The 131,802-nt window shown below is 42.6% G+C and overlaps 3 protein-coding genes across 4 annotated transcripts; 2 read left to right on the forward strand and 1 right to left on the reverse strand.

Moving 5' to 3' along the window:
- Positions 1 to 4,559: 4,559 nt before the first annotated feature.
- On the reverse strand, positions 4,560 to 60,048 carry LOC143295356 (EARP-interacting protein homolog). Its single transcript, XM_076607011.1, has 9 exons — positions 59,755 to 60,048; positions 53,716 to 53,799; positions 52,405 to 52,537; positions 38,882 to 39,029; positions 26,416 to 26,515; positions 23,079 to 23,215; positions 14,351 to 14,518; positions 12,476 to 12,637; positions 4,560 to 11,640 (listed from the first exon to the last, which is right to left on the reverse strand). The coding sequence occupies exons 1-9, from the start codon at positions 59,794 to 59,796 to the stop codon at positions 11,466 to 11,468; spliced, it is 1,149 nt and encodes a 382-aa protein (XP_076463126.1). The 5' UTR covers positions 59,797 to 60,048; the 3' UTR covers positions 4,560 to 11,465.
- Positions 60,049 to 60,317: 269 nt separating this feature from the next.
- Positions 60,318 to 88,330, forward strand: LOC143295357 (trafficking protein particle complex subunit 12-like). Of its 2 annotated transcripts, none has more exons than XM_076607013.1 (13): positions 60,318 to 60,550; positions 62,147 to 63,156; positions 64,144 to 64,420; positions 65,556 to 65,672; positions 67,611 to 67,724; positions 71,927 to 72,065; positions 72,902 to 73,014; positions 73,477 to 73,549; positions 74,340 to 74,413; positions 75,247 to 75,345; positions 75,599 to 75,696; positions 79,341 to 79,428; positions 86,215 to 88,330. In XM_076607013.1, exons 2-13 carry the CDS (start codon positions 62,159 to 62,161, stop codon positions 86,455 to 86,457), a joined length of 2,433 nt encoding a protein of 810 aa, XP_076463128.1. In that variant the 5' UTR covers positions 60,318 to 60,550; positions 62,147 to 62,158; the 3' UTR covers positions 86,458 to 88,330. The 2 variants fall into 2 exon arrangements, with proteins under 2 accessions (XP_076463128.1, XP_076463127.1); XM_076607012.1 differs by having other exon boundaries at positions 60,318 to 60,546.
- Positions 88,331 to 109,036: 20,706 nt separating this feature from the next.
- LOC143294572 (uncharacterized) lies at positions 109,037 to 116,800 on the forward strand. The gene is made up of 4 exons (XM_076605948.1): positions 109,037 to 109,264; positions 110,039 to 110,368; positions 115,159 to 115,290; positions 115,812 to 116,800. Exons 1-4 carry the CDS (start codon positions 109,037 to 109,039, stop codon positions 116,109 to 116,111), a joined length of 990 nt encoding a protein of 329 aa, XP_076462063.1. The 3' UTR covers positions 116,112 to 116,800.
- Positions 116,801 to 131,802: the final 15,002 nt, after the last annotated feature.

A 131,802-nucleotide genomic window follows, 5' to 3' on the forward strand; every position in this document is an offset into this window, starting at 1 on the left:
GTCTTTCTTTGGCGCAACAAGCTCCTGAATCCCATTCAAAACCACTGATCGAAATAAACTCAGATGTTCAAGGGAAAAGAAGTACTCTGCCTCTTCCCAGTATATACACACTTGTCCCTCAAGTTGAAAAAATAAAGGAGGTAGCAATTCCAGCAGTTTCTGGGCCTTGCAAACCAGATATCAGCATTGAAACAACAAACAGTAATTGCCAACAGTCAAGGCTAGAAAATGTTCACCATGTCATCAGTTCTAAGTCAACAGTTAGTAAAGTGACTGAGAAGGATCAACACTTTTCTCAAGAACTTGAAGAAGCAATAGACAATGACAACAATTCTGCCCCTCCACAGGTTTCAGGTACCTCAATACAAGATCAGGAGGAACAAGCTGATCGTCTCTCGGTATCATGGGGAGCTTTCCATGCTCTCAACCAAAACCATCCCCAAAATGGGAAGGCACAGGTAGCTATATTGCCACTTTTGGAAGATGTTGCTCATTCACCATCCTTGATTAAGCATGCAATGCACATAATTAAGGCTGGTGTTCAACACCTCAATCCTGGGCAGATTCCTGTAATCGCAATGGACCAGCCACTTTACGCCCTCACCAAGGAGATCCAGTGGTCCTGGCCAGAAGAGCTTGGTGAAGATTCTTTTGTTGTCATGCTAGGAGGACTCCACATTGAAATTGCAGCACTGAGAGTGTTAGGGGACTGGCTGAATGGAAGCGGGTGGACAAGTCTTCTGGGGTCTGCAGGAGTCATCAGAAGTGGTGTTGCTGACTCTTTACTAAAAGTGTCACATGTTTCAAGGGCAAGATTGGCCCATGAAATAACTGCAGCAGCACTCTATATATTGCAGCAAAGTGCATTCATCAAAAGGCAGAACAAAGAGGAAACCTTTGGCGAATGGTGTGAGACACAGAGTAATAAGCAGCCAATGTTTGCCTACTGGAGTCAGGTTCTACAGCTAGAGTTGAGCGTACTTCAATTCATTTACTCCATCCGAGCTGCTGATTTTGAACAGTTCACACAAGGACTGGCAACACTGATTCCCTGGTTTTTTGCCCTTGATCATACACACTATGCACGATGGTTGTCAGTCCATTTGCGAGACATGTGCCAGCTCCTGAGAAAGTTCCCATCTGTGCATCAAGCTTTCTGTCGTGGTGCCTTTGTTGTCAACAAAACTGGAAGACTATTTCTTCCATTGCCCTTGATCATGCCCATGAGCAACGTAACGCCATGATCAAAGGTGATGGAGGCGCAGTTGGACTGACAACAAATCCAGCAGCACTTCGTAGATGGATGGTAGCAGGGCCAGAAATCACTGTTTTCTGCAAAGATTCGAACAGGGAATATTCCAACCATCAAGAATGACAGAACATCATGAGCAATCAGCAGCAAGGCAGACTGCTTTCATTACAGACGTTTAGAAACTTGTTGTCATATTTGAAGAAGCAGGCAATCCATTTGAGGATGACAGTGGTGTTCTCTTTGCCATGAACACCCGAGTTGTCACTGATATTTCAGCTGTGACAGCAGTTCGCAATGTCAAAACCATAGGGGAACAGCAGTACAATCATTTTGTGACTCAACGACTTGTAGACAGGACTACATCTGTGACTTCACCATTGTCACGTAACAAACTGAAAATCTTTGTGCAGAAGAAAACAACACAGAAGGCAAGCGTCACTTCCCTGCGCAATGACTGCTCCTTGTTTTCAAGATTATTCATTGCTTGCCATACAAGAAAGGGAGATCTACCAGAATTCTTCCGTCATGAGAATCAGCCCACACCACCAGCATTAAGCAAAAATGGAGAAATAAGATCAGGGAAAAAGTCAGACCTCCTCCTTTGTCTTGAACGTTTAAGTCCTTGTGGTCCCCTGCCTTTCGAAGAAGTTGGCCAGGAAACTGATGACATCATGTGCGATGCAGTTGGTGCACTTTTTGACATGACACAAACTGAAGCTGAAGATATCCTTGATGAAGTGGATATAGCCTCATGTATCGACAGTGTCCAGCTGGAAGAAGACATCCTGGCTGCATGCACAATGAAGTCCATAGAAGAGACTGGCAACTCTGCAAATTCACAGAAAGGACGTTTAGAGCAAGATGCCAAGATACTTGATGGTGCCTTCATAGTTCAGCTATTGTCTCCAAAAATGGCACGCACATTTCAGGAGTATGTGGATCATGTTTCCATTCCATATGTCCATGCCCAGTTGGATCATGTGAAAAGAATAGATGTTATTTGGGACATATATCTGCCTGACAGTTTGAAAGCAACCACAAGACAGAAGCTTGGTCAAGGACTATGACAAAAAGTCACTCCAAATTCTCCCATCCCAACGAACTGGAAAGGTTTCCTCAGGAATGACGCAAACAAAGAAGATTTGTTCCAGTTTTTAGCAAAGGAGCTAGTTCGTCACACAGTTAACTCACTCAGTACGGCCAGTCCTCTCTTCTCCTCTACACAGACCCCTCGGGTGTCCAGTGGGTGTCTGAATGACCCAACCTTTAGCTTCCGTCATCAGAATTGTGGTATTCTTTGTCAACATTCACCTCTTCAGTATGAGAGCCTTCCACTTGCAATATTTTGATGGTGGTAATTGGGTGAAACGCTGTTAATGTCTTCTCTTTCGCTGTTCGTATGGAGAGAGTTAATGGAAAAGTTATTGACACAACATGTCAGGAAAACGTCATCTGCTCATCATCTGAAGCTGATTTGTCAAGCATCAATGGATGCACCCATGAAGAAGCAGACACTCAAATTTTTCTTCATGCTGCTGACTGTGCCCAACAAGGACTCAGCAAGATCGCAATTAGAACAGCCGATACTGACGTAGTTGTCCTGTCCATCTTCTTTGCTATCAAAATCCAAGCTGAAGAGCTGTGGATTGCTTTTGGCTCCGGGAAATATTTTCGACATATTGCAGCACACAAAATTGCTGCTAGCCTTCCAGCAGACCAAGTCAAGGCTCTCCCATTCTTCCATGCTTTCACAGGATGTGACACTGTGTCATTTTTCTCAGGAAAGGGGAAAATCACAGCATGGGCAACATGGGAAAGTTTTCCAGGTGTCACTGATGCTTTCCTAGAAAGGTGTTCTGGAAAAGAGCTGACAGACGATTGCTTCAGCAAGATAGAAAAGTTTGTTGTCCTCATGTATGAGAAAAATAGCATGATGACCACAGTCAATGAAGCACGACAACGACTGTTTTCTCAACGATGCAGATCCCTCGAGAACATTCCCCCAACTGCAGACGCATTACGTCAGCATGTTCTTCGTGCGACCTACCAGTCTGGCTTTGTGTGGACACAGTCATTATTGAAGGCCCACTCTCTTCCCTCTCCAAGGGAATGGGGATGGACACGGGATACGGGAAATGGATGGAAGCCTTTGTGGACAACACTGAGTCAGGTGGAAGACTCTTGTTATGAACTTCTTCGCTGTGGATGCAAGAAGGGCTGCAATGTGAAGTGCAAATGTGTCGCTGCTGGTCTTCAATGCACTGCTCTTTGTTACTGTGGAGGGGAATGTGACCAGGACTAGAATGGTACACGCCAGAACATCGGTGGTGAGTAGGTAGAAACTGTGGCACACTCTTGAATGTAAAATAATTGCATGACTGTAAGTTAGAAATTTCTCATGAAGATAAGGAACGTCCTTACAAAGTAGCCTATATTTGGGTTGACCTACTTTTCTGCTGTCCTTGATTTTCTTTTTACCAGCCTTATTATATAACTCTTGTTGTGGAACATTGACTGTTTAAAAGCCTTAAGACTTTAGAAACAAAACAAAACCAAACTAATCACAAAAAATTATTAGAAAGAAGAATCTAGATCAAGCAGTATAATGTCGTACTCGTACAACATGCTTTGACAGACCTTATGACCTAGTTTTATTGGCTTAAATAGGTCACTGTGAATGAAAGACTTATCTAGACAATATATTTGGGTCCACCTCGATCATTGTTTACGATTTACAAATATTACACACATTTGCACAAAGAATACAGTGATACAAGGATCGTTTTCCGTGTGTCAGAAATTCCCCAATTTATAGCTGCGTGACCTACTTTTGACAGGCCGGTATTCAATTTCAGTGAGTTGGAAAGCTTGCCTCTATTAAAAAATCTAATCTACATACATCTAGATACCTTCACACAAAAGGGTTTGCTTTGAACCAAAAGTGCATTCTGATGGCAAAAAATGTTGCTTAACAACCATACTACAACACTTTTGTTGCCGTGAGTTCTTGAAGTGCGCTAAGTGCATGCTGCACACGGGATCTTGGTTTATCGTCTCATCCAAATGACTAGCGTCCACACCACCACTCAAGGTCTAATGGAGGGGGAGAAAATATCGGTGGCTGAGCCGTGATTCGAACCAGCGTGCTCACATTCTTTCGCTTCCTAGGCAGACGCGTTACCTCTAGGCCATCACTCCACTGTATAACTGTTCAGGCATTTCAAAAAGATGATAATAATTTTTATGCATTAAAAGAAGTCTATTTCCACCTCCAAAGAATGACACCCAGAACAACAAACAAAATACAGCTGTTAATAACATGTTTATTGTCTGATTATTCCTGTGAAAAATAATAAATCGGCTTATCAGTTTATGATAACAATCACAACACGTGTAGTCTTTTGAGTGAATAACAATCCCAGCAATGACATACACAGATTTGGTTAAGATTAAAGTCAATAACGTTCTCAGAGTGAGCCATCAAGTTTTCTTACACCAAATAGTGCCCCCTTTAGAGGAGAAAGCGATTTGATGATACTCTCTTCCTCCTGGTTGTAACTGATCCAACAGATTGCTGTGCATCCCGTTTATCTCCTCTATACTTAAATCGGTCAAATGATCAGTGACAAAAGGCATGGAAAAGTGAAAAAAAAACAACACATTATTCTCGTCTATCATTTCTTAACCCTGAAAATCGTGGATTATTGGCTGTTGCCATTCCTGGCAGTTCATCACTGTGAAAAGACAGCTGAGTGACAGGCAGGTGCCAAGCCCCTTCACCCACCTTCTGTCTGGCCTTCGACCAATTGTCTTACACCACTCCTCTATCCTCCTCCTCTTCTCTTATTACATGAAAGTGCCCATCTTCACTGTCAGTCATGGTCACTCGCACAGAACTGATGTCTGATTGGATAGATGGATTGAAGAAAGAGGCGGATATTGTTGTCAGTTTCATCACTGTCATTGTCATCACTTTCCAGTTCAAACATATCATAACGCAAGACAGATCCACCTCTCATCGTCATACTCAAACATAATCATCAGCACAGCTTACAAAGTTGTGTAAATCCGCTGACTGCGGCCACTGTCTTCACTTGATGAAGTGTCCAACATCTTTTGGTACATGAGCCAAACCCTCTTTACATGTGCGTTCCAAGTGGTCCAGTAAGCAAATCATTATTGAGAAATAGGGGTCTTCCACCTGACGAATGCTCAATTAAATAGTATGTTTATAATCCAGACATGTTAAACTAACCATTTAGAGTCTATTCATGTTCACTGTGCCAAACTCCAATTCAGTAGTGGGGCAACCATCCCCAACCCGGCGGGTCCCCGGGTGGCGGATAGGGGGAACAGCCCTCAGATATGGGGGTTAGCTGCGATATAAGTCAGGCTTGCATGGCCGAATAAGCAGTCCCGGACCAACTGGAGATGTTCCTACCAGGACGGGGTGGGTCAACAGGTGGCACTGTTGTCCTCACTGAAATACCCCATGTGTCCTATGACGGGTATCATGCGGTCAAGAGGCGCATTATGACCTCTAGCCCCGGGGTGGGACCCTCGGAGAAACAATCCCCCCTGTGCTCACAGGGCAGGACGTACGGGCCATAAGCTAAGGGCGAGGCACCCCGAAAAAAAAACTCCAGCTGAAGACGGTGGTATTGGGCCACCGACGCAATTAAAACCACAATACCACGCACCCACGCTTCCATGATGATGCAGTCCACAGAATCTCGATGTGGCGCTTGACCTTCGGAGACCCGCCAGGGAGGCCGGGAACCAGGCCCTATGCCTCAAAGGGCCCACCCCAAGCAACCGGTGGTCGGACAAGGAAATTCCGCATGCCCATGCGACGAAGGAGGAGACCTCATCCTCCTGCTGGGGCCAAGCAAACAGTACCACCCAGAACACTCAACATTCTCCAGTGGAATGCAGAAAGGGTGCATAAGAAGAAACTTGGCCTGGCAGAAAGGATGCACCAAGAAAATATTGACATTGCATGTGTCCAAGAGACACATTTGACCTAAACCATCGCTTTCAAGTCAGGGGTTACGAGACCATCAGGTTGGACCATGAGGAAAGAAACAAAGGAGGGGTGCTTGTCTTGGTGTGGAATTCCATCGCCGCACAAGAACTCAAGATCAACACCAATCAACAGGCAGAGATCCAAGCGGTTGATATAGTCTTTAAAGAACACAACATCAGGATCTACAATGTCTATTGCCCTCAAGATCGTGATCTTTCCCTCACATATATGAACATCCCAGACAACAACTGCGTGGTGGTGGGAGATTTCAACAGTCACTCAGAGAGATGGGGCTATGAGGAGACGGACAGGAGAGTCGAAGAAGTTGAGGACTGGGAGATTGAAACACATCTTCATCTTGTCAACCAAGAAGATGATGAACCCACCTTCCATCTAGACGCTGGATGACCACATCAACAACAGATCTAGCGTTCAACATCAACGACCTGTTCGTCAGGACCACAAGAACAGTCCTCAACCAGCTTGGAGGAAGTGACCACAAGCCCGTAAACTCTCTATCAACCTCAACTTGCAGGCTCCTCAAGCAAAGCGTTTTCCCCGCTGGAATTACAGAAAGGCGGACTGGACTCTCTTTGAGACCCTCACAGATACATACACAAAGCCAACCAACATCAGGCAGAAGGACTCAAACAAGATGGTTCAAGACTTCACAAAGGCCGTCTTGAAAGCTGCTATAGAATCTATCCCAAGAGGAGCACGCAAAGACTACAAGCCCTACTGGTTGGAGGAACTCCAAAATCTGGAAGATGCTGTTACGGAAGCCAGGGACCGAGCAGAAAAGCAGCCATCACTGGAGAACAACATAGTGCTGAAGGAAGTAACTGCCAGATACAAGCTGTCCTGCGCACAAGCTGCAAGAAAAAGCTGGAAAGAGAAAACTGAAAGCCTAAATCTTGACAAGGATGGCAGCAAGCTGTGGAAACTGGCTAGAACCCTCAGCAACGAAACAGGTCACACCACAATAACAATACAAGAGAATGGAAAGAAAGCAGCAGACCACTTCATAGACGTCTATGAAAGCATCAGCAATCTGGAAGTCCCTCCTGAACATAGAGCTGCAGTGCACAGGGCCCAAGGTGAACTTCATGAGAAAGAGCCCCAAGAGGAAGTCATGACCTCTGCTTTCACAGAGAAAGAGCTGGAGGAAGTGTTGCAGAGCCTCAACCTGAAGAAGTGACCTGGACCAGACGAAATCACAAATGAAATGATTCTGCATCTTGGGATGAAGAACAAGGCAGTCCTTTTAACAATCTTCAACTCCAGCTGGAAGATAGGATCAGTCCCACAGCACTGGAGGGAAGCAGACTGATCCCCATTCACAAAAAGGGAAAGGACAAGTCGAAGGCTGACAGCTACAGACCCATCAGCCTTACAAGCTGCTCAGGAAAGCTGATGGAGAGACTTGTCAACACTAGGCTTGTCTGGCACCTTGAGAAGTATCAGCTGCTGAGCCCTGAACAGGGAGGCTTCCGCCAACACAGATCAACAGAAGATCAGATCACGTTCATCGCTCAAAGCACTGAGGACACATTCCAAGAAAAGAAGAACATGCTTGCTGTCTGGATTGACATGGAGAAGGCGTTTGACAAAGTCTGGAAGGACGGACTCAGGCTTAAACTACGGCGATGTGGTGTGTCTGGGAGGATGTACACCTGGATCAGCAAGTACCTACACAACTGCCAAGCCCGAGTCAAGATTCAGGGCCAGAAGAGCAAGAAGAAGGTGCTGAGACAGGGAGTACCACAAGGAGGAGTCCTTCCACCAACACTGTTCCTCATCTTCATAGATGACATCATCAGAAAACTGCCAAGAGGGGTCAGAGGAGCTATCTACGCAGATGACCTGGTACTCTGGTGCTCCGAAGAGTACACCACTACAGCACAGGTACGCCTCCAGACTGCGCTCAACAAGATCAGCAACTGAACAAAGGAATGGCTTGTCTCTGTCAACTCAAGCAAAACAACCTACACAGTCTTCAGCCTATCCAGCAAGAAGCAAGAGGCGAAACTGACACTGAACAACCAAAGGCTTGCAGAGGAACCCACACCTACCTACCTGGGAGTGACCTTTGACCGTAGGCTCACTTGGAAACAGCAGATCACCAGATGCTGTAGCAGGGCCAAGCTGAGACTGGTGATCATGAAGAAACTTGCAGGGACGGACTGGGGGGCTGATGAACGTATCCTAAAGAGACTCTATATGGGGAGAGTTCGACCTGTAGTTGAGTACGGGACATCAGCATGGGCATCAGCTGCAAAGTCTAACCTCGACCATCTCAACAAGATACAGAACCAAGCTCAGCATGTCGTAACTGGCGCCATGAGATCCACCCCAATCCTGAAGATGGAGGAGACCACTGGGCTACAGTCATTGGAGGACAGAAGGGATGCAAAGATCCTCATCCAGGCAGCAAAATTCAAACACCTTGAAAACCATCCAATGAACAACAGAATGAGCAGACCCACCAAGAGCCGGCTGAAAAGAGGCAGCTTCATCCACCAGTCAAGTCGCCTTGAAAGACAAACCCCAGTCTTGATGGAACACGAAGCAAAGCCTATCCCAGCAAATGTCACCCACCCAACTTGGAAGAGGCAGGTGTTCCCAACAGTCGTCACCAGCATTCCCGGAGTGGAGAAGAGATGAACACAGACACCCTAAGGAAGGCCCTGGCCACGGAGTACATCTGCAACCAGTACCCCCAGGAAGACTGGACCCATGTCTTTACAGATGGCTCCGCCACAGAAGCAACGAGGGATGGTGGAGCTGGAATCTTCCTCCGATACAAAGACGGAGATGAAGAAATTGCAATCCCAACAAGAAAATACTCCACCAACTTCCGAGCTGAGCGAGAAGCCCTCTGTGAGGCAGCCATAACAGTCTCACAGAACTCCACAAGAACAACAGGGCAGGTGGTGGTGTTCTCATACGCTCTCTCCGTGCTCCAAGCCCTCAAGAACTCCCGCTGCAAAGTACAGAACCATCTCACTTCAGCCCTTGTTGCCCTGAGTGCCAGAGTGGAGAAAGTGGTGATACAATGGGTACCAGCACACTGTGGCATCAGAGACAACGAAAAAGCGGACATTCTGGCAAAAGACTGTGCACAGAAGGAGCAGACCAACAAACTGGTGTCATACGATGAAATCAAGACAATCATCAAGGCACAGCAAGGAATAAAGTGGTGCCTCCAGCACCCCAACTATAACCCAGAAGACAGATACCATTAGCTGGAACGACGGGAACAGGTCAAGGTCTTCTGCCTGAGGACTGGACACAACCACCTGCTCCACCACATGCACACAAAATTTGGCATTGGACAGAGCGGAGAGTGCCTTTGTGGTGAGGGACCAATGACAACCGACCACATCCTTCAAGACTGTAGGACACATTCATCATCCAGGAGGAAGTACTGGCCAACACCGACAGCAGTGGAAGCCAAACTGTACGGCACCCTGGAGGAGCTGCGACAGACGGCAGCCTTCATCGAGGACACTGGGCTGCTCATCTAATGGGAGGCGAATGAGGAAGAAAAAGAAGACTGTGCCAAACTCCGATGAAGGAAAGACTGAAATACATGCAGGACGTCAATGTACATCTATCAGCACTTTGGCAACACTTTTTGCAGGATGTCAGCTGACATCTTACAGGCACTTCATATCTGACTGATCTAAGTAGCAACTAATCAAATGAAAATCACAGTTCACACTGAACAGGCCCTGGTCAGTGTGAGAATGTAGACCTATAAAAAGGATATCACAAACATATAGTCTTAAATTTTTCTCAAATCTCATGAGTAAACATTGAAGTCTTCAAATTGCCAGATAAAGCCATCTCACGATACCTAGAATGCGTCAAATAGCCAGACCTCTCTCCAAGGCAGTGCATCCAAACAACCAGCCTTGTCCTACACTGTCACTCACATGTAAATGTTGACACAGAATAAAAAGGCAGTGTGTTGTGGTGTTCCTGAAGAAACATGCAATTTTTGCTCCAGAATTATATCTAAAAAAAATAATACTTAAGATGATTTTTAACCAAGAAGTTTCCAGGACCATCTGATAACTTCTGGGCTAGATGTTTCACATGGGTTATATATCTTTAATAAATCTTATTACCACCACCATGTCAGGTTTCATGCCTTAGATGTTTTACCACTGAAACATGGATGACAGAGAATATAACAGGACAATAAACAAACCATGACAACTATTACTGGTGTTATCTGACTTACTTGATTACAGGTGTGCTTGTCCCATACCAGAGAAGTCATGATAAACAATGGCACTTTCTGATCTGACCTGTTCTGTTGTGTGGTGTCACCTCTTCACTGAGAAGCCAGCTCATCTGTCAATTGTTTTGACATGATATAGGTGCAAAAATGCTCATGCTAACAATCATTACAGACATTGAGTGATGGATGACTAAAAAAAAAAAAATCATCAACACACAAATTGACCTCAAGTGGTCTTTAGTACATGTCAGTCTTAACAAAGGCTATTTTCTTTGAAATAAGATATTTGAGTTATGCTATATAAACACCACCATGATTAAAATCAAATATTGCACACTTTTAGATTGTTTAACATGAAATAAACAAAAAATATTTGGTCCAATAAACAACCCCTTAAATATATATATCATAAACTGTTGTTTTTTATCATCTAGTCTTGCTTATTCCAATCAAACATGTTGTTAACTTTTCTATTCAACATTTCAGAAACCCATTCAGATTCTGACTGGGAGAAAACAATGAAAAAGTACTTTAAATCACTCACACAAACACATTCTCCTTCATTCAAAAATGCACAACTTGGCATTCTCATATTCACAAGGACATTCTCACATTTATGATACAGATACACAAGCTAGTATTCAGTCAGTGCATCAGCTCCATTAACATAAATGTTTTTAAAAAGAAGAAAAATAAATTTATATCCTTAGATTACACAACAGGCACCTTCATGCAAACAACCAATACCCTCCAAAAAACAGTTTGAATATACTGCATTTGAGAGCATGCAGTCTAATTCAAGTGTTGTAGGCATACAAAAATGCTTTACATTTTCCATGTTTTGAACATATTGCAACTGAGAGCATAAAATCCAGTGTACACACAAGTGGTACATCATATTAATGCTCTCCACATTTCATAGAATCATAGTATTTTCTCTACAACAGAATCTTATATTTCTCCGCTCTAGGCACCCGGTTGATGACAAGTCGCCCATCGTAGCTAAGGGAGGCAAACACCCATGGGTCAGCAGTGGACCAGTCCACAGCATACACGCTGTCTTCATGTTCTTCATATGTTGCTATCACACCATCAGTTGGTGGCTCTTGTGGTCTGTGGAAAAGCATGAAAGAAATTGTACACTGACCAGAATGAATCTTCCTCATATGACATGGAGCTGTCAGTGTCAAATAACTGGTGGACAACTATCAACATCATTTACTGAACTGCCTCAACATCCACTCCCACCCCCACCTACCCCCACCCACCCACCCTACATACAAGTGAGAGGACATGATTTCTTTCTTAATAAACAATAGTAACAAATCAAGAAGAAAAACATTCAAATCAGAAAACATTAGTCACTGGCAGCACAGTTCTAATACATGCTTCACTTTCATTATAATTTCAAGAATCTGTGTGCATAAAAGCAGGCATGCCTACCCCAAAATTTGATTTTCAGGAGTGACACACATTAGAGCCAGGGACAAGGTATTATTTTCAGGAACATCTCAGCTCAGCAAACATACAACAGCCGTTTGACAGAATGTCGCAAAACTCCTAAGTGTCTCCTTTCCTCCCCAACTTCATGAACGGCCACCTCTCAGAGTATTCCTTCCTAAAGGTCTGTGAATGCTTCACTTGCTTTTTCTTCATGTTGAAAGGATCATCCAAATCATCAGTCTTTCTCTTCGACGCCATCATGCCTCCACCCCTTTCAATTTTTTCAATTTTCTGGGACAAATATGGGCCCTCAGTAACCGTAGGCATGCCTGTAAAAGCAATGTTGTCAAGGGCAGGAAAGTTAAAATACTCAAAGCATCTTTCACATGAACATCATGATTCTTACTCGTTTTCACTTATCTGCAATACCCCCAATCATGCATATTCAAACACACACACACAACCAGTCAGGCATATTGAAACGCACCCACACATACACACTGACCTATCCTGCAGACTGTCAGAGTCACTGTCCTCATCTTTCTCCACCAGGTGGCCATAGGGTTCAGAGGACAAGGTCACAACATTGTTCAGAATCACACGACTGTCGCTGCTTGACGTCAGGACCAGCTGATCATGGAAGTGGTTGTACCTCACTGTCCATACCCTGCCCACCCAAACACAAACCTTTCATCAATGTCAAAATTATATCACCTGACATCACTGGCAGATGTACCATGTACAGGCAGAGACCATTTTAACCAAACAAAGAGCACAAAAAAACAATACAGGCAGAGAACACTGAGTTGAACAATAATCAAAACAAACAAGAAGTAAAGATGCAAGAAACAAGTTTAAAACTGCAAAAACAACACATACACACATCACATACCCAGAAATCGTCAACAGTCATCAACTCTATATTGGAGTCTTCAAAAACGTTTGAAACAAGACCAGTAAGTGAAAAGATACCGTGGGAAAAATTGGTTTGATTAGAACTATTCTGAATCTCACAGTAGAGGGCAAAACAACAGCATTATGTAAGTTAAACTGCAGGTTGCTCAGCTTCTGTCTAGGTTCTCCAGCATGTGAGATACTGCTAGTATTTTAATGTAGTCACTCAAGAGATTAGACATTTCTTTCTGACAAACTGGTAACCATCTTTATCAACAATTCCCTTCAACCTGTTTTTGCAGCAGAAACATGATTACAAAATTCATTCTGTATCTGGCCAAAGTACATGATCAAACAGTCAACATCTTAACCCTTTGAGCCCTGACCACCGCTTTACCGGTGGTAGAGAAAAATGACATAATGCCTAGGCACCGGTTGCGCGGTGCGTAAACACTTGTGTCGTGTTTTGCTATTGGTTGACTTATATTGAAGAGCCAATCAGAAAAACCGTAATATTCTGACGTCAGCGAACGTAGTACCAACATGGCCGTGCCTTTTCACTGTGTTTTGTGCATGTGCTTTGGATAAAAAAGATCAATTTCAATATAAGTCAACCAATAGCAAAACACGACAAGTGTTTACACACCGCTCAACCGGTGGCTAGGCATTATGTCATTTTTTTCTACCACCGGTAAAGCAGTGGTCAGGGCACTCTTTTTATATCTGCCGTGACACATTAAATACCAATTATTTGCAAATTTTGGCTCAGGAGCTCAGGCAGAAGGGTTAAAATTGCTCAGGAACTCTGGGCTCAAAGGATTAATGGGTACTTTCAAGTTAATCTAGACCATCATTTATTCTCTGCACTGCAGATACTTCTTCACTTCTGTGGAAAACACTTGGGGGTATTTGATACTGTTTTGTTCTCAGTTATTTTATCTGATTAATGTTTCTATTCCTATGTGTCTAAAATCACTAGATGTGGATAATGCAGGCATTAACTACTACAACCATTGCCACAGGAGTGTTGGCCTAGAGGTAACGTGTCCACCTAGGAACTGAGAGAATCTGAGCACACTGGTTTGAATCACACTGGCAGTCGCCAGTATTTTCTCCCCCTTCACTAGACCTTGAGTGGTGGTCTGGACGCTAGTCATTCAGATGAGACGATAAACTGAGGTACGTATGCACTATGCATTTAGCACATGTAAAAGAACCCACGCAACAATGGGTTGTCCATGGCAAAATTCTGTAAAAAATCCACTTGGATAAGAAAACAAATGAAATTGCAGGCAGAAAAAAAAAAAAAAAAACTAAAAAAAAAGAGAGGCGCTGTCAGTGTGGCAACGCGCTCTCCCCGGGGAAACAGCCCGAATTTCACACAGAGAAATCTGCTGTGACAAAAAAAGATTAAAACAAATACAAATTACTACAGCAACACACATTCACATAAACATAACAGCAGGTACAATGCCATATATCATACCAATGTGAGTGATCAGAGAGTACTTTGAGAGGTTCCGAGCAGTTGCGAGTGTCCCAGAACTTGACTCTGCAGTCATCACCACAGCTGGCTAAGTAGTACTGACGATTAGGGTTGAAGTCAAGGTCACGTACAAGTTGACCATGTGCTCCTTCCATCTGGTATGTCTGTCTACAAAAATGCAAAGTCAAATAGCGAGAAGTAAATGGTATATGCTGATTTCTAAGTACAGTCTATACAGTTGTGTTGTTTCTAAAAAAGCTGTTCTATTTCAAATCAAAAGAAAGACAGCTGTACATAGATTTATGTTAGACAAAAAGCGTGCAGTAGACTACACACAGATGATTCTGTATCTTACACAAATATTATACAAGCACAAACAAGCATGTTTCCACATACTTTGACAGTTTCAGTTTCAGTTGCTCAAGGAGGCGTCACTGCGTTTGGACAAACCATATACGCTACACCACATCTGCCAAGCAGATGCCTGACCCGCAGCGTAACCCAACGCGCTTAGTCAGGCCTTGAAAAAACAAAAAAAACCCGGGGGAATAAATGATAAGCTTACATAAATAAATAAATAAATAAATGAATAATAATTATAATATAGAAAAAGGTAGTAGTAATAATAATAATAAAAAAAAGATAAAAAAAAGACAACAATGGTGATAAATAAGCGAATAAATGTAAAACATGAAGACACACATTCACACACACACCCACACATGCACAACAGAAATGCACCAAACATGCAGTTTCACAGATATGAAAGCACAGTCAAATACATATAAAAGTACATGAGCTCCAACACACACACACACACACACATTACCTTGCACCTCCTCTACCCCCCTCCTCCACACACTCATTTCTAGTCTACGTATCGCAGCTTCCACGGCACACACACACACACACACACACACAAACACACACTCACAGAGATGAACACTTACTTGTACAAGCACACACACATACGCCCATATCTCCCACCCCCAACCCCACACACATATATACAAAGATATATATATGTATATATATACGTTCCAATATCCTGTTGCTCCCACAGTGTAGGCATGCATATACTCACATACCTCATCCTCTACCCCACCTCCCCCCGCACTCCCACCTCCTCTCACACACACACACACACGTACACAGATCTCTCCTGACACTTGTGTACACTTACACTCTCGTGCATTCACAAACGCACTCAAAAGCACAGACCCACACATCCACACACGCAGAGGCTGCCACTGACTGGCCGCAAGAGGGATGGGAAAAGATCTCTGATGCCAAAAACATGGCGTCTAGTGTGTTGCTCAGTCTATTGTATTTGGAAAGGCCCACAGAGACTCTGTTCCGTTTTGAAGAAATTTGCCGATATTTGTTTGATTTGCAAAGCATCGTGCTCTACCTTTCATGTTAGACTTGCGGCCGCTCCCTCTCTCTGCTTTTATTTCTTTGAGGCGATCAATGGTGTGATGGCCTTGTACCTGTTCTTTTTGGTATTCTTTGATTTTTCTGAGGATTTCCGATTTTCCTAGATGTAGGCCGCTCGTTGGTGTTGCGTTACCAGCAAGTCTGTCAGCTCGCTCATTTCCCTTAACACCTGCATGTCCCGGGCAGTATGACCATGTGAGTTTTTTAATCTGAAAGTTGCGCATTGCCTTATGCCACTCTGGCTTCCCATTCCATTTTCAATTTTCTGTATGAGGTTCATTGAGTCTGTTAGAATCATGGCATGTTGGTTTCCGGGCGTATGGATGGACGATAGCCACTGGAGGGCATGTGTCGCAGCTTCAACTTCCATCGTTAGGCTGGAGGTTGTGACTTTGTAGGCAGCATTCTCTTCCCAAATTGTTTTCCCATTTTGTTTCGCAGTGAATCCCCAACCAGACTGGTCTTTGGTGACTGAGCCATCTGTGTATATGATGATGTCCTCTTCTTTACTGTTTTCTTCTATGAGTAGCTTCACTTCCGCATCAGTTTTGCCCTCTGGCCATTCCCGACGATGTCTTCCTAGAGTGGGTGAAATGACTGTGTTGAATAGATGGTTGAGGTTTTGGGGTTTTTTCTCCCATTCTTTTGTTTCTTTCAGGTCTTGTAGTCGGCATACTAGCTGGATTGTGTCTTCTGCTTGTCCCATCCATGATCTTCCTCGTCCTAGACGGCTGCCTTTTGGTTCTTTGACTGCGTCATGCAGTGGGTTTTGAGGGTTTTCTAATGCTTTGAAGTAGGTCTTGACCTGTTCTAACTTGTTTCTGGCCTGCACTGAAGGAAGGTCAAGCAGGTATCGCATGGTTTCTGTGGGCGTGTCTTTTGTTGTTCCAAGGATCAGCCTCATAGCTTCATTTTGTACTCTTTCTAATTTTAGGAGGTTGCTTTGAGACGGTGTTGTTAGCCCAAGTCCGTAGTCGATCACACTGAGGACGAGTGATTGGTATAGCAGGAAGAGGTGGCGTTGTTCAATTCCTTTGGTTGCCATTGCTTTTAAGACTGAAAGGCCCTTTTTGCATTTGAGAACAGTATTTTCCGTATGTTTTCTGAAGGTCAGCATCCTGTCGAAGTGTATTCCTAGGTAGCGTAGGCATTCAGTTTTCTCAATTTGAATCCCATCGAATGACACAGAAGGTGGTGATTTGCTCGCGGTTTTGTTGTTGAGGGTGCACAGCAACGTTTGGGCTTTCGCTGGATTGATGAAAGATCCTGTGTCTTTGCACCATTGAGTAATATTGTTTAGTTGTTTCTGGATGGCTTTAGTTCTCTCCTGAGCATCTTTCGAAGTTTTGAAGACCAGGCCATCATCCGCAAGGGTAAGCACCCGAGCAATTCCATTGTTGTTTAAGTCTGCAAGGCCCTTCGTGCAGACATTGTAGAGGACAGGAGAGAGCGGAGACCCTTGTGGCAGTCCCATGGATAGTTTAGAAGGTGCAGACATCCAATCTCCGAGGCATAGGACGACGGTTCTTTCCTGAAGCGCTGCTGCTATCCATCTTGTCAGTGTCAAACTTACTCCATAACTTAGTAGCAGCTCCATGAGGTGCGCAAACTGGACTTTATTGTAGGCATCTTCAAGGTCAATTGCTACTGCTAGTGTTTCTTCTTTTCTTTGAAATCCTTCATACACCTCATATGCAAAAGCAGCTGCATTTTCCCATGTGGACTTGCCTGTTCTGTAACCACCTTGATTTGAAGGGAGAATGTGCCTGTGTTCAAGATCCCTTGCAAGTTTCCTGGCTATCATGCGTTCCATGAGCTTTCCAGCAATGTTTTGCATGGTTAGGATCCGGTAGCCGCTTACCTGACGATGGTCCTTTCCTGGTTTTGGTATGGGTTTTAAGAAGCTGTGTGTCCAGTCCTCCGGCACCTGTCCATTGTGGAAACTGTTTTGATATAGATTGAAAAGTTTGCTTCTGTCTTCTTCCGATAGCTCCTTGATGTCTGAGTAGCGAACTTTGTCTGGGCCAGGAGCCGATTCTTTCTTGCATTTAGCTATTGCCTCGTTTAGATCATCCATTGTCAAGTCATCATCTGGTCCAGTCTGCATAAGGGTTTGGTTTAACTCCTCAATGTATTTCTTTTTCTCATCTAAGTTTCTTTGATCACTCTGTTGTATGAAACGTTTGAGCAAGGCAGATCCTTTTTCTTCATTTGTCTTAAGCTTGGTTCCGTCAGTGTCTAACATGTCTGGGGTTGTTGTTGTGCACGTTTTTCCTTCCATGCGACGATAAAATTGCCAGAACTCTGTCAATGTTGTGTCATAACTGAGTGCCTCGCAAAACTGTTTCCACTTGTCATTTTTGGCCTCTTGAGCAATGACTTCAAACTGTTCCGTTTTTTCTTTCATTTTTGTTTCAATATCTTTGTCCGGAGATGGTTTTGTTTTTTCTTTTTGCCAAAGTTTGACAGCCGCATGTTTTTCTATCCAGGCTCTCTTTGTGTCGGTATTCCACCATGGGGGCTGAATAGTTTGCATCCTGTTCAGTGCCGTTCTTTTGTTTCTTCTGCGTCTTAATTTTTCGATGACGGTTGTCTCTTTGGTTTCATACTGAAATGGATCACGCAGTTTCATACAGGGTTTATCTGACAGTTTCTGTAGACTGAAAGCTACCGGGAGGTGGTCGCTGCCTTGGTATGGAAGCGTCTCTGCATTCATTTCTGCTCTGAATTTTGGAGATGTTAGAGCGATGTCGATCACACTGTCACTGTCCCCTTGTCTTGTTCCAAGGCGAGTTGGGGATGTGGTTGTTAAAGGGCTAAGAAGAATTTCCCATATCATTCCTTCAAGTGCGAGTCCTTGTGGGTTGGTGTTCCGCTGGTCCCATAACTTCGATCTTGCATTAAGGTCTCCACAGATAATGACCGAGTCTCCAAGTTCGTTCTCTATTTCCTCTAAAAAGGCCCAATCCTCTTTTGTTGTGCAGGTTCCTGGGTGAACATAGGCATTGATGAGCACGATGCTTTTGTGAACTCCGTCAGGTTTTTCAAGACGCACCCCCACTAATTCACATCAGTTGCTACACCATTTCTCTAGATTTATGGTGGAAACTTTGTTTTTTAGGTTTTTGTTCAGTATGATTAATACCCCTCTTCCTTCATTCCTTTGAAAGACTGTGAAATTCTCAAAATGTATTGGTCTGTCTGCACTTGTCCTGGTCTCTTGGAGACATAGAATGTAAAAATCATACTTTGACAAAAAAGCAAGTATATAAGCAGTTGTTCAAATACATTAACAGACATACTTTTTAAGCACTTTAGCATACTCACTTTAAGCACATTTTTTCTGTCATCATTTATGGTAAGGATTTTATCAGTACAGTGATAGAACATTCCAACATGTGGGAAAAATACTCCATTGCTTTCCCACATTACTGATATAAAGGATGTATGCGCTGTCATTATTCATAAGCAGTGCTAAACACTTTATGACCAGAATGGCTAACCCCCCAAAAACAATATATGAAAGAAAAACTTCTTTTTTTGTTCATTTACACAACATGACCTTGTATACATATATGATAGTCAGTCGTGTCCGACTATGACCATCAGAAATGCAGAGGATGCAACAGCTGTTCCGACTATTTGGGCTAGAATTTGATTATAGTGGAGAGTGTCTTGCCCAAGTTACATCCCCACTCTCTCGGCCAAGAGGGTTTTAGGACAGTCGGCGCTGGGATGGTTCCCAAAGGCCAACTAACCCCCCAAGGCTGCAGCACTAACAGCAAGTGCAATTTTACCTCCTAGTTTGAGAGTCATAGTCCTTCACAAAAGACTAAGCTGTAAATGATTTCCCATTGACTGGAGAAACCACTGATAATACAGCTCTCACTCTGATGTTGGCCCAAATGTAAACTTATGTCAATGTGTGATATAAGCCGAGTGTTGGGCCATACAACATGACCTTACTGACTACTCAAAAGGATGAATAAGTGCTCCTTTCAGCATAAAGGTGACCATACAAAATATAGCCCTGTCTCACACACTGCAGGTCAGTTGAAAGGCTTCCTTTAAAGCTGGACAACTGATCTATATAATGATTATGAGCTAAGGAAGTACTGGTAATCAGAAACAAGATGAAACAGACTGTAAACATGGCGATAGTTTCAAGTCATAACAGACTTGAAGACAAAGGCTACGCAAGGTCAATTTATCACAAAACGTGTATCAGTGGAGAGCTTCTACTTACTGGAAATACAAACACAAAATGCATAGTTTGGGGTGTATCCAGTTTGAGCAAACTGGACTATGCTACCATGCAAGGTCAGACTGTATCTGACAACTGTACAACTTCACCACTGTTGCCCTCAGTCTCACAACTTAATTACCTGACTGCTGTTATCGTCAAATCAACCACATCAACAAATGACAACAGCAAATGAGTGTGCAAAAAGAGGTTTTAACATCGCTATCAGGTAATTTAGAGGTAACAATACTGACAGGCACCACAGAAAGTTTCCCTTTTTCATATGCCTTATCATTATAAGAAAGTGGAAAGGGTGAATGCTTGTAAATTCTGATGAAAGCAGGGTGAATGCAGAGAATGAAATGAGGCAAGTGCACCCAAAGAACTGAAAAAAGTGAGATTCATTCAGCTAGACACAGCACACATTAAGGGAAGAGGAGGATGTAGCCAGCTGGCATTCTTTTGTTTGTTTGACATTTGACATTGTTGCTTACAGTCCAGCTGACCATATTGGGCCATATAAAGACTGCCAAACTATATAAACATTCAACTGTGTTAAACATAAAATTGTCACATTTACTACTAAAAATTCATAAATAAATAAATTTTTAAAAAATTGGAAAAACCTGCAAAATACAGTTCATGACACATTATCATAACCATTAAGTTCTTTAAGGCAAATAAGACTAGACTGTGCTGAGGACATCAGCCCTTCCACTAAACTTATCAACCCCATATTACAAAAATCATAAAAAAGGATAAAAAACAACAACAACAGATACTGCAAAGTCAATTAAAAAAACATAAATAAGCCATATAGACAAATAGCACTGCAAAATGGACAGCTGGAGCCCATCCCAGTGTTTACAATCTCACTACCTAATTGCCAGAGCAAAACAACACAGACAGTAAGTAGATCATAGACTATGGGAAAGAGAACAAAAGAGGCAAGGCCTTCAAGACTCACTTGTGATACTTTTTATTTTTTAAATCCAATCGTTAAATTGTGTTCTGTATTTGTTATTATAAATCTTCGGGTTAAAAAAAAGAAAAAGGAAAAAAAAAGTCCTGACAGCAGATTTGAACCCCGCGTGTTCAGGTGAGAAGAAACTGTCTTACCCAATACACTATCGTGGCTCCTTAACTGACGTTCAAAAATTTAACATTTAAACATGCTTTTTTTAAAGGGCGATAAATTGATTGCAGTATTCGCAGTGAGAATGCTGTTTAAATCATATTATTCTGGTGTATCATGGGCATTCAAAAAATCTTTAAGGGCAATTAAAAATTCTTTTTAAGTCCGCGGTAAAGGAGATGTGGCTATCGCCGCAATCACACTGCAACATTTAGCTATTTTCTCTGGATCTTGATTGATGTACAAGTTTAGTTACACCTGCCAGGAATGTACGACATGGTCGATTCAATTTCTCTTTTGTGTTCATTCTAGTTTTATAGTTTTAAAGTTGATATGAAAATTGAGTATTTTGTTAAACTAATAACATGTAGAGCCAAGTACAAGTACTTCTAAACGTCGTATGAAGTGAAAAGGGCTTCATTTTGAGAAAAGTCAAGACTGGAAAGTTTTACGTTTCATCAAGGGTATTAACTCTCATGGTTTATTATTTTTAACTGTGAATTCTGACTGATTTTGTGGATATTTTTATGGCAGTTTGGGGCATAATCCAGTAAGTGATGAGGCGTTCACAAATCTTTATCTGAATAAATATTTAACGGTCTCCTTCTCCAACTTTCCATCACATGTTATCGTGTATTGTTGATTGAGTATAGGATTGAACGGGCAGGTCAACAACTTGAAACAAAATGGCATCCTTAGCGTTCCGTTCGCGAGGAATATGAGCACGCGCTTTGAATATGTATAAATATGTGTACGCAATTGACTTTTGCCCATGACCTTCAGGGCTCAGCCAATAGATCTATAAAGTCCACTCGTAGTATTGATTTTAGTATTTTCTGAAAAAGACCACTTGGGCAAATGAACATAGTGAAAGCCCTGTACACTGAGAGTAAAACACACAAGCTTTTTATGTATAGAGCATAATTTCAAAATGTAATGTTTAAGATGAGAAAGATCAGTTTAAAGCAAATTAACCCCCCTAGCATTAATTACAGATTAATTTCCCTTTTTTACTATTGGCACCAAAGACATGCACCAGAAATATAACCTCCATGCTTAGGAAAAGAAGTTCCTGTTTGAACAAAAAATGATAAAAATGACTGCTCTTGTTCTTGTGTCAGAATATCAGATCGAAGTGCCAAGTTTAGAGAATAAAAAAAATATATAAATATAACAGTAAATTCAGTTTGCATATAATTTGGCTTCTTTTTTTTTTTTCTTTTTCTTTTTGGTGCCCATCCCAAAGGTGCAATATTGTTTTAAACAAGATGACTGGAAAGAACTGAATTTTTCATATTTTTATGCCAAATTTGGTGTCAACTGACAAAGTATTTGCAGAGAAAATGGCAATGTTAAAGTTTACCATGGACACACAGACATACACACACACACACACAGACAACCGAACACCAGGTTAAAACATAGACTCACTTTGTTTACACAAGTGAGTCAAAAAAGTGTCAAGGCTTACAGAAAAAAGGGGATTGTACTGGGAAGACAAAAATACAGACAATAGTCAACAGTCAAGGAATAAAAAAAGGCGGAAACAAAGAGAGCAATAGAAAAGATGAAATTTCAAGCACAGATTTTCCAGAAGACAGGGATGCTGTTTATACTGAGAGACCCCCTGCTTCCCACAGGAAGATTTGTTTGTTTTGAATTATTTGAATTACTGAGCACTGTGCAAATCTAAGAACACAGCATAAGATCATGCTAAGCAGAAAGAAAAAAGTATTTGATAGAATCCTCACATTGAATCTCCATAGTGTCATTAGATTCCATACAATAAGTAAGCAGTTCACAACAAAAAGAAATTCCAACATGGACTTCTTCTCCATAATTCCGAACACATCTCCTGTATTCTTGAACTTGAATAACTTTCATGTATTTAAGTGAAACGATTGCTAACTCACTGTTTGGAACGCAGGTCCCAGCCTCGTATGGTCACCTCATTGGCCGTGACAATCTGGGCACAGTTGTGATGAGGGTTCCATCGACCACATGTCAAACGTGGCTGTCCTTTGCTCTCCAATGTGATGGTGTCTGTTAGCTGTGATTAGAGTCAGCAATACTGATTAAAACATGAACTATAACACATACACTTGTTAATGAAAGTGTCTGTAAGTGTAGGGGATGTCTTTATTAACCCTTTCGCTGCCAGGAAAATAAAATTTAATTGAAATCTATTTGCCAGGGTTTTTTCACAAAAAACGGGTATAAATTTTACAAAAATTCTGTGCTCTTTGTTATTGGAGAAAGACCCATAAAAGTATATATTTTCTGAAAGGTAAATGAATAAAGAATACAAAACACATGCTGTTTTCCCATTTTATATATTTTTAGTGACATGCTGTTGTTTTGAAATCAGTGTTTTGTTTTTTGTCACATTTTCAACTTGTTCATTGCAAACATTAGTCAGGTAATTTGCACAAAAAACATCATATTTTCTGGACAAATGGATATCTGCAAACACAAAATCATACTAGAACAACCACAATATATATATATATATATATATATTTAAGAGATAGATACACAATACATTGTGACTTCTCCAAGTGATAAGATGGATGTGAGGCCACGCCCCCTCAGTCTCCACCCGCCCTCCTCTTCACCCCTCTCACACGGGTCACTTGATTCAGTTCTCATCAGACCGCACTGGCTGCGTGCCAAGAATATCGCTCTGCTGCTAATTCGGTCATGTTCTGTCGACTGCTGACATCTGTACAGCCGGCATCACTCACTTACAGTCGCATCTTGGCCACTCTCTTGATTCCTCCCTTTATTTTCTATCAGATCGTCCTATAAATGTTCATCACTATCTTCTCCTTCGAATTTACGCTTCAATTCTTTCTGAGCATCAGCTAAAGAAAGAAATCTTGATTGATTTAGTTCGTCACGATCGCATGTCTTGAGCACGGCGTCAGTCTGACATTTTGTTGAGTGAGCGAGGAGAGAAGTCAGGCAAACACTTGGACAGTGACCCAACCAAAACGTTCAAATAAAGGACTGCTTCATGACGTAGATGGGGTTTCTAGCTATGAATAGAATCCAGAGAGATTCCCCAGGCTAAAGCTACCACTATTTTTGTCAACGAAGTGAATGCAAACCAGGGAAAAGCCAGAATATTTCGATGACGAGTTATCTCGTCATTGTGGCAGTGAAGCATACATGCTTGCCATGACGAGTTATCTCATCATGCAGGCAGCCTAGGGGTTAAAAGCCTTGCATCTTCTTTCAGGATTTCTCATGATCAATATGGAAACAAATCTAGTCACCAGTTGCCTCCTGTTGTTTGATTCATTTAGTTTTAAGTCCATCATTGTATGCTACTGGCTCTCTCTCTTTCTCTTTTCTTTACATTACTGCAATGCTTACTGATGCCTTCAGAGATGGCGATGTTGGAATTGGCCTAAAGTACCAAACAGATGGCAAGTTGTTTAACCTCAGAAGGCTTCAAGCAAAAACGAAGGTCATGACAGACATCATCAGAGACTTTTTGTTTGCTGATGATTGTGCCCTCAACGCTGGATCTGAAGCTGACATGCAACTCAGCGTCGACAAGTTTGCCACTGCCAGCAGGAACTTCGGCCTTACCATCAGCACGAGGAAAACAGAAGTCCTCCATCAGCCAGCCCCAGGGAAACCCTACGTTGAGCCCAACATCACAGTCAACGGTCAGAGACTCAGTGCGGTGGAGCGGTTCACATACCTTGGCAGCACACTGTCACGAAATGCGACCATCGACGATGAAGTGAACGTCAGGATTGCAAGAGCAAGTGCAACTTTTGGTAGACTCAGTGCAAATGTCTGGAACAGAAGAGGCATTAGTCTTGAGACCAAGCTAAAGGTCTACAGAGCAGTAGTTCTCCCCACACTACTGTACGCCTGCGAAACTTGGACAGTGTACCAACGACATGCCAAGAAGCTGAACCACTTCCACACAACATGCCTCAGGAAGCTACTGAACATCAAGTGGCAAGACAGGACCCCAGACACAGAGGTGCTCGCAAAAGCCACCCTTCCCAGCATCTTCACCATCCTGATGCAGTCACAGCTTCGCTGGGCTGGACACGTGGCGCGCATGCCAGACCATTGGCTGCCCAAAAGGCTCTTCTATGGCAAGCTGCAACAAGGGAAGAGATCACACGGAGGTCAGAAGAAGCGCTTCAGAGATACTCTGAAAGTCTCTCTGAAAGCGTTTGATATCAACCCTGACTCCTGGGAGGAATCTGCAGTGGACCGTGACAAATGGCGCGCTGCTGTGCACAAAGGTGCCAAGTTGTGCGAGGCCAACAGGACTGCTGCAGCTGTTCAGAAGAGGCAGGCCAGAAAGTCACGGGCAAACAAGCTCCCTGACAATGGTATGCCTGTCTTTGTCTGCCCCAACTGTCAGCGAACATTTCATGCGCAGATTGGACTATTCAGCCATCTGCGCATTCACAGATAGATTCATGAGCATCCTCCCCCCCACCCCACCACCACCCTCCCCCCATCCCCCAGCTGGATGACAATGATGGTCATCGTCGATCTCGATGGACACACCACCACATTACTTGTGCTTTTATCCAAGAAGGTTAACAGCCTCTCTCTCTTTCCCTCAGGCAGTAAACACATAATGACCTTCACAGAGAGAGAAAGAGACAGAGACAGAGCGACAGAGACACAGAGAGAGACAGAGAAAGCTCATGAACATCACAGATTCGAGCTCTTTTTAAATAACTTTTTTGCATGAAACAAAAGGTTACATGAAGAAAAACATTTATGAGTATGACCATCTACTTAACAAAGCAAAAGGTATGATTAAACACTGAAATGCCACTTACAGAGATCTGAATAACATGTGAAGAATAGTAAAATATAAAATAACCATTAGTAATTCCAAACTAAAACTATTTTTATTTGTACCCTAAACAGAACAGCAGACAAAACAAAATAAACAGCTGTTGGGTTCAAACTCTAATTATTGTTTTAAATCAATAAATATATGATACAGTGGTAAATATAAATTCCAAAGCATACACAGTTGCCACTGGGAAACTTGTTCAATAACATATTTTGTAGAAATGATAGATCTCTATGAATGGCAAAAATGTCAACATATTCTATGATCACACACACACTCACACAAACACACACACACGCACGCACACACACACAGAGTCATTCTCTCCTGTGCAGCCTATATCCATCTCTGTTCTCAAACATTTATCAGGGAGAGTATATCAACAGACAGAAAAACAGACTCACTGTGGCAGATGAAGACGCCACATTAAGATCCCAAGTTATAATGCGATCTTCTGAGATACCCAGCACAGTCTGAGCATCTCCCGTTGGATGCCAAAGGACTCTGAAATGAAATTATGGTGCTTAGAGCCTCGCTGACCACTAAGGCCATCTTAAGGCTATCGCCACGTTAATAACTACTACAAGGGTAAAAAACAAACAATTAAAACGAATCACCACTTCAAACTTTCCACTCAAAGTTTAAAAAAAACTTCCATAGTTTAAAACCTTCAAATTTGATTAAAAATGTTCACTTCTTTCAAGAAGTCCATCAGCGTCCATGGAGGGACATCACGAAACAAGGTCTTCAAAGAAACCGCCCTGTAATGTCTGTGTCTAACGTCATGCAGATCCCAACAGTCAAGGAGCACGTGTTTCACGGTGAGAGGCTCATCACAGGGAATACATCGAGGGGCCTCTTCCCCCTTCAACAAGTAAGAATGAGTAAAAAAAAAAAAAAGTGTGCCCCGCATGCAGTCTGCACAGCACATACTCCTCCTTTCTGTTCTTCATCCCTTTTAGGTCTGGACGGATCTGGAAGAGCTTGTTGTCCGTCTGGGTGTTCCACCCCTCTTGCCAAAGATCCTTAACATAAGTGTTCACCTTCTGCTTCATGTCTGTGTATGGTACAAAGGATCTCGATAATTCTTTCTTTACAGCGTTCTTGGCCAGCAGGTCTGCCCTTTCGTTACCACAAATGCCAACATGTCCAGGAACCCAGGCCAACACAACCTCGTACCCTTTCTTCGTTATGAGAGTAAAAGCTTCATAAAATTCCAGCAGTTTGGGATGAGTGATATTCCTGCAGGTGATCGCCTCCAGGGCTGACAAGGAGTTGGAAAAGATCATGAATCTCTTTTGTTTCGAAGAGAGAACCATTTTTACCGCCAGAACCAGTGCGGTCAGTTCTGCAGTGTACACTGAGCTGTCAGACAGGATGTGTTCCGTTGAGGGCTGGTCAGGAAAGGCGGGACAGAACGCAGATGCAGCGACCCCGTCCTCTGACTTGGAACTGTCAGTGAAGATTCTTTGGAAAGTGGGAAATTTGTGGCAGAGTTCTGAAAAGTTCTGTAGGCCAGTGAACTGGTGGAGTCTTTACGGTACGAGGCCAGATTGAATCGGACCTCAGGTGTTCTAAAGGTCCACGGAGGGCTGTCGGGGAACTTGGAGAAGTCTGAGATGCCACCAACATCCAGATCGGCATTTTCTATGTGCAGCTGAATGCGGAGTCCAAGAGGAGGGATGCAGTTTGGGTTGTCTTTAAATTCCTTGTTGAAAGGGTTGTTGAATACAACCGCCTCTGCATACAGGCTGTGCACAGGGGTGGTGCGGAACGCACCTAAGCTGAGACGGAGCCCTTGGTGGTGTATAGGGTCCAGTAGTTTCAGGTAAGATGGTCTGGCTGAGCCGTATACTACGCTTCCGTAATCCAGTTTGGACCGGACCAGGGCTCTGTAGAGGTGCAAGAGAGTTCTCTTATCAGCACCCCTGTCCGTGTGTGCCACAACTCGGATGATGTTCAGGGCTTTTTGACAAGATATTTTCAGCTGTTTGATATGGCTGAGGAAGTTCTGCTTCTGATCAAAAACGACCCCTAAAAATTTGGCTTCCTTAACCGCCGGGATGGTGGATTTTCCCAGACGGATTTCAGGGTCCGGATAGAACTGGCGAAAGTTATGAAAATGAATACACTCAGTTTTGGAGGACGAAAAGGTGAAACCATTCTCCTCTGCCCAACACTGAATTTTGTCCACGCAGAGCTGAAGCCATCGCTGGATGCTGGCATACATGCTGCCAGTTGCATACAAGGCGAAATCGTCCACAAACAGCGAGCTGTCCGATCCCTTCTGAACCGACTGAACGATGTCGTTAATTTTGATGCTGAAGAGAGCCGGCGACAGAATGCTCCCTTGCGGAACACCCAGCTCCTGCTCGTGAATGTCGGACAGGGTGGTGCCGACCCTCACCTGGAATTGTCTGTCTTGCAAGAAGTTGTGGATGAACTGGGGCAGGTGTTCTCGGAAGCCGAGCTTGTGCAGGTCCGAGAAATTTCCAGGTGGTATCGTAAGCTTTCTCTAAGTAAAAAAATATGGCCACCACATGCTGTTTGTTTACAAAGGCATTTCTTACAGTGGTTTCCAGACGAACCAGATGGTCAACGGTAGATTGATGCTTGCGGAAACCGCACTGTTCTTTTGCCAGAAGGCTGTCGGTCTCTAGTTTCCACATCAGTCTACCGTTGACCATCTTCTCCATCAGTTTGCAGATGCAGCTGGTCAGTACTATTGGGCGGTAGTTGGAGGGGTTCGAGGGGTCTTTTCCCGGTTTTGGCACTGGGATTATGAGGGCTTTCCGCCAGGAAGGTGGAGAAAATCTTGTAATCCAGATGTGGTTGTAAACTTTGAGGAGGGTGTCCAGACAGGTTTCAGGAAGATGTTTTAAAAGTTTATAATGGACCTCGTCCATTCCTGGAGAGGAATCCGTGCAGGTCTGAAGGGCAGATTTTAGTTCATTCATAGTGAAAGGAAGGTTGTAGCTCTCTGTGTTGTCGGAAGAGAAGTTGCAGGGTGTTTTTTCTTTCAGGTTTTTGGTTTAAAGAAACCGAGCAGATTTGTTGGCAGATCTAGAGTCAGTTCGATTGTGGAGGCAAGCAAATTAGCAACTGCTTTCTTCTCTGTGACCAGAACGTCTGAGAGTTTAAGATGGTGAAAAGTTGGGCAGACGTTTTTGCCCTTAATTTTTTTTTTAAACCCTCCACACTTTCTTTTTGGGTGTGTTGGAGGTTAAGGAAGAGCAAAAATCTCTCCATGATTTTCTCTGGCTCTTTTTAAAAACATACCTGGCTTTCGCCCTCAGCTGTTGATGGGTTCGAACGCTATCGGTCTCCAGTCTCCGAAAGACGCGTCGTTGCGCTCTTCCGAGACTTATGGGCCTGCCGACATTCCGCGTTGAACCAGGGCGTTCTTGGCATCTGAGGCTTGGAGGTAGACGATGGGACTGCTGCTTTGGAGCAATCTAAAATGATCTGTGTCAGAGTGTCAGCAGGATCCTTGCTTTGTAAGACTATTTCTTCCTGCAGCTCCGCTCTTAACTTTGTGGCAAAAATTCCCCAGTCAGCTTTGTCATAGTTCTGGTGGTCAGGCAGAGAGTCACCTTCCCCATCTGTGGGGCGGAGGACGACAGGAAAGTGGTCACTCCCGTGCAGATCGTCGTGCACTTTCCACTCATAGTCCAGGACCAACGATGGATCGCAGACCGACAGATCTAAACACGAGAGCTTTCCAGAGGACAGATGAAAGTAAGTGGGTGACTTGTCATTAAGACAGCACAGGTCCATATCGGAGAAGGTTTTCCAAAAGAAGACCTCGGGCTGATGTCACCTCACTTCCCCAGAGCAGGGAGTGGCCATTGAAGTCGCCCATCAGTAGAAACGGTCGTGGGAGCTGGTCGACAAGGTTCATGAGGTCCTGCCTCAGAACACGGACGGAAGGAGGAATATACAGAGAACAGACAGTGATGGTTTTCTTAAGTGTGACTCTGACTGCCACCGCCTGTAAAGGGGTGCTTAAAGGAACTGTACTGCATAAAAGGGACTTGCATATAAAAAGAGCAACACCTCCCGTCAATCCCGTTGAGCAAGTTTAAAAATGGAGTTAAAACCAGAGAGAGATAAAAACTTGCCATCTCTTTGCAGAGTCTCTTGCAGCGCCAGCACTGGAGGTTTCAAAGCACGACAAAGCAGCTGGAGTTCCTGGAGATTGGCGTAAAACCCACAGATGTTCCAATGAATTATCGCCATTAAAAAGGTTAAAAATAAAGCAGCAACCTAATTCATCACTACCTCCTGCCCCTCTGCGGTGGCTCAAGGTCGGCCAAAACCGCATATCTGTTTTTAGAGCTTAAAGACCTGTCTGATTCCGACCAAGCCGGAATATCCACCACCTCGGCTCTCCCTGACCCCGCCGAGGCCGCAACCTTCCCCTCCTTGGGTTTAGGAGGTACGGGGGGTTTCTGGGCACTCCCACCAGCCCGAGGGGCAGGCAGACGAGAGGCGGGACGAGGGGGCCCGGGGAGGGGGGGACGGGAGGCGGACACTGTGCCTCCGCCCGAGGCTTTCCGCCCCCACCCAGCAGCCCCTGAGGACCGCCGTACAGGATGGGAAGGGGTGGATACAGCGCCTCCACCCAAGGCCAATGGTTCTACCAAGGTAGGTACGTCGTCCATCTGTGTCCCTGTGGACGTCGTCTGGATCGCAACGTCCACCATCCTGGGTCTGACGACAGAAGCGTAAGACGCCTTAGGCAATGCAGTCTTCACCTTCTGGATTTCTTTTTCTTTTTTCCAGGTGGGGCAGTCTTTAGATGAGGACGGGTGGCCGCCTCCGCAGTTCACGCAACGGGCTGGACTGACGCATTCGCCCTGGTGCGCCGCCTTTGAACAGGTGCTACACGCCTCTTCCTCCTTGCAGCGGTCCGGCATGTGTCTGAATTTCTGGCACTTCAAACACCGCAGAGGGGACGGCACGTACAGACTTACGTTCACCTGCAGGTATCCGACTCGTATGTCCTTGGGGACATTCGGACAGCAGAATGTGAGGGAAAATGTGTTGGTCGGGACTCTGTCCGACCCCTTCCTTACTGTCACCCTGTAAACATCCGTCACTCCCTGAGAGGACAGCTCGCACTTAATCTCTGACTCAGATACTCCCCTCAACTCAGGGCATCTGATGACCCCCTTTAACAGTTCAGTCCTTTGTGAGGGGAAACCTTCACCGCCCTATCCACAAAAGTGGTCGCTTTAAGCAGAAGCTGTGTCTGCCTTTTTGACGCTGTCTCTACCAGAAATGCTCCGCTCCTCAGCCTCTTGACAGACTTCAGTGAGCCTGCTAGACACTGGAAGCCCTTCTGGATGGCGAAGGGGCTGAGAGCCGACAAGGGCTTGTCATCTTCAGTGCCCTCCACCACAAGCCACGACGGCCAATATCCAGAGGTCTCACCGACCTCCGAATTGGAGTCCGAATTATCAGTTCCTGGTCTCCTCCTTTTCCAAAGTTCATGCCCAGCTCCCAGGAACAGAGAACTGAGCACTACGGGGGTTATCATCGTTAGCTTCTAAACTGCCAGTCTTGACCTAACCCCACGTAGGGGTAGCCGATTGACACACACGGGCCAATGTGTGCCACCTGTCTTAGGAGAGGTCCGAGCCAAAGGGATGTGTTGAGAGCAGCGTGCTCTCTCAATCCCCAGGATCTCATTCCCCACCATCACAGGTTGCGCCGCATGGCAGACACGGCGGGCCTGAAGAAGGCCGCAGAGAAAAAAGAATGTGGAAATGAAGGCTTGATGGGGAACTGAGGACAGAAAAGAGGCGGTAAAAAGAATAGAGAATAGCGAAAGGGACAGTGGGTCACTTTTAGTCTGGGCCTCACTCACGATCTGTTCGGCATGGGAAGCCCTATCAGGGGCATCAGTACAAAAAAAACCCCACCACTTAATCAGCCCGAACAGCTACAATGGCTATGCAGGCCGTCAATTAAGACTTGGGACCAGAGCAGCAAACCCCCAGAAGCACCGATGCCCCCGTTGACATAGCTCGCTCGATCACTGACCACCAAGCCTCCCGACCATGACAAGGTAGTGACCCCCCAGGAGGCCAAAGGACTCTGAACACCAAAAAGTTTTAACTTTTGTTAAACATTGGATCCCACATTTTCATCTGTAGTATTGTATCTATCATAATTTATATTATGTATTATATTTATAGTCATCTGCAAATATAACTATTTTACCCACAACCACAAAACACCGATGTTTTACCCACAGTTTCCTCTATGAGATGTTATATCATTTTGATAAAGTAAAAAATAAAACAGGTACTCACAAACTAACAAAGTTATGCAAACATCAACAAAGTACCATCCCCATACTGGCATGACAATGACAGAATTCACAAAAAATCACATCACATCCAGAATCTATTTCAAAGTGTACATTCAACAAGTACTCTTGTTCTAGACTGAACAATCATGAATCTATTTCAAAGTGTACATTCAACAAGCACTCTCGTTCTAGACTGAACAATCATATTGCATTTGGATCATTGGATCCCTTCTTTCACACAAATTAACTTAACTGATTTCAGCCATTGTTAATACTGATACATTTTGGTCATGCTTCTATTATGTGACTCCACCTAAAACGTGGCAATTTGGGAGGCTGCTACATTTTTCATGGGAAAATAATGAAAACAGACATTTCAAAATAGCTTGAAAAGAGAAGAATAAAGATTTAAACACAGAAATCAAGTTCAGTGATTAATCTATCATTCTTTTTTTGTAAAATGTGACATGTTAAAAGCATTCATATACCTTTAGATTTATTGCCCAATAACTGTGTTATATGTTGATAATCACTGTGTTTCTTTGATTTCATGAGATGCATGACTTAGTATCATTTCATTTCAACAAAGTTCTGTTCAAATGTTGGGAAATTCTTTTTTTTACCAGAGTTGTAACACTTGTGATATGTGTCACATTTAATTTCCATGTATACTATAAAATAAAAGTGTGTATGAAAACAGTGCATTGATATTTGTTGTTATTAGTGAAGTGTACAAGAAGTCATCCATGTCAGATTTTTAAGTCCAATATAAATCATTTTGAGGCACACAGTGTTGCAAGTGTTATGTCCCCACATTATCCACACTCAACTTGGAAATAAGTGACTTTAGTTATTTTCTTCCAAATATCTCTAAAAGTATAAAGGGTTTAGATTAACAAATAGCCTGCTTAAACTGCATCTAACCAATTTTAATTTTTGCCTCCAATTCCCACATTGTATGACAGCATTGAAGAATGACTCATTTATGCTGAAACTTCAAAATGTGACCAACAAAGCCTGACACAGTATTAGCCTTTTAAATGCAGTTGATATGTTGAATCATCACTTCCAGATAATATTTCAAATTTGGGCAGAAAATCTGTTTATATTTCTTCATCAAGGTCTTGCAATACTGGTGGGAACTGTCAGAAATCAGAGCTTCAGAGGGAAGAACCAGAGGGCATTTGACATCTGCCAGCTGAAAATAAGGAGAGTATGCAAGCCCACTTTTGTCAGGACTCCCCAGTTATTTTCAGCAAGAACCGCATACCCATGTGCGTCTCCATTGCCGGTTTTTCTAGTTCACCAAAAGGCTAAAATTTTGTCATGGAAATCGCTGTTCTGATGAAAATATTTTGAACAATTTTGGTGAGTATATTTGCAAGTTTACAAGCTATATTTGGTTTTATAATTATGCCAACTATTTGCTTTAACCAGTTAAGTGCCAGATAATTTTGTAAAAAAAATTAAAAAAAAATAAAAATCAAATCAAATAAATAAATAAGTACTCTTCCCTTGCCAAGGAATTTTGAGGATTTGGGGGTAATAAAAAAAAAAAATCTTAAAAAATTCTAGTACAAAAACTATGGAAAGAAAGTAAATGTTTTGCTGAAGGAAAATAAACATACATTGTGATGTGAACTTTTCCCCCCAATTAGTTTGGTTGTAGATAACTGTTCAGGCACTTAAATTGAAGATGACAAAAAAGTCTATTTCCACCTCCACAGAATGGTATTCATAAAGAAAACAAACAAAATACAGCAGGGCATAGCATGCCTATTGTCAGATTATACCTGTAGAAGAAATTATAACTGGCTACAAGTTTATAAAAACAAGAGAGGCAAGGCCTTCAAGACTCACTTGTGATACACTTAAAAAAAAAAAAAAATCTTATCATTAAAATGTGTTCTGTATTTGTTATTATAAAGCTTCGGGTTAAAAACAAAAAAGAAAAGAAAAAAGAAAAAAAAAAAGTCCTGAAGGCAGATTTGAACCCCGCGTGTTCGGGTAAGAAGAAACGGTCTTACCCAATACACTATCGTGGCTCCTTAACGGACATTCAAAAATTTAACATTTAAACATGCTTTTTTAAGGGCGATAAATCGATTGCGGTATTCGAAGTGAGAATGCTGTTTAAATCATATTATTTTCTGTCAGTCACAGCAACTTGTCAAAAACACTGTCTGATTTGCACACTCTGGCTGAATTACCGTCAAATGGGCTATCAGTGTCATCACTGTCATTGTCATTCAACTGTGTGTTCAAACCAATCATCAGACAAGAGAAATCCTTCTCCATCGCTATAGCTATCCATAATCATAAGCACAGATTTCAAAATTGTGTAAATCTACTGACTGGGACCATTTCCTCCACTGGACAAAGTTTTCAACGCCTTTTTTGCATATGATGCAACTCCCTTTCCATGAGTGTTCCAGTTACCAAATCATTATTGAGAAGAAACAGGTCTTCTACCTGATATGTGCTCATTTAAATAGCATTTTCATAATCTAGACATATCAAACTAACCGTTCAGTCTGTTCATGTGCATTGAACCAAACTCCAATGAAGGAAAAATCAAAATATATGCAGGATGTCAGTGGGTGTCTTATAGGCACTATGGCAACACTTCTTGTAGAACATCAGCTGACGTCTTATAGGCACTCAAATGGTTAATCTTCTATGTTCACTTTGAGTGTGTTGCTTGTCAAACATCTGCCATTAAGTATTCAAACTGATCTGTTCAAAAGTCAACACAGAGCCTCATCTTTCTTTGAATTTGGAGACTTGACACACTGATTATCAGTTTGAAGCATCATTTTATCCACAGCATGCGTATTTTTTCATGTCTCTGTGAAGTTGAGGGAAGGGGAAATCACTGTTTTGGACAACTGTCAACTGGATCTATCATAAATATTCCATTTCAAGGCAAAGGTTCCATGGATTATGTGATCTGCTTTCTATCATTTGTTTACACTGGATCTTGATCGGGGGAAATCCATAACTTTTTTTTTCTTTTTAAAAAATATTTTGGTATAGTAATAAACTTACCATGTTGCTTTCTTTTAAAATACTGCATATGTATTCAGCTTTAAAGACCTTTTTGATGACACAGTTTTTGTTGTTTGGTTCAGTCTGTGCAAAGAAAATGATGTGATCAAACTAGTTGTCCAAAGAAAGGCAGTGCAAACCCAGAAAAGCTGGTTACAGTGGTGGGCTGCCTATGACATCATATGACCTACTTCTCACTCTGCAAGTGACAAAAAGTTCCCTGAGAAAGCAGGCTGCACACCCTCCCTACTGTGGGACCAGAAGGTAAAGGTCATAGGTCAGTTCAGTTACACTGAGTAATTTGTATGAAATCTAAACACATCAGGGAAAAAAACATTATGCATGCACACCATTATCCTTTCTTGTGATAATTAAACAGATAATAGTAAAACACTAAATGGATGAGAACAAAAATACATTAAAAAAAAATCAGTTTCTGACAGCTCTCATTTTCTAAATATACTCCTCTTCTACAATAAATGAAATAAACAGTTTCTGTCAGCCCTCTCTTTTATCTGATCTTGGTAGTAGAACTGATGGATACAGAACTCAGAATGAAGATATGATTACTGGTATATTCCTCTTCTTGTTCTTGGACTGATTTAGTTTAAGACTAGCTGACAAGCCACACATTGAAAGCTTCTTTGACATCTGTGTGCCAGCAGTAACAATAACTGACTGACTGGCTTACTGACTGTTCGGTTCAGTTCAGTTTCTCAAGGAGGTGTCACTGCCCTTAGACTAATCCATAAACACTTCACTACATCTGCTAAGCAGATGTTTGAACAGCAGCGTAATCCAACACGCTCAGTCACTCCTTAAGGAAAAAAATGTATTTAAGTACATTTACAGATAAATAAATAAGTAAATAATAAAAGGTAAGCACATTAAAATACAGTAAAAACGCAAAAAGCTGAAACAACTACATGAAAGAAAATGGACTACGTTCAGTGATCTCCTATTGTGTGTACCCAAACATGCGCATAAACTGACCCAAGTATGAAAATGCACTCTCACAGATCGTCAGACACACACACACAGAGGCACAACAGATATGCAACAATTTGCAGTGTAACAGGCACAAAAGCCACAAACAAATATATGCAAGCCCAACACTACACATAGAAGCACAAAGTCCCAACACATTAACACACACACACACACACTCCTTTATTTTGCACCTCTCACAATATCCATAACACACACACATACACACACATTCCTACATATTGCAGCTACCACCACACACACACACACACATGCACACACACACATTCAGAGCTCACATGACACACACACACATATACTGCCACCGAGAGGGGTGGGAAAAGATCTGTGATGCCATAAATGTGGGGTGTAGTGTGTTGCTCAGTCTGAAGTACTTGGGAAAGCCCAGAGAGACCCTTTTGAAAACATATCTTTGGTACTCCATCAGAGGCTGACAATGACAAGGTCTGTGTACTCATACTCCACAGCCCAAAGCTGGAAGCACACAGGCGGCCACAGGTGTCACAATGTCTGAATTTTGGACTAAGGAGGACACAGCCCTGTGTCGTCTGTCCCTTGCAGCGGCGAGATGCAGTCGTCTGTCCTCTTCAAAGGCAGCTGTTGCTCTGGAGGTGAGAGACCCCCAGGATGATCTGTCCACAGCAGAGGCTTCAAGCTATCATAGCTGGATACAGCACCATCTGAGGTTGCTCTGCAAGGTGTCTTTGTACCTCAGTTTGGGCCTTCCTGTCTGGTTGACCCCTCCTTGAGCTCACTATACATTAGCTGCCTGGGAATGCAACTGTCGTCCATTCTGATGACAGGACCAGTCCAGCGTAGCTGAGCCTTCAGCAATAATGACTCGATGCTTGTCAAGCCAACTTTGTCTAACACTTTTGGTTTGTCCTGCCAGCAAATGCCCATGATCATGTGCAGTGATCTCATTTGGAATTGTTCTAGCTGCTTGATGTGCTGTCGATACAGGGTCCACGTTTCACACACATACATTAGTGAAGAAAGGTCTACGGCCTTGCTGATCTTTATCTTTTGTAGACAGTCTTATGTCTTTCTGCTGGAGAATCTTTGCTCTCAAACTTCAATGGGCCTGGCTGGCTTTCTGGATTCTTGACGCTGTGTTTGGGGCGGCTTGGACCAGGACCTCCGTTTTTTCCAAGACTGTCAGTTTGAACGGCTTGGATGCTTCTGCAAAGTAGTTGACAATGACCTGCAGGGGGTTCTCCTCATGTGCCATGAGGGCATCCGCAAAGAGGGCTTCAAGGATGAGTTTCTCCAAGGTATTGGTTTGAGCAGCAAGACAACGAAGGTTGAACATGGATCCATCCAGGTGGTACTTGATGTATAAAACCAAGTCCAGATCTTTCACAGCATAGAGTAGGACTTGCGTGAAGATCAAATTGAACATCACAGGGGTGAGGACACAGCCCTGTTTCACTCTGTTTGAGATGTTGAAGGAGTTTGTGTAGTCACCATTGGAAACAACTTGTCCATTCATGTTGTCATGGAAGAGCCATATTAGGGTGGTAAACTTGTGTGGGCAGCCCAGCTTCATCAGGATGGTCCACAAAGCTTCTGTGTTGACAGTGTCAAAAGCTTTGGTCAGGTCTATGAACACTGCATACAAGTCCATCTGCTGTTCCATGCATTTCTCCTGGACTTGTTGCACAGCAAACAGCATGTCTATGGTACTGCAGCCAGGGCGGAAACCACACTGGGCTTTGGGAAGGTTGCTCTCAGATATGTTGGTGATAAGCCTGTTGAGAAGGATGCAGGCAAGTATCTTTCCAGCGATAGAGAAGAGAAATTCCTCTGTAACTGCCACAGTCTGATTTTGCCCCCTTGTTCTTGTAAAGTGCCATAACAGTGGCATCTTGGAGGTTTACTGGCATGTCTTCTTTCTCCCAGATGGTTGAGAGGACGTCATGGAACGCTTTGAAAGCTGTGGTTTGAAGTGCTTTGTACATTTCAGCAGGAGTCCCATCTTTTCCTGGCACTTTTCCACAGTTTATCTGCTTTATGGCAGTCCTGACTTCATCCTCAGTGCACAGTAGGTCGAGGTCCTATGTAGGCTTTTGGGGTATCTTTTGTAGAGCTTCCTGGTCATCAGTAGATGGCCAGTTGAGAAGTTGGCTGAAGTGCTCCTCCCACCTTGCATCATCAATTGCATATCATGGCCAGAGCAGAAAGTGCGGCATTTTGTTGTTCCTATGGTCTATGTAAGGTCAGCTGAACGAAGCGTACAGCAGGTTAGTGGCTAAGCACTCTACATTTATATCTTTTTGTGCACATGAAATAGACACACTCATCCATCAAAACAAACATACGCAGTGACGCACATACTGTTTTCTAATTTTATCATCTTTCTCCTTCTTATTCTGCAGGGAATTGCTCCATTAAATAAAATACACTATAGAGCTCAGAACCAACTATAGAACAATCTCCTGTCCTCCAAACTTTATGCTCCAGACATATAAAGCAAATGAGAGAAAAAAACCCACCCTTTCACATCATGGTCAGAGCTGTCCAGGTGACACAGTAAGTCCAGAGGGGTGTGGGAACTGGAGTGATCATCTGCAGGAGAGCTAGGGTCCACATCATCTGGCAAATGCCATATGGCTGCCCTCAACTCTGACTTGGTTTCTGATGCTGGGGGATACATCAATTATGGTTCATTTCATGATTTCTCTCCTTTGAAGCATATATCTTTTCTTTTCACTTTCTTGCTGCCATTATAGAAATAATAAAAATGATAAGAAGTCTATCTAGACAAAGAGAGAGAGAGAGAGAATGTGAAATTCATTCACTGTAATTTATTGTATGTTGGTTGTTTTTTTTGGGTGGGTGGGTTGGGGGAAGGGCGAGGGGGAGGGGGGTTGTTATACATGTATATGAGCATGTGAGCATCCATGCCAATGACTATATCATAGATGATTGTGATCATACTACATATAACTGAATATATACCTATGCATGTGAGTGAAGTGTCAATGAAGTAACACGAAGATCTGAATCTCACTAACACAGATTGACATAATTGTAAGATTACAAAGAGAGAATGATCAAATATCATTGCAGAATCTTTAAGTGTTTTTTCTTTTTTTTTTAACCATATGCTATTTTCACCATCAATGCTGTCATAATAGCAACAAGAATAATGACAATTATAGCTTTGGTAATAGTTGTGATAATGAAGAAAATACAGATTTTTTTTTTCTTTTTTCTTTCTTTCCTTCTTTTTTCTCTCACAACATTCTGCTTTATCAGTTTCCTACTTACAGGACTGCAACCCATACCATCTCAACATTTTTAACTCTCTCTGGACGAAGGAATGCTCACGCATTCCTACACAAAACGTATTCGGATTCGGACGAAGGAATGGAATAGCATTCTTCGAAAGTAAAATTCCATCACGCGCTGTACACGTGATTTTGTGATTAACCAAGCAGAGTGCGCTATTCTGGGTCACTCCACAATCGAACAGTATGATTGGTCAGCCTGGCATGTGTGGCCTGTCTCACACACACGCTGACAAAGTCACTGACCCGTCTGCTCGCGTGCCAGCCTGTTAGGAAAGCTGGCTCTTCTCAGAATGTTGTGAAGCGAACAAGGCAGTGACGGCAACGTTTTAGGGTTGCCAAAGTACTTGAAATGGTACAAACTGAAGGGTCAGACATTGAAGAGGTGGATGATGACGAAGAAGAAAGCGAATTTAATGCAGAAAGCAAGCATGGGTATGGTGATTCGGGGTGAAAAATTGGCAGTATTTTCTACATATGGCAAAACTGTAAAAATAAGATGAGAAATTTGATTATTTTATATGTACTAGCTCAACACATAATAAACCAGTTCTGAAAGTTTCATTTTCTTACACAGTATTTTGTATTTTTTGTAATTTTTTTCCAAACCCTTACAAATGGGCCGTCTGTGGAGAAAAGCAAGGGAGAAAACTTGTCGTCCCGAGTGAGTTAACAGTTCCAATAAAATAAAAAATACTCATGACAAGTTTCATTTTCAAAACGTTAAAACACAAGGCAACAGCTTCATTCATAAACACAGCAATGGAGTTTCATCTGCAGTAAAAATCATGCAAACATGGTTGTGTTTAACACATACACACACAAATAATTCATACTGTTGTTAACCCAGTCAACAGGAAAAAAACAAAGACTTTCTGAGCTGACACACAGCAAAAGTAAAATCAGAAAAACAACAAACATCCTGCAGACTCAATAAGTCAATTCTAGCACTTTCTCACCAGCTACCAACTCTGGTCAGAATGACAAGAATATTACTGTAGAAGATTACTTTGCTATTTTTCATTCTTACAATTGCAGCAGGAGATACATTTATTTTCCTTTTTAATTCTTACCTTTTATCTTGAGACTGATACCTTCTACTGGTGACAAAGATGCTGAAACCAAAGCTGAATGCTTCCTAAGCACCTGTTGAGCAACATTTGCATCATTTGATGCAAGATTTGTACTCCTTACGAAGTTGTGATGTACAATACTGTGTCCATTTTGCCTGAAGAAATTATCCAGAGTAAAACTGGAAAATACACAGGCAACTACAAATTGTGCAGATTTTTTCTTTCTCATATAAAAAGAAAAAAAAGTTTCCAGATTCTGTCAAATACTGCTTGCTCCAGAAATTCTCTTCAATAACAACTTGATCCAGATGGGCATGATAGTGTGGTGGTGGTCAGAGCACTAGACTTTTAATCTGAGGGTCCTGAGTCTGAATCCCTGCTGTGACTGATGGGTAAAGGATGGAACTTTTTTCTGACCTCCCAGGTCAATACTTATGCAAACCTGTTAGTGCCTTCATCCTGTTTGTGTTCATATACTCATGCAGAACACCAAACACATCTACCATGCACACCCCCAAATATCAAATGTGCCTACCTACATGGCAAAGTAAATATACACCCCCAAAAAAGCCTATTGCATACAAAAGAAGTTGCAGCCCACTAATGTAGGAGAACTCAATACGCAAGTCTTTGCAGCCCACTTAATCCAAGTAGGGTAAGTGAAAGGGTACTATATATCTTCATTTTCATTCCTTGATTTCAGCCAGCTCCTGAGACTCCAATACAGAGTAAATATATAGTGAGAAGTAGCACAGCAGACTGCAGATTATGTCCCTTGTTTCTGGATAGTGCAGCCAGGAAACAATATCTGGTCATGCTGCATTGCTGTATGCTTTTCATACTGTTCTATCATAGTCAAGTCTTCATGTCTGCAAAAACAGACAGGTCCACGGGTCTAAAAATGATTAGAAGAACAATACCCACTATCTCATCTTTTGATAATAAAAGACGCTCTTATCAAAAATAATGCTAGCCAATAGACCACTGGAGAGTTCAGTGCTTACATGATTTATACAGGCACGTCACATTACCTGTGCTCTCAAAGTTGACTGGCTCTCCAACACTGTGAGCAAAACATGTGATCAAGAGAGGCAGAACGAACGAAACCTTTCACCTTTCACCCCGTGACCCATCGGGTCGTGGGGGGGACACAAGGGATGCAGCGGACGTCACTCTCCTCCAGCCTGGTCTGCTCTCGGCCTCAGGCTCCAGCTCTGGCATCTTCAGATCAGTCCAGGTCTTGACGTCATCTGTCCAGCTTCTCCTTGGTCTTCCCCTCTTTCTTCCGCCCTTGATGGTGCCCTGCAGGATGGTCTTACACAGGGTGTTGTGGCGGGTCATGTGGCCAAACCAGGCCAGCTTCCTCCATTTGATGGTGGCCAGGAGGGATTCTTGATGTCTGGCGAAGGCTTCGACTTTGCTCCGGACATAGTCGTTGGTCTTGTATTACCCATGAGATGCGGAGCAGCTTTCGGTAGCATTTCATCTCAAATGCTTGGATTTCAACTTTTTGCTTCGTATCTCGTTTGTTTTCTTATTGTGCACACAATGACAAAACATTGTACAGAGATTGGTTGTAGGAATGGAAGGCTATCAACTGAAGAAATGGAGAACAGCACATGTTTGCTGCTTTTGTCTATGTCTATCACCTTTGGCATTGCTCGTGACTTTGAGTAAAAGTTAGATGCGCATGCGCAAGACCCAAGATGGCCATGGAACTCTCCAGTGGTTTATTCTATTCTTGGTCCTACCCCAGTCCCTCCACAGCAAAAATACTGACATCAATGCCATCAAAAAACAACTAAACATGGCTGAGGTCACACTGACACACTGAATGACTGATCTACCAGGCAGCATGTGGATCACACATGAGGAGTTAGTGTTTTGACTTTTCAAAGGTGAGCAGAAATGCCTGTGAGACAGCTACAGAATTACACAAGTAAAAGCTGATCACGCCATCATCACTGTAATACACGGACACTGTAAGTGTTTAAAAAAGTGCAGTAATCTACTCTCACCACAACAAATCAACATGAAGTAACATTCTGCAAACAGTCCTACAAACTTAATAATGTTAACCAGGGTCAGTGCCAGTCTTTTGTTAAAAAAAAAAAATTATATATATATATATATATATATATATATATATATATATATACACACACATATACATATACAGGGATCGCGTTAACAGGAGGAGTTTGTATTATACTCCATGTTTGGTGTTAAATATACTTACCATGTCAAACTGATGCAAACTAGGCCTATTTGTTTGCGGCTAACAGTGAAAAGACGGGCCCACCGCTCTCAGCCAATCAAACGCCTCTAAAAACTATAAGCGCTTAATCATTCCTTTGGCCAAGGCTCTCCACGCCATCTTGTCAGGTTTACGCTCTGTCTCGTCTTACGCTTTTTTCGGCTATTCAGCGTATCCTTTTGGCCTTATTTTGCGCATGTTTTTCGCGTATTTGATGCATTTTGATTTTCGCTGACACATTTTCACAGCACTCACGCGTAACACTTACGCAAAACAACTTTTACTCCAAGCCGTATCAATGCAACTTTAGGACTGATTTGGCAGCTAGGTTTGCGATACTGAATGAGTGAATCAGACGGTACAAGACAAAGTGTCTGTGCATGCGGAGCACTGCGAGATGCCTACGTGACTCTTTACAGCTACAGCCAATTAACAGAGTACGCGCGCACACAACACTGCTTAGCTGACGAGTTTTGGAACAGAGTGGCGTCATTACAGGGCGTGACCCTGCAGCGGGAAAGTTAAGCCTTGTTTGACTGCTGAACGTTACTCAGCCAGCTGGCAAAATATGATCAAAACTGCTGACCGATCAAGACTGACAGATGCACATGTGGACACGCTGTTGCGCATTGCAATGGAAGGTCCAGCATTGAGCCAGTGCAACGAACTGATTGTCAGGGCTTGCGGTGAATTTCAGCGCCGACGTGAGCGGTGAAAATAGGTGAGTAAACCTTTGATTTAGTGTCATAGGTCTGACGCAATTCTGACTCTAACTTAAGCGTTTTTTTGCCGACTTTGCGTAAGCTGCACGCGTTTTGAAAAAGTCTAGCGTGATCCCTGACATATATATATATATATATATATATAAAATATAAAGTGCTCTCCCCTGACCAGGGAATTTTCAGGATTCAGGGGTAATAAATTAAAAAAAATTCTAGCACAAATACTGTAGTAGTACAGACCAAAGTAAACGTTTTTGTGGAGGAAAATAATTATGGATCTGATTCCAGTCTTTTTTCCCAATCATTTTTAATCATTAAATATTTAGGCATTTTAAAAAGAAGATAAAAATTTGTATGCATTAAAAAAAAGTCTATTTCAACCTCCACAGAATGGCATCCAGAAAGAAAAAACAAAAAACAAAATGCAGCTAGAAATTGCAAATAGCATGTTTATGGTCTGATATATACCTATAAAAGAAAAAAAAGCTTATAAATTTATGATAACGATTCAACGATCACAATACTTGTAGTCATGTAAATGAATAACTGTCCCATAACGATGTAAGTGGGTTCGATCAAGATAAAAAGTCAATCACATTCTCAGAGAGTGAGGTGTCAAGTTTTCCAAACACCAAAGAGCGTCCCCTTTAGAGGAGAGAGTGCTTTGATGATATTCCCTTCCTCCTGGTTGTAACTGATCTGACAAAGTGTCTGCTGTGCATCCTGTTTGTCTCTTTATAAATATATCAGTCAACTGATCAGTGACAAAAAAACATGAAAAAGTAAAAAAAACCACTTGATTCCCATTTGTCGTCTGTCAATCCTGAGATTCAAGAAAATTGTGGATGATTGGCTGTTGCCTTTCCCGGCAGCTGATCAACGTGAAATGACAATTCCTTGACAGCTGAGCCACACCCACTTTAACCCACCCTCTGTCTGGCCTTCGACCTATTGTCTTACACCACTTCTCTATCTCTGCTCCCCCTCTTTTCAAATTGCGTGAAAGTACCGCACCTTCACTGTCAGTCATGGTCACTCACTCAGAAATAATATCTGACTGGACAGATGGACTGAAGAAAGAGATGGATGTTGTTGACAGTTTATTCACTGTTGTTGTCATCACCTTCAAGTTCTAACCAATCATAAGACAAGACACATCCATCTCTGATCATTATACTCATACATAATCATCAGCACAGCTTGCAAAGTTGTGTAAATCCACTGACTGGGACCACTGTCTTCACTTGACAAAGTGTCCAATGTTTTTTGGCATGTAAGGCAGGCCATGTGTGCTCCAAGTGGTCCAGTTAGAAAATCATTATTGAGAAAAAAGAGGTCTTCCACCTGACGAATGCTTATTCAAATAGTATGTTTATAATAAAGACACATGATTAAACTAATCATTCAGTGTCTGTTTATAGTACCAAACTCTGACATGCAGGATGTCAAAGGTCATCTCATAGGCACTCAACTCGTTAAATCATGCCATACACATTGCCTCAAATCTTTTTTTTCCCAGTTAAAAAAAAATACATTTGAACTGAAACATTGGAAGAGATATTTTGCTTCTTATATATGTGCACGTCTACAATACTGGAAACGCCCAGTAAAATTAATGGGGTGCTCAATTGCAGCTTCATTTATAGCTACCTTTGCATATGTTGGGGGATTTTTTTTATTTCAGTGAGATTGGCAACATATTTGTTCAACAAAATAAAGCACTTTTTATCACCAGTTGCGTTTACCTGATTTTAAAATAATTTTATTTTGTCTGTGGTTGTGGCAAAAATGGTGCCAAAAAGTGGGACATGGCTTGGGTTGAAACTTGTTCAACAATCTAATTTAATCAGAACAAGCAATAGAAAACTGAATTAAGTGTGTCCTGCAAGTAAATAAAACAGTAATCCCACTGACAGCAAACCGTTGCAAAACTTAATGCAACAAGATACTTTTGATGCATCCGAAAATACAGCGGTCGTGCGTTTCATTTGTCTCCACTGATATCACCTGCACTGCGTTGTGCCCTCACAACACAGTAGTGCTTCAACTGAATTAAAAATACTCCAAAATGTATCTTAGGGGATCGTTCTTCCTGCTCACGATTCAGTTCGTGGAAATTCGAAGCCAAATGCAAGTTTTGCTGATGCTGTTTCAAGTACGGTACGTTTTGCCTCCACGTGTAGCGCACACAACACATCCTTCTAACTCAGCGATAAAGCCACGCAGCTGTGTACTGCACTCCGAACCGAAAGTGTGTGAGAACACAGACAACGTGTACGTGACAAAAAGCACGATGCCCATACAGGCTAAAACAAGTGCCAGACATTGGCTGAATGGTTTCCATCCCACGCTTAGAAACGCACATCACATCTGCCCGAGTTTTCCACGTGTGTCTGAATCCCGAGCTTGGTGTGTGCGTGTGGCAAGCAAACCAAGGTAAGGATACAATGTTCTTTTTATTGTTTATTATAACAGATATGATTTATCGGACAAAAATTCAGTAAAATAATTAATAATGGTCAATTCTCTCAAAACGTGAATCAATTCACGGCATCTGTAAGTGTATCCATAGTAATTCACAAACGATCCTGTACGACATCAGGCAGTGCATAAAAATATAGGAAACTTTCATATGTTTAAATTGTACGTGCAAGTCTGTTATTTCGCAAAACTTAATATATATTCAGATTTTTTTTTTTTTTTTTTTTTTTTTACAGACGTAACAGAGAATCACGTTCGTGCGGTTCCGCAGAAACGAAAAAATTATTTTCTTGTTTCTCTTGTAGCGCACAGAATGAATAAACATCAGATGGAGCATTTTCGTTGCAGCTTTTTATTTGTGCAAGCTTGATTGCCTGTGTCGTCATTATTAAAGCATTCCGAGCAAAATTGTTTGAGTTTCCAGAAGAAATGCTGCCAGCGAAGAAAGAAAATTCCCGCATTAGTTCACATGCCCGAAGTTTTGAACTCCACTGCAACGCACGCTCGTGAAATTGTTGTTATGAAGCAACAGACTGATGTCTATGGAGGAAAAGCGAACAGTTACTGTTTTTTGATTACACGGTCCAATTAAAGACATGTAACTGTTTAAATCTCCAGACAGTTCTTAAAAGTTGGCTGTTCATGAACGTGAGTTACTGTAGAGACGAAATATTTTGCGACATTGTTTCCCTGTAGCACACGATCTCCACGCATGTTATTTCTTTTTTTCTGCTGGCGACAAGAAATGTACTTATTTTTGAAGATGAATGCTCTAGCTGCAAATTTAAGAAAAAAAAAAAGACAGATTATGGCTGTCTTGCCACAAGAATTCGTTGGCAACAGTGGAAGCGAATCACATCTATTTAACCCTTTCGCTGCCAGGAAAATAAGATTTAAGTGAAATCTATTTGCCAGGGTTTTTTCACAAAAAACGGGTATAAATTTTCAAAAAATTCTGTGCTCTTTGTTATTGGAGAAAGACCCATAAAAGTATATATTTTCTGAAAGGGAAATGAATAAAGAATACAAAACACATGATGTTTTCCCATTTTATGCATTTTAAGTGACATGCTGTTGTTTTGAAATCAGTGTTTTGTTTTTTGTCACATTTTCAACTTGTTCATTACAAACATTAGTCTGGTAATTTGCACAAAAATATCATTTTCTGGACAAATGGATATCTGCACACACAAAATCATACTAGAACAACCACAATATAAAAAAACTGAAAAAGAAATAGATGCATTGTGACTTCTGCAAGTGATAATATGGATGTGAGGCCACGCCCCCTCAGTCTCCACCCCCCTCCTCTTCACCCCTCTCACACCGTCACTTCATCAGACCGCGTTGGCTGAGTGCCAAGAAAATAGCTCATACGGTGCCCTGCTAAAAATTCGTCTGCTAGAGTTGAACAGCCTGCATCACTCACTGATAGTTGTATCTTGGCCACTCTCTTGATTGCTCCCTTTATTTTCTATCAAATCGTCCTATAAATGTTCACCACTGTCTTCTCCTTCGAATTTATGCTCCAATTCTTTCTGAGCATTAGCTAAAGAAAGTAATCTTGGTTGATTTAGTTCGCCACGAGCGCATGTCTTGAGCACGGAGTCAGTCCGACATTTTGTTGAGCGAGCGAGGAGAGGAGCCAGGCAAAGACTGCGGCCAGTAACCCAACCAAAACGTTCAAATAAAGGACTGCCTTATGACGCAGATGGTGTTTCTAGCTATGAATAGAATCCAGAAAGATTCCCCAAGCTAAAGCTACCAGCATTTTTGTCAACGAACTGAATGCAAAGCAGGGAAAAGTCAGAATATTTCGATGACGAGTTATCTCGTCATGCAGGCAGCGAAGCATACATGCTTGTCATGACGAGTTATCTCGTCATGCAGGCAGCCTAGGGGTTAAATGACGGTTATCGCTTCCTCGTTACGCACATTTCTGACCGCGTTATTCTGAAACTAACTCAGCACATACATTGTGCTTCAGTTGTTTTTTGATCGTTCTTGTGTGACGCGTTACTTTTGAATAGCTATTAATAAAATACTTGTGTAAAAGCGGATTAAATTATACTTCTTGTTTGTGCGCTACAGAGAAACCTCTCTCTCTCTCTCTCACTCTCATATTGGCACCCATCACAAAACTGAAGGTTTATTACTTGTATATTATTTATTTATTTAATTTTTATTCGTATATTTATATGTTTATTTATAGTCAATCAAATTATATTTCATGCCTAACAAAAAACAAAAACAAAAAAACACACATAAACTGCCGTGCATACGTTTCAAACATGTACATTCTTGTAAATCAGAATATTATGCCATTTATGTCAAATGTATCTTTGAACACAACTTAAATTACCACCAACAACAACAAAATGAAATAGTGAAGTTGTTTGACATATAAATTGAATACTTGTAAACTTGTTTGTTCCATGTTTTCTTCAAGTATAGATTTCTATTGAACAGGACAATATGCGCATCTCTGCCATCCATTATCCTGGTCAAGCAGCTGAGCCTGATGTCTCTGTTGATCCTGCACCACCTACTGACCAATCTGTTCTTGGTCATTGTGGTGACAGCCTGCTGCCTCCTTCGTCCCCTTCTGCTTCCCATCAGCAGACCACCATTCATGGGTCACCCGCTTTGCCTGACAGTCTTAATGATGATGTGATTTCGACATCAAGTTTTGGGGATGATCCACCATTGGAAGAGGTATTTAACTTCTTTGTATTTATTTAATTGTAGAGCTTCTGTGTTGTCACTTTTTTCAATGCAAGTTGTTTCAACAGTTTTAAAAAATGTACAGCTGTAGATGGGTATTTATAGTCATGACATCTTAAATTGTCACTGAATGTATGGGTATTGTTTAACTGCTATTTCTTTCACTTCTCAGCTGCCACAGCTGTCTTCAGCAAACCTGATGGACCCACTTCCTGGAGACGATCATGCTTCTACCTTTGAAGATGACACAAGCAGTGCTTCTGGAAATGCAGGCAATGACGACAGGTGTGTAATATTTTTGTCTATCTACATCAACATGAAACTTAATAATTATTTAAAAATGGCAAGCCTACACAAACATTAAATATGACTTTCTTGCACAGAATTATTGCTTTTTAAGTTTAACTTGCAGGACATGTTAAGGACATGGTATGATCTTGTGATTACAGGATCCAGTATGGCAGTTGGGTGAAGGTGAAATTTCAAGCAGGCGGAGGTAGACATCAAGTCTAATTCTACAATGGAATGGAAAGGATACATTGCTTTAAAGGAGCACCACCGTCATCATTTTGTCCATTAGAATATTAAGTTTTAAAAAACCCCACCTGCTTCAGGCTGTAAAAATGTACACAGGCATCTTGACTAAATGAATAGTAGAATGTGACGATCAGATTTTATCAATACTATGGCACCTACAATTTTTAACATTGAAACTTTTTCTTCCTTTTATCACATAATACAATAATTAAAACATTTATTCACAGGTGTGTGTGTGTGTGTGTGTGTGTGTGTGTGTGTGTGTTTTGCAGGTTCTGCAGTCAGGTCATGAGACTGGTCAAATTTCTGCGAGACAGAGGTGGATACTTCTGCTTTCCAGATATAGATGACATTGCCAGGGTGGCCAATGACAGCCTGAGTCTTCTGCAGCCACCGACCATCAACCAACGCGGGCACCATATTTTCACTGTTTAGAACTAGAATCCAAGGATTAAATCGCAATTTGAATTGATGAACTAGTCGGGTTTTTTCACTTATGACTTCCAGCAATGAAAGAATTAGATAAATTAGTGCACCACAACTTGTATATATATATGTCACTGTGAAATCCAAAATGTTATTGCCACTGGAATCCAAGACATTTTAAAGTCCAGCCAACTTGAATAAACTGTTTAAAATCCAGCAGACATAGTTATTGCTGACAGCAAAATTTTAAGTCCTACAGACTAAAATTATCAGTGTTAAACAACTGTCACTGAAGACTCTTTGAAAGCTAATGAATCTCATGAATCAAGAGCATCAAAGTGTCAAAACAGTAGTTTATTCCAATGTTGCTTGATGGAATCCCAGATCATTTAACATTTGGATTCCATGTAATGCACGCAACATTTCTCATTTACATAAATATAACTATGCCGAAATGTTAATCATTGTCATGGAAAGAAAGCTATTAATATCTGAACTAAAATAAATCAAGAGATGTCCATGTCACAGCATTACCATTGTTAGTGCAAAATTGTTCAACCACAATGTTGCGTGCATGACAGTTTCCACCCACACATAAGCATATATATTCAGAATATGAATAACTTTTTCTTTTCAAGTTTACTATAGGATACATCACCTTGAGTGTTGATGGCAACAGCCAACATCCTTTGCATGAGGCCATGTTATTTTATTAAAAACCCAGTGATAAATGGAAACCATGAAATGCACATCATGCCAGTCACCTTGGTCTACATTTTGCGATTTTGAGTGAAGTCTGTTTAAAATCTCTGTTCATTTTTGAATTTTTTTTATTAAAGGAATGTCTAAACTCATCAAAAAATGTGTTTTGGTTGTTTTTTTACTATTTTTAATTTCTCACCCTCATGTCCCGGGTCTTATTCCAGTATTGTAGATGTACACATATGTATTATTACTGTATGTATATATATATATATATATATATATATATATATATATATATACATATTAACTTAATTACTAATGGAGTTCATATTGCTTCCTCCTTTTAGAATAAGTTATAAAGTGTAAGGAACAATTCACAATGATCATTAACAAAAATAACACAATAAGAAACAATGCCACACCACCACCCACCCCCACCCTCTGAAAACAGTTTTAAAAACTCAGTATAAAATATATCACTAAAATATGAACCATCACATTCATGATGACAGAAAGATAGTTTTACTTGTATTTTTCTCCGCTATTCAACTGTTTAACTCTTTCGTTCCTATTTTTCTATGAACCATTACTCCCCCTTGTTCCGAGATCCCCACCATTCGCATATTCCCTTCATTCCTGGATTTAGGGAAGAGAAAGAAAGTATGAAGCAGGGTACTTATTTTGGAGGCTTACGGTAACGTGGCTCATTACAGTACACTAAGATTGTCTTATACTGTTGTGTTCAGAATTGATGTGTGAAGTGGACTGAGACCCTGCTGACACAAAAGGGTGACATCTCTGGTGGCACTCAGGTGTAAAACAGGTGACTTTGGGGTCAAACACAATGCATACAACTACGTACTACATGCAGGACAGTGTTCTGCTTGCAGAGTATGCACATCATGCAGGTACTAACCGAGTAGTGCCTCATATGTATCTCAGTGCCACACTGCTAGTCATATCCATGAAAAACTGTCACAATTGTCACTACTATTGTCATTATCACATGAATGATTCGAACTTTGTCTCAAAGAGAATATATGCCTTTCACTACACTAGCAGTCACTGAGCCAGAATCAGATCATTATCTACACAATTCTTGAACAAAAACTATTCAGAAACAATACTGTCTCTAAATACGCATGTCCATGTCACAATCACCACGTAATATGCCACACAAAGGTGACACATGTGTGATATACCTTGAAGCAATCATGCCAGTTACTGCACAAGTATACACCACAATTTTCACACTTCTTACGTTTTTTTAACTTTTCATCACCCGCTATCTGTGTTTCTGTAGCAACAGCTAATTGCACTCTCTCCTTATCATTCATTTGAAACAGATCAAAATCATTATCTGTTAGAGCGTTGTAAAACTCATCATCAAAAAACTGGTCACAATCTGAACTTTCTACACATTCCGTTTTTCTGTGTCCGTGTGTCTACACAACACATCGGCAAGAATGTAGCGGCGCCCACTTTCCCACGGCCTAGGTAGGGGGAGGGGGTGTCTGGCATCCATTCCACTCATAAACACTACCCCGTTAGTGACCCGGTCAAGGATAGATGACGTGCACTGATGACGCGACTCGCGGGAAGTTCAAAGCGCTTACCGCGAGAACCGATTTTCCGTGCTGCAGGAAGGAAAGGGGGAATTCTCTGCTGCACGGTTTTCCGGCCTCCAGGAATGAAGGGTAAAAATCCTGAAAACCGGAAAACCGTGCTGCAGGGATAAAAAAACATCATGCATGATTGAACAAGCAGCTAAAAAGCCTAGTAAAAAAAAAACCTGCTCACTTTTGTTGTAGCAAGTAGCCAAGATGGAGCTGTCAAAAGTAGCAGCACTGATGTGCCACACTTCCCCTTCTCTGTGCAGGAAGACGTTTTTGTTGATCACATTGTTCTCATCATCAAAATCAATGTGGTGGACCTGCAACCAATTTATCTAAATGAAAATATACATGTGTTTACACACACACACACACACACTCCCTCTCCCCCTCCCAATCTATCAGTATCACCCATGTAATATCATTTAAAATGGAATGATACAAAACTAAAAGATGCCCTCCCTCTCCACTCCATTACATACAATGGTGACACACACAATTTTAGCTCATTTATGAACATCTATACAAATTTCACAATCACTATGAACTAGTATATAGTTATAAATTCATAGGGAAGAAGAAAACAGAAACACTTAGACAAAACATGTTGTCCAAGACAATCCATTGGAAGTAGGAATTCATGGTGAATGACTTAAGCGAGTCCAAGTCTAAATGCAAACTAAAAGGGCTGAAACTTAGTCCAGCCATTTTGTTAGACTGCCCTTCATATGCACATTGTGAAAGAAAAATGGTGCATTTGTTTTTGTTCAGTACTGCAATTGATGAGAACAAATATTTTGTGACAGAACACACGCACTAGAATTGTAGAAGTGTATAATGATGATCAATTTCTGAAAAAAAATCTGGTTTCACTCAACAGGTTATTCAGTATTGTACATTTGACAGATTCAGTTAGAAATGAACCTGAGTATGTGTAGGACAAATGAGGTGCTGTGCCCACTGTATTTCAAGTGCAACTGACATTATAAACATTTGTCATGGGTGTTTTTCAAAACATTGTAGTGACTTGGTTGTTGCTTGTCAACCAAATGCATGTAACTCAATCTCTCATGATAGTCATGCCCTCTGGACACAACTGAACCAGTGGATCTTCATGCCAGCACAACATCAGGTTTGACAAACCAAGTGCATATTTCACTCCTTGTAGCAACTGACAAATGTCTGCATGTGAAATGCATTGGCTGCAGCAAAAGTATTGACATTCAAGGTCCAGATGTTTTGCTTTACACCCAACATTGGTAAGTCAGTCTCCATGCACTGGACCCAAGACTTCAACAGCAAGTCATGAAAATGAAAAAAGCAAAAGTTAAAATTCATAAATTAATCTGATATCAAGTTATCAACAATCCAGATTCTGTAATAATAAGTATATTAAAATATATAATAAATTTTCTTAAAATTAACGATATGGTTTACTTCTGCAAATTCAATAAGATCAAGTGAATTAAAAAAAATCAATGATAAAATAAATCTGCACCTGGTTTTCTGACCGCAGAGACTGTGTCCCCACAAGAAATCGTATTCTGTCGGTCTCTGCTGTTTGACTAGTCAGAGACCGAGCCTGCAGACAGTAATAAATCATATAAATGGTAACATTTTCAAAAACAGCCATGAAAAGAATGAAATCAAAACATTCGTGTCAATTGTACAGTGTAGGTTCTAGTCAAGAGTTTAAAATGATAATAATATTAATAATAATACAGGTTTTCTATGGTGCGATATCCAGCACTGATGCTGCTCAAAGCGCCTTACATCATCCAGTTGACTATAAACATGCCTTAAAAAACACATCAACCGCTATCTGACAATGGATAACATCCAGTGTGTTCATATGAATGAAAAGGCAAATTTAAGAGATGAATCAGATTATAAAATTAAAAGCTATGAAGTAAGTAAGGCTTAGATTAAAACAAAAAGCATTTCATAGAACACACACACACACACACACACTCACAAGCACACACATACATATGCGCACACACACATACACACACACACACACACATATATATAGATCTCCCTCCCTTACAGAAACACACACACACACACTCACACACAGACACACACACGCTGACATTAAATATCAACTGTGCTAAAACCAAAATTGCATAAGCATTAAGATATTTCTGTTTTCTAACATAGAATTCTGTTCGGACATACTAACATGCCTACACACTTACACACGCGTACCAGAGCACTGTACCCTCACAAACACATGCACGCACGCACACACACACATTCACACACACACACACACCCATTAAAAATAACCAGATAGAAAAAATGCCATCACATCTAAGACCAAAACTACATAAACTACACAATGCATTAAAACAGGACTACAAAAATACTAGTACAAAGATACTTGTTAACAGGCATACCTTGGTTTAACCATTCCGCCAAGAACAAAAATTCTTATGGAAATTGGAAAAGGTAAGTTTTCAGATCTGACTTAAAGGAATGTAGATCAGAGGCATTTCTAAGAGATGAAGGTAGAGAGTTCCACACTTGAGGAACTCTGAAAGACTCATTTCCAGCGCATTTGAGATTAGTCCTTGAACTTTAAGCAGCTTTTCAGAACTGGATCTTAATGTTCTGTGGGTTCATATGTTTCCAATACAGAGATACAATGGAAGAGACTTGTCAAAATGTTTAAAGGCGAGTGTTGCTAACTTATAGTGAATGTGGGGGACTCAACTGGAAGACAGTGTAACCGATTCAGCAGAGGTGTAATATGATCAGATTTCTTTCGGGCGAGAACCAGTCGTGCAGCATTGTTCTGAATTTTCTGTAATCTGTTGATGGAGGAAGATGGTAAACCTGCAAAAGTGGAATTGCAGTAATCCAGTCTGGACAGGACAAAAGAGGAATCAACTGAGCCATATTTTTCTCGTTATGTAGGGTCTGACTGAGGCTAGCCTTCAGAGATGAAAATTACATGACCAACACAAGAATGAAATTTAGTCATTCATAGTCGAGGTTTGATCGAGATATACACCCAGGTATTTGGCTGATGTTTGAAATGCTACTGAAGCAGGGCCAAACGTAACTGGGTCCTTTTCTGCTGCCTTAAGACGAGTTAGGTCTCCAACGGCTAAGAGTTCAATTTTGTCTTCATTGAGCTTTAGCTTGTTTTTGTCCATCCATGTTTTTACATCAGCTACACAAGCTTCCAATTCAGTAATGACTGTTTTAAAATCAGATGGTGGAGCGGCTTTTTGTAATTCTGTGTCATCTGCATATTCATGGTAACCAAATGAGTGCCTTTTGAAGATGTCAGACAAAGGCTTAGTGTACAAAGTGAACAAGATAGGCCCTAAGACTGATCCCTGAGGGACACCAAACACAAGAGGAATGACTTTAGAGGTGCTATGTTTTACTTTAACCTTGAGTTGACGATTTGAAAGATATGAAGAAAACCATTTTAAAGCAGTAGATTTAATGCCAAAGGTAGTGCTAAGAGGACTGATAAGAATTTGGTGGTCAATTGTATCAAATACCGCTGACAGATCTAAAAATGCCATTACAGATGTAAGTCTTTTGTCTGTGTTTGAGAGGAGACTATCTGTGACCGAAAGAAGGGCTGTTTCTGTGTTATGGCTTTTCCGATAAGCTGACTGACAAGTTTCAAGCAGGCCGTTTTCATTAAGATGTTCCTGGAGCTGATGTAACACAACTTTTTCAATGAGTTTAGAAATGAAAGAAAGATTAGAGACAGGTCTCTAAAAGAGGGGTGACAATGGCCAATTTAAGACAATCATCAACAATGCCTGACTCTAGAGAATGATTAATAATTCTGGTGATCAAAGGGAGAAGGTCATCAAGACATAATTTCAAAAGGTTAGTGGGCAATGGATCAAGGTCACAGTTCTTACTTGGAGATTTAAGAATAAAATCTCTTACAGCTCTTTCGGAGACAGGCCTGAAACATGTCATTAAATTTCCTTTAAAATCATTGAATCTGTCCTCTGGTGGGCTAGCATCCAGTTCTTGTCAGATGTTTACAATTTTGTCATTAAAATAATTACTAAAATCATCAGGGAGATCCTGAGGAAGAATGTTTTTTGGCAGCAACAGTTCCCTACTTTTGCCAATGAGCTGGTTTGATACAGCATTGAGCTGTTTGGACGTGGAACACTGACTGATGGAGGCGCTGAAATGTTGACGCTTTGCAGCTGTCTGCATGTCATTCAGTTTTTTACGCTCCTTGACATATGCAAAAGAAATCAATTCACCTTAAAAATAACTTGTATTTATGATTATGATTCAATTCACAATCTCAAAATATCTGACCTAGGAAATAGGCTCTATTTGTTAGATTTCAAATTCTTTGACATTTTTTCAGTTTCTCACTTCTTCTTTTTTTCTTCTTAATACAAAAACGAAAGCTAAACTGATGTCAATACTTGATGCTTTTCATTCATGATATCATGTATACATGTTACTATATATGAAATACATGGAATGGCTATTATAACAAACCAACCAATTATTTTCGTACTGAAATGTTAATCTGGAAACTTCCACCTAAGTTTATGCTCAATTTTAACAGTATAAACTGTTGCCAGTACAAACACATTTCATGTTTTTATTCCATGTGTCAACAGTAAATTATACATACACACCTGTATGAACATGCACACACATGCAAATGTACATGCACACAATTAATATTCACACAATTTTCAGTGCACACATTACCCACTTGGAGTTGGACTGATTCAATCACATGCACATACAAACATGTCCACACATAAAAATACATTGTCAAGTATATCACTGAGTGCTGCCTGCTACCTGTATGATGTGTGCATGCATGCATGTGTATGAGTATGTGCATGTGCATGTGCATGTGTGTGTGTGTGTGTTTTCTTCAGTTTAACGTCTATTCACTATAAGTGTTTTTAGACAGAAAGGAGTAAAAAAGTGTATAAAGGAAAGGGAATGTATGTGAATATTAGTGTTAAAAAAGAAAGAAAAAAAAAAGAAAAAAAAGTTCATGTTATGTATCAGAGGAAAAGTATATTATAAGAAAAAGTCTAAAGAGGTTGTGGTGTGTATTGAATGAGTTGTCATGGGAAGGAGAATATGTATATGCATATCAACAAGTATTAACCTACAACAATGTAAATATAAATAACAGTATTAAAAATAATACATCAAAGGAGGATACCAAGTGGACTGGAGTTTAAAATTTCTGAAAACATTCTAAGCAATGAATAATCATTCAAAATCTTTTCAGTGACTAATGAAATATTGGAAGAAAAGTCATCAACTACATCTTTTGGAAGTAACTGTCTTATGCTCGGACAATGAATGAGTAGATGGCTTACAGTTATTTGCTTTCCGCATATACATTTTATATTTTTAGAAAATTTTGTATGAAAGGCATTTAAACGAAGTCTGTACATTAGACTTGTAATTTGTCTTGAATGTGCTGCTGGTGTCGAATTTAGAAAATGTTTGGGATTAGCTGCATTCTTTGTGTTTACACAACATTGGTAATATTGATTATTTGAATCTATAAGTAATTCTTAAATTGATTTCTTGATACATTTTCTATACAGCTAATGCATTCATGTAGATCTAACTGGATGTCAAGTTGTATTGCGCCTTCAAAATTAGTACTGCTCTTCTAGCTGCTTGGTCTACCCACTCATTTGAAGATATTACACAGTGCGAAGGTACCCAACAGAAAGTTATTTTAATGCCCTGTTTTGTCAATTGGTGAATAATATGTTTTATTTCCATTGTCATCTCAATTCGCTTCTTTGAATTTGGAGATTCTATAGCTTGTAATACTGACTTTGAGTCAACACATAACAAAATTTCACTTACAGTTTTTGGAATGTCTGAAATGTGTGTGTGTGTGTGTGTGTGTGTGTGTGTGTGTGTGTGCATGTGCACTCACGTGCCCTTGCGTGCTCACACACTTACAGGCATAATCAAATAAAAGAATACAGGTACAGCCAAGTATCTTTCAAGGAGGCAAGAAAAGAAAACCATCATCCACTTCGTCGGCAAGTGATACAGCAGCCAGCCCACAATCAGAACATAGCACTGTCAAGCAAGATAGGAAAAAAACAGAAACAGCAAGATGAAATTAATCAGCAAGAATTGGACAGTGAAGAAACTTCTGAACAAATCAACAAAATACCAGTTAATATAGCAACAATGGAGGACATAAAAGACATAGAAGAAATGATAGACAAAGTATTTACAACAATGGTACAGAGAAAAGAAGTTCTTGAAAATGCAGTCTTCACTGTCCAGAAAGAAAAGGACAAGCTAAGGGAGGAGGTGACCTATTTAAAGAAGATAAACGTTGATCTTCCGGACCAACTGACACAGCAGCAGGAGGCCAGCAGTCTATGATCTTCTGTCAATGACAAGGAGCAGCATGACAGAAACTGGAACGTGCTGGTGTATGGGGTGAAAGAGGTGCAAGGGGGACAAGAGGAAACTGTGGCGGATTGTGTGAACAAAGGTGTGGACATATTCTGTCAGAAATTGTGTGTAGGTGTGACCCCTGACGACCTGGAGATAGCGCACCACTTAGCCCAGTGGAACCAGACCCCGCCCCATCCTAGCCTCTCCCCCACCCCCCTCTCCCCCCAACCATCCTAGCCCGCCTCTTCTCAAGACAGGTCAGGAGCACTGTGCTGAAGATCAGGAGAAAGTTGAAGCAGACTGGCATTTCTGTGTTGGAGAATCTGACAGTGTCAAACTTCAGACTGCTTTCCAGAGCAAGACAGCACTCAGCTGTGTTAGCAGCATGTTCCTCGAACGGAAAAATTTTGACAAAATTGAAAAATGGCAAAGCTGTGAAGCTGGATATATTTGCAGATGTTGATGATAAACTTAACAAAGCTATGACAGGTTAAAGTGGTGCCATGTAACTGTGTGTGTGTGTGTGTGCATGTGTGTGCGTGTGTGGTAAGTGATGCCATGTAGCTGTGTGTGAGTGTGAGCGTGTGTGTGCGTGCACGCCCGCGTGTGTGTGTGTGTGTGCACGCGAGTATGTGTATCAGAGTGTGTGGTAAGTGATGCCATGTAGCTGTGCACGCATGCACACACACACATGTATGTTTGAGAGTGCATGCATGCGAGCATAAAAATTGTGTGCGTGCCAGGATCTGCAAGCATATAAAATACAGGCGGGTGTGTATGTGTATGAATGCTGTAGGTGTGTGAGTGTATGTGGGTGCGCACTCATGCATGTTTGAGTGTGTATGTCATGTGGCTTTCTGTTTAAATGTGTATGTGCACTATTTAAGAGTGCACGAGCAAATAGACCGTTCTGTACTCCAAGACTGAATGAACTTGAGAGAAAAAAGGATAACCTGAAAAAGAGATGAGAGTGAGGGGGAGAAAAAAAGAGATTGCATTCTTCATTAATATTGCTGTTTCTGCACAAACTCCAGTCGATTGGAAAATACATAAACAAATCGAAAACCAAACAGTAATCTTTGGAGTAATTACGAAAATATAGTATAACTCTATAAAACAAGCCTACCTGAAATTCAAGCCCATAGATAACGGGAGCTTCGTCTTCCATTGATTTAGAAAGTTAGCAATGTCGCAGACAGCAGAAGTGAGCAAGAGAAAGTAGGCTACAAGCCACAAGACCGATCAAATGAACACTACTAAATCCTTTGTAAATTCCCACTGCTGGTAACCCCAACGCTGAAAAACACACGAGAACCTATACCCCCCACCACCTCTGAACTTTTCAGAACCACCCAACAAATATAACAAGTCAATGCAACGTTTAACCCTTTCAAAGTGTTTTTGACCACGTCTGTGCTTGAAGACTGAAATACGCATGCGCATATCGTCTGCTTTCCAAGGGGATCAACAAAATACAGTGCATTGAATGCTGTTATCTCTTCGTCTGTATTCAAATTTCCTACCGGCGTGGGGAAAGTATATAAAGGTTTTGGGTAGTATTCATCAAATATTGAAAATAGGAACGCACCTGAATTTACATTAGTCATATCAGATAGTAGCCTCATACTAGTTTATCGTGATGTCGTAAAGCCCACCCAAGTTTTCAGTGGCAAGGGAGATAACAATACATCATAAATAGTAATTTCCCGATCGCACGGTGTCGACGCCGTTTGGAAAAATCTTCCACAGAACAAATCAAACAATAAGCAGTTCTTTTATTATAGTCCTGTCTTCTGGATCCGAGAGATTCGAGTTTCGGATCTTTCTTTGCGAATTCCGAATACGATATTCAGCCTGCTCAGTACAAGACATTCACTGCAGTGTGCGATTCTGGAAGGGGTGTTTCACTGAGTTGTCTGTACGTAAGTTATGTTGTTCTTTCCTTCCCCGTCGGACCCACTGATGGTTATGTTGTACGTTTTAGATACTGGGTATTTTAATGTTTTCACAACCCCCTGAAATGCAAGATAAGCATTGATTTACTGAACGTTCACGCATGGACACAGGGACATGTGTAAAATGTATATTATATAATCAATGCACATGATTCACACACACACACACACATATAGCACACACACACACACACACACACACACATATATATATATATATATATGTTTGTGTGTGTGTGTGTGTGCAAAATTCAAGCACTCGAAAACCATCACAAACATACCCCCCCCACACACACACACAATCACGTACACATATCCGCACTCAGACACACACACATATGACCAAAAAATTATTGATATACATGTTCTATATATTCATGTATACATTCATTATTGAAACCTTCTAAGATTAGTAAGAGCGACCATATTTGGCCTCTTCTGAGACAACTCTACTGGCTGCCAATTCAGTCCAGGGATGAATTTGTATAAAGTCCCCACACATTGCTTTCATGCTTTCTCAGGTTCTTCATCAGTCTTTCTGATCTCCTCACTGTTTACAATCCTACAAAAATATTCATCATCAGACAGTCACATTTTCCAAGTTTCTTCTGTTATGACTAAGTTCTTTGGTCAAAGATCTTCCCATTTAGGAGGAACGTGACAGTATGGTTAAGATACTCATCTGCCAGTACAGAGTCCATGAGGGTCTAGGTTCTAATGCCGCTGTCACCTTTTCTCCCAAGTTTGACTGGAAAATCAAACTGAGTGTCTAGTCATTTGGAGGAGATGATAAACAAAGGTGTGCAGCATGCACTTGGCGCACTTAAAAACAAACCATGGCAATGAGCGAGTTGCCCTCTGGCAAAATTCTGTGGAAATCCACTCTGATATATACACAAATATTTATAAACATCTGTGCACTCAAGGTCTGACCAAGCATGTTGTGTTTTGCTACTGATTGCCTAGCAGATGTGGTGTAGCATGGATTTGTCTGAACTCAGTGATGCCTCCTTGAGAAACTGAAATTAAAACATAGGCCCTGCAATACATAGGTTTGTGAACATACACTGACAAGTTCATAAACAGCCTGGACACACTATTAGGTTTGTTCTCAATCAAAAAGAAATATATCTCTCATTTCTCTGGTATTGGTGGCATGTCCTATCTGATCCAATGACCAACACACGAGCACCACAAACAAGTCAGATTCACCATGCTGTACAAAATCAGAAATAGCCTGGCATGCATGAAATATACCAACCTAAGACTTGCATCCAGTAGTAGAATAAGCTGTCACTCTCAACAGTAACATTTCATGCAGCACTAAGCACAGGAAATTTTCTTTTCTTCCCCGGGAAAGTCAGACTGGAAGTGGAACACTCTTATCTGAAACAGTTGTGTTCTCCATGCTCTGTGCCTTCACCCTGAGAGCATAGACATCAACAGAGTCACACATTGAACACCACCAAAACCTCCTCCCTTCCCTTAACCTGTTATACCATCCTTATATTTCTTTTCAGTTTGTATATTATATTACTGTTGCCTCCCCAATCTGTTTTCCAGGTAACTGAAGAAATGGATGACAATACCCTGTATGAAGAAGAAAACCTGGCCCCTCCTGTGAACAGTTCAGCACTTGTCAACTCTCCCACCACTGACACACTGGACTCTGTGGCCCTGGAGCCATCTCCTTGTGATGAACAGGACCTGGTGGAAGAAGAATTGCTGCCCACTGACAGTGACACAGGAAATCAACCTAGTGATGACATCCCTGGTATTACAGAGAACCCTAAAGATACAGGCATTTCTCTCACTACAGCTGCCATTGATGTCAGCATTGACTTGAACAGCTCTGTGATCCCATCTGCTTCAGAATCACAGACAGACCAGAGTGTCATTGCTAATGCAGATGAAACCAGTGATCCTCATCCCCAATATGCAGCTGAGAGTCAGAACATAAGCAGCTATTTCTCAAATCATGGTGGTGGAGATGACTTTTTTGATTCTTTGGGAACTGGGGAGACTGAATCTAGCCCAGAAAGAGGTTTTGATGACACCGGCGAAGACATGACTACTGCTGAACGTCAGGAGGCAGATTCTGATGAGGATCATTTCCAGTCCTTGGCCCCAACAGAAAGCCAGGAAAACAAACCTGACAAAGATGTAAATGAAGACATAACACGTGTCATTCACAGAGAACACAAGATCTCACAGAGTGAACCAGAAACTGTTGCTTTTGAGGGAGTGGAAGAGAATGAAAAGGAAGCACCTGCCATATCTGAACTAACAGAATATGAGAAGGATGAATTTGAGTCCTTCACTGCTGGAGAAGGCAATGATGTAATACACCACACAGGACTTGTAGAGAGGTCTGATTCAATACCACAGGCTCATACAACCTGTGGAGAACAGCCAGTTCGTGAGGAAGAAATTGGTATCATGGTGCAGGGATTGTCAATTCAGGGTCCAAGTGTAGGAACAACCCCAACACAGATGTCACCACAGCACACACCAGTGCATCAGCCAGCTTTCTCACAACCCTCACCACAGAAGGGAACAACAGATCCTCCAAAGTAGGTGACAGTGTAATTTCAATAGATGTGTTGATATTATCACACACTCAACAGATTCAGTGGGTTTGGGGTTGTTGTTGTTGGTTGTTGTTGTTGTTGTTTTGTTGTTGTTGTTGTTGGGTTTTTTGGGGTTTTTTTTATGTTTAGTTTTTTTTAGTGCCTTTTCACACAAACATTTTTAGATGGATCTTATAATCATTTACCGTTTTCATATTATTTTCACATCTCAGTTGGAAGGTCAGTTCATTATAGTGTAGACAAATGTGTGTTTGTTTATGTGAGAGAGAGACTGCCTTGTACAGATGATTTTAATATTTATGAAATATCTGGTACTTGTTGTGGAGACAATACTCGAGTTGTAGCTCATGGATGTTAATTGCAGACAGTTACTTCATATCACAGCTTCAAATCATGTGAAGAGAATATGCAACTTTATAAGACAATTCTTTGACACTGTAGACACAGTCTAGATTGGGATACTTGGAAAATTTCCAGATATATAATTTCCACTGCTACCTTTGTGATGAACTCAACTGGCAGTCTGCAGGTTCAGCGGAGTTTGCATTTGAAATTCAGGTGAATGGACTTGTTATTTTGGCTGTAAAACGTTTGGCCACAGATAACTTATTTGGTTGCATACTGAACCCTTGTATTTAAAAAAAATTTTTTTATTTTTTATAAAACTCCCTTTAAAACTTGAATCTAGAAACACACGAATCTCCTTGAAATTAGTTTTGAATAGTCACTGCATCAGGGATTCCTGGAACTTCCAACTTGAGAATTGTGACTGCAGAATGCCATATTCCAGGCTAACCAACTTACCTTTTTTCTCATTTCTTTCTTTTTATATTTTCAAAACAAAATGGAGCTATATTACTTTGTAATTTTGTAAATTATATATATATATATATATATATATATATATATATATATATATAAAATTCATGATAAAGATGATTATTGATCACTATATTATGCTGTTTACAGGTTTGATCGGCAGCCGTCAGTGCCAGGCAGTCCATTCCATGCCCCAGACTCTGGCCCTCCATCCGGAGGCTTCCCCTCCTTTAGTGATGTAGCAGGCACAGATGACATATTTACTGCCAGTCTGTGTGTCAGTGATACTGACAGACGCTGTGATGCCTGGATTCCTTCAGATGCTACACGCCACATTCTCATTGCTAAGGCAACCAGCCCTCCTGGAACATTCAGTCCTGCAGTAGAACAGCTGAGCTGTCCTGGGGTACTCAACAGTGAACCTCAGGTGCTGACTCCATGTGTAGCTGATGAGAGTTTGGAATGTTGTTTCTTTTCTAAAAAAAAAATCTCTGTGTGTTTGTGTGTGTATGTGTGTGCACTAATTAAACCTCAAAGCAGAAAATGCATGCAGAAATAATGGTGAAGAAGTGTGTGTGTCAAGGTTATTGTCATACTATCCAAGATGAAAAAAGGAAAAGGCATTTTGTGACTTGATTTTGATTTCTTCTTGTCAGTGAGCATCGGTCAAGGTATCAACCATAACCACAAGATATGCAAGATATGGGGAGGGTGAACACATGAAAAACGAAACAGGGTGGGGAGGCAAGATTTACAGGACAAGACCAATGGTTACCTTTGAAATAAGGGTGTGAGGGACTAGGCAGCTTCAGGAGGGAGGCTATTCCAGCTTCTATTGGTTCAGGGGAGGATACTGTTGTTGCAGTAGTCTGGCAGATGTGGAATGTGTTCCAGGTCTTGGCAACTCGCACATGCTTCCTTACTGATGATTTTGTTCTGCATGATGATTCATGTTTCATGGCACTGGTCCTGAACAGGTTGTTGTTGACTTAGTTACTGTTATGCATAAAGGTAGTGAAAGTTCTGTATTGGACAGACACACCCAAAGATAAATGAACGAATCTCCTGCAGAACCAGCTCCTGTGATTCTCAGTCTTTTCAGCCAGGGAATGAGAGAAAGAAGATACTTGAGAAAGGAAATTCTTTGGTTTGGAAAAACAGCAACAGAAATCCAGTAAAAGAGGAAGAAAGAATTTTTGATGACTCTAAAGGGTGCTTACCTTGTCAGTAGGTCCTCCGTAAAGGAGATACAGTGTTACAGTGTTTGTAACCAAAGCAAGCGATGGTCATTTCATCCTGTGGGTACTCATCAGGCTTACAATCCCTGTGACTGCTTAGATTACATATACTTTTATTTCGTGTAATGAAATACATTTATATTTGGAGACCCGACAGATTTTTAAGTACTTAAAAAACAAAAACAAAAAAACAATGAAAATGTTTTATGATTTTTGTTTTGTTTTTGGTGGTATATATTTTAACGGAACCAGTTTCTTTGTTTTGGGGAATCATCTGCTTTATTAATAAAGGAGAATATTCAGTTTTAAGTATTGTCTTTTCAGGGGGACCCTGTGAGAGACCTTGTATACCGTTACATGGGAGAGCAAGAAGCAGTGAGACGACATGTTTTGACAGCTGACTCGGTATCCCAAGACTGCAGTGGCCTCCAGAAACTGGTGGTATGTGGTTCTGATTGCAACAAGGTTGACAACAGAATAAGAATTTTATTGTGGTGCCCTGAACATGTGGATGTATGTGCCTGTCCCAGATGCATCATGCTGATAAATTGTTCATTTGTTGGACGGAAGGATACAGTTTACAAATTCAGTGTTGGGTTATTTGCACTGTCTATGAATCTCAGAGCCAGCGTTCCTTGCTCTGTACCTGTAAATTTGCAGTTGAATATTTAATTGAATATTGCATAGCTGCATAAAAATGCAGTATTTTTTTGTGTTGAATGATATGGTAAATTAAGAAGCTGTTCAACTATTTCCCAGACTGTTTTATTACTTTTTGAAAATCAAATATATTGACTCAATAATTGATTTTAGCTCCAGTACTTATGTACTGTTAACATGAGGGGAATATCAAAAACAAAGACAAAATCAAAAGCTTTGTATTATTCATCTTTACTGATTGACTTTACTTTTCTGTGTTTTGTCTTCTTTCATAATTTAGTAATTATTTCATCCAGAAATTGTAGATCAGACATAATAATCATGGTTGCAGTTTTTACGATATTTTTAACTCCTTGTTAAAGGATGGATTCTTGCTCAGTTTTTTAGGTGTAAGAACCAATTTTCTTGCTTATGAAGGCATTTTGAAAGCAATATGAAATTACTGCCAAAAATTAGATGTAGTTCTGACTAACAGATATAAACTTTTAGATAGCAAAATTTGGTTATGCATTACATATACAGAAAGGAAACAAATGTGTGCATGTAATGAGAACAAAACCAGTCAAGCTACAGTTATGAAATGGAATAACTTATTTGACAATCTCAGCTGAAAACAGATTTTTTCTCATTGTCATAAGGTTTTTCCAGATGTACAACTGAGATGGTTTCAAACTAGGCTTTTGTACAGATTACCACCAACTCAAAGCGATAATTGCATAGATTAACTGAGTTTCCTATTTGTAATTTTTGTGAGCAAGATGAGCAGTCAGTTGCTCACTTGTGGTATGATTATAATGTTGTCCGCATGTTTTGGATAGGGTCTTGTGTGCAGCACACACTTGGCGCACTGAAAAAGAACCCATGGCAACAAGAGTTTTGTCCTCTGGCAAAATTATGTAAAAAGAAACCCACTCTGATAGGTGCACAAATATATAACTATAAGCATGCACTCAAGGCCTGACATACGCGTTGGGTTATGCTGCTGTCAGGCATCTGCCTAGCAGATGTGGTGTAGCATATATGAATTTGTCCAAACACATTGACGCCTCCTTCAGAAACTGAAACTGAAACTACAGTGTGTATTTACCAACAGTTGAGGCACTTGCTTAAGTACAGTAAGACTTTTCCTTTCATCTTCATTTTTTGTGAACATCTGTTTGCATGAAATTAGCATGAAATGGTGAGACTCAGATAAATAGGTTGAGGTGGAAGGGTGGGTGGGGGGTGGTTGGAGGTGGATGGTTGATAAGGGAGCATGTGAGAGAAGTGGATCATGGAGTCAGGGGATGGAAAGTTAAAGCATACTTCTCTGTGGAGTGTTTATGGTGATGATGAAGTAAGTGTGTGTGTCTTTTGCTTATCTGTTTCAGTTTTGATGTTTTTTTCTTGTTTGAAAGTATGTATTTTTATAATGAAAATGTTTTTTTTTTAAAAAGAAAAAAAAGTGGTCATTATAAAAAGAAAGAAAATAATAGCAAATGTTTGATTCAGCTTCCCACCCACCCTCCCCCCAATGGACCCCTGCACCTGTTCCCCTGCCATTTAGGCATATATTTCAATATTATTCTTTTGAATGTCTTAACTTTCAGGGTCTTGCCCTCTTACCCCCTCATAAGGCATTGCCTGATGAAGACCCTATCCCCTCACCCTTTCTCTTTGCCTGTTTCAGTAAATTTCAAAATCTTAGAATCTCTGGTCATTATCCATTGTTTCTTCCAGGATAGTGGGTGTCTGCGAGCTGCAGTGGATTTGACAGGGCGACTGTTGGTCAGTGGAGGTCAAGGGGAGACAAACATGGGACAACCCACTGAGCATTCCCCTGATATGCTGCAGGTTGGTACTTCAGTAGCAAGACATTGTACTTTGACCAGAAACATGCAAAAAAGCTATACATAAAATAAAAAGAAAAAAAGTTTGTGTGTCATCTCTTATGGGCAAATGTTTATCTGTATGAAATCAGTAACCAGCTGATCCTCATCAACAGTCCAAAAGATCCACCAACGTGCTACTCACGAGCATGGAGGACCACAAGCACTCCTGACCTGGCCTTCGCGACAGACGACATCCATAGCATTGCCCAAAGGGAGGTGTTGCCCCAGCTTGGAGGCAGCGACCACAGGCCAGTGATCATCACAGTACAGAGACATTTTGAAACCCATCCCACCAGGCTCCCAGCAAGCTGGAATTATAAGAAGACAAACTGGGACCTTTTCAAGCACGAGGTAGACAGGAGGACTTCTGCGCTGACACTGTCGCACCAAGACATCAACGAAAATGCCAAGAATTTTAATAAGGCAGTATTAGACGCGGCGCAGGCAGCTGTTCCATGAGGCAAACGCAGGAACTACCGTCCCTACTGGACACCTGAGCTTGACAACCTGCACAAGACCCTCAGTGAAGCCAGGGACACTATGGAGAGCTCCCCCACTGATAAAAATGTAGAGACACACAACAGAGCGAAAGCTGCGTTCATAAAGGAAAAGCTGCAAGCAACACGCAAGAGTTGGCAAGACAAGACATCCTCCCTGAACATGGAGACAGACATGTAGGGGCTTTGGAAGCTGACAAAGAAACTGAATGATGACAACCCCAGCAGAGGCAAAACCGTCATCGAGCAGGACAACCAGCTGAAAACAGGAAAGGCCGCAGCCAACACCTTTACGGAACTATACCGAGAGGAGAGGGTGATCCACATGTCCAGACAGCGCATCAAGCAGGTACGAGAGGAAACCACAAAACTTATGACATCAGACCCACATGGCATAGATGACAGCTGTACGAGCGAACCACTAACCATGAAGGAGCTGAAACAAGGCATTCACAAGCTGAAGCCCAAGAAAGCTCCGGGGCCTGATGGTGTCACTGGCAACATGCTGAAGCACCTGGGACCAGCATCCAGAACAGTGCTGCTTCAGATCTTCAATTACAGCTGGACAGCAGGAGTTGTGCCTTCCATCTGGAAAGAGGCAGAGATCATCCCGATCCCAAAGAAGGGAAAGAACAAGAAGGACCCCCACAGCTACAGACCAATCAGCCTTCTGAGCTGTGTCGGCAAGCTGCTGGAAAGGATGGTCAACCACTGCCTCACCTTCCTCCTGGAAACACAGAACATCCTTTCACCTACCCAGACCGGCTACAGAAAATTCCGAAACACAGAAGATCAACTAGCCCTCCTTGTCCAGGGCATCGAAAACTCTTTTCAGGAGAAGAAGAAGACACTGGCCGTGTTTTTTGACCTGTCGAGAGTGTTTGACAAAGTGTGGAAGGAGGGCCTCATCCTGAAACTTCTCCAAGCCGGCGTACGTAGCAAGATGTACATGTGGATCCAACACTACCTCTTCGGCAGGACCGCAAGGGTCAAACTAGATGGCTTCCACAGCAGAAAGGTCAAGCTACGTGAGGGTGTCCCCCAGGGAGGAGTGCTTTCCCCAACATTGTTTCTGTTGTATATCAACGACATCAGAGACAACATCACGAAGCACGTCTTCAACAGTCTGCACGCAGACGACCTGGCAGTATGGACATCCGCTGAACACACCAGCATGGCCTCCTACCGGCTTCAGGAAGTCGTCAGCAATATCGCTACATGGACAGAAGACTGGGGTCTTGAGCTCAACACCACAAAAACCAACGCAACACTTTTCTCTCTCTCCACCGCCAACGAGCAAGTCAAGCTGAAGCTCCAGGGACAGGTCTTGCCCCAGACGAATATACCAACATTCCTTGGTGTCAGGTTGGACACCCGCCTGACCTGGAGGCCCCAGATTGAGGAGATGGAGAGGAGAGGCATCGGCAAGCTAGCCCTGCTGAAGAAGCTGGCCGGGACGACTTGGGGAGCAGACAGCAGGCTTCTCGCCAGGGTCTACATGGGAGCGGTCAGACCCACCATGGAGTACGCCTCAACCTCGTGGGGCACAGCCTCCAAGACCAACAAGAGCCAGCTCGACAAAGTCCAAAATATGGGACTACGCCTCATACTTGGAGCCATGAGGTCCACGCCGATCCATGACATGGAGAAAACTGCTAACGTTGAGCCCCTGGAGAGAAGACGCGACCTGAAAGTCCTGATGCAGGGAGAGAAGCTCAGAAGACTGCCCTCACATCACCTACACCACAGACTGGAGCAGCCCACCAAGAACCGTCTCAAACGTCAGAGCCTCAACCACCAGTATAAAGCACTCAGAGCACAGCACAGCGATGTTCTGGCAGCAAAAGGGGAGTCTTGCACTGACCTTGCCTTGCCTGACTGGAGGCTTGACCAAGAGATAGAGGCCACCATCAGCCTTAGAGTTCCTGGCATCACCACCAAAGACCAGCAACCAGCTACTCTCAAGATCCTGACTCTGGCCATGATAGAGGAGTCCTACCCAGCCAGCTCCTGGACCCATGTATACACGGACGGATCAGCGGAGGAAGCCACACACAACAGAGGCAGTGGTGTCTACGTCAGATTTCCCGATGGAGAGCACAGCAGCATCGCACTCCCTGGAGGAAAGCTCTGTTCCAATTTCAGAGCTGAAGTCCTGGCCATCAAAACAGCAGCAGAATTCCTCTCCTCCTGTGGAAAGCCCCTTGGCAGCATCTCCATCTTCACTGACTCCATGTCAACACTCCAGGCCCTTGACTCCCCTGATCCTGGTCCACTGATCCAGTCCCTTAAGGCCTCCCTTACAACCCTTACCCAAACAGCCCCAACGACCCTCCAGTGGGTGCCTGCACATGTAGGCCTCCCAGGCAACAAGCATGCAGACCACCTCGCTAAGGAAGGAAGCCAGCTCACACAGCCAACCATTCCTGCCACGTATGAGGAAGCAAAAACTCTCCTCCGCAGCAGATTCCGAAGAGGCTGGGTCACCCTGAACGGAGGCTACCAGGCACACCAAGATCCCATCAGGACACTGGAAAGAAGACACCAGACTACCATCTACCGCCTTCGCACAGGACACTGCGGCCTCTGACCACACCTGAAGAGGATTGGAGTGGCAGCCACATCCCTATGTGATTACGGCCAGGCTGACCAGACCCCATCCCATATTCTCCAAGACTGCCCCCTGTATGAGAAGATGCGGCAGCAGTCCTGGCCTGGGGGTGCTGACCTCAACACCAAGCTCTGGGGGACGGCAGCCGATCTTCACCGGATGTCCGAGTTTGTGGCATCCCTCGGACTTCGACCCTGACTGTGTAGCTGTCGAACGCAAAGAAGAAGAGGAGGAGATCTGTATGAAAATTTGTTGGACAAGAGTTTTGTCAAGTTTTCTGGTGCTAATTTATTTTTCAGGATAATAAGAGCAAAACTAAAAACAGTATATTTATTTTGTGCTTTTTCATTGTTAAAAAACAAAATAAAAAAACTCACTCACACAGACCATTCATTATGAATTAAGCAACTTTCTGTGTTCAGCATAACAAGACCATAAAGAATGTAGTAAATTTATGTTCAAAATAACTCATGCCCTTCATAAAATTGTTTCCAAACAATACAAGCCATTTAAAATATTGTTTCCAACAATCTGCATTCAGACAGGGGTTTACAGAATCAAATAAATAAATTGGGAAGTGAAAATAGAATGCCACTCTGAACTTTTGATATTCAATAGCAAAATGATAATGGTAAAGAACATCAGCACATTGATTCCATATGTTATTGAGAAGCTTAGCACTGTACAATGCATATAACTGTACCAATTTCTGCACAAATTTATTATATTCCATAGTTATTTTAAACACATACTTGTCAACCTCCTCATGACTGTTTGAGATCTTTTATGAATATTATTCTATAGTGTTGGCTTTTCTTTTTTTTTATTCTACATTTGTATACAAAGAATTTTGCAATTGGTAAAATATATGTGATAAGCATCCATCAGATTGTTTTGTTGTCGTATCCAAAAAGTACCAATGCATGATTGTGATAAAATATATTACAGTTTAAACACTTTTCTTTAAAATATTTTACAGCATACAAAAATTTTGTACCTGAGTGCACCACCATGAGTAAGCATTGATAAAGGACTGTCATTTTCTCTTCCTTGCAGTTGTGGTTCTGCCGCTTTGCTCTGATGGTGAAGCTGCGGCTGTATGAAATGGCAGAGTGTGAAATGAGGGCCTTCCAGAACTTGGACACACCAGACCTGTACTTTGAGTTCTACCCTCAGCAGTACCCAGGCCGCAGAGGTCAGTTGGTGGTGATGAGTGAGGGTGGTCATGCTGCCACTCCACAGTTCAGGTCATCAAGGGCTGCAGATTGCTGAAAAATCTTGGGGGTCCTGGGGACTCCTTTACCATAATTCTAGGGGGTCCCTGAACCTTTAGAGAGTCACTTGGGCTAATGCTGCACATTTGAATCAAATCTGCATTGCCATACACAAAAGCAGGTGTACTTTGCATTAATGATGGTATAAGTGTATGGGCCAAGAAGGGGTTAAGGGAAACAACTTAATTCACAGCAGTTCATCTTGATGTCAGACTGAAGTTCTGATACAGGATTTTCACTCTTTTTATATGTTACCGCTACATATTTTCACTCTTTTTACATGTTTATTCTACTAATTTTTATAACATCCCATGGACCCACTCAATGAACATGCAGTGTGGCCTTTACATTTAAGGTATTCTGCAGAATAAACACTTCTTCAGAGCAGATATCCATCCATTCAAAGTCTTTCAAGGCAAAATTTTGACGTGATATCAGAATGATTTGTGTTTAGTTGTTGAAACAAAAATACTTGACAGATATGTTTTATTGCAACATGTTTCAGATTTCATTCCATTTATTGCTTTGCTATATTTTTGTTTCTTTTGTTTATGATAATATTTTTTATAACATCATGTCATCAAATGACAGCTTATTGTAGAGAATGCTTTACAATACTCTGCCTACCTTTTCTTGTGGAACTTTGCTTTTTTTTTTATTGAAATGTGTATTGACTTACTCATTTATTGTTTTGCAAGTGCTATATTAACTGTGCTGGGCAATAACTGATGTGCTGATACAGCTGATCTGTATGCAGGATCCATGGTGTGCTTTGCAATGCGAATGCTGCATGCAGAGCTGCCTCACCTGAATGGTCGTAGTCAGGAAACACTGGATCGTCTTTACTACATGCTGGCTGTTGTCAGAAAGGTAATATCTTTATCTCTTCCAGACCCCCAACAAAAACATTGCTTGTGCACCCCACCAGGGGCCCTTTAAGTGGCCTCTGGTGCCTGGCTTCAGTAAACTTTTTTTTTCAGTTCCTCTCACACCCCTGAACAATTGTGTTTTTGATGACAGTGTGGGAGTGACAAACTATAGCATGGGAGCTACAACCTCTGATGGAGAATGTACCTGGTTCTGAGACTGGATTTTTTTAACCAGGTTAAAAACTGATGGATTTTATTTTAATGCAAAAATGATTCATACACTACAAAATCTGACGTAAGACTTCACTGTTTTTGAAGGGCAGTTCCAGTGTCCTCTTACATGGTCTCTACTTACTTCCACCTTCCAATTCCAGCTTATTACTGATGGAAAGACATGTTCTGACCTTTTGATTTCTTGATTTACTTGTGACCACATGAGCAAGTTTCCTGAACTGTGTTGCAGGTGATCACAAATCTGGACAGTGATTTGTGTGAGGATGGCAGTGCTGGACATCTTTCCCTGGACTGCAGAAAATGTAAACCAGTAACTAAGGCATCTGTTTGTAGTATAAATGATATGATGGTGTTATGGACATCCGAGGCAGGAAATACGAGCCAATGTTTGAGACATCTGTGTAGAGACTTCAGTCAGGTGCATTCAGTTACACACATTTGGGCTTACACACATATACATAGGGTTTAGAAAAAGGGAGGAGAGGAGATAGAAATTTCTCAATATGTTTTTTTTTTATTTCTTGTTTTAGGTATTAGGTTGTTTATGCCAAAAAAAGATGTTGACTTTACTATGACATTGAAGGTTTTTAATCTTTATTTCAGTTAAAGTTGAGGTGGTTTAGCTTGCTGTCAAAATATTAATTTTACTGTTGTAATTTGACTTCTTTTTTTTTCTTACCTTATTTGCTTAAACTTTTATTGTGTAGTTTTACCATTTGTTTTTTTTTATATAAACTTCCTCATCATACTTGTTAATATTGTGCAAGTGCATATGTGCCAAATATGTGCGTGGATGCCTGCATACAACTCTGTGTGTGTGTGTGTGTGTGTGTGTGTGTTTTGAATAGTGGAAAGGTGATGTTACATCGGGCTAGGTTTGCTGTCACTGTTGTGTGTGTTCTTGTTAGATATATATATATATGTTGTATGCCATGTTTTAATATTTTGCTGTTGTGCATGTATCACAGACTTCAACACACTTGATTTATGTTATAGAGAATTAAAAGTTGTTCTGATTCTGATTCTGATATGACCTTTTTGGTGACCCAGGATGTGATATGTAATGAGCTGCCCCATGCTGTGTGTGTGCAGTGTCCAAAGACCTGTGGTTGGAACGGGAGCAACAGGTGCTGTACAACATCGCCAGCACCCTTCTATCTGTACGGGTAAGTCAGCTTGTGCCTGTCTTGGACACTGGTGCTCATGTCATGTGTGGTAGAGATGAACGAAAAAAGATAGTTTTCTCTCTTTCTGTGTGGTTTTGCAATATGGAAACATGCTCTGCTTGGGGAGAGTGGCCTGACTTCCATTCAGAGAAATCTGTTGTGACGAAAAAGTAATACAATGCAATAGATTACAATACAGTCAGTGGAGACAAAAAAAGGAAAGACATAATAAAATAAATAGCATCAACAACACACTCAAAGTAACAAAACACACACACACACACACACACACACAGAGAAAAGCAGAAAAACACTGAACAGTACAAACATTGAATTTAGATCTTGTGGAAGAGGAAGATCTGCACTGATGAGAATGGCCACAGATTACTGCACTACTGTGTGGGATAAACAGTTTGATCTCCATCGCTGCTTTGATTCTGCTCAAGTAAAACTGTTGCTTTGATTCTGCTCAAGTAAAACTCTATTGCTTTGATACTGCTAATGTAAGACTGTTGCTTTGATTAACTGTGTTGCTTTGATACTGTTCAAGTAAAACTGTGTTGCTTTGATACTGCTCAGGTAAAACTGTGTTGCTTTGATTCTGCTCAAGTAAAACTGTGTCACTTTGATTCTGCTCAAGTTAAATTGTATTGCTTTGATACTGCTCAAGTAAAATTGTTGCTTTGATTCTGTTGAAGTAAAACTGTATTCCTTTGATACTGCTAATGTGAAGACTCTGTTGCTTTGATTCTGCTAATATAAAACTGTATTGTTTTGATTTTTCTAATGTAAGACAGTGTTGAGCTCTGGTGGGGTTGCTTTCTGTATTGCAGGATTACCAGGCTGCCCTGGCTGTGTACAACACTCTGCTGGACAAAGATGTTGCCAAAAGGGCCCAGTTGCTTACCGGGATAAGCCGCATACATTTGCAGGTGAGTCTGTGGTCAGGTTATCAGGTGCATGAAGTCACAGGTAAATGACATGCTCATGTGAATGCTTCCTTTTATCTCTAACAGATGTACAATGGTAACAAGAGTGTCACAGGTTGGAATGTGGGATATCACAAGTTCTGGTCCAGAAATGTCATCCCTTACTTGGAAAGTTATCATTTTTATTATTGTTATTGTTGTTATGATGATGATCATTATCATTCTTATTATTATGAATTGTGTGTTTGTGGATCAGATGGGGAATGTGGCCAAAGCCAATGAAATCCACTCAGAGGTGGAGAAACTGATGTCCAAGGGGGATAACTTATCAGCGTGCTGCAATGCCATGAACAGGTGAGTGAACCCTTTGAGTATGACAATAACAATGTCACTCAGTTGTCAGCATGGGCACACAGATAAGGAAAGTCTGATCATTCAATGAAGTACATACTATCAAACAGCATGCTCAGAACAGTAAGGATGAAAATTCAAAACATACCACTTCTCAGCGACAGCAGGATCAGTCCTGTTATCACATGCTTGGGCCCATCTGGGACATCACGCTCAGCAGGCATGAGATTTTTCCGACTGTATTTGATTTCTGACTAAAAATTGGCTCCAGAGGCCATTTTTGAGATTCATGGGGGTTTTTTCAACCGAGGAAGGTTGCACGATCGTTGTCTGACCCATCGACAAGACAGACCCACAGCGTTTGCCAAAATGCCTTATGCTTGGATAAGAGAACCAATTGAGAATAAGTGTTCCGTTCCTCCTCTGTCATCATTCAGCTTATCCGTATTTGGTCGCAATTACTCAGCTTCTGCTCGCGGGCTTCACAACTTGCAAAGATACCTGATTTCGTCGATCGTATTCAATGATCGACAAAATGAGAAAACTCACAAAGGAAAAGAAGATTTTTGCAGTAGAGATTGTTAAAGGAGTGAAAATAAGTGGAACTGGGCCTGTCAAGATGAGACCGTGAAAACAGAAGAACAAAAAATTTACTATATGGGTAGGTGCCATTCGCAAAATCATCGCCACGGGCAAGGCCAAGTGCGATAGGTGTCAGATTGTATGGGTGCAACTCTTCCGTCCAAGCATGGAAATCTGTTTTCAGATTTACATCAAAATCTGACCGTCTGTTTTCTGAAAAAAAAGAAAAGCTGGTAGGCCGTTCTATATTGTTTGCTGATGAACTGTCAAAAATGAAAATGGAAAGCTCTTTCAACCCCTTGAGAGGTGATCCAGTAACTTGTCAGAGCACCAAAATCGAAGTCAAAAGGTTTCGTAATGGTCGATTGAAGTTGTCAAAATGCCGATAACAGAATGTGATCCCTACATGGCACATGTTGATATCACTGTGTCAGTGAAAAGCAAATTATACACACATGCACATTGCACAGACATTGCGGGCGATCACACACACATACATGCATAGACATGCGATGTGCACACGCACACACACACACACACACACACACACACACACATACATACACACACACACACTAACCTGCGCAGCACATGCACAGATACACAATCGCCTGTGCACACGATCTCCATCCCTGTCAAGCCCCAAAGGCTGTGGGTACATCTGCTTGACCCTCTGTTCATTCAGCAAAAGCTGTAAAGGTTTGCCACTTTTAACACAAGCAACATTGTTGGGATTGAAATAGAAACTTTGTAGCAATTGATGTCAGTGCTTTTTCTGGCACAGCTGATGCTGCAGCACTGGGCACAGACAGTTCATGGCAAGAGTCTGTCTGTTTAGATCTTAGATCTATAGCCAGATTAGCCAAGGTACACACATGTATGATGCACACAGATGATTTGAAAGCGCATGCGTGCGCACGCACACACACACATACACATTCTTACTTTGAAAAAAAATCATATGAATGCACATATGTATACACATACTCTGTTTTTTTTAATTTTCTCTCTCTCTCCTTCACATTTGCACATGGGCACACATGAGCAATCACACAGAGCTTGATAATATGCACATGTGTGTGCACACACTCTGTCTCTTTCTCACACACACACACACACATAGAGTTTACTTGATAACATACACACACACACACAGAGAATTGTATTTAAAGCAATGCACACATACAAACTTGCACTTTTTTTCTCCCACCTTACCCCCTCTCTCTGTGTCTTATTGTCTGTCTGTCTGTCTGTCCCTCTTTCTGTCTTTCTCTGTCTCTCTCTGTGTCTTTCTTGCATATACACACAGTTATATTTTTTTTTAAAAACACTCACAGACACACACACACAAACACACACACACACACACACACGGAGAGAGAGATTCGTTGAATTTGAAAGCAATGCATACACATGCACAAATACAACTTGCATTCTTTCCCTCCACCTTCCTCCCTCTCTGTCTGCCTACCACTCTCTCTCTCTCTCTTGTTTACACCTAGTTGAATTGAAAGCACACATACACACATGTGTGTGCGCACACACACACTCTCTTGCTTGCTGACTCTCTCTCTCTCTCTCTCTCTCTGTGTCTTTCTCCCTCACACACGGAGTTTAGATGAACACACACACACACACTCAGTCCAGGCTGGGGAACTCTCAGCGGAGCCGCAAATCTCAGCGGAGCCGCTATTTTCAGCGGAATAGCGGTTGATTCCAGAGGGAAAAAAAAAACACTCCCCATTCTCCCCCCCCCTTCCCCCAAACACCCTCCCCCCCTCCTCCCTCCTGCAGACTTCTCTTCAAGTTCCATGATTTGCTGAGGTTCCCCTCCCCTCCAAGTCTCTCCCACCAGTAGTGAGGGGGGGGGGGGGGTGGCGGGGGGGGGGAGGGAATAAAACCACTGTCAATGACTGTGGCAACTTTGGCATTGAGCCATGACACTGACCACTTGCTCTGGCTGAGAATCCCAATCCCTGACTGCTGAAAGTGATATAACTAGTCACATACCCACGCCCTCCTCCCTCCAGTCATTCCCCTTCCCCATTTCTTTCCTCAACCAACACTCATGCCTGTCAGTGTAACAGAGACTACAGGTGTAGAGACCAGGTGGTCAGTTATATTGGCACAGTGCAAATGTGTGTGCTAAGTAAACCTCACACACATACACACACACAGAGAAGAGGCCCCCAAAACCTCTTTAAAATCACTCATTTCATTTTCAGCCATGGGGCTTTGCCCCCCTGGGCCCCACCAGTGGCCTAAGGCCGATTTCCAGAAGAAACTCTCCTGGACAATTCCCCGGCCTCACACACACACACTCACTCACTCACTCACACAAAGAGTTTAACACTCTTAGTTGTATTTAAAGCAGTGCGCATACATGCACACATACAAACTTTTGCTCTTTCCTCCCATGTACCCCCACCCCACCCCATTGGTGGCCCTAAAGTGCAGATTTTATGGTTTGAAATTGAGAAAAACCTTCAGCTTCAGGCCCTCACCTGTCAGACTCAATCACAATTTCCCAATTTCATGTCTGCTCAGGTGTTACCTAATTTATGTTTAAAAATGAGTTTCCTGCCCAGCAGTGTAGCCTGGGTGTGGCTGTGTATGGTAATTTGGGGATGAATTGATGTGAGTGTAATATAAATCTAGCAGCTGGGAACAGACCCAAACAAAAAAAATGTGGAAAAATCCATAAACAACATGAATTCCAAGAGAAGAGAGGAGGAGGTAGGAAAAAAAGAAAGAAGCTAAGAAAGGGACAAAGTGATAGAGAATGTGATAAAAGAAAGAATGTGTAAAGAAACTCGGTGGAGATGCTCCCTTCAGGTGATATTTCCTATAAGGAAAGGGTCAGATATCTTTATATCTGAACAGTGCAATCTGTCAGTGGGTCAGCAGTCACAGCGGTTTCGTTTCATTATCAAGTCCATCTAGTGTCACCTTTAAACATATGCTTATGTTGTGTATGAAAACGTTTTATTTTGTAAATCTTTTTGCACATAAAATTGTGTTTGACGTGATATATATAGAATGTATATCTGTGCACATGTTCACAGGGGACTGTCAGCAATGTGCATAAATAATTTCTCTGAGGCATACAACCATTTCAAGACAGCTGTGCAGTTAGAGCCTGACAATACCTGTGTGAGTACTGTTTCTCTACTATTTTCTTCTTTGTTTCCATTGTTCTTACTGATATATTTGTTATGTTTTGATAATTACTGATGTTTTAATTTATCCTTCCATCAAAGGAACCATGACTTGAGTGTAAATATTGTTAATATAATTGATTATATGTGGAGGTGTATAGAGTTGTTGTAAGAGGCTTCTTGTTTCTAGTTTTCTGGTGCTAGAATTAAATGTGAATTGTTTTACATGTATCTACATGTGTATATTTACATTATTGTTATTATTATTATGAGCATTTACGCCTAATCTTGAAAATAAGCCTTATATGTTTACAAACATAACATGTACCTAAATATCATAAAGGAAAATTTGAACACAAGATACCATACATAATTAAAAATTATCCCCCCCCCCTCCCACACACACACAATACACATGTGCACACACACACTTGTCATTGCACACAATCATAGTCATCAAAAAATAGAACCAACAAATTCTGAAACTATCAAAACTCACTCACTCACTAATAGTCATTTTAGTTCATACTGGAAAGGGATGAACTGTTGAGAATTAATCAGGAGAGGAAAAGGTGGGTCTTCAGACTGCATTTGAAAGATTTCAGCGAAGATGAGTGACGGAGAGACTGAGAAAGTTCATCGCAAAGAATGGGGGCTTGGTATGAAAAACTGCGTTGACGATACGCTTTGGTTCAAGCAGGGGGGATCCTAAGCATGTGGGTATCAGAAAAAGAGCAGAGTTGATGTGAGGGTATGTAAGGATGAATGAGATCAGAAAGATACTGTGGACCAGAAGCCTCAATGGACTTGAAACAAAGAGAGATGACTTTGTGAATAATTCTTTCTTGTATTGGGAGCCAGTGCATGGAGAGGAGAGACATGATTAAATTAGGAACGAAAGAAGATGAGCAACATGGTTCTGGACTTTCTGAAGCCTAGCAGTGAGGTAGCTGGGTGAACCGACAAGCAAGGAGTTACAATAATCCAGGCGGTACAGTACAAAGACACAGAGGAGAGTTTTGGTTGCATCTTCAGTCAGGAGATGATGAATGGATGCAATTCTGCAAATTTCAGAGTAACACAGTTTGTTTATATTTGCACCATGCTGCTGATAGGAAAGAAACTGGTCTAGTATAACACCAAGATTGTGGACGGAAGAGGAAAGAGGAATGTCGGTGCCATTGAGGGAGACTCTGAAGGAAGAGAGACTGAGTGGCAAAATCTTTGTGGGGTGATAGTCATGATTTTAGTTTTATCCTCATTTAATTTTAACTTGTTTTCAGTCATCCATATCTTCAGACCAGAGATGCAGGACTGAGTTGAGTCAATGAGAGAGGGAAGGAGAGATGAAGTTCCCGACAGATAGAGCTGGTTGTCATCAGAAAAGCTATGGTGGAACAACGAATGATGATTCACAATGGTGGAAATCGGTTGTGTATAGAAAACAAACAGAATGGGCCCAAGCACGGAACCTTGTGGCACACCAAATTGAACATCGGAAGGGGAGGATGAAAGACCGCATACAGAAAAACATTGGACCGGTCAGACCGTCACCGTCACCGATCCCTCAGATTCCGAATCCTTTGGGGCGCCTTCGAAGCTTTGTCAACCACCTTTCTCCAGTCCTCGCGTGTCTCGGCCGCTCTCAGGGTGTCTCTCAGCTCCATGCCTGTCCACTCTCGAATGTTGTCCTCCCATCTCTTCCTTTGTCTGCCTCTTCTTCTTCCTCCCCTCACTGTGCCTTGTAAGATTGTTTTAGCAAGACCAGAGGAGCATGTGACATGACCAAACCACTTCAGTTTTCATTGTCTGGCGAGTGTTTGAAGGTCAGTATAGGGCCCGATTTCATTGCGGATGCGTCTCTTGACTTCTTCATTCGTGATGCGGTCTTTGTATGAGATGCCTAAGAGTCTTTGGAAGCACCTCATTTCTACAGCTCTTATTCTTCTCTCTAAGTCCGCTGTGAGGGTCCTTGATTCACATGCATATAAAAAGATTGACATGACCAGAGAGCGCATCAGTCTGATTTTGGAACTGATGGCGATTTTTCTGTTTCTCCAGATGGGTTTGAGCTTGGTCATTGCGGCTGTGGTCTGGGCAGTTCTTGACAGTATTTCTGGTTTTGATCCCTCGTCTGTCATGATAGATCCCAAATATTTGAATCTGTGAACACTTTCAAGTTTTTGGTCTTTGATTTTGATTTCTGATGTGAAGTTGCTGTTTGTCATCACTTTTGTTTTTTCCCCGCTGATTTCCATACCAAATTTTGTTGATTTTTCTTCTAAGCGGTTCACTAAGTCTGTTAGCTCTTGCTTGTGACCAGCTAGACAGCTAGGCAGGACCGGGCAGACAGATAAGAGCAAAACCATGAGAGAGCAAGCTCGCAGATTCCAAAAGTGTAATTCAGACGGTTGAGGAGAATCTGATGATCAACAGTAGCAAAGGAGGCTGAAAGATCAAGGAGGGAGAGAAATGATATTTCGTTGTTGTCAAGAGAGTTAATAAATCATTTGCAATTTTGAGAAGGGCTGTCTCAGTGCTATGACTGATGCGATAAGCAGACTGAAACAGTTAATTCAAGTTATTGGTGCTGAGGTGGTTGAGCAGTTGAGCAAGTAACTTTCTCTGTGACTTTTGAGAAAAAGGGAGGATAAGAAATGGGTCTGTAATTCTTTAGTGAGTCCGGATCGAGACTGGGGTTTTTGAGCAGTGGGCGTAAGATAGCAGACTAAAACACAATGGGAAAGGAGCCCGACAGAAGAGAGCTGTTAATAACAGTAGTGATGTTTGGAAGAAGTGTGTCCAGGCAGTGGTTGAGGAAGGAAGCGGGAAGAGGGTCAAGTTTGCATGTTTTAATGTTTGACTGTCTAGTAATTCTATTGACAGTGTTAATAGAGACAGGCTGGAAAGAGGTGAGGAGGTTGCCAAAGAAAGATGGGTTGGGAAAAGTGGGTGTGTGACATGTTTTAGAAATATATGACGCAGCACATGAAAACCAGCCAAAAGACCACATTTATAGTTTTTAACTTATATATATTTTCAGAAAGTTTAAAGATCACAGATTAGCATATGAAAAACATAGATTATCTATCATAGCTTTTTTTCTATGATAAGAAAAAACAGGAGAGGCAAGGCCTTCAAGACTCACTTGTGGCAAATTAAGTCCCCTAGCATTAATTACAGATTAATTTCCCTTTTTTACTATCTGCACCAAAACGTTTGCAAAATAAATAAAACTACCATGCTTAGCAAAAGAAGTTCCTGTTTGAACAAAAAATGATAATAATGACTGCTCTTGTTGTTGTGTCAGAATATCAGATCAAAGTGCCAAGTTTAGAGAATACAAAAAATATAAATATAACAGTGAATGCAGTTTGCATATAATTAGGCTTCATTTTTTATTTTTTTGTGCCCATCCCAGAGTTGCAATATTGTTTTAAACAAGATGACAGGAAAGAACTGAATTTTTCCTATTTTTATGCCTAATTTGGTGTCAACTGACAAAGTATTTGCAGAGAAAATGTCAATGTTAAAGTGGAGTGATGGCCTAGAGGTAACGCGTCCGCCTAGGAAGCAAGAGAATCTGAGGGCGCTGGTTCGAATCACAGCTCAGCCGCCGATATTTTCTCCCCATCCACTAGACCTTGAGTGGTGGTCTGGACGCTAGTCATTCGGATGAGACGATAAACCGAGGTCCCGTGTGCAGCATGCACTTAGTGCACGTAAAAGAACCCATGGCAACAAAAGGGTTGCTCCTGGCAAAATTCTGTAGAAAAATCCACTTCAACAGGAAAAACAAATAAAACTGCACGCAGGAAAAAATACAAAAAAATGGGTGGCGCTGTAGTGTAGCGACACGCTCTCCCTGGGGAGAGCAGCCCGAATTTCACACAGAGAAATCTGTTGTGATAAAAAGGAATACAAATACAAATACAACGGACACACACACACACAGACACACACACACACAGACAACCAAACACCGGGTTAAAACATAGACTCACTTTGTTTACACAAGTGAGCCAAAAATTATGTGCATGAAAAAGGAACAAATGGAGAAATCTGCTCATGAAAAAAAAAAATTTGCATGCCTGTAACTTTAGAACAAGAATCATTCTGAACATGTGTGTAGTGTCAAAAGATTCAGAATGAAGTTAACTGTAGATTTCCATATGAAAAAAAGCACTGGAAATTGAATATTTTTTCTCTGCACTCAAACAGTCAAGAATGGCTAGTGGAGGAGCGACATCATGCAATACAGATTATAGAAGCATGAGAGAGCAGTCAGTGGGGAGAGTGAATGTTCAAATGATGGAAGGACAAAGGCCGCACACACATATGAACAAAACATGATATTTACACACATATGAACAAAACATGATATTTCATGCTGGTAAGCTGATGAATCTTTAGAACTTCAGCTTTAGATCCCAGATCAAACTAACATTCACAAACTGAAATCATGAAGTATATTGCCACAGTATCAGCTGACATTATTTCGGAAAAGCCTGGAGTCAAGTGCACTGAAAGTTGCAACTGAAGTGACGAATGTGTGCAGCAGTACTAACAGCCTTGTGGCTTGACAAGGGTGAATGGAGATTGTGTGTGTGAGTGAACGTGTGTGCACGCGTGTGTGTGGTCGTTTTTGTGTTTTTTGTGTACATGCATGTGTGTGTCTGTATGTGTCTGTGTGCATGTGTGCCCATGTGTATGTGTGCGTGTGTGCCCATGTGTACATGTGTGTTTGAGCGTCTGTGTGTCTATTTTTGTGTATGTGTGTGATGGTAAGTGTGTGTGTTGTTCATGCACATGCACGTTTTTCCAGTTAAATTTAGATTAAGTATGAAAAGCATGGTGTGTGTGCACACATGCGTGCACACAGAACACATACACACACACATACACATCAGGCCGTGGGCAAATCGGTATGCTCCCAAATACAGGAGAAAATTTTGTGTTGCTGATGATTTTAACCAGTTGAGTGCCTATGTCAGCAGATGTCCTGCTCAAAGTGTTGCCATTGTGCCTATAAGTTGTCCACTGATGTCCTGTTTGTATTTCAATTTTTCCTTCATTGGAGTTTGGTATTATGAACATAAACAGACTCTGAATGGCTAGTTTAATGCGTTTGTGTTATAAGCATACAATTTAAGTGAGCATTAGTCAGGTAGAAGACCCCTTTATCTCAATAATGAATTACAAACTGGACTACATGGAGCACAAATGTAAAAAGGGTTTGCTTAACAAGTCGGACACTTCATTATTTGAAGACAGTGGTCCAAGACAGCAGATTTACACAACATTGCAACCTGTGCTGATGATTACGTATAACGATGAGAGATGGATCTGTCTTGACTTATGATTGGTTAGAACTGGAAGGTGATGACAAGGATAGTATCGAAACTGACAACACCACCCAACTCTTTCTTCAGTCCATTTATCCAATCAGACATCATTTCTGAGTGAGTGACCAAGACTGATGGTGAAGGCGCAGCACTTTCACGTAATTAGAGAAGAGGAGGAGGAGAGATAGAGGAGTGGTGTAAGACAAAAGGTCGAAGGCCAGACAGAAGGCGAGTTAGGGGGCGTGGCACCTACATGTCACTCAGCTGTCTTTTCACAGTGATCAACAGCCAATAATCCACTATTTTCTTGAATCTCAGGGTTTACAGACGATAGATGTGAATCATGTATTTTTTTATTTTTTCAAGCATTTTGTCACTGATCAGTTGATCAGTTAATTTATAGAGGAGGCAAATCAAATGCACAGCAGATATTTTGTCAGATCAGTTACAACCAGAAGGAAGGGAATATGATCAAAGTTCTCTCTTCTGTAAAGGGGGACACTCTTAGAATAGTTAGATGTAAGAAAAACTTGATGGCTCACTCTATGAGAACATTATTGACTTCTTATCTTTACCATACCCACATTCATCATTGCTGGGACAGTTATTCACTTACATGACTACAGGTGTTGTGATTGTTATTATGAACTGAAGCCATTTTATTTTCTTTTACAGGAATAATCAGACAATTAACATGTTTTTTCCAGCTATATTGTTTGGTATCTTTCTGTGGAGGTTGAAATAGACTTTTTTTAATGCATAAAAAAATATTATATTCACTTTGAAATGCCTGAATAGTTATCTAGATTCCAAATGACTGGCGGAAAAAAGCCAGGATTTAGAATCCAGATTCATTTTCCTTCACAAAGACGTTTGCTTTTGTTTTTTGTTTACTTTTGTTCTGTATCTCCTATTTATGCTTCAAAGACGTGAAATTTGTATTAAAAAAAAAATAATCTTGATTTTCATTACTTTGACCTTGACGACGTGTTTATGTGCACAGGTAAGAATAGCTGGCTCAAGTTTAGCCAGGTTTTTGCATACAGATAGATAGATAGATTAATCCTTTTCCATTGTATTGTATTGCATTACTCCTTTGTCACAACATATTATCTCTGGGCTTCCCAGGGAGATGAGACAGTGGTAGTGTCACTTTTTTCTTTTTTCTTTTTTTCCCGCTAGTCTGCTTGTTTTCCTATCACAGTGGGTTTTTCTACAGAATTTTAACGGGGACAACATGCGCTAAGTACATTCTGAACATGGGACCTCAGTTTATGGTCTCATTCCATTGACTAAGTCACTAGTAAGTGCATTTGATAAACAGTCAACAATGACATGCCTGTCAAAACACACACACACACTCACTCACACACACACATACACACTCACACACACTCACACACCCACACAAACTCTAACCACCTGACATGTGACAGGCTGTGAACAACATGGCGGTGTGCTCGCTGTACCTGGGGCGGCTGAAGGACGCCCTCAACACACTGGAGGCCATGGTGCACAGCGACCCGGCCCGCAACCTGCACGAAGGTATCCTCTTCAACCTGTGCACACTGTATGAGCTGGAGTCATCCCGCGCCTTGCACAAAAAGCAGGCTGTCCTCGACCTGGTTAGCAAACACAAGGGGGATGGCTTCCCCATCGCCTGTCTCAAGATGGCCTGAGGGACTGCATTGTTTGTGCCGTGGTGGTGGTGGTTTTTGTTTTTGTCCCTGTTGAATTACACACTAAGACATGGGGGCCAGCGCACCCATGCGCACACTGCCTGCATATACACGCATGTGTATGTACGCACAGACTCTTTCACACACATGCACACATGCATGCACACAGATACACACACACACACACACACACACACACACACACACCTTTTACCTTTTTTTTCTTTCTTTTTTTTTTTGTCCCTGTTGAATTTCATCAGGTTGTTCTTATGATGGACAGTGCCAGTTTCATAGGCTCTTGTTTCAGTCTTGAACTTTTTTATCATGAGAAGTAACATTTGTTAAATGTTAAAAACAAATTCAGAATTTTTTTCTTTTTGGTTCCATAGATTTGTTCTGCAGAACAAAAGCTTTACTTTTGGAGATTTATTTTCAGTAAATAAACATACATAATTTTTTGTGAAGATAGAGGAAGGATTGATTTAGTGTCCTTCAAACACATTGAGATTTAAGGTGCATTTTAGTTTTCTGTGGGAAATTGTGTCAGAACACCATTTTGTTTCTTTTTGTTGTTGTTGTTGTTAATCAGCCTGCCAATTATTAGGAATGTAGTAGTAGTAGGGACTAACATTTTCGCCTTTTGGCCTCACGGCCTATAAACGTCCCCTCTTTGTATCAATATCTTTTTGGTTTGCATTGTGTTCTTCATTTTAGATATACCAAAGCAATTATTCGTCAAATTTATAAAACATGTTACCGAGTTTTATGAGAAAGAGGTTATAATGATATCATACTATCAGTTACATAAATATCAAACAAAGCCCACAATATTAATAAAACTTCCCAAGGTTCATGTTAGAAATTGTGATATTTATAATAAAGATGATTTTGGCAATGATGAACATGATAGCAAGACCTGAACAAAACCTGCTCCATCTTCTCTTCAGCTGAGATGTATTTTCCGTCAAAGTAGAAATATTATTAATTTGAAAAAATGAATTGTGATTTGTTCTGTTAGGAAATGTATTTATTAACACCAGATTGTTCTTACTCTTTTATTTTAGATCAAGTAGGTCCCTTTTTCTTTATAGCCAGAATTGTTTTATATTTGTTAATTATATTTCTTAACAGAAGTGTTTAATATAGCAATATTGAATGTTATTATTTATAACATTGTGGGTATTCTTCAGCTGTAAAAATTTTGTCTTTGATTCATTATAATGAATGGATATTCTGTTGAGTATGGTAGTAACATGAAATTCAGAATGTGATTATCATTTGCTGTCTTTTGAACTGTGATTAAAAGCATGTACAGTGCATTATATATGTCATACTGTACATCTATATCATATTGAGGGATGTTTGCAATATCAGTCTGAGATACTGTTTGTGTTTTTTAGACAGTGATTGATGAAACTGTAATCAGTAGGTGATTAGTGGAGATAATTTTGTGTGTGTGTGTGTTTGTGTTAGAGAGAGAGAATCTGTTCTGTGTGTGTGTGTGTGTGTGTCTGTGTGTGTGTGTGTGTGTTAGAGAAAGAGAGAATCTGTTCTCTCCTGAGGGTGTAGGATCAAGTATTTGTCAAAGTTATTTGAAATTGATGTGGACTGACATTTGTAGAGATTGAGTCATGATAGTGTTGATTGACTTCTTCACTTTGATAATCCCTGGCATTGCAGATTTCCTCATATGCTTCAGCTGGTGTAATGGCTTCACACTGAATCCATTCACACTTTGGGTGTGTGATGCTTCTCTGACTATTGCTCCCCACCCCACCTTCTTTGACATATTGTTTGGTGTCATATACTGTACCATGTCAAACTGATGCAAACTAGGCCTATCGGTTTGCTTTGCTTGGCCAAATTTCGCGTGGCTTACAGTGAAAAGACGAGCCGTCTTGCCCCGGTCCGCTCTCAGCCAATCAAACGCCTCTAAAAGCTATAAGCGCTGAATCATTCCTTTGGCCAAGGCTCTCCACGCCATCTTGTCAGGTTTACACTCTGTCTCATCTTACGCTTTTTTTGGCTATTAAGCATATTCATTTGGCCTTATTTTGCTGCATGCGGCTTGTCTGTATTGTATTCTTACATTCTGTGTACTCGATTCGACTCGGCCCCCTCGATTCGTTTGTTTTTCTCTACCTTTAAGTCGATCCTGTCTTTCCTTTCTCTGTTGGGGGTCGGATTTTCGCTGGGTGCCTAAGCGCGGGTTCCATGCCTCGTATGCCATACCACGAAGGCAGGGATCATGAGGCTGGGATTGAGACTCGGCAAGAGACTCTCCCAGGCCCAGAGCTCATGATTCCTCCCGATACGGACTGCGGCGATGTGTCTTTAGACGCTGATCGCGGAGGCGACTTTTGTACCAGTAAAACGGTCATGAAGGGGACTGGGGGGAAAGAGGTACAAGCGTCGCCTCCCGAGGTGTCCCAGCGCGAGGCAGGGAGAAGAGGGAGTGGCAAGTCCTCTCTTGGTGGTGGGGACTGGCAGCTAGGCACGAACTCCCAAGTGGAGGCCGTGCCCGGCCGTTACCCGGGTCCCCACTCGGAGACAGCCTTCACGGGCCCCATTGCTGTTCTCCCTCCTCCCTTCTCTGTCGACCCCCCTCCCCCACCTCCTTTTGGGGGGGGGAGAAAAATTTGGTTCCGGGGGGGGATCTCTACTTCGCCCACCATGGGCCAAGCCACCCCCGTCTCCCCACGGGAGGGGATTCTGGGTGTGTGGCAACATGCTCTGCAGGTCTTCCCGCTATCCGGCCGGTCTCCCCTGCTGGGGGAGGCCCGCGCGTGTCAGGAAGTTCCGGACCTGACCTCCCTCCGACTTGGCCAAGTTTTTCCCTTCATGGAGGTCAAGGCGCCAGTGACCCTTGGGGTTGGGGTCACAGGATGGCTGGTGCCCACGGGTGGTTAACCCCATTCTACCCATACTGGGGCGCACCTATGGTGCACGCTGGACTGCCGGGAGTACCAGGGGCCAACCCCTTGTCCGCTCCCCACCGGATCCAACCCAGCACATCTCACAGGGTGACACACACAGCCCCGACAAGTGGGATCGACTTCTCGTCAGTCAGGTCGAGCTCCTCGACCAATATTGCCACTCAGTCCACAAATCGGTCCTCTGTCAACCCACAGGTTACCTCCACGGTCACAACGGCCTCCTTGTCAGGACCGACGGCTGCTGAGGAGCCCTGCTACCCAGCCCTCGGTCCTACAGGGAGATGAGTGGCTGTTTGTCCTGTCACAGCACTCGTGCGTCCCTCTTGCATCCAGGGACGCCCTCTTTGAGGTGTGGCACCCACCATCCCAAGCATGGTTGGACCTACGGTCCACACGCTTCCCACCCGCTTCAGGCGTCAAGGACATAACAGCTGCAACCATGGTCCTGGCTCGGGATTGTCCCAGCTCATCCCGCTGGGCTGACCACAGCTCACAGGACGCCCCAGTGGGTACATCCACTTGGGATGGCACCCATGACATTTCAGCGCCAACATTTCAGCGCCGTACATTTAAGCGCCGTACATTTCAGCGCCGTACATTACAGCGCCAAAGCATGAGAGAGAGAGGGGGGGGGCGAACTAGCTAAATACATAAACACACACACACACGCACACATACACACACACACACAGGAATATAACCAACACTCACTTCGTCTTTCTGTTAATTGAACTTTCTGTTAATTGAACTTTGAGTTCTTTTTTAATTGAACTTTAAAGATAAAATCACATGAAAAATTAAAATCACATTTTTTAATTGAACTTTAAAGATAAAATCACATGAAAAATTAAAATCACTGAATATCACTGAATATGCATCGTTTGGTGCCTCTCCTAAAACATGAATGCAAAAGCAATGCCCTCCATCGTGTCCATGAGAGAACGATCCCCTGCGTTGTACTGCAAGATGATGGTTTTGACACGTTTTTGTAGGTCTTTGTACTTTCGGCGCTTCGGGGCAGGTGCCTGACCTCCCATAAGACGCATGACGTCAGCTTGAATCATGGCTTGCTCTTTTTTGAGGACTGCAATGAGCTTCCACAAATCTGGGGAGTACGCCCCTGCGTGGTTTTGGAATGCATTGTGAAATCCTTCCACACTGTTGTTGGATTTCGCTGCATCCGAAAGGACTCGGTCATGCACATTCCACATTTCCATTTCGAAAAGTGGTGATTGACGGGGGCCTCGGCGACGAGGTCGGCCGATGTGCGTGTCTTCAAAGTAGTCAATTACTGGTTGGCCCCGGGCGTCATAAAATGGCGATGTAGGGTCAAAGACACTTTCGAAGGCTGGCTCGACGTCATCAATAGGCAGATATGCCAAACCCGGGAGCATTCTCATCAACTTTGCGAAATTTTCATCGTTTTTGTAGTCAATTGAGAGTCCATTGTCTTGAATGTGACGCCAGACGCTCTGCGCCAGATGGAAGTGACAACCCGTTACCTTCAATCCAGGGAAAGCTGCACCGAATGCTGAGACCGCAGCTTTTTCGTAGTCTGTCATCAACGTGCTTGGCGCAATTCCTGGTTTGAGCGTCTTCAAAGCTTGAAGAAGTCTATCGTACGTGGCACGTGACTTGCTTGGGAGCAGGGCAAATACAACCGGAATGGTTGTTTCCATGTAAAGTACATGAAGCGAGTAGATTTGAATAAACAACCCGGGAGCTGTCTTGAATGTGCCGTCAGCAAACCAGTCTCTCTGCTCGTACAGCAACTGAAGACCTTCAGGTGTAGCGAAAACGAGAATTCTGTCCGCCCCTGGACCCGAGTCATACGCCAGGAAAGGGGTGCCGTCAGGGAGCACCTGTGACACAAAAAGAAGAGAAGGAGAGAGAGAGAGAGAGAGAGAGAGAGAGCACACTCACACACACACACACACACACACACACAAAGACACACACAAAGAGACACACACACATACACACACACACACACACACACACACACACACAAAGAGACACACACACAAACACACACGCACATACACACACACACACACACACACACACAAAGAGATACACACACAAACACACACGCACATACACACACACACACACACACACACACACATACACTTCACCTTCATGTCTGCTGGGATTTCACCCAGTTCTGCAAGGCTGGCTGGTAGGGCAGGCAGATTGTTCCGTTGGATCGCATTCGTCAACGACTGCTTGCTTGGGAGACTTGTGACGGTAGCTTGGGACAGTCCTTCGTGGATGTCAGCCAGAATTTGTCGCGTGGCATCCCGGGTTTCTTGGGCTTGAATTTTCATACGATGCACTGCCTTGGCCGCTTCAATCTTAGGACGGTTGGGAGCGTGTGACAGGTGCTCTCCTCTCCGCAGAACGACATCGCCTGCCTTCATGTGGATCCTTGCTTTGCAACAACCAACATCGCATCGCCAAAATGACAATGCTGGATCTTTGCTACTCAGCTTGTCAAAGCGATACGAGTAACCGTCAAAGGAAATCTTGTCCTTCTTCTGTATACTTGGGTAGATTTTGGCCATCCTTTCCGAGTAATGTACGGAGCTGAAATGGTTTACTTGATGTCTTAGGAATGTGCATCCGCTGAAATGTACGATTTGTAACTCACAACTCTCTCTCTCTCTCTCTCTCTCTCTCTCTCTCTCTCTCTCTCTCATACCGTTTGGCGCTGAAATGTACTCACAACTCTCTCTCTCTCTCTCTCTCTCTCTCTCTCTCTCTCTCTCTCTCTCTCTCTCTCATACCGTTTGGCGCTGAAATGTACGGCGCTGAATTGTGCGGCGCTGAACTGTACGGCGCTGAAATGTATGGCGCTGAAATGTACGGTGCTGAAATGTTGGCGCTGAAATGTTGGCGCTGAAATGACGTGTTACCGGGGATGGACTGCGAACAAGAGTGGGGGCCCCTGTCTTTGGATGAGGACGAACAAGCGGATGAGCACTCTTCGCCCACATCCCAGGGGGACAGATTGAGCCTGCGCCTCCCTAGGAACCAGCCTGAACCAAACTCAGACTTTGCCGAGCTCGAACTGACCCTCCCCAATAGGGTCACGTATGCCGAATCAGTCCCTCAGGCTACTTTGTTACCCTTGACCCTCCTTACGCCATGTGACTCTAACTCCAGAACCACAAGGCGACTCAGAGTGCCAGAAATGGCACAGGAATGGCTTAATAAGCCAGCCCGCACTGTCAGGGGTGCTGCTTCCATCCCTCCTCCAGGCAGGGAGTCCCTCTCTGCCTCGGGCGCTTTTTCCCCGGGAAAGTTCCTTAAAGATTCCTCCAAGGGAGAGGTGTGGTCCTGGTACACACAGGACCACCCTGCCTACAGGGAAGCAGAGCCCTCCGCGCAGGACAGGATGTTGGTCTCACAGTGCACCACCTTCCCCACTTCAGATACCCTATCCTTTAAAACGTTAGCAGAGTGGGACAAATTGGCCCGCCGCTGCCTCCTCGAGGTTTCCACGGCTTATACCTTCTTCGACGTGTTCCTCCACAGGGCCAATGAGCTTAATCAGGACACGGGGTCTCCTTCCTCCGTCCCACCTGGCCTCTTCACTGACCAGAGGTTAAACACTTTTGGCAATAGGGTAGCATCTGGTCTCATGGCAGCTGCAGACACAGCTACCAGCCTTCACTTCAATACTGTGCTAGCGCGGCGTGATGCCGTTCTCCGCCTCTTAACATTCCTGTGGAGGAGAGGGCTGCCCTGTGGTCCATCCCAGCACAGCAGCACTCCCTCTTCGGCCAGTATGCACCCCATTTTGTCAGCCACAGGGCAGAGACAAACAGGGAGGTGGCCTCATATTTAGCCCACACTTCCCAGGGGCGCCAGGGCTCTATGCCATTGAAGAGACTGGCCACCAGGGCCCCTCCATATACCACGCCACCTAAGTCAAAGCGGCGTGCGCAGAATCAGCGGCAGAGGAATAAACCACCTCATGTCTGTCCAAGCCGACCGGCCATGCCCAAGGCCAGAAGGCAGCACCCCCAATGACTGGGCACAGGCAGCACCAGTCGTTCAGCCCCTCCAACTTTGAAACTTGTCCCGGCATGCACATTAGTGGTGTGCTCTGGGACTCAACGACTGGATTGTATCGGTGCTAGAGTCAGGGTACGTGCTGCCTTGGGTGGAGGACCGCCCCCCTCTAAGATCCACTCCTCTTCCTTATGTGCCCAGCTCGACGGAGCAGGAGAGCGTCTTAGAGAAAGAGATATCGCACCTACTCCTCATAGGGGCGATATCTCAACTCTCGGGCCCAGGCCCTGGTTTTTACGGCCGGTTGTTCGTGATTCCAAAGGTCTCGGGAGGGTGGAGACCAGTCTTGGACTTGTCCCCCCTCAACAAATTCTTCCCCAAAACCAAATTCAAGATGGACACACAGGCACAGATTCGGGAGACCATTCAACAGGGCGATTGGGCTACCTCTATCGATCTGAAAGATGCTTATTTTCATATCCTCATCCATCCGGCATCCCGTCGGTACCTGAGGTTCGTGTGGAGGGACAAGGTGTTCCAGTTCTCGGCCCTCCCATTTGGTCTGTCCCTTGCCCCTTTCCTGTTTACCAAGGTGGTGCGGGAATTGGTGTCCATCGTCCGCTCGGAATCCATTCGTCTCTGTGTGTACCTGGACGACTGGCTTATCCTGGCCCAGTCGCAGGCCCTGTGCCAGAGTCATACGGCCAGACTTCTAGACCTTTGCTCCCAACTGGGCTTCCTCATGAGCCAGGAGAAATGCGATCTGTCCCCAAGTCAGTCCTTCAACTTCTTAGGGATGAGATTCGACACGCGGTCCATGATAGTCTCTCAGACGTCAGATCGCTGGGACCGTCTGGCAGGCCTCCTCAGCCACTTGTGCCGTTCCTCCCAAGCAACAGCGCGGACACTTTCTTCCCTCCTGGGCATGATGGAGTCCATGGCACCTCTCATTTCCTTGGGCAGGGTTCTCAAGCGCCCTCTTCAGAGGGCACTGAGGTAACGGTGGTCCCAGAGCACTCAGCCATGGGATACCCAGATATGTCTGGGCGAGTGGTTCTTCGAGGTGACATCAGAGTGGTTAATCACCCCTCTTCTGACACAGGGGGTGCCCATAGCCCCACCTACTCTTCAGGTGGCACTCTTCACGGACGCCTCCTCCCTGGGCTGGGGAGCCCACATGGACTCACTCCATGCAGCAGGGACTTGGTCCCCGGAGGAGCGCCTATGCCACATCAATGTTCTGGAACTGGAGGCAGTTCCCAGGGCTCTCCTGCACTTCATGGGGGAGGCCACTGGCAAGACCATCTGCTTGTTCACGGACAAGACGACAGTCACATGTTATGTGAACAAAGGGGGGGGAGCGCACTCAGCAGACCTCTCCTTGCGGACCGAGGCTCTCCTCCGCTGGTGCCACAGCAAGGGCATTGCACTTTCAGCGAGACACATAGCAGGAAAAGCTAACATCTTGGCAGATGCTGTCAGCAGGTCCAAGAGTGTCATCCGCACAGAGTGGACCCTGGACAAGGACACCTTTCAGGGGGTGTGGGAACGGTGGTTTTGGCCGATGGTGGACCTTTTTGCCACAAAGTTCAACAAGAGACTTCCCACTTATGTCTCTCTGGTCGCCGACTCAGAAGCGTGGGCAGTGAATGCTTTCTCTCTAGACTGGAGCAGCCTGATTGCCTACGCGTTTCCTCCCTTTCCAATTCTGTCCAATGTGATACGGAAGGACAGATTGGAACGCCCGCAGCTAATCCTCATTGCGCCAAAATGGCCAGCCCAGCCCTGGTTTCCAGACCTTCAGTCCCTGACACATGTCCACCCTGGAACTCGAAACCAAATCTCATCTGCTGAGGCAGCCTCGTTCCAATCCTCAACTGCTCCACCTGCACGCATGGCTGCTGTGCGGTCGGAACTGTCAGCATCACCATTGAAGTCTTCGACCCCTCGGTCGGCCTCTGTGTCGGCTGCACTGACCCAGGGGTGTGCCTCCTCTGACCTCCTCTCCATAGTCACCAGAGTAAGGAGGGAGGGAACGGAGACTTTGTATGACTTTCGCTGGAAGAAATGGTTGCGGTGGTGTACAGCTCAGGACATTCCCCCTACTAACCCTACGAGCATGCAGCTGGCCAACTTTCTGGCTCACTGCTCCTCGGTTCTCAACCTGTCTGCTAGTTCTGTGCGAGGGTACAGGTCTGCCATCTGTACCACAATCAAACAGCTAGGTGGTCCCGCCTTTGAAGCGGATTTCCTGCTCAGAGAGGTGGCTAGGGGTGCCTCTCTGAAGGAAGCTAGAAACCCCAGAAGAGTGCACCTCTGAGACTTGTTCCTGGTGCTGGATTTCATTTGAAAACAGCCCTTCAAGCCATTGGGGACTATTCCTTTCGACTTGCTCACCCTCAAGACGACTTTCCTTCTGTTGCTGGCCACAGGCTGTTGTAGAAGCGAGATTCATGGTCTTAGTGGAATGCCACAAGATCTGGCCTTCCACAGAGATGGTTCCATCTCTCTTCGTTTCCTTCCAGAGTTTCTAAGAACCAAGACCCTGAGGTCCCTTCCCCCTCTCTGAGGGTCAGACCTTTGTCTGATATTCTTGCCCAAGATGATGAGGATAGGCATCTCTGCCCTGTTCGGTGTCTCAAATACTATTGGGATAGGTCTCGCCATAGGCGTTCTTCTCAGAGGCGTCTGCTCATCTCCCTCAATGAGAATTACAAGAAAGACATCGCTGCAGGCACCATTTCCCGCTGGGTTTCCCAAGTCATTCGTAGAGCCTACTCTCATGCACACAGGGATATCAGCTGTCTTCATCCCAGAGCACACGAAGTGCGGGCCATAGCAACTTCAGCTGCTTTGCAGCACTCAGTGCCACTGCAGCATGTCTTGGAGGCAGCCTTCTGGCGGTCTGAGAATCCCTTCATCAAATTCTACCTCAGGGATTTCCGTATGACCAGGGCTGACGGTTCCAAGGGGATTTCCTTTGTCGTGGCTACAAGGGCTCCCCATACGAACCAGTAGGTGTTGCCCTCCTCCATTTGTTTTAAATTCTGCATCAGTTTGACATGGTACAGTATATGACACCAAAAGGAGGAGTTTGTATTATATTCCATGTTTGGCGTTACATATACTTACCATGTCAAACTCAAATGCCTGCCCGTCCGTCCCCGCGTCTCCGCCGTGGTTCTCATGGGGCATTTTCTTCGATGGCCACGGAATGATTCAGCGCTCATAGCTTTTAGAGGCGTTTGATTGGCTGAGAGTGGACCGGGGCAAGACAGCTCGTCTTTTCACTGTTAGCCGCGCAAAATTTGGCCAAGCAGAGCAAACCAATAGGCCTAGTTTGCATCAGTTTGACATGGTAAGTATATGTAACTCCAAACATGGAGTATAATACAAACTCCTCCTTTTCAGTTTCAAAGAGGTGTTAAAGCATGCAAACTGATCCATATATTTCACACTACATTTGCTGTGAAAAAAAGAATGAACAAAAAGCAGTGCCTCACTTTCCCCAAAACCCAATGCGCTGGTCAGGCCTTTAGAGCCCACCCAAGGTTTTATAAAGGTTTGATGACAGTGGAGTCTTGATTCTGTATGTTTTGATGTACTGGTGTAATGAAATATGTTCACACTTAAAGCGCTTTGTATTTGTATATGTGTTTCAATACATTTGAAGATGGTGCATGTGTATTTCTTAACTGACGAGTTTGGGACAGATTCAGTGTGGAAAGTTCCAGAAGTCTGTTTCAGTATAACTGTAAAAAATAACCAGTTTGAATGTTTGTCATCTGAATGTCCTTTGAGTACCATTATTTAGCTGTACTTGGTGGTCACAACTTCAGCCATTGGGTCAGTGTGTTGACGTTCTATTCCAAAGATCTGTGTGGTGGTTCCCATTCTGCTAGTACCTGATGGGTTTAGGGCATGGATATTCAAAAAAGTATCTCTTAGATCAGTATATTGCAAATGTGCTGTCTTAACTCAGCCATATCTCGGCACTTGTTGAAGATTAGATATGCATGTTCCGGTTTGTGTTGGAAATGGGAAATGGAAGCATGACCATCAGTTCTCTGCATCACAGCTGTTGAATGCAGTGGGATGAAAACAGTTGTACATGTATGAAAAAGCCCACTCAAGACTCAAAAATACTTTGGACAAGGAATTTAAGACATGTTTTTTTCATAAAATGGGCATTTAGCAAATAAAAAGGCATTGCTGAAACACACACACACACACACACACACACACACACACTTCACACTTTCCTAACCCTCCCTCCTCCCAAACCCCCATTTACTCACCTCACACAGTTCACATTTGCAGTAGTTGAGAAGACTGATGGGTTTGGTTGCAAACCTGTCTTGGGTTCCATTTGTTGTCAGTTTTGACATACTGAAGGAAGGGTAATGTTTTAGCCAAAACGTGTGTTTTGCCTCTCGTGCTCATTCTGCCCAATTCTGTAATACAATATTCATATCACTGTGGTCACCTTTTCTCTTGCTCTCCAGTCAACCTCCCATTCACTTTCACCATTCTGTACTTTAGTACTTTTTCTTCCTTACACTCTCACCCCCACACCAGCACAAAAAGTCAAATGACTTGATTGTCTTTGTTCATTTGTACTGCTGGCCAACATTTAGTAATGTTTTTCTTTTGTAAATGTAATCATTTCCATGAACACTGACAAAAGTAGTAATATGATCTTTCTAGTTCCTTTCTGTGTCTTTTTTTGTTGTTGTTGTTGCTTTGTTTTGTTGTTATCAACAAAACGTTTTTGATAGTGTATGATGATAAGAACTGTCCACAAATGAGCCAAACTGGTCACTCAAGGTGTAGGACTGACCCATTTCTGAGAATAAACTGTAGTGTTTTAACCTTCAGAATAGAGTAACATTGATGTGTTTGGATAGTTTCCAAATACACAAGCATATCCTCATTGAAGGCATTTGTTTAGGATTTGTGTCATCTAAGCCATTGTTCTCGATCCAAGCACTTTCATTTTGTTTGTGTCAGTGTACACCCTTTATAACTCTTTTTCGAAGATCATGTGAAAGACTCTAAACCTTTTTCTTTGCCATGAGTTAATGCAACAATGAAATAAGTGAAATCTGGAAATGAACATTCCTCAGTATGTATATGATGTATTTAAACGTATTTTAGTCATGTCTTCGTCTCCTCCCACTCTGTGAAAAGTCATTTGGGCGCCACACAGAACTGTTCACAGGATTCCTGTTAGTGGTGCGTCAAAGCTTGCATCATATTTAGTCATGTACCGTTGTAAAATAAAGGCAATTGGAAACACAGTTGCTTGTGTTATCTGTGTGTGGCTGGTATGGTTATGAGAGTAATTAAGACTTCAAGATATTCTGTATCTGAGAAAAAAAAAGTTAAATCTGGACACTGCAAACAATTCTGCCTCAAAAGTGATATGTCTGAACTGTATGATAGCATAAAATGAAATACAGGCAGTCTGCCCTGAAAAAAATTCATTTTAACATAAATGCAAAAATAAAACAAGAGAGGCAAGGCCTTCAAGACTCACTTGTGATACACTTTTTAAAAAAAACAAGTTTTTTATGTATTGAGTATAATTTCAAAATGTAATGTTTAAGATGAGAAAGATGAGTTTAAAGCAAATTAATTCCCCTAGCATTAATTACAGAGTAATTTCCCTTTTTTACTATCTGCACCAAAACGTTTGCAAATAAATAAAACTTCCATGCTTAGCAAAAGAAGTTCCTGTTTGAACAAAAAATGATAATAATGACTGCTCTTGTTGGGTCAGAATATCAGATCAAAGTGCCAAGTTTAGAGAATACAAAAAATATAAATATAACAGTAAATGCAGTTTGCATATAATTAGGCTTCATTTTTTATTTTTTGTGCCCATCCTAGAGTTGCAATATTGTTTTAAACAAGATGTCTGGAAAGAACTGAATTTTTCCTATTTTTATGCCTAATTTGGTGTCAACTGACAAAGTATTTGCAGAGAAAATTTCAATGTTAACGTTTACCACGGACACACAGACACACACACACACACACACAAACACACAACCGAACACCGGGTTAAAACATACTCACTTTGTTTACACAAGTGAGTCAATAAAAGCTTCCACAGTGATCACAATGAAGTATTGAAAAATGGGCTGTCTTGATATAAACTACCTCATTTACAATGCTTCATTTCAGTCAGTGTGAAACTCACAGTTATAGTATTTTCGGTCTGACATTGCACATCTTGATTGAGCAGCTGATGATAAAGATGTTGCCCAGAAAATGGCAAGGTTGTTTTCAAATGGAAGTACAAGAAATGATATTACTGACCACACAACCACCAGTCTTCATTCTTTCACACACACACACACACACACACACACACAAAGTGCGCGAGAGCATTCACACAGGGTTTTTTTTCTTTCTAAAGACATGTTTGATCGTTCACTTTAAAGCCTTCTTTGAACAAGAAAGACTTGTGTTGTCACAACAACAACGAAAAAACAAAAACGAAAAAGGAAAGATTCCTAAACATGCTAAAGACATCATACTTCACCACTCAGCTTCTGTGTTATGCAAAACTGCCGAGCCATCAGTTTACATACATGCATGGAATTAGGCAAAATAAACAAACAGCAAACAATCAAAAAGAAGAAGAAAAAAACCGCGAGAAAGCATAACACGCCGGAGTGGTTATTTATCAGATTTGCCACCATTCCAGTTTGTGTGTATGAGTGTGTTTTTCTATAAATCGTTATTTCTACATCAAAATCAACAAACTAGAGACTTCTCAATAATCCATAGTAAAAAGGTTAGTTCAAATGCTTGCTTACGAGTCATCTCTATTTATAGATCCAACAAAAATGCCTTCATTCATCTCTGGCATTTGTTTGAGTGGAGCTTACATACTTTCCTGCACGTTTCACATTGAACATTCCGCGGTATCGAGTCAACCTTGTTGGAACAATAAGGAAGGGCCACGGGGCATCATAAATCTGTGTGGCTGAGGTTTTAACGCATGCTGATCTGGCTCGGTGACGATACGTAGGCGTTTGATAAAACATAATTCCCCGCGCGTCCAAATACTTCGTACACGCCCAACGAGCGCGCGCGTTCTCAACACACACACGCACACACACACACACACACACACACACACACACACACTTGCACGCAAGCAAATATGAAGTGCACGCAAGCACACGCACACACACACGTACACATATTATGCATACACCCACCACCCCCAAACACACACAACTTTCACCCCTCTTTAACTCTTCAGTCTTCCCTCCTCTCCGTCTCCCTATTCCTCCTTCGATCCCCTTCTCCCTCACACACAAGCGTGCGGCCACTTTTTTTCATTTTCCCCGTCTCGAACTGTTTCATTTCCTTGAAATGAAAGGTACACACACATACACAACTTAAAACAAGTGTAAAGCAGTGAACATGAGACACATCAGCAGTCGCTTCGTCCAAGGACAACAGTAATAAAACCATTGGCAATATCAAGAAGAGGGTAATACATTTTGCACACTCCTGTCTTGTGTGCCTATGTTATCGGGAGAGATATCACTGACCAAAATTAATGCGAAAGAGATATCGGGAACGGGCACAGTTCGATCGATGTAGGCGAGTTTTTGTCGCTGGACAGGAATTGGTTGACTATGGCTTTGTGGTATTCACCCGCAGTCTCACACGATGCCTCCATGATTCGCCACACCTGTGTGATCGCGTAGATAGAATTCCCGTTAGTTGTTAGTTTGTCAGCTCTGGTAAGGGGTTCCCACAAAGACAGTCTCAGCCATCACTGGAACTTCTTTTGTGTGTGTGTGTGTGTGTGTGTGTGTGTGTGTGTGTGTGTGTGTGTGTGTGTGTTCTTCCTTTGCTTGGACTGGGTTCTGACGAACGTGGTTTGTCCAGCGGTGGAGCTGCTGTGCTGAGTATGCTTAACTGACCCATAGCTCAGAAACAACTTGATCTAAACAGTTAAAACTATGCACACGTGATGCTGCTGATTAGTTGTTCTTAGCTAAGTCAGTATGCTGACCCAGACCAGCCTGAAAGAGCTCCAATGAAGCAGCATACGTGAGGCCGTGTGGCAGATTGTTTCACTCACAGGGTTCTAGGAAATAAACTATTGCAGAGGGCTCATCATGTCTAGCTATCCCCTTTGGTGTGAAATAAGGACTTACTAATGTCAACCATACAAGCGCAATACATGACGTCTTTCTGACAAGTCGGGTTCCAGACGGTGGACACTTTAAGACCGGTCTGACCTTGGTCTTGTACGTCGCTTAATATAACGCTGCTGGGGCATTCACGGAAGTTCCGCGGCTTCAGAAAACCCACAGCTCTGTTGCCCTTGTTGACAGTTTTGGCAATGTGCTTTCCCCAGGACAGGTCCTCTGTGATGGTGACACCGAGGTATTAGCTGGATGCTGTTGTTTCCCGTGTCTGCGCATGGAGGCTTAGTTGGTATTACAGCCTTCTTTTTGCTTGGGAAGATGTGCATAACGCTGCATGTGCTGGGGTTGAAGTTCATTTGCCGGTGTTCCAGGGACGAGACTATTTTGAGGGAAGGCGATTCGTTTCAGAAGACAATCATCGGCAAAGAATTTGGCGGTGCTAAGCCTGACAGCGTTGTGAAGGTCATTCATGAATGAAGGTGAGGAAGAGAAGAAGGCCCACCAGAGTTGTACTCTGCGGGACTCCCGATATGACAGTGACCGGCGTTGATATGTTGCCCTCTAGACTCACCTGTTGCTGGCGCTAAGGACTGCGGAGATCCACTGAAGGGTATTTTGCGCACTCCATAGTTCTCCAGTCTTGTAGGCAGCGGGCAGGCGGGACCTTGTTAAATGCCTTCGAGAAATCCAGCAGGACAACGTCGACCTGGGACCTGATATTGTGTGTGTGTGTATGTGTGTGTGTGTGTGTGTGTGTGTGTGTGTGTGTGTGTGTGTGTGTTGGTTTTTTTTCTTTTTTCTTTTTTCTTTTTTACATGATCTTAAAATTTCCTCGCGTTGTCTTATCCTTTTCGTGTAGAATGTTTATTATATTTATTCCGTTTTGTGAGCGCAAGTAAGAAAAGCCTTACGTGCTTATTGTATTGTATTGTATCAGTTCTCTTGTCTCGCAATAGATTTATCTGTGTGAAAACTGATCGGGCTGTTCTCCCCAGGGAGAGCGCGTCGCTACACTGAGAGCGCCAACCTTTTTTTCTGCCTGTGATTTTAACTGTTTTGCTGTCGAAGTGGATTTTTCTGCATAATTTTGCCAAGGACAATAACCCTTTTGTTGCCGTGGGTTCTTTTACGTGCACTAAGTGCATGCTGCACACGGGACCTCGATTTATCGTCTCATCCGAATGACTAGCGTCCAGACCACCACTCAAGGTCTAGTGGAGGAGGAGTGGGGGTGGGGGGGGGGGGGGTTGCGGGGGTAGAATACTGGCGACTGCGGGATTCGTACGAGTGCTTCAGATCTTCTCGCTTCCTCTGCAAGTTATCACCCCTCCAAATAATGAAACAACAGCAACAACAAAACATATTGCTATTATCTCGGCCGTTTAATCGTGTGTGTGTGTGTGTGTGTTTGTGTGTGTGTTGGAGTGTAATAGTTGTAGTATTGAGAGCATGTTACTTTGTCGGTTTTTGTGCGGTGTGTTTTTATAATATTAATGATTCTGTTTTATGTTTATACTACTTTTTATCTGCTTTCTTGTTTCACTTTAGCGGGATTTGTAAAGCGCTTAGAGCTTGCTTATGCTTGAATTATAGCGCTATACAAAAATAAATAATTATTATTATCATTATTATAAAATATCATTAGATATTACTGAAATATTATATCAACTCTAGTATCCATTTACTCTGTCTCCCTCTCCTTCTTTTTCTCCCTCTCCGTCTGTCTGTCCAAGAGCGTGCGTTTATGCATGTGTGTGTGTGTTAGTTGAGTGAGGAGTGATTGTATGTGTGCGTGTGTGTGTGTGTGTGTGTTAGTTGAGTGAGGAGTGTGTGTGTGTGTGTGTGTGTGTGTGTGTGTGTGTGTGTAAGTGTGTGCGTGCGTGCGTGTGTGTGTGTGTGTGTTAGTTGAGTGAGGAGTGTATGTGTGTGTGTGTCCGTGAGGCGTACATTTGTGCTTGTTACTTGTATGCTTACCTTTGTTTCCTGACATTTTAGGATATCTTTTAAACACACACACACACACACACACACACACACACACACACACACACACACACACACACACACACATTTTTTTTCAACGAATATACGCGGCTTTCTTTTTGTCACATCATTTGTTAGCATAAATACACTTTATTTCATACTTTGCGTTTCAGTTGACAAGGGTTTGATATGAGTGTCGTTGACACAGTTTATGAGTGACTTAAGATTTATTATGTTGCGTTGTTAACTCCTCTTTACACTACAGTTGATGACAGGGAATAAATGAAGAAGCCAGTACCACTCTCGCGTTCGTGGATAAACACTAAAAATATTTTTTTTATATTGAAACACTTCCACAATCCTCAAGTCTTTAACATCGTGCATAATTTGTGTGCCCTCATCCCAGCCACTGTTCCCCCACCCCTCTTAAGACACTTTCATCTCTCTTTCACACACACACACACACACACACACACACACACACACACACACACCCTTCCTGCAGAGACGCAGATGCAAATATATATATATATATATATATATATATATATATATATATAAAACATAAAAAAATAACTAAATACAGTCCAAATGGGGCATTGAAGGTGGGTAGTGTGGGAGGGTGCGGGACTATAGGAGTGAGGCGGAACTAGTCAAAATACACAGAACACATAACATTGAAAAGGAAATGTCAATGTAAGCGTGGTCCTCAGTCCGCATATTATGCATTTTAACCCTCTCTCTGTGTGTGTGTGTGTGTGTGTGTGTGTGTGTGTGTGTGTGTGTGCAGAAGGTGCACTGAGGAAAGTTGGAGACTTTTAACTCGATAAATGTTTTAGGGTCAACCAAACTGTTTTAACATTTACATTTTTTTCTTCTGAGAAACTACCGGTAAGTGACAAGACTCTTGACAAAAAATGCACTTTCTCAACAAGGAGTCCTGAAAAAGAGGGAGATAAACGAGTGCTTTGGGAGCTGTCAGAGTGAACTTAAGTGGAGATATCTCCATCTGTTTGGCTAAGATGACAATGTTTCACTCACCAGGTTTTTTGTTGTTGTTTTTCAGTCTATAATGAACATAGTTACGTGGCGTTTTGCTCCCCCTTGCTCCCTCTCCGTCTTACCCCCCCCCCCCCCCCCCCCCCGCCCCCCTGACCTACAGCTCGCCTCCACCCCCTATGTCCATTCGTATCCACCACTGGACTTTTACTTGTGAGCTATGACCGAAATTAACTCGCTGTATAGGAAAGCGTACTCCGTTTTCGAGGGCATAATTGTGGGAATCTACAACCTGAAGGCTATCACAACAGCAACAAGAGACATGATTATTTGGTAGCATAAAAGCGACTTTTAAGGTGAGACTTAAGAAAAGAACTGGTGGGAAAACTGACGAAACCTTCGTTCACTGCATGTCCCAAAAGCAGACGATCGATTCTTTTCAGCATGGGTGTCAGACGTAAATGCATAATTACTGTACACTATAAAAACGTAAACAAAACATTCCAAACATAAACTTTAATGAAATTTTCTGTTGAGGCGAAATACACATCACAGTTTTTGATAAGCAAACGTTGAAGTAAAACTGAACAACACAGTGATAAAAATATGTTGAAGACTTGTCCACGCCCATGGTTTTTCGATCCCGCAATATCATGACTAAGCTAACAGAAGACAGATTTGAGTTTAACAATCTGTTTGCCGCTTTCGATCTTAAGGTCAGGCCTTTTTTTCTCGCGCCATGGTAATGCTCTTTGTACAGATTTGGGTCTGGAGTGATAGGCTTTTGTCGCGGCAGAAACTGAGGTGGCGCGATGCAGAATAGTCTGAGAGATGCTTTGTGACCTTCTGAAGCCTGCAAGGGTCCTGGCTTTCCACCCGTGAGCAATTTTGAGGATTCATTCCAAGATTCTTGAAACATCAGCGTAAACGAAATTATTCGACCTGCCACTGCGGATCTTCGAACTGAAGTTCCGTTGGCTTCCCGTTTCAGTTTCAAGGTGTCAACTTCCTGAAAGCATGGGGACCAACAGTTTTGATACATGTACGTAAAACCACTGACACTGTCATTCGTAAACTGTGACAAACTGACGCCGGAATTGACTTCAACCAAGAATACGTGACAGTGGGTCACGTTTGACTGAGTGGCTGGCATGTGTGGGCTTGTATTATGTTCAATGACACGAAATAATAACACAAGATACATGCAACTGTAACGGCTGTCCATAAAACATGGAAAAGTGTCTTGATCAATAATAACAAAGAATCTTTATATATATATATATATATATATATATATATATATATATATATATATATATATATATGACGAAAAGGGGAAGGGGGCGTATAAAAAAAATCCCTCGTTCCACCCGATACCACGCTTTGACACTACACTCACCTCATACCGACCCCCCCAACCGACCCCCCACCCCACCCCACTCCCCCCTCCGTCCCCTTCTCTTCTACCCCTCTCCACCTCCACCTTCCCTCCTTGACTCATGTGTCGTGTTGAGGTTTTCGTTCGTGCCTTGCCCGGAAACCTTATCAAGCAGCAGACGATAGGGTGGCAGTTGCCCCAGGCGCAGACCGATAGCGTGTCAGCTCAGTGACGATGCCAAACGTCACCCCTCGCCCACCGCCACCAAGTGACTTCTCAAGTTTTGAAGCAGGGCTGGCGATTGACTCTCGATATATATATATATATATTTGTTATTGTTGTTGTTTTTGAGGGGTTACATATTACTGCTTCTGCCTTGTCCGGAAAGGTCAGTGGACGTATTTCTTTGTTTGATTAGTTCTATACCTCTTTGTTCATTTTATTTAAATTGTGTGTTTGTTCATCAGTTATTCTATGGACTGTCTCGATCAGTCTTGTTTGGTCCTTCATACGTGCACTGTTTGTTATTCATTGCCAGTCCTGGCATGGCTGTTTGTTCACAGTTGATAATTCACACACACACGCGCGCGCGCGCATACGTACACACACACACACACACATACTACCACACGCACGCACAACTAACAAACAGACAAGGGCAGTAGACATGTGCAGACATATAGGCGCTGGGGCCAACCAAAGACAGACAAACAATAACAAACACACCGACAAAGAAAGAACGGTAACAATATGGGATCCCCGAATAACACATGCAGGAATCGTATTATTGTACTGTACTGATTTGTATTGTATTGTATTACTCATTTTTGTCACAACACATTTCTCTGTGTGAAATTCGGGCTGCTCTCCCCAGCGAGAGCGCGTCGCTACACTGAGAGCGCCACCCATTTTTGTGTGTGGGGGTTTTTTTTTTATGAATGCAGTTTTTTTGTATTTGTTTTCCTATCGAAGTGGATATTCATGCAGAACTTTGCTTGGGACAACCCTTTTGTTGCCGTGGGTTCTTTTATGTGCGCTAAGTGCATGCTGCACACGGGACCCCGGTTTATCGTCTCATCCGAATGACACATGACATTCGAATCGCGCATGGACTTCCTTTTGTCAGTGGACTCGTAACGAGAGCTCCGATTTGCAGCCCCATAACTCCCGTGTTGGTGAAGCGGGGTATCCTAAGACTAGTGGCACGTTTATGGTTCAGAATGTCACCCTCACTTCAGGATGTCATCCCCGGTATTGAACGTTGCAGTACAGAATGTCACCCTGATACAGTATGTCACCCCGATACAGGATGTTTTCCTATAGAGAATGTCACCCCGGTACAAACTGTTACCCTTGGTGTAGCACGTTACCTTGGTAACATTTTGTTCGGACGGACCTTGCGGTACAGAATGTCACGCCGGTACAGAATGTCATGCCGGTACAGAATGTCACGCATGTCACGCCGGTACAGAATGTCACGCCGGTACAGAATGTCACGCATGTCACGCCGGTACAGAATGTCACGCCGGTACAGAATGTCACGCAGGTACATAATGTCACGCCGGTAGAGTATGTCACGCATGTCACGCCGGTACAGAATGTCACGCATGTCACGCCGGTACAGAATGTCACGCATGTCACGCCGGTACAGAATGTCACGCAGGTACATAATGTCACGCCGGTAGAGTATGTCACGTCGGTATACAGAATGTCACGCCGGTACACAATGTCACTCCCGGAATCGAACGTCACCTTAGTGAAAGTCTGTTATGATTGATGTTTTTCTGTTTTAACTCACTTTACAGTTCAGAATGACGTCGGGGATGACACTCTGTACTGGTATGCCACATAATTAATTATGCATCTCCACTGCGGAGCAAATTGTCGCATTTTGTGAATGTACTGTTTTGGACTGGTCTTGTACTATGTGATCGTAAGTGTAGAAGGTGAAGTATGGAAGACAAGTATACCTACATGATGATCACAGACGGATTTGGATACAGCGCTTCAAAATCTGTCGAAATCAAGTAGAAAATAATATGGCGCTTCTCTCGGACCACTCACTTCAGCAGTAGTTGGATTGTGCTGTGTGGGGTCTAAGCTGCCTCTTTTTTCTGCTTGTGTGCCTTGATGATCGGTTATGATTTCATGATAGGCCACTGAGTCATTTCTCTGCTCCGTTTGGGCTCATCTCTCTCTCTCTCTCTCTCTCTCTCTCTCTGTCTCTTTCTCTGAGGTACCCACTGAAGTACCACAATCTGTAGTACAGAACTCAAATCAGCGAGGACTGTGTTGGAGTTAAGCTCCTTGTTACGGAAGTCTCTGAGCATTAGGGCGCAATAGCCGAATGGTTAAAGCGTTGGACTTTCAATCTGAGGGTCTGGGGATCGAATCTCGGTTACGGTGCTTGGTGGGTAAAGGGTGGAGATTTTTCTGATCTCCACGGTCAAAATTTGCGCAGACCTGCTAGTGCCTGAACCCCTTTCGTGTGTATACGCACGCAGAAGATAAAATACGCACGTTAAATATCCTGTAATCCATGTCAGCGTTCGGTGGGTATGGAAACAAGAACATACCCAGCATGCACACTCTCCAGAACGGAGTATGGCTGCCTACATGGCAGGGTAAATATACAAAAGGGTCATACACGTAAAATGTTACATGTCTGTATGAGTATATGTGTGCGTAAATGAAACCTGATTGAATGACACATGAAACGAATGATGAGCGCCCAGTGGCAGCTGTCAGTCGGCTCTGCCCAGGTAGGCAGCATGTTGTGCAAATGACTCTGTGTTTGTAAAGCGCTTACAGCTTTGTCTCCGACCGAGGATATGCGTTATCCATATAATCAGCATCAATGGCACTTCATTTCATTCATTTTTAGATGGCTTGCCATTAACTGTTCTCTCACCGAATTCAGTATTTGTAGGCCCTACATAAGTTGCTTGTTCTTGTCAGAAAACATCGACAACCTAGAACTGATGGTACACAAGTTCTTAACATGAAACCATGCACTTTTTTGATGATGATGTGTTTGGTTTCAAGAAGCAAACAATGGTAGTGCCGTTCCCCGCATCCTGATGATACGTCTGACAGAGACTGTTCTTGGGACAGAGTTCAACACAACATCCCTGATGATACGTCTGACAGATACTGTTCTTGGGACAGAGTTCAACACAACATCCCTGATGATACGTCTGACAGATACTGTTCTTGGGACAGAGTTCAACACATGCTGGTCGTCGTCGTCGTCGTCGTTGACAGTTCAGGTCATCGTTCTATCAACATTAGAATGCAAGTGCAGTCAGGTCTGTCAGAGACGACTTACTTTCTTAATCACCGCCACCATTACATCACCACCATCATTAAACCACCACCGCCAATACATCACCACCACCATTACATCACCACCACCATTAAACCACCACCATTACATCACCACCATTACATCACCACCACCATTATATCACCACCATCACATCACCACCAACATAACATCACTACCACCACACCATCACCACCACCATTACATCACCACCACCATTACATCATCACCACCATGACATCACCGCCACCATTACATCACCACCATTACATCACCACCACCATTACATCACCACCACCATTAAATCACCACTGCCATTACATCACTACCACCATCACATCATTAACACCATCATCAGAACGCACCTCTTCCATCGTTGAAGATAACACTGCCATTGGCATATTATAAAAAAAAAAAAAAATCTTTTATGATATAGATTTTGGTGATCACTGTTATCTACCTACGTAGGCTAATATTGTACACTAATATCAGAAAAAGTGACCAGTTAGACCAAACCCAAAACCACATTCACATATGATGACAAGTTTTTCCACAGTGGACATAGATAATCTGACCTGCCAGTGCAAATTCTCACCCAGGTACCGGGGGTGATATTCTGTACCACAACAGATTCCATTTCAAACTATTTGTGCTCCGCTCATCACCTTCCTCGGCTTTTTTGTTTGTTTGTTTGTTTGTTTTTTTCCCCTTCCTTTTCTTTTCGTTTTTTAAATTTTCATTTCCATTTGTTTCATAGGATCTTCTTAGGTCTCGCACATTCCCAATGAGTAACAAATCAGGTCACGACCTTGAACCCACAACGCACAAACATCACCATGGCGACCACGGCAAACATCCCCATGGCGACCATGGCAAGCATTACCATGGCGACCATGGCAAACATCCCCATGGCGACCATGGCGAGCAGCCTCAGCACAAGGACAGTCATGGCCACAAGCACCCCGCCCTGCGGGACGCCGTGATGAAGGCAGGCAAGGGGGACGGGGCCAACACCCACGGGCACGCCGGGGGGCACTCTCCCGCCCACGCCAGACCTCGGGCCGGCACCCTGACCCGCAGGGATACCGTGAGTAATAATAAGCAGCTAAAAATCTTTACAAAGCAGTTTATACTTGAAGACAAATTAACTGATACTGACTTACTGTTTTTTTAGTATTATAACAGCCAAAATACATGAACAAGAAAACAAACAAATGAGTAAATATAAAAGAAATGATTATGCAAATCTTTATATTGAACGAAATCAAAAACAAAACTAACGGATAAATGTTTGCCTTTAATCGTCAAACTTGTTATGGTCATCAAGAAAAAGCATTTTATCAAAACACAACTTGACGATCTTTCGCTACAATATATCAGTGTGTATATATGTATAACATTTTCCTTTTTGTGAATCGCTAGATTCTCACAACCGTTCAACGAACATGCATTGTCAGGCATGACAATGGTTTGTGGTCACTTTCAATTTCATTGTGTAACTTTATTCTCGATATGCTTTTTGGTTTTATTTCGTGACATATGTGATAATTTACACATTCCGACTAGGTTTTTTTCTGAAGTACGTATTTATTCCGTTTACATGAGAAGGCGACTGTCTTTTTCTTCTTCTTCTTTTCTAAAACGATCATCTTTTCTTCAAAACATAATTCAATTAGTACTTGAAAACATTTCTAAACAAACCGAAATCGATATTTCCTCTCAATCTCTCTGGAGAATTTAGTCTTTGTATCATTCACATGAAGCATTTGATGTAACAGCCCATCTGATTGTAAACCGCTGATCTAATAATTTACCATGAAATAGGCACAACCTTTGCTTTTCTGTGGGTTTCTTTCCTGTAGTTGATTTCATTTACGTGGCGCTGCATTTGAAAAGCAAAAAACGTACTGTTCACCCCTGCCAATATAGCCTAAACGATGGGAAGCGGAATAATGACATGTTTTACGAGATCTCTAACATGAGCACTTCATATTCTGACTGCGTGTAGACACAAAAAGTGTCGGCTGGTCTGTACAAATTATGCTAAATTTGGAGAAAGGAACAACAGCAACCCTTCTTCTATAGCGGGTGCTGCCGATATTAGATCCATTGAGGGACGTCACAGACACGATCACCAGATCAGCGCACTGTAACCACTTCTCGACCGCGTACGTCACTGAAAGCGTTTAGGGACATCATGTACTGATGCAATTCTGGGTTATCTAACAAGGATCTCTTAAAATAGTTCAAGGGTAGATGTGATTTCCTCATGAGCTACCAGAAGTATTTCCAAGATAATGTATGATTACTCTCCCGCCGTCCACCTGAAGTAATTCTGGAAGATCATAAGAGGATCCCCGAGGTTATTCTCAGATACCATACAGTTTCAGTTTCAGTAGCTTATGGAGGCGTCACTGCGTTCGGACAAATCCATATACGCTACACCACATCTGCCAAGCAGATGCCTGACCAGCAGCGTAACCCAACGCGCTTAGTCAGGCCTTGAGAAAAAAAAAAGGTGAATAAATAATAGATAAATACATAAAAAAATAACTACCACAACTAATAATATGTATACGGCGCAAAAACTTGATGAAGCCAACTATAAGCGTACATAAAAAAAAATAAAAAAAAAATAAAAAAATAATTATTATAATATACCATACACTGATTCACATCAGTTATCGCAACACATACCTTGAATTCTGAGATGTCTCAAGGATCTGTCTGAGACATCGGATAAAGATTCCCTTGAGTACTTCTCGGATATTCTGTAAGGTTCCCCTAACTTGAAGTAGCCAAACTCGAGATATACAATAAAGGGATTTTGATATATAAGAATCCCGTATAGAAATTCTGAGCTAACAACAAAGATTCCCTGTTATCATATTGGGATATCCGGCGAGGACTTACTGATGTCATTCTAGGATGGCCTGAAGGATCCTACAGTATCCTAATAGGAACTCCTGAGGTAGGCCTAATTTTGATATATCCAACAAAGATCGTCTGAGGTAATTCTTAGATTTCCCATAAGGATCTGGAGTTGGCTAACTCTGGGATATCCCTTGAGAAATTCTGAGGTATGATATATATATATATATATATATATATATATATGTGTGTGTGTGTGTGTGTGTGTGTACTATGAAAAAATAATGACATCTGGGCCTGGATTTAATATTTAATCTATAATCGCATAACATGCAACATCCAGTGAGCCCAACAGATCATGGTGCGGTGTCCAGTTTTTGAAACTTGGGATTAACTACCAAGATTATATACATACATACATATATGTATATATGTATATATATATATATATATATATATGTGTGTGTGTGTGTGTGTGTGTGTGGAGTGATGGCCTAGAGGTAACGCGTCCGCCTAGGAAGCGAGAGAATCTGAGCGGGCTGGTTCGAATCACGGCTCAGCCGCCGATATTTTCTCCCCCTCCACTAGACCTTGAGTGGTGGTCTGGACGCTAGTCATTCGGATGAGACGATAAACCGAGGTCCCGTGTGTAGCATGCACTTAGCGCACGTAAAAGAACCCACGGCAACAAGAGGGTTGTTCCTGGCAAAATTCTCTAGAAAAATCCACTTCGATAGGAAAAACAAAAGGTGGCGCTGTAGTGTAGCGACGCGCTCTTCCTGGGGAGAGCAGCCCGAATTTCACACAGAGAAATCTGCTGCGAGAAAAAGAAATACAAAAATGTATATATCCCTCCATTGTTATTATCATTATCGTAATCGTTATTGCCTTTGTTTTCTGAAGAATAGGAAAGATAGGGCTGTCAGGAATGAGAGCACTGACACTGTTGTGGTTTGGGTTTCAGTGTGTGTGTGTGTGTGTGTGAAGGATTCCTGTCACGGATAGTGTATGATTTCATGGCTACGTAACACCTGGAAAGAATCACTTTAAGAGATGATGAGCTGCAGGCCAATGTGAAACCATATAAGACAGTTCTTTTTTCGAGTATTCATTTCTTTTACTATTAATAATCTTTATGATGGTTGGTGTTGTTCTTAATAGTGTCGTATAGTTTTTAGCATTGCTATTCGTATCATTTATCTTTTATTATCACCTTTCCCTCATTGTATAAAGATGGGTGAATATGGATCAGTGCACCAGCTGTGTTGGTCTTGCTATTGTAATTTTATGTGGAAGGTATGTGTGTGTGTGCATGTGTCTGTGTGTGTGTGCGTGTATGTGCGTGCGCGCGCGTTTGTGTGTGTGTGTGCGTGTGTCTGAAGGAGAGAGAGAGAGCGGGGTGGGGTGGGGAGGGGTGTAGGGGGGGGGGGGGGTAGTCTTTTAGAACCAAACATTACGGATATTTTAGGGGATTTTTAAGGACTTCAAAAACTGTGGACATCAAACAACAAGCTTAAAAACGACCAACTCATCTGTACAATACCCTGATGCTTGTTCTCCAACACAATCAATATAACTATGTACAGCAAGATCTTACTCTGAGCATTTCCAGTTTTAGTTGTTTCTATTCTGACATGTAGATTTGTTCTAATGCAAAGAGTCTATGTACATCAAGTTACGCCCTTTCTAATGTTCTTTATGAAAAGCTGCTGAAGTGTTATGCAGTCTTCTTTGTTTTTGGCCTTTCCTTGACATAATGAGTGATTGTGTGTGTGCGCGCGCGTATGTGTGCGTGGTGGTGTGGGATGAGCATGCGTGAGTCACCATTGTTTTATGTGATTCTTAATTCATTTTAATATCCCTTGCACATACCAAAATCTTCCATTTAAAGCCAATAGTCTTTCAGTCTTGAATACATGAGGAACCCCTGAAGCAATTCTCAGTGGGATAGCCAGTGAAATAGCCTGGAATAATAATTGGATAACCACCGAGATCCATGCGAAACGTCTCTTTGTGATGTTGGGGGATTATCGTATCCAGCAAGGGTACGTAGCTTGACATCATTCTACAATTACGTATAGCTCGTGACATACTTTTTTGGATCATATTGAAATACCCCCAAATGCTGCAAGGAATGCATTTTACCCCACAGTTTAGGCAGCCGTAATCTGCTTTCGGCGGAAGGCGTGAAATCAAATTTGGGAATGCTTTGAGGCGTTCTCAAAACTGAGATCGTCAAGCCTGGAAGACAGTAGTGATTTCAGCACGACACTGCCCAATGGTGTAGGCGATGTTCTGGGCAATCCGCTTGGTGCCTGCTGCATGTGTTCCATCAGGACATGAAGCATTTTGAGATATATCTCTGTCTGCAGGTCTTCCCTGGACGCTGCACTATCCTTTTTACTACAGAACATCCAAACTTACCGATTTTGACTGCTTCTTTGGTTTAACTCGTCACGTGTTATTCTTTATTTTGTTTCTATAATTATGTGCATGCTTGTTTTCTGCTTCCCATCTCAATCTTTTACCTGTTATGATAATAATGCAAAATCGGTTTACCCTGCTTTTCAATGTTTCACCAGTTTAAAACCAAACCAGGTATAGTTTGTGTACATGTTTGTGAAGACAAATCCCACTACATTTACATAGTGCAAGCGTTGTGAGGGGTTTTGTTTGATGGATATCTTGGGGGGAAAAAAACCAAAGAGAAAGAAAGAAGAAAATATCATTCGGAAATAGAATGTAGTCGATTGTCCTACATGATTCGTTTGTTTTGTGGGTGGCTTATTTTCGTCTTTAATCATAGTTGAGGAAATCATCTTATTATGTTGTACACACGAAATAACTATCACGGTTTCTTCCATGAACATGTCCCTGGTATAAACTCAAGATTATTTGTTTATATAATATTGTGTGTGTGTGTGTGTGTGTGTGTGTGTGTGTGTGTGTGTGTGTGTGTGTGCGCGCGCGCGCGCGCGCGCGCATGTGTATATGTTTATTCTACAGGGAAAACACCACAAAGGCCATGACCATGACAAACAAAGCGTTGGCAAGCACAGCGAGGGCCATGCAACAATCTCAGTGGAGTATGAAAACACATACAAAATGGTCCCTGACTCACGCTTTCAGGAAACCCAGGTAATTGTTAATCATCCACACCCACACCTACCCACCCACCACCCACATTTATGCGCACAGTGACACAAATGTTGAGATGTTCGGCGAACTTTGAGGGATAAGCTTACACATAATATGCACTAATTCCTCAATGAAATTAAACTGCAGTGTCTGTGGGATGAATTACATGGTAATATGCGTAATTTTATGCTATGAAACAAAAAAATATTGATACGATTGTAGAACAGAAAACACTGGAACCCCAACTGTTATGTGCCCGCAGATTAAATACATAGGATAATCATGTTGCTTTCATGCTGTTTCTGTACTGCATGCTTTCTTGTGATCACCTTGAAAGTAAGTTGGTAGCAAAATACTCTGGAGTTGTATGCACATGAAAAGATCAAAAACAGCATTTTATTCTTTTGTAATTATCTTGGTAATGAAACAACAAAGCACAATAAATTTGCACCTTGTGTATAAAAATGTAACCATGCTGTCTTTAGACCTAGCACCCTTCAACCTCAGGAAGTGTCCAACAGGTACGTGAGATCATCGCCAAAGTGCTGAAGGAGAACCTGACTGACCCACAGTACGACCCACGGGTCATGAGCCGCCGATGCCTGGAGCTGAGTGACATAATTAAAGAACGCGTCAAGCAGCTGGACATGCATCGCTTCAAGATCGTCTGCATGGTCACAATTGGCCAGAACACAGACCAGAGCATGATGGTCAGTTCCAGGTGTCTCTGGAACTTCAACTTTGACAACTTTACCTCGTTCACACTGAAGAAAGAGCCTTATTATGCCATTGGAATGGTATTCGCCACATACGCTGAATGAGTCAAGTCCTTAGTATAACGCGAGTGTGTAATAACAAATCTAGTGAGTTTAAAGGAAGCCTAACTGATCTCATTTCTTTCATATTAACATATTAATTATTTTGTTCAAACACATGTGTGGATTTGATTTTTTGTGTGTATGCATTGTTAAATCCAAAAAACAAATAAACAAACAAAACACACACACACACACGCACAAACAACAAAAAACACATACTGAATAAAGAAGAATGAACTTACATTTAAGCTTCTTTTTTTTTTTTTTTATTGGTGATGTATCAGTATCAGTAGCTCAAACAGGCGTCACTGCGTTCGGATAAATCCACAGACGCTACACCACATCTGCTAAGCAGATGCCTGACCAGTAGTGTAACCCAACGCGTTTAGTCAGGCCTTGACAAAAAAAAAGAAGAAAAAAAGAAGATAAACATATAAACAAATAGATAAATGATTTTTTTAAATGAATAGATTTTTTTTAGATAATAACAAAAAGATGAAAATAAAATAGAATGACAGTAATGATAATAAAATAAAAAAAACAAATAAATGTAAAACATACAGACCCACATTCACACCCCCCACCCACACACATGCATAAGGGGTATGCAACAAACATGCATTTTCACAGATATGAAAGCACAAACAAAAGTGCACAGGCCCAAATACACATAAACGTACACGAGCCCCGACACCCCCCCCCCCCCCCCCCCCCAACACGTATTTCTATGCTACATATCGTATCGCAACTTCCACGGCACACACACACACAAATACGCCCATACCCCCCCACACACCCCCCACCCTCCCCAACACACACATATATATGCACACCCGCATGTTCCAATATTCTGCGGTTGCTCCCACAATACAGACATGCATACACACACACAACCTCATCCTCTATTGACACACACTCACAAATCGTAGCCACCACGACGCACAATCCCCATACGCTTATCCACACCCACAAGCAAATACACACATGTATGTGCTCGCACGTGCACAGAGATCTCCTGACACATGTGTACACTTACACACTCGTGCGCGCACACACACAAACACACACACGCGCGCGCACACACACACACATGCTGCCACAGATTGGCCGTAAGAAGGGTGGGAAAAGATCTCTGATGCCAGGAACGTGGCGTCTAGCGTGTTGCTGTCTATTGTATTTGGAAAAGCCCAGAGAGACTGTTCCGTTTTGAAGAAATTTGCGCTATGCTGGTTTAGAAATTATGCCAATATTTGTTTGATTTGCAAAGTATCGTGCTCTACCTTTCATGCTAGACTGACGGCCGCTCCCTCTAACTTTCTTTCTTTGAGGCGATCGATGTTGTGATGGCCATGTACCCGTTCTTTTTGCCTAGATGTATGCCGCTCGTTGTTGTTGCGTAACCAGCAAGTCTGTCAGCTCCCTCATTTCCCTTAACTCCTGATGTCCCGGACAGTATGACCATGTAAGCTTTTGAATTTGGAAGTTGCGCATTGCCTCATGCCACTCAAGGCTTCCCATTCCACTTTCTAATTTTTTGTATGGGGTTCATCGAGTCCGTTAGAATCATAGCATGTTGGTTTCCAGGCATATGAATAGATGATAGCCACTGGAGAGCATGTGTCACAGCTTCAACTTCCATCGTTAGGCTGGAGGTTGTGACTTTATATGCAGCATTCTTTTCCCCAATTGTTTTTCCATTTTGCTTTGCAGTGAATCCCCAACCGGATTGGTCTGTAGTGACAGAGCCATCTGTGTATATGATGATGTCCTCTTCTTTACTGTTTTCTTCTATGAGCAGCTCCACTTCTGCATCAGCTTTGCCATCTGGCCATTCCCGACAATGTGGTTTTCCTCCCATTCTTTTGTTTCTTTCAGGTCTTGTAGTCGGCATACAAGCTGAATTGTGTCTTCTGCTTGCCCCATCCACGATCTTCCCCGTCCTAGGCGGCTGCCTTTCGGTTCCTTGACTGCCTCATACAGTGGGTTTTGAGGGTTTTCTAATGCTCTGAAGTAGGTCTTAATCTGTTCTAACCTGCATTGAAGGAAGGTCAAGCAGGTATCGCATGGTTTCCATTGGTGCATCATTTATTGCTCCAAGGATCAGCCTCATAGCTTCATTTTGAACTCTAATTTTAGGAGGATGCTTTGAGACAATGCTGTTAGCCCAAGTCCGACGAGTGATTGATATAGCAGAAAGAGGTGGCGTTGTTCGATACCTTTGGTTGCCATTGCCTTTAAGACTGAAAGACCCTTTTTTGCATTTGAGAACAGTTTTTTTCCGTATGTTTTCTGAAGGTCTGCATCCTGTCAAACTGTATTCCCAGGTAGCGTAGCCAGTCGTTTTTTTTTCGATCTGAATTCCGTCGAATGACACAGCTGGTTGTGATTTGCTCGCAGTTCTGTTGTTGAGGGTGCACAAAAACGTTTGGGCTTTCGCTGGATTGATGGAAGATCCTGTGTCCTTGCATCATGGGCGATATTGTTCAGTTGTTTCTGGACGGCTGCAATTCTTTCTTGAGCATCTTTCGAAGTTTTGTAGACCAGGCCATCATCCGCAAGAGTAAGTACCCGAGCTATTCCATTGTTGTTTAAGTCTGCAAGGCCTTTCGTGTGGACGTTGCAGAAGACCGGAGACCCTTGTGGCAGTCCATGGAAAGTTTAGAAGGTGCAGACATCCAATCTCCGAGGCGTAGGACGACGGTTCTTTCCTGAAGCGCTGCTGCTGTCCCTCTTGTCAGTGTCAAAACTTACTCCATACCTTAGTAGCAGCTCCTTGAGGTGATGGTAAAGATGCATTTGTAAACATTTATTGTACCTGGTAAAGTTTCAAGGGATGCTTTTTTTTAAAACATTCGTGGACTCTAGTAAAAATATTTAGATACTTTACTTTAGAGGATGATGAAAGAGAGAGAGATTTAACAAAGGGCTATTAATGGTGACTTAAATCTTTTTACCCCTCAGTGAAAGCATCAGCTTTTTTTTTTTTTTTAATCAAACCAACTCCATTTTAGCAATGCACCCTGGCTGGGATATCCCACTTGCAAATTTCTCTGGTATTCTGAATGCGCCTACCCTTAACCCATTCATCCCTGGTGAGTTTACAGCCTCAGCAGGCTTACAAGCCGTATTAATGCAGAAAACCCCCCAGAAAATATACTGATTTTCCTCCAACTTAAATGTGGACACATCCAGAAATACTGTAGAAGTTAGTTCCCTTCCTTGGTGGTTTATGCAGATGTAGGAACGTGAACATCTTTTTAATGATGCAAATTTTGACACCAGAGCAATGTTCAGGCACAGGGCACAATGAGATAAATATGTGCCACTATGCTAGTCTTCATTCTCATCCACAAACTGTCTGAGGTAAGTGTTGCAAAGCTGTTGAGTGCTACGGGAAATTGAGGTACCAATGAGGATAAAAATCATTTTTATTAAGTTCTACTTGAGGATGATATAGACTTGATCTGTAAATAAATGTATATATCCAAACCTCTTAGTCTCCTGTAATTGAAGCATGTGTGTGTGTGTGTGTGTGTGTGTGTGTGTGTGTGGATATTGTAGAGATGGAGATAGAAAGACATAGAGAGAGAAAATATGAATAGACTGAGGGAAAAGGATAAGCTACAAGCTTCTTATCACCATGCCCTCACAACAAAATAATGATTTTTTTTAAAATCATTAAAAAACAAAACAAATGAATTAGAAAGGAAAAGAAGAAAATGAAAGTGGAGGTGGAGGCGGAGGTGGTGGAGGAAAATGACAACAAAAGAATAAGACAACAAGAGAGGCAAGGCCTTCAAGACTCACTTGTGATACACTTGAAAAAAAAAAATCTAATCGTTAAAATGTGTTCTGTATTTGTTATTATAAAGCTTCGGGCTAAAGGAAAAAGAAAAAAAAGTCCTAACGGGAGATTCGAACTCCGCGTGTTCGGATGAGATGAAACTGTCTTACCCATTACACTATTCTGGTGTATCTTGGGCATTCAAAAAATCTTTAAGAGCAATTAAGAATTCTTTTTAAGTCCGCCGTAAAGGAGACGTGGCTATCGCAGCAATCACACTGCAACATTTAGCCGTTTTCTCTAGATCTAGATAGATGTACAAGTTTAGTTACACCCGCCGGGAATGTAGTACGACACGGTCGATTCAATTTCTCTTTTATGTTCATTCTAGTTTTATAGTTTTAAAGTTGATATGAAAATTTAGTATTCTGTTAAACTAATAACATGTAGAGCCAAGTACTTCTAAACGTCGTATGAAGTGAAAAGGACTTCATTTTGAGAAAAGTCAAGACTGGAAATACAAAAGGAATTCATGGGTATTAACTCACATGGTTTATTATTTTTAACTGTGAATTCCGACTGATTCTGTGGATATTTTTATGGCAGTTTGGGGCATAATCCAGTAAGTGAAGAGGCGTTCACAAATCTTTCTCTGAATAAATATTTAACGGTTTCCTTCTCCAACTTTCCATCACATGTTATCGTGTATTGTCGATTGAGTATAGGATTGAACGGGCAGGTCAACAACTTGAAACAAAATGGCGACGTTCGCGTTCGCGAAGAATATGAGCACGCGCTTTGAATGTGTATAAATATGTGTACGCAAATGATTTTTGCCCATGACCTTCAGGGCTCAGCCAATAGATCTATAAAGTCCATTCGTCGTATTCATTTTAGTATTTTCCGAAAAAGACCACTTGGGTGAAAGAACATAGTGAAAGCCCTGTACACTAAGAGTAAAACACACAAGCTTTTTATGTATTGAGTATAATTTCAAAATGTAATGTTTAAGATAAGAAAGATCAGTTTAAAGCAAATTAAGTCCCCTAGCATTAATTACAGATTAATTTCCCTTTTTTACTATCTGCACCAAAACGCTGGCAAAATAAATAAAACTTCCATGCTTAGAAAGAGTTCCTGTTTGAACAAAAAATGATAATAATGACTGCTCTTGTTGTTGTGTCAGAATATCAGATCAAAGTGCCAAGTTTAGAGAATTAAAAAAAAAAAAAAAAAAAAAATAACAGTAAATGCAGTTTGCATATAATTTGGCTTAAAAAAAAAAAATTGTGTCCATCCCAGAGGTGCAATATTGTTTTAAACAAGATGACTGGAAAGAACTGAATTTTTCCTATTTTTATGCCTAATTTGGTGTCAACTGACAAAGTATTTGCAGAGAAAATGTCAATGTTAAAGTTTACCACGGACACAAAGACACACACACAGACAACAGTACACTGGGTTAAAACATAGACTCACTTTGTTTACACAAGTGAGTCAAAAATAAACAAAGAATGAAAGAAAGAAAAACACCAACTTCATGAAATCATAATCCCCAGAGACTGGGAAACATATCATCATTTCAAAAGAGTGAGAGAATATGGAATTGAGTGTGCGAGTTCAGCTGCATTCCTACCGTGGCAACCTTTGAAAGTATAAGTATAATCGGAGATTAGAAAAGAGAGATAAACCACTCGCGGCAGGCCCCTTCTTACTGTCTATAACAGTGCTGAAGCCGTTTTGGGGCACACACGCAGTGCGGAAGGGTGGGGGTAAATCACCCTCTCCTTCCCCACCTGAAGGAAACTGGTCGGTTCTGACGGTTCAGCTGCAGTAAAACGAAAGTTAAGTTATGCCTGGAATTTCCCACGTGTAGTAAGATTTGCTGTATACAATGAAAACCGATTCATTTTTGCTTGGTTTTTAGCACGTTTGCATCTGCTTGAATGTAGATAATATAAAAAGAAAACAAAGCAGCTCCCCCCACCACCAACTCCCCCCCTCCCCAGCGCAATGTTGCACATGAGAGAGACAGTTGTAAATTATTGAACTGCGTTTTCGTAACGCTACTTTTTCTTCACACTTTCTGGTTTACATCACCATTTCTTCAAACAAACAAAAAAAAAAAAAAAAAAAAAAAAAAAAAAAATCAAAACATAAAACACATATTCAGCTCTGTCTCTCTTCTAACATCTGTCTATACATACATACATACATAATTTCATATAGATCTATCAGTATGTAAATCTAAATTTATCTATATGTACATAATCATATATATAATTCATATATATACGAACGCTTCATGTTGCCCGAGCAGACCGTTGTATTGTGCTCTATCTCTCTCTCTAAGTCTCTGTCTCTGTCTCTCTCTCGGGAGTTTTACATGGCTGTTAAAAGCATCTACGATTCTGTACTTGTATGTGTTCGTGACAAAGGTATTTATTCAGACTTTTTTCAGTGTCCAAAAGGGGTTGAACAAGGTTGTATGCTAAGCTCACAGCTGTTTTCCTTTTTCATCGGTGAATTGGCAGTGGAGTTATCAAAGAAGGGGAGACATGGAATACAAATGATACCTGGCGCAACAGATTTGCTCTTAATGCTATTTGCTGATGATGTTGTTCTCTTGTCTGACACACCCATAGGGTTACAAAATCAATTAAATGCCCTTAAGCAAGAAACAGACAGACTACAACAAACAGTGAATCTCGATATGACCAATATTATAGTTTTCCGCAATGAAGGTCATCTTTCGACTCGTGAAAAATGGTGCTGTGGTGATAGGGAAATAAAAGTAACCAATACATATAAATATTTAGGAATGTTATTCACAACAAAATTGAGTTTGACATCTGTGTGGGATGAAGCAAACAGAAAAGGGAAAAAAGGTGTAATCCAAATTATAAAATCACTCAGGAGACTGCGTTCGACTGACGCTTTCCTTTAGTTTGGGCGGGGCAAAGGCAGCTCATGAATAATGAATGCGTCTCGCGGCGCAGGCTGCCTGGCTTCAGCAATTTCTGCAAGTGGTTTATCTCTCTTTTCTAATCTCCGGTATAATCACTCCCTCCCTAATGAGCACTTGGTATCAAGTGATCACAGGCAAGAGCGTTCCCTACCGTTTACCTCTATACATGTTTTGATATTAAAAAATTTCCACACCTCACAAAGCTGGGAATGGACAATTCTGAATGGGTCTCCTGTCTTGCCTTATTAGCATAGCTAAACCTCAGACCACTGGTATTGGCCAATATTTGTCATCAAGGTTTCGAGCTATTGTTTTACCAACATGGACTGAGTGATAGCACATGTGACCATGGCCTGTCAGGCTCAAACACACTGTTCTCGAAAGAGACAAGAAATTCGTGTTTTCAACTTACAGGATCAAAGGGATGGCTTTAACTCGAAAGGGGATGGAGAAAGGAGAGTTATCTTAGTTCATCAGAAAGAGGTCAACATGTACGGGACAGTGAAACCGATGTGAATGACAGGGGAAGGGAGAGGGGCAGTACATGTGGCGAGTGACATGCAGTTGGAATGGAGAGGGTGATTGGTGGTGAATATGCTAATGAACAAATGGCTGTTGAAACAGTGGAAGGGTTTGTTAATGTTTCTTTTCCAACCCTTCCACCACACACAGGGCAAGAGACACACAGACAAAAGTTAAGGCATGACAGACCACGACCCCTTCCCTGTGTTAAAGTAAGTTCACTTGCAGTTCATACAGGTTCCTGTTCATTCATCATTTACACTCCAATGGGGTTTCCACAGTGCATTTTATACTCACCTCACATTTTACATCATGAAAAAAATATCTTTTCTTACCTCCTGCTGTAAAGAAAGCATTTCTGAAGTGAGTTTTGAAACATTGTGCTGTCCTTATTCAACACCTCAATTGTGTGTCCAGATTTCATGAGACTGTGTTTAGTTGTTGTTTCCTTAAACTATTTTTCAAAAAACCCAATGTAAATGCCCTGTACACAAAGGAATGTGAGCTTTCAGATCACCCAGTGGGGAGTGAGGTTTTTTTTTTTTCTCATAAAAGATATGGCAACTGCTTACTTCTGTTTCCATTACAGGGAGGGAGTGTGGATTTGGATGTTACATGTACGCTTTTGTTTGACAAGATAACTGAATTACTTTCTTCATTAAGAAATGAGATTAGAGAAATGGTTCACCACCATGATACATTATATCTCCCATTTTTGTGAAGATATAGCAGGTCAGCTATCGCAGGCACACAAATGTCATTTTTCACTGCTCATGTCTCAGTTGTTTTACTCTTGGTTGTAAAACTGTTTTTTTTCTGAAAACAGAAACATCCTTCCAGAATCTTTGTTTTGTTTGTGGTTTTATGATATAAAAACATTTCAAACTCAGTAGGGGTCATGGACTGAATAACACTCCAAGAGCCAGCATGGCAATCATGCCTTGCTGCACAACCCAAAGAGGTGCCATGAAATAACATCTAAAATAATTTGCATAAAGAACTTCTCGCCCAATGCAATTAACAGAACATGAAGACCATCATCATGAGAATGCAGCAGAAATGGACTGGGCATCATGTCATGCGAAGAGAGCAATGTCACAACATGATCACCTGAACAGCCTCTGAGTGGAAATCAGAAGGTAGACGCAAGAGAGGAAGGCCAAAGAACACCTGTCGCAGAACAGTCTAAGAACTCAAGACCCTGAAGCACACCTGGGGTTCCATTCAGAGACAGGCCCAAAACAGACAAGAGTGGCAGATCTTCGCTATATGCCAGAGGGCATAATGGTCAGTCAGTCAGTCAGTAAGTAAAGATTTGTAAAGAATAACCAGGGCTACACAGCAGAAATATTTTCATATGATATCTGACTGATCTTGATGCTTGCATGCACAGTTCGACCGTGGAGAAGACAGTGCAGGATTTCTTCCAAAAATTTATGCGGAAGCAAACAAACCGATTATCATCTAGACATATAACTACTAGCATGATCCTTGCTTTTTATTAATGGAAAAGTACTTAATGTATGCTAAATTGCAAAATTTTGTATGCTTGTGAGAATGTGAAATGTATTTGGAAGCCTTGTGTCCACACATTGGAATTTATGGACTGAATCAAGAAATATGTATTGATTTGTATTGTATTGTTTTTTTCCTCAAAAAACGGATGCTCAGTTTTTTTCTATGAAAATCTGAATTATAATTTTGTTCAGAGAACAGGTGGCACTCTCAATGTAATGATGCACTCTCCCTGGGAAGAGCACCCCGAATTTCACACAGAGAAATCTGTTGTGTCAAAAGAGTAATACAATATCTTAGCTTGAAACCTTCATTGGGGGTGGGGGTTCATTCACCATGAAACCCTTCAGATGAAAGCTTCAAGCTGATATATTGTTCACAGTAAGCTTTTGTGCAGTAATATTGTTTGAACATGTTTGTGGGTATTTGGGTGGGAGGGTGGGTGGGGGTGGTGGTTGTGTGTTTATACATAGTGTTTGTTTAACTCACTCGGGACGACAAGTTTTCTCCCTTGCTTTTCCCCACAGACGGCCCATTTGTAAGGGTTTGGAAAAAAATGACAAAAAATACAAAATACTGTGTAAGAAAATGAAACTTTCAGAACTGGTTTATTACGTGTTGAGCTATTACATATAAAAAAAAATCAAATTTCTCATCTTATTTTTACAGTTTTGCCATATGTAGAAAATAATGCCAATTTTTCACCCTGAATCATCATACCCATGCTCGCTTTCTGCATTAAATTCGCTTTCTTCTTCGTCATCATCCACCTCTTCAATGTCCGACCCTTCAGTTTGTAGCATTTCAAGTACTTTGGCAACCCCAAAACATTGCCGTCACTGCCTTGTTCGCATCACAACATTTTGAGAAGAGCCCGCTTTGCTGACAGGCTGGCACGCAAGCAGACGACTGGTCAGTGACTTTGTCAGCGTGTGTGCGAGACAGGCCACACATCATAGACTAACCAATCATACTGTTCGATTGTGGAGTGACCCAGAATAGCGCACTCTGCTTGGCTAATCACAAAATCACGTGTACAGCGCATGATGGAATTTTACTTTCGGAGAATGCTATTCCATTCCTTCGTCCGAAACCAAATACATTTTGTGAAGGAATGCGTGAGCATTCCTTCATCCGGAAAGAGTTAAAGCACATGATAATGGAGGAAAACAACATTATTGCACTTGGTTTTTGTGTCTAATACATTTGCTAACATTTAGCACCTTTTCCACTCATAAAATAAACAGACTCAGATTTTCTTTTTCTTCCAGAAATGTTTTGTGTATCTATTTTTTTCTAAAAATCTGAGTTATCTTCCCCTAATTGGGAGTTATTTCATCCTGTCATCATTGAACTTATAATTATATTCTCCTTTCATTTTCCTTCAAGAAAACTATTTGTTTACATATTTTTTAGCATTATCTTAATTCTAATTTTTGTGATAGTTCTTTAAGAGGTTGGTGATTATTTTGCCAAAATCACAAACAGTTCCAAAAGTCAAATGGTTAAAGGAAAGCGCAAGACCTCAAAAACTGTCTGATTTCATAAAGCAAGGCACAGCTTCATTTCTGAAATCCAATTCTAATGAAACTGATGCAGAGCAGCTGTGGTAGTGCAACCCATTTAATTCTTCTTCAGGATGGGGCAGCTGAATCCACAGACACAACTGATCAATTTTGCTTACAATGAAAGGTGGTGTGTGAAGGAGTTACAACACAAATGTGTGTGTGTGTACGTATATGTGTTTGTGTGGGTATATATGTGTTGGGTATGTGTGTGTGTGTGTACATGCATGTGTCTATACAAAATATAAATGTATATACATGTTGCGTGTGTGTGTGTACAGAAGTGTGTATGTGGGGGGTAAAGAGGAGGAGTTTGTATTATACTCCACGTTTGGTAATACATATACTTACCATGTCAAACTGATGCAAACTAGGACTATCGGTTTGCTCTGCTTGGCCAAAATTTTGCACGGCTAACAGTGAAAAGACGACCTGTCTTGCCTGGTCCGCTCTTAGCCAATCAAACGCCTCTAAAAGCTACAAGTGCTGAATCATTCCATGGCCATCGAGAAAATGCCCCATGAGAACCACGGCAGAGACGTGGGGAAGGACGGGCAGGCATTCAAGTTTGACATGGTAAGTATATGTATCACCAAACATGGAGTATAATACAAACTCCTCCTTTTGGTGTCATATACTGTACCATGTCAAACTGATGCAGAATTTAAAGCAAATTGAGGAGGGTAACGCCTACTGGTTCGCATGGGGAGCCCTTGTAACCGAGATGGCAGTGTTAGCCGCGACAAAGGAAATCCCCTTGAAACCGTCAGCCATGGTCATATGGAAATCCCTGAGATAGACGGTGGTGAAGGGATTGTCAGACAGCCAGAAGGCTGCCTCCAAGACCTGCAGTGGCACTGAGTGCTGGAAAGCAGCCGAAGTGGCTATGGCCCGCACTTCGTGTGCTCTGGAATTAAGACAGCTGATATCCCTGTGAGAATGACAGCAGGCTCTAAGAATAACTTGGGAAACCCAGCGGCAAATGGTGCCTGCAGCGATGTCTTTCTTGTAATTTTCTTTGAGGGAGATGAGAAGACGTCTCTGAGAAGAACGCCAGTGGTGAGACCTATCCCAATAGTATCTGAGGCACCAAACAGGGCAAAGATGCCTATCCTCATTGTCTTGGGCAAGAATATCAAAGGTCTGACTCTCAGAGAGGAGGAAGGGACTTCCAGGTCTTGGTTCTTAGCCAGGAACTCTGGAAGGAAACGGAGGGTGATGAAACCATCTCTGTGGAAGGCCAGATCTTGTGGCATTCCACAAAGACCATGTATCTCGCTTCTATGACAGCCAGTGGACAGCAACAGAAGGAAAGTGGTCTTGAGGGCGAGTAAGTCGAAAGGAATAGTACCCAAAGGCCCGAAGAGTTGCTTTCAAATGAAATCAAGCACCAGGAACAAGTCCCACAGGGGCATTCTCCTGGGGTTTCTAGCTTACTTCAATTCAGAGAGGCACCCCTAGCCACCTCTCTGAGCAGGAAATCCACTTCAAAGGAAGGACCAACAAGCTGTCTGATGGCGGTATAGATGGCAGACCTGTACCCTCGCAGAGAACTAGCAGACAAGTTGAGAACTGAGGAGCAGTGAGCCAGAAAGTTGGCCAGCTGCATGCTCGTAGGGTTAGCAGGGGGAATGTCCTGAGCTGTACACCAATGCAACCATTTCTTCCAGTGAAAGTCATACAAAGCCTCAGTCCCCACCCTCCTTGCTTTGGAGACTATGGAGAGGTCAGAGGAGGCGCCCCCTCGGTAAGCTCCGCCGACACAGAGGCCGACCGAGGGGCCAAAGACTTTGATGGTGGTGCTGACAGTTCCAACCGCACAGCAGCCACCCGTGCAGGTGGAGCAGCTGAGGATTGGAATGAGGAATCCCTAACGAGGCTGCCTCAGCAGATGAGGTTTGGTTTCGAGTTCCAGGGGTGGAACATGTGTCAGGGACTGAAGGTCCAGATACCAGGGCTGAGCTGGCCATTTCGGCTCAATGAGAATCAGCTGCAGGCATTCCAATCTGGCTTTCCGGATCACCTTGGACAGAACTGGAAAAGGAGGAAACGTGTAGGCAATCAGACTGCTCCAGTCTAGAGACAGAGCATCCACTGCCCATGCTTCCAGGACGGCGACCGGAGAGACACAAGTGGGAAGTCTCTTGTTGAACTTTGTGGCAAAGAGGTCCACCATTGGCCGAAACCACCGCTCCCACACCCCCTGAAGGGTGTTCTTGTCCAGGGTCCACTCTGTGTGGATGGCACTCTTGGACCTGTTGAGTGCATCTGCCAAGATGTTGGCTTTTCCTACTATGTGTCTCGCTGAAAGTTCAATGCCCTTGCTGTGGCACCAATGGAGGAGAGCCTCGGTCTTTGTTCACATAACATGCGACTGTTGTGTTGTCCGTGAGCAAGCGGATGGTCTTGCCAGTGACCTCTCCCATGAAGTGCAGGAGAACCCTGCGAACTGCCTCCAGTTCCATAACATTGATGTGGCATAGGCACTCCTCCAGACCAAGTCCCTGCTGCATGGAGTGAGTCCATGTGGGCTCCCCAGCCCAGGAAGGAGGTGTCTGTGAAGAGTGCCACCTGAAGTGTAGGTGGGGCTATGGGTACCCCCTGTGTCTGAAGAGGGGTGGTTAGCCACTCTGATGTCAACTCGAGGAACCACATATCTCGGTATCCCATGGTTGGGTTCTCTGGGACCACCGTAGCCTTAGTGCCCTCTGAAGAGGGCACTTGAGAACCCTGCCCAGGGGGATGATAGGTGCCATGGACTCCATCTTGCCCAAGAGAGATGAAAGCGTCCGCGCTGTTGCTGGGCAGGAACTGCGCAAGTGGCTGAGGAGGCCTGCCAGTCGGTCCCAGCGATCTGGCATCGGAGAGACTATCATGGACCGCGTGTCAAATCTCATCCCTAAGAAGTCTGAGGACTGACTTGGGGACAGATTGCATTTCTCCTGGTTCATGAGGCAGCCCAGTTGGGAGCAAAGGTCTAGAAGTCTGGCCGTATGCCTCTGGCACAGAATCTGTGACAGGGCCAGAATGAGCTAGTTGTCCAGGTACACACAGAGATGAATTGATTCTGACCGGATGATGGACTGATGGACACCAATTCCCGCACCACCTTGGTAAACAGGAAAGGGGCAAGGGACAGACCAAATGGGAGGGCCGGGAACTGGAACACCTTGTCCCTCCACACAAACCTCAGGTACCGATGGAACATCGGATGAATGAGGATATGAAAATAAGCATTTTTCAGATTGATAGACCTGTTGAATGGTCTCTGGAATCTGCGCCTGTGTGTCCATCTTGAATTTGATTTTGGGGAGGAATTTGTTGAGGGGAGACAAGTCAAAGACTGGTCTCCACCCTCTCGAGACCTTTGGAATCACGAACAACCGGCCGTAAAAACCGGGGCCTGGGTCCGAGAGTTGAGATATCGCCCCTATGAGGAGTAGATGCGATATCTCTGTCTCTAAGATGCTCTCCTGCTCCACCAAGCTGGGCACATAAGGAGGAGTGGATCTTAGAGGAGGCCAGTCCTCCGCCCAAGGCAGCGTGTACCCCAACTCTAGTACCGACAATCCAGTTGTTGAGTCCCAGAGTGCACCACTGATGTGAGTGCCGGGACAAGTTTCCTACCTGGAGGGGCTGGACGACTGGCAGTGCTGACTTGGGGCCCAGTCATTGGGGGTGCTGCCTTCTGGCCTTGGGCATGGCCGGTCAGCTTGGATGGACATGAGGTGGTTCATTCCTCTGCCATTGATTCTGTGCATGCCGCTTCAACTCAGGTGGCATGGCATATGGAGGGGCCCTGGTGGCTCGTCTCTTCAATGGCAGCGAACCCTGGCGCCCCTGGGAGGTGTGGGCTAAATATAAAGCCACCTCCCTGTTTGTCTCTGCCCTGTGGCTGACAAAATGGGGCGCATACTGGCCGAAGAGGGAGTGCTGCTGAGTCGGGATGGACTGCAAGGCAGCCCTCTCCTCTACTGGAATGTTGGAGAGGCAGAGAATGGCATCACACCAAGCCAGTACAGTACTGAAGTGAAGGCTGGTAGCTGTGTCTGCGGGCGCTGTGAGACCAGAGGCTACCCTACTGCCAAAAGTGTTTAACCTCTGGTCGGTGAAGAGGCCTGGCAGGACAGAGGAAGGCGACCCTGAGTCCTGATTAACCAGATGGTGTTCCCACAGCTCGTTGGCCCTGTGGAGGAACGTGTTGAAAAAAGTATAAGCCGTGGAAAGCTGAAGGAGGCAGCGGTGGGCCAATCTGTCCCACTCTGCTAACATTTTAAAGGATAGATTAACTAAGTGGGGAACGTGCTGTGCTGTGAGACCAACATCCTGTCCTGCACAGAGGGCTCCGCTTCCATGTAGGCAGGGTGGTCCTGTGTGTACAAGGACCACACCCCACCTTTGGAGGAGTCTTTAAGGAACTTGCCTGGGGGAAAGGTGCCCAGGGCAGAGGACTCCCTGCCTGGAGGAGGGATGGAAGCAGCGCCCCTGACAGTGCGGGCTGTCTTAATAAGCCATTCCTGCGCCATTTCTGGCACTCTGGTCGTTTGGTGGTTCTGGAATTAGAGTCACATTGCCTAAGGAGGGCAAAGGGTGACAATGTAGCCTGAGGGACCGATTCAGCATGCGTGACCTGATTGGGGAGGGTCAGTTCGAGCTTGACTAAGTCTGAGTTTGGTTCAGGCTGGTCCCTTGGGAGGCATGGGCTCAATCTGTCCCCCTGGGATGGGGGCGAAGAGTGCTCATCCACTTGTTCGTCTTCCTCCAAAGACATAGGCTCCCACTCTTGCTCCCAGTCCATCCCCTGCTGGGTGCCATCCCAAGTGGATGTACCTGCTGGGGCGTCCTGTGAGCTGTGATCAGCCCAGCGGGACAAGCTGGGATGATCCCGAGCGGGGACCATGGCCGCAGCTGTTACCTCCTTGACGCCTGATGAGGGTGGGGAGTGTGTGGACCATAGGTCCAACCACACTTGGGATGGTGGGTGCCACACCTTCTCAGTGAGGGCATCCCTGGATGCAAGAGGGACCCATAAGCGCAGTGAGGGGACAAACACCCACTCATTTCCCTGTAGGACCGAGGGCTGGGTGGGTGGAAACTGTAGGCTTCCCAGGCCAAGTGAGGCAACTCGGCAACCGTCAGTCCTGACAAGGAGGCCGTTGTGACCGTGGAGTTCACCTGTGGGGTAACAGAGGCCCGATTTCTGGACTGAGTGGCAATATTGGCCGAGGAGCTCAACCTGACCGACAAGAAGTCGATCCCACTTGTCGAGGCCGTCTATGTCATCCTGTGAGATGTGCTGGGTTGGATCTGGGGGGGAGAGGACGAGGGGTTGTGCACCAT

Source organism: Babylonia areolata, chromosome 20 (assembly GCF_041734735.1).
Source record: "Babylonia areolata isolate BAREFJ2019XMU chromosome 20, ASM4173473v1, whole genome shotgun sequence".
Taxonomy (NCBI): Eukaryota; Metazoa; Mollusca; class Gastropoda; order Neogastropoda; family Buccinidae; genus Babylonia; species Babylonia areolata.

Bases quoted from the DNA above. Each gene is read 5' to 3' on its own strand.
- LOC143294572 (XM_076605948.1), top strand. From the start codon at position 109,037: ATGATACGTCTGACAGAGACTGTTCTTGGGACAGAGTTCAACACAACA. The intron at 109,265-110,038 runs GTCTGTCAGAGA...TTTGTTTCATAG, and splicing joins TAGAATGCAAGTGCAGTCAG to GATCTTCTTAGGTCTCGCAC. The intron at 110,369-115,158 runs GTGAGTAATAAT...TTTATTCTACAG, and splicing joins CCCTGACCCGCAGGGATACC to GGAAAACACCACAAAGGCCA.
- LOC143295356 (XM_076607011.1), bottom strand. From the start codon at position 59,796: ATGGAAGACGAAGCTCCCGTTATCTATGGGCTTGAATTTCAG. The intron at 39,030-52,404 runs GTGAGCAGGTTT...TGTATCCCCCAG, and splicing joins GGCTACTTGCTACAACAAAA to CATCAGAAACCAAGTCAGAG. The intron at 11,641-12,475 runs GTCAGTGTGTAT...GCTTTTCCACAG, and splicing joins TCTGACAGTCTGCAGGATAG to ACCACAAGAGCCACCAACTG.
- LOC143295357 (XM_076607013.1), top strand. From the start codon at position 62,159: ATGGATGACAATACCCTGTATGAAGAAGAAAACCTGGCCCCTCCTGTG. The intron at 65,673-67,610 runs GTATGTGGTTCT...TGTTTCTTCCAG, and splicing joins GTGGCCTCCAGAAACTGGTG to GATAGTGGGTGTCTGCGAGC. The intron at 72,066-72,901 runs GTCAGTTGGTGG...ATCTGTATGCAG, and splicing joins GCAGTACCCAGGCCGCAGAG to GATCCATGGTGTGCTTTGCA.